The 127,479-nt window shown below is 37.8% G+C and overlaps 3 protein-coding genes across 3 annotated transcripts; all 3 read right to left on the reverse strand.

The window, feature by feature from the left end:
• Nucleotides 1–4,998: 4,998 nt before the first annotated feature.
• On the reverse strand, nt 4,999–83,103 carry LOC149843646 (uncharacterized). Its single transcript, XM_089999990.1, has 19 exons — nt 82,695–83,103; nt 60,282–60,356; nt 59,990–60,140; nt 58,920–58,988; nt 58,211–58,383; nt 49,482–49,619; nt 49,217–49,342; nt 46,311–46,409; nt 28,927–29,050; nt 28,690–28,753; nt 26,797–26,851; nt 26,569–26,693; nt 26,059–26,132; nt 22,380–22,429; nt 6,153–6,239; nt 5,994–6,044; nt 5,819–5,902; nt 5,486–5,536; nt 4,999–5,398 (listed from the first exon to the last, which is right to left on the reverse strand). The coding sequence occupies exons 1-19, from the start codon at nt 83,022–83,024 to the stop codon at nt 5,315–5,317; spliced, it is 2,010 nt and encodes a 669-aa protein (XP_089856116.1). The 5' UTR covers nt 83,025–83,103; the 3' UTR covers nt 4,999–5,314.
• A 2,667-nt stretch (nt 83,104–85,770) lies between these two features.
• On the reverse strand, nt 85,771–93,212 carry LOC149843647 (rac-like GTP-binding protein RAC2). The gene is made up of 7 exons (XM_089999991.1): nt 93,114–93,212; nt 92,590–92,677; nt 88,816–88,925; nt 87,071–87,134; nt 86,926–86,990; nt 86,072–86,137; nt 85,771–85,869 (listed from the first exon to the last, which is right to left on the reverse strand). The coding sequence occupies exons 1-7, from the start codon at nt 93,210–93,212 to the stop codon at nt 85,771–85,773; spliced, it is 591 nt and encodes a 196-aa protein (XP_089856117.1).
• Nucleotides 93,213–95,374: 2,162 nt separating this feature from the next.
• Nucleotides 95,375–103,926, reverse strand: APO4 (APO RNA-binding protein (DUF794)). The gene is made up of 2 exons (XM_089999992.1): nt 103,671–103,926; nt 95,375–97,082 (listed from the first exon to the last, which is right to left on the reverse strand). The coding sequence occupies exons 1-2, from the start codon at nt 103,871–103,873 to the stop codon at nt 96,380–96,382; spliced, it is 906 nt and encodes a 301-aa protein (XP_089856118.1). The 5' UTR covers nt 103,874–103,926; the 3' UTR covers nt 95,375–96,379.
• Nucleotides 103,927–127,479: the final 23,553 nt, after the last annotated feature.

Consider the following 127,479-nt stretch of genomic DNA (forward strand, 5'->3'; position numbering starts at 1 on the left):
ACTCACCACGCTTTAATGGCACTTGTTGGAATGTTTGTGCGTCATTGCTTTTTTCTATACTGCCTAACAAAAACGAAGAAGAAGAGAAAACTGTAAAAAGAGATGGCCGACAAATCCTCCTTTGACACCCACCAATGATTGAATCAGTCGTTTGATTTATAGTTATCTCCACAAGGTAGGAACGAGAAGGCGGTCATGTATTGTAGCACAAGCTAAAAACAAAGGCGGAACATGCAAATCTATATACGGAGAGCGAGAGGATATTTTCGTCCAACGCATATCTATCTTACAAGAGGACATTTCCATCAAAAGCATATCTACCTTTTTTATATGTTACTTTATTATAAAGTCATCATGGGCAACATTGGCATATGAATTATTGTGGGTCCCAAGATATTCTTCCATACACACCGGAACACGAGAATTTGTGTTCCGGGAAGAACACACAACACCCTCTCCTCTACTACTATTATTACTTAATGATTTTTTTTTTCAAAAATGGTGTGTCCCATGCCTTTTGTCGTGTCCTTGTGACACAGTCTTATTGTTGGTACCATATGAGTCATGATAAAAGCCAAAAAGTTGCAACCCGTATTGGGTTTTGGCTTCTTCTATGAGAATGGTGACCCCTTTAAGGAGGTGAACCCAATAAAAAAAACAAGAGAGCAATCGAGGCAAAAAACTGCCTTTCTTCATAAATAGAACAGCACTTGGAACTTGGACATATGAACAATAAGGGTAAGGCAGCCTTTCTATTTAATTCATTTATCTTCCCGTAGAATCATATCCAGTCCTCGTTCATTTTTTTTGAAAGGCAAGCTGGGGTTAGGCAGACCCACCAGTTATTATTCAACGTACCATTGAGGTTTTGAACCTGCAACGTCCCACCACAAGGAGACGTGCACATACAGCTCCTACCAACCACGCTGAGCCCCGTTGGTTTTAGGATTCAATATTTGAACACCATCATGCACGTAGTACAGGAATAGGCTCACTGAGCAACTAATTAGTTAACGAATCAAGTGAATACACAAACAATGGTATGCATGCTACAGTTGCTACAAACAATGGTATGCTTGCTATAGTTGCTACATGAAGGTGTGGACATTGGGCCGGGTACCATTGATCTTTGCGGTATACCGGACCCGGTGCTGGCTGCGCTTAGCTGCCTTGCCTGACATGTTTCAGGCAATAGTGCTGGTAAACGAGCCGAACAGGGCATGTTCAGGCTTGGTTTGTTTATCAGTGAATTAAACGCGTGACTCAGTTTGTACTCACATTTAGCCGATCTGAGCTAGAGTTCGGCTCATCCTCAAACGAGATGAGCCAAAACACGAATTGGCTCATGTAAAAACATTTCATGTTATTTAGATATGGAATATATATATTTTATGTTTTATACTTAAAATATGTTATATATTACATTCAATGGTTCCTATTTTATGTATATATTATCATGCATCCTTCGCTCTTTGTATATATATTTTATGCATTCTTCTCTTTATAAATTACACTTAAATTATATATTATACATAATATATATAATTTTTTTCTATACGATCCCACTCTAGCCAAACACCTCATGTTCAGGCTCGACTTGTTAAGCTAAACAAGCTGCGTGGCTCAGATTGCCATCTATATGAACCAATCATGAACGAGTTAGAGTTAGTGATGAACTGAAGTAGCCGAGCCTCAAGTTGCTCAGTTTGTTTACCACCCCTACCAGACATCGCCCGACCTGACTAGTAAATGTGCCGATTCCAGGCAGGGTTAGAATGCCAATTCAATGGAGACCAGCTTGGCCTGGCCAGCTTGCTGGTTGGGTTTAAAGGTCCTGGCCTGACCCACTCAGAACCTGCATGACAAGGACCAGGTCCTACTGAACCCGAAACAGACAGATTGGAGTTTCGGCTTACCAGGATCTAGGTTATAGTTACAACGAGTCAGGCAGGCCCCGATTGATGTCCAACCCAAGCTACATGGAAACAATCATGTGTTGGGTGACTTGGTAAGCACTACACAGGACCTAGTGTGGTGTCCAATTGTTGATTTTACACATGCACATTTGCTAAGTGGAACAACCAGGGCTGGCAAACGGATCGAGCAGCTCATGACTCCGCTCCATTCAGCTCGTCTCGGACTCATTCATGATCGGTTCACACTGATGGTGAGCCAAGCCACAAGCAACTCATTTACCATAAACAAGTCAAGCACGAATAAAGGGCATTTCTTGGCTGGGCTTATATCTTATAAAGAGAATTCTGTATGTGGTTAGTTTTTATGGCTCGCTTACGAGGAGTTTGGTGTTCAAATCCCAGCGTTCGCAGTTCATTAAACAAGTGAGAATTTTTGTAAACGTGCCAGCCCGGGCTTGGCTCACCTAAACCTGAGCCCAAGTCTGAGCTGGATCCACTGGTAAATGAGCCGAGCGCGAACAAGCTGTTTTTTATTTGTTCGGTAGATATGTTATTATTCAAGTATGTGTGTGAGAGAGAGAGTTTATCAGGGTAAAAAGAATAAAAAAAAAAATTTGTTTGAGCTTTTTTTTCTTTCCAAGATTTGCATTGATTACCATGTTTTTTTAAAGGCAAGCTGGGGTTAAGCAGACCCTTACCAGTTATACAACAATACCATTGGGATTTGAACTTGCAACGTTCCAAATACAAGGTGACCTGCACTAGCTGCTCCTACCAGACCAGCGGAACCCCGGTTGGTATTTGCATGATTACCATGCAATGTTCAACTGTTTATAGTTTTACAGTGTCACGTGAGCCTTATTAAATGCGACATGCTCCCGAAGATCTAGGAGAGGTTTCAACTTATTTTTATCTTCGGCCTTTAATTACATTGGCAGGGTAAAAGCTAAAAAAAATCAACTTTGGAAATAGGTAGGGTATACTGAGGGCATTCATGAGGAACAAGGATCTCATCATTTGAAATAAGATGGTTTCCATCATACATTCAATCCTAACCATCCAATCAATAGCTAACTGCTGGATGGCTAGGATTGAATGTATGATGAAACTCATCCTATTTCAAATGATGGGATCCCTTTCCTTTGATGAGAAAGTGTACGGATCCATGTACCTACTATTTATGCTTTCAATTTAAATTTTTACTTTTTACTTTTTTCCATGAGATTAAGGCTATGTTTGGGAATGTTGGATGGGAGGTTGTGTTGCTGTTTCCGCCATGCTCTTGTACTCTCTTCTTGTTTGGGAGCAGTGGCATTGCTGAAACAATGAGTTGAGACCGGTGTTGGCATGCCCAACACCACATTTCAACAACTTTCATGTGAAGATTTTGGCAACTCCATCTCTCAACATCACACAGTGCCAAAACGATAATTTGGCAACACACTAAAACCGTGTTTTCACCCCCATTTCAAGTCTCCCAAACATAGCCTAAAATTTTTATTTTGCACACCATAGATGAGGTAGCTTATGGTTTCCCTTCGTGAAGAATGATAGAGCATTACAGACTGCCCTTGGAATTGGTTTCAATGACAGGAATGGCCCAACATGAGATTTTGCCTGGTTAAGTGCCAAGCTTTCCTACGTGATAATTTATTGGTAGTAATATAAATGGTTTGGATTGCAGTCGGATGTGGTTAATAACAGATCCAACTAATCGGAGGATTTCAATTCAGACTCGGATCATGAAAAGCTCATACCAAATCTACTTTTTTATTTCTTTACATTCAGATACCCATCAAATCCAGATATCAGTCAAATGTAGCGGCACCAAAATCAAACAGGCATCCAATTATAATGAGAGAGTGAGAACAAAGTTGCCAGAATTGATTTTCAGAAAAAGAAAAAAGCCTGTTATTTAAAACAATGATTTTTTCATTTCAAAAAAGTAGAATATATATACCGATTCAGGCCGTATCGAGCCGATTCGGTTCAATACAGCCGAATGGGGCTGAATTGGCCAACCCCCAGATCCAATCAAAATAATGCTGATTCAATTCGATGTCAACAAAATTGTGTTGAATTATAAGTTTAGAGAAATTTATATTTTGATTTAGGTCCACATAAGTTGAAAAGAGAGCTGAACCCAATCCGACCTGAAACTGATTAAACCGGAGCCTGTTGACACCTCAAACATCATATACCCCCAATGGTCAAAAACCCAAATAAATACTAATGTAACCTTTTACACCCCACCCAACAAAGAACAGGATCCAATGAACTGTACGGTCCAATAGTACATTTACACCTAGAACCAGACCCAAACCATTCACAAAATGAGGCTGGACCCAACCAGACCCGTTTACGCTTCCCGCTAGCCAGGTTCCCTCGGCCAAAAATTTCCTCCCTCTAGGTAGATAAAACAAGAATAAGATTGGTTCTTAGAAATTAAAAAAAGGGGAAAAAACAAGATTTTGAACCTCCATCACCCCAAAAGTGCCAGATCCCAAATGAAATCCAGCATGCACCATAAACCTGAATTAAGGATTATTTTAAACTTGTTTTTCAGAATATAACCCAATGCTATTTATACTTCTTTACCTCTAACATCAAAACTCACAGGTGGCTCCCCTTGTGGCAAGGTCGAAGCTGGGTGTACTCATCAGTGAGCAGGACTGCATCAAGGGTTTTACCAACCAAGTCAAAACCCACCTTGTTGAACATATCCAAACAAAAGAAGCCCACAAGGGCTCTGCCTTCCTGGCAAGAGGCAACCTCAGTTTGTCACCTGACACAGGATGACCACAGTATGAAACCCATGAAGGGTACCCCTTGCTGCAAGGTTGAAACTGGGTGTACTCCCCATAGACAGAAGGATCTCAAGGGTTTTACCAACTAGAGAGACCTGACAAAGACCAGTGGGTGATGAGGGGGGTTTCCTAGGCCTAGTCCAAAAAAAAGTCCAAACAAAAGGAATGCAACTAAAATAACAAAAAAAAATGTTTTTGTTCACTTTTAATATAAAGCAAACCTGGAAGTTGGTAATTATATCAGAAACATAAATGATTTGGCAAAAGAAATTCTCAGGCTCAAACAGTTAATGCATCATTTGTACTGATATTATTATTATTATTTTATTACAGCTTAGATCACTCAAAACAGCAAATGCATGCTGTTGACAAAATAAGAAAAATAAAACAGTGCCGTTTAAACTTACAACTGTCCCTCACCACAGGGTAATCTATTTTACAATTACAAAAAAAATTGATGCCTTTTGTTTAAATTATGTGGTTCCCGAAATACTCTTCCCAAAATTCCTTCTTACAAGCAAACTAAAATGTCACACTAGGCTCAAGTGATTGATTACCTCAAAATAGAGAGTTTCAAAATTGTAGAAGCTCCTAATCCTTGGGCTTATTTCGCATGGCTTTTCGCTTGTTCGCGTCAAGATATCTTTTCCTCAAGCGGATAGCTTTTGGTGTAACCTGCTCCGTAAACAACTTTGGTCACAAATTGGCATGAAAATTGAAAGATGAAAATAAAGAGAGCAAGAGTAACTGTTGATAACTTGCCTCAATGAGCTCATCAGCCGCAACATACCCGATAGCTTCTTCAAGAGTCATCTGCATAATTATTTGCAAAGAACAGTAATAAGAAAGCAGACATAGTCAAAACACATACCTCTATGGATCTGTATCATGGAATACAAGAAACCACTTTGGGAAAAAAACTATTGATATAGACTCCATTGCAGATTGAGGTTGAAGGCACTGGCAAGAATCATTTTGAACTACAAATGCCAGTATTCCGCTCATGTTGGATCCTCACAATGAATTTTTATCACGATGGGTATGATAGAATATCAATAAGATTAAGACAGATGTCAACAAGAATGAGCAACATACCAGGCGAGGAGGGGCCAACCGCACATTTTCATCCTTGCCAGCAGCACGCACATTAGTTAACTCCTTTGCTCTTACAGGGTTAATCTGCATTGACAGCCATGTAAAGAATTATGGCAGATCATGTGGATGTTCACAGGTTAATTTATCTAATAAGGTACATGTTCTCGTTCCTTACATCAAGATCACTGTCCCGTGAGTGCTCACCAACAATCATCCCTTCATAAGTCTGGGTAAACAGACAATAGTCAGTAACAAGGGATTTAGTTTGTCAGACATGGACTTGTTAGAAGAATGCAATTTCCTTTAAGATGACAGGGTCATGAGGAAAGAAAACCTCTGTGCCAGGAGTAACAAACAGAGTTCCACGAGCCTCTAAACTCATGAGTGCATGTGCAGTAATAGCTCCATTGCCCACTGATACCTGTTGAATTGGAAACAAATCTGTAGTACGTTCCATACCTCAGAAAAAATGAGGTAATTTATGCGGTATAAAAACATTGAAAGACTGATACATTCTTTACACAGGAAGGTTATCGTGTCAAAGAAATATGTAATGCTGCCACGAAGACTGGGTACATGCATGTAAGAATCTGCTATTCCCTAAACTGGACTCTTCACGAGCCACAGGCTTCTAGGCAAGCCAAATACACAAGTCTAAATACTGAATAACGTATCTTGAAATTAGTTGATGCTTTTTTGTAACTAATGTGTTAATTATGATTTTCGTGAATTTCAATGGATTTTTAAAGACAAATCTCAAGAACATGCTAGACCCTTTGAACTGATGTCTTATCATATCAGAGCAAGAATAAAAGCAATTCATAACCTATTTGTGGTGGACAGGTTCAACCTCTTATTTCGTCTCATTGAAATTTTCATGCCTTTTGGCTTCTCTATTCAACTATAATATTAGAGAACCACTTATCAATGCCTGTCCTTTTTGCAAATCCTACTGCAGCAGCAAATGAGAAAAAGAAAAACGAGTTTGAGTTTAATCCACGGCAGCATTCAAACCTTTGATTCTCCAAGTACAAGACAAAGGAAGATGGCCAAAGAAAGGAGCGTTCTTTTAGATGTGCAAGTGATGGAGACTTTGGATTGCTGGGACACACAAAAGAGAGGCAGAATGACTGCCTGGGTCTTAGACCTCTTCATGTAACACGTTAGGGTAGTTTCAGAACTAACCGCAGATGACATGGTAGAATCCAATCAGATTTCCTTCATAAACAATAGAAAAGTGTACACTCTAGTCCTTACTTTCATGTCAAATGGCATATTAGGTTTTCAGTCCTAAGCATTCAGTCATGGGCTTTTAAACCCTGTGGGTCTTCTCTCTTTAAGTTAGTAGTGGAGATAGTTTATCCCCCTTACTATAGCCCAAAGTTTTTTATTTTACTAAAGGTTCATCTTGGATTTAGTTTCAGCTATCAATCTAGATGGAGGACAGTTGTAGGGGGGTTAATAGCCCATATTTCATCTTCACAAAGATAGGGCATTTCTGGGCCATTGACCTCTATGTAGTCAAAAGGGCTACGGGGTGCCTCGGTAGACCCTAAAAAATACTAGTAGAAGACTAGGTGGGATAGTCGGACTAGTCGATACCCCAATTAAAATATAAAAAATTACACAAAATATACATAAAAATATGTTTAATTCTTTTACTAATAAGAAGTTTTCATTACACAGGTACAAAATTACACATGCTTTCACAAAATATATTAATATACATAACCAAAATTGTTCCCTTGTGACTTACATTGTAAAGTTGTGTTTAGAATCTGTTTTGCTTTCGTTGAGTCTGATGTAAGCTGCCCACTTCAAGTTAATCAATACCCCGAAGGGGCAGCCTGTTAAGATATACATATACGTGTATATATATGTATATATACATATACATATACGTATATATATGTGTTTATTGTTAACCGAAATACCCATTAGAGGTATTTTGGTCTTTTCTCTATAATAGGCATTTCTGCATTTTATTTCATGTATTTATTTTTGTCTTTTTCCTTTTTCACCTTTTTGGCTTTTTTAGATTTGATGGGACAACTCCATATAGCTGTTGGAGCTGCCCCAACAGTTATATTTATGACCGTTGGGTGCAGCCCCATATGGAGCTACACCCTATTGACTCCATTGTATTATAAATTAGCCTTTTGTGGCCTTGTATTCTCAACTCATTCTTGAGTGCTTCTATGCAATAACAAGTTTGTAGACCCTTGTGTGGGTGGTTTTGTGATTCAATCAAGTATTTTTTACTTGATTGAAAGTGTGTTCTTGCATGTGTATCGGATTCAATCCACTTCATTACACAGCCCGTATACTTGAACTGTAAGAGGCCTACGGGCTAAATTGTGAATGAATTAAATGTGTTGAGCTTTCTTTAGTTCACCCTCATTATGATTGCTTCTTGTGATCGCAATTCTTCTCCCTCGTTTATCTCTTGCTCTCTTGCACTCTGATTACAAGCTTCCGTGGCTGACATGCGAGCGATAAGTAGGCTTGCGGCAGTAAGGAAGGACCGTCGTGCCGAGCTGACCTATTGAAGAGAATAGGCCCGTGACAAGTGGTACCAAAGTCTGTTCCCGTGCTGGGGAAGAGACTCCAGAGTCGGTGTCAACAGACGCGCCGACAGGCTACGATTTGTGAGCAAGACATCGTGACGCCCTATCAAAACTTGCATAACACCAAAGGCAAGACAGTTGCCGAAACTGAGAAGATGGGTTCACCTCGAGGCCAAGAGCAGATGGCTGCAACTGTCAACAAGCTGGTGGAAGATGTGACTTCGCACGAAGAAGTCATTTCACACGCAATTGAATCATTCGGTGGACTCAATGATGTGGCAGTGAGTCTGCAAGAGCAAGTGATCTTACTGATGGAACAGGTCACTTCGTTAACGACAACAGTGGCCGACTTGCAGACTTAAGTAGGGGAGCTTCAGTTGAAGAGCCGAACATTGCAGCGAACATTGACCCTAAATGGGGAAAATGGTGAGAAGCCATCAGGGATTGATGTGCCAAGACCAGCAAAGTTCAATGGTTCTCGCGACAGCAAGGCCATTGAGAACTTTTTGTTCCAAGTAGAATACTACTTGGATATTCAGAATGTGACAGTTGAAGATCTCAGGATTAATGTTGCAGCAGTCTTATTGGATGAAGATGCTATCACTTGGTGGAGACGAAAGCGTAGTGACATAGAGAGGGGTCAATGCGTGATAAACACCTTTAATGACTTCAAAATGGAATTGCGCAACTACTTCATGCCAAAAATATGCGTAAAGACAGGCTTACAGGATGGTGGCGGATCTTAAACATACTGGTTTGTTGCAAGACTATGTCAGAACGTTCCAGAAGCTTATGCTTGAGGTGCCTAACATGCCAGATGAGGACAAGCTCAACTGGTTCATTGTGGGACTTGAGTCATGGGCACAATCCAAAGTAGAAAGGAGCAACCCCAGTATTTTGGAAGATGCATACGTGACAGCCGAGCGCTTAGCTTACACTCAGCGTAAGCCCTTCACTCCATCAACCAAGGTCGGGAAGAAGCCTGACCACGAAGGCAAGAAGGATGAGCGATGCAACAACAAAGGTGAAGCGTCGATATCCCACCAATTTGATAAGAAACAGAACTTCAAGAAGTATAACAGCAGCAAGGGAGCAGTTGTTACTTATTGGTTCTGTGGCGATAGGCATATCGCCAGGCAGTGTCCAAAACGTCTTGTAAAGGATGATGGGCAAGCCAATGCAGCGCAGGCATAATGCAGTGATACTCAGACCATGCAACCAAGGATGGGGGACATGCGATCGATTAACACAGCAAGAAGTTACACAGCTGAAAACATGCAGGTCAGCAAGGAACTCATGTATCAAGAAATCATTACTAATGGAAAGTCTACTTCAGCAGTGGTAGACTCCGGGCCACACACAATTTCGTCTCGCGGGAAGAGGAGGAGCGGTTGGGCTTGAAGCCCGGGCCAAAGCAGAAGACCATCAAAACAGTGAACTCTGAGGCCAAGCCTATCGTTGGTGAAGCAAGGGTTGTAGCTATCCAAATTGAGAGTTGGGACGACAAAGCCAACTTCTCTGCAGTGCCCTTAGACTATTCTAAGATGATTTTGGGTATGGAGTTTATGTGCAGCCAGAATGTGATGATGTTACCAAAGTTTAACTCGTTGACGATTATGGAGCCAAACCTGTCGCACACAGTTCAGTGCCTTACTCAGAAAGGCAAGACTTCAATGTTATCGACAATGCAACTAAAGAAGGGTGTTAAGCGTGGGGAGCAAACATTCTTAGTTGTCGTGCGCACAGAAGAAGGGAAGGTGCAAGCAGCAGTGCCGCCGACCATAGCCCCACTGTTGCCAGTTTTGGAGGGTGATGCCTCAGGAATTGCAGAGGCGTCTTCCACCAAGATGTAAGGTCGACCATAAGATTGAGTTGACTCCGGGAGCGAAGCTTCCCGCAATGGTTTCATACCGCATGGGGCCAGCTGAGCTGAAAGAGTTGCGCAGGCAACTGGACGAGATGTCGGATGCAAGCATCGTTCGTCCATCAAAAGCCCCATTTGGCGCACCAGTCCTATTTCAGATGAAACGTGACGGCTCCAAATGATTGTGTGTGGATTACGGTGCACTAAACAAGGTCACGGTAAAGAACAAGTACCCATTGCCACTAATAGCGGACTTGTTCGATCAATTGGGCAGTGCCCGAGTCTTTTCAAAGCTAGACTTGAGATCGGGTTACTGACAGGTGAAGATTGCAGATGGCGATGAGCCAAAAACAACTTGCGTCACCCGCTATGGTGCTTACGAATTCTTAGTAATGTCATTCGGTTTGACGAATACTCCAACCACGTTCACGATCCTAATGAATCAGATTTTCTACCTTTACTTAGACAAGTTCGTGGTAGTCTACTTGAATGACATCGTGATCTATAGCAACAACATAAAGAAACATGTTGGGCACTTGCGAACAGTGTTTTAGGTGCTAAAGGTGAATGACCTCTGTATTAAATAAGAGAAGTGTCCCTTCGGTTAGGAGATCAGCTTCTTCGGCCACGTTATGGGGCGTGGTGTGATGCGCATGGATGGGCAAAAGATAAGAGTCATCCAGGAATGGGTTCCGCCAAGCAAAGTTCTGGAGTTGCGGTCATTCCTTAGTTGGGCGAATTACTATCGGCGATTCATTGAAGGTTACTCCATCATTGCTACGCCCCTCACTAACCTGTTAAAGAAGAATTGAGTATGGCTCTGGACAGGAGCATGCCAAGATGCCTTCGACGACTTGAAGAAAGCCTTAGTGAGAGAGTCAGTGTTGCGACTGCCTGAACACTCGAGACCCTTTAAGGTCCACACAGATGCCTCAGACTTTGTCATCGACGAAGTTATTATGCAAGATGGTCATCCGATCGCATATGAGAGTCGTAATCCAAAAGATGCAAGAGGCGTTACATGATGCATGAACGTGAGATGACAGTCATCGTGTATAAACTCAGGACTTGACGGCACTACCTTCTGGGTGCTCAGTTCATCGTCAAGATGGATAATGTTGCCACAAGCTATTTTCAGACACAGAAAAAGCTTGCGCCTAAGCGAGCTTGGTGGCAGATGTTTTTGGCTGAGTTTGACTTTGCCTTAGAGTACAAGGTTGGAAAGACCAATGCAGTTGCGGACGCCTTGAGCCGCAGAGTTGAACTGGCTGTTGCGCGTGCAGAACCTTTCGAAGTACATTTGGAGGGCGCTTTGCTGAGCCGCTTCCGCAAAGGTACGCAACAGAATCCGAAGACGCAACACCTTGTTTCTCTGGCGCAGGCAGAAGGACTCGACGATTTTGGCTACAGGACGACCTCCTTGTGACAAAAGGAGGACATATCTTCGTGCCACAGTGGGGAAGCCTTCGTCGAGAATTGCTTAAGGAGTGTCATGATACATTATGGGCCGGCTATTCTGGTCAAGAGCGGACCTTAGCACTCCTTGAGCACGGCTACTATTGGTCACAGATAAGAGACTACGTGGAGAGGTATGTGCGAACGTGCTTCGTCTGCCAGCAAGACAAGGGAACCAACCAGAAGACAGCCGGTCTCCTTGAGCCTCTACCGATTCCAGAACATCCTTGGAAAAGCATCCCCATGGACTTCATTGTTAGTCTGCTGAAGGTAGATAGCACCAGCTCCATCCTTGTGGTGGTTGATCGTTTCTCAAAATATGTCACCTTCATCCCAGCTTCTAAGGAGTGCCTGACAGAGAAGACTGCAGAGTTGTTTGTAAAGCATGTGATGAAGCACTGGGGCATACCAAAGAACATTGTGAGTGATCGTGATGCTCACTTCACGGGCAAGTTCTGGCATAAAGTATTTCGGCTACTTGACTCTGATTTGTTGTTTTCAACAAGCTTCCATCCGTAGACCAATGGGCAAACAGAACGCATCAACGGGATACTTGAGCAGTACCTTAGGCACTTTGTTAGTGCCAATCGGAAAAATTGGGTAAAGCTCCTTGACGTGGCACAATTCTGTTATAATCTATAGAAGAGCGAGTCTTCAGGCCACAGCCCGTTTGAAATAACCACGGAGCAGCAGTCACTGACCCCGCACACTCTTGCCGCGCAAGAAAAGAAAAGGTCATCCTTCGCCTATTAGTTTGTTCGAGACTGACACGAGCAGAATGAGTTGGCGAAGGCATTCTTACACAAGGTGGCAAAGAGAATGAAGAAGTGGGTGGACAAGCATCGTCGACCCACTGGGTTCCAAGTTAGGGACCAAGTGTTTGTGAAGCTTTATCCTGGTCGCACAGGCATCTTCCGTGGGCGGCACCGCAGACTGCTCAGAAAGTATAAAGGACCATTCACCATCACAAAGAAGGTGGGCAAACTGGCGTACTAGCTGGAGTTTCCCTCAGATTTCAAAGTGCACCCGATGTTCCACGTGTACAATCTCAAACAGTTTCATACAGATGACAGAGATCTGGAACGTATGGTGTCATAACGCGCTCCCATCATGCAGAGGGCCCCGACAACACAACGGGCCGAGAAATACCTCAGTCGAATCCTTCACCACAAGGTCAATTACTTGGGCGAAGCGAAGAAATACCTAGTGCAGTGGGAGGAAACAGCGAAACCTACGTGGGAGTCAGCTTTCCGGATGAACAGTTGTTACCCGACTGAAGTCAGGGCTTACCATGAAACAGATGGCGCCGAGGACTGCGCATGTTTTGAAGGGAGGAGCATGTTCCCTTGTGACTTACATTGTAAAGTTGTGTTTAGAGTCTGTTTTGCTTTCGTTGAGTCTGATGTAAGCTGCCCAATTCAGGTTAATCAATACCCCGAAGAGGCAGTCCGTATACTTGAACTGTAAGAGGCCTACGGGCTAAATTGTGAATGAATTAAATGTGTTGAGCTTCCTTTTGTTCACCCTCGTTGTGATTGCTTCTTGTTATTGAATTTCTTCTCCCTCCTTGCTCTCTTGCACTCTGATTACAAGCTTCCACAACTGGCAAGCGAGCGATAAGTAGGCTTGCAGTGGTAAGGAAGGATTGTCGCGTCGTGATGGCCTATTGAAGAAAATAGGCTCGTGAAAAGGTTACGTGGTGCCTAGTCGATAGACCCCTAAAAAATACTAGTCGAAGACTTGGTGGGATAGTCGGACTAGTCGATATCCCAATTAAAATATAAAAAAGTACACAAATATACATAAATATGTTTAATTCTTTTACTAATAAGATGTTTTCATTACACGGGTTGCTACCCGGATTGCTACGCCTATAGACGGCTATAACCGGTATAGCCAACCTAGTGTTATAGTTTGGTGTATGTGAAAGAGAGTTAAGGGAGAAGATTAAAACATGCAAACCTTGTGTGGTGTGTCGAAAACTAAACTCAGACTAAGGGCTTAGAGCCCACTACAGTTGTAAGTTAAAGTCATTATTTGCTTATAATTATTCTTTATTGAGTTATAAACTCACCCCATATATAATTGCAACTATAGGTTTCAGGCACACTAACACAGGCAAGACGTGATCGGCTACTCCGACTTTGCAGCAGAATACTTGTTAGTTTTTATTTTCTTGTTATTGAACACTCATGTAGTTGTTATTTTCTTATGTCATGAATAATAAACTTTATGAAAGAAATTGAGTTATTAGAAAAAGAAAAAGAAAAAATTAGTCATGTTTTCTCTGTGTGAACTCTGTATGCTTTTTCTCTTAAAAGTAATACCAATCGGACTTGGACTCTCGAGATCCCATATCGAGGTGTTTATATATATATATATATATATATATATATATATATATATATATATCAATTATTCATAACATATTCGGTATAATCAACAAAATATGCTTTCAAACTTTCACATAAGCTCAATAACGCATACATATATAAATAACATATTACATAATTCATAATACTAAACATGCTTTCAGGATTTTATAGAAAAAATCATTAGAAACAAACACACACATATATAAAAAACATAATCAATTAAAATTAACTGTGCATGCTTTCAATGTTTCACAGGAAAAATCCCAAAAGCAGGGTAGTGCGCATGCACACACATATATATAGAATAGTGGGAAGCCACCCAACTGCATCCCTACTAGATGGTACCCGACTGCTTGGGACCGTCAATTTTTGGTGCTTTTTCAAAATTCTAACCTTACAAATGTGTTCATCATGATTGATTTACTAGAAATTGATACTTGGACCATTTGATTCTAATGCATGGATAGGTTTTTATAAGGTTCAAAAATCAACGGTCTACAATTTTCATAAATTTTTTAGGCTTCAAATACCATTTTTTTCATCCAAAATGCATTATCCAAGTGTCAATTTCTAGTAAATTAACCATGTTGAACACATCCGTAAGGTCAGAATTTCAAAAAAAACACAAACTTTTAGTGGGTAGGGTTGGTACGTTTTCTATTTGTTAGGTTTTCATCTCTCTCTCTCTCTCTCTCTATGTATATATATATATATATATATATATATATATATATAGCTAAGCATGTTTTCATGATTTCACATAACAAATCACACAAACACACACACGTATATATAATTATATATATACAAAAAAAATAACATATATAAGAATAATAAATGACTAAATTGTCATCATGCCTAGGTCGGTGCCTAGACGACAAAATTGGTATCTTTTAAGGTATCCACCTAGGAATTGCAAAGCCTAGGCGTTTAACTTACGTTTGACCGACTAGGCGGACCAGTCGGTGCCTAGTGAGGGATTTCCACTACATAGATTGACCTTTTCCAGAAATCAATGACCTTTGCAGTCTTCAATATGTCTTAAACTGCTTAAATAAAGCAGGGGTGATATTTTCTGGTGATCTTTTCTGATGATCGTGAATGAGAACAACGGTTTCTATGAGTAACACTTTCCCACATTTCAACCATCAAGTGTTTGATGGTGTCTGAAGGCTTAATATTGTTAAAATATGTAATCCTTTTGTCTTTTAGTCTAGTTATGTATTCTAGTTAGATTAGGATAAATATAGTTATTAGATTTATTTTTTTGACATTTTTGAACCTCGCTACTTTTTGACTAAAGTCAAAAATTAGGTGTACTAAGAGAGTCGTTGGACTTCCAACGGCTCTATTTAGAGCCGTTAGGAGCCCAACGACTTCCTTCTTGGCCTCCCATTTGAAATCTATAAATATGGGGATCGTTCCCCTTTGTAATACATCTTTTGTGTGGGTGTTCACCCACTTGAATGAAATATATTTTTCTCTTTGTTTTGCATACCTTTTTTTTTGGGTATTTTGTATAAACCCTAGTGGTTATTGTGAGTGTGTACTATGTATGAACCTTCGTGGTTCGTGTGAGAGATCCTTTGTGAGTATCATTTGAATCCGATTGTGAACTTCATCTTCTTACATGGTATCAGAGCCATTATTATCAAGCTATTCTTTTTCGGTGCATTGGAAAGTGTGCAGGCTCAAAAGTAGAATCATCAAGAGTGATGATGACTCGGTTCTAACCGTATCTAGACCGGAAAATCATGTTCGCACATACAAACCTCCAAACCATGGGAGGATGAATGATGAGAAACATAGAAATGATTTTGAGAAAAGGAAAGTAACTTGTTACTATTGCCGTGAACTGTGACACGTGAAAACTTATTGTCCAAAATTGAAGAAACCATATGAAAAGAAGTTTGCCTCTGTCGAACCTACTCAAGAATCGAGTGAATCATCCATCAGAAGTATGTTCTTATCACAATTGGTGAAAGCACTTCAACTATTGCTCAAAGGAGCATCTTCATCCGCTGGAGCCGCCGTCTCTTCCATGGGCATCTCCGATCCTAGTAAAACTATTTAGCTTCTTGATTCCGGTGCTTCTTTTCATATGACTCCTAACATTGATGTGTTATCTGAATATCATAGCTCAGAAGGGTCAAATGTATTTAATGTTGATGGAACATCCCTTGAAATTAAGTTAGAATTATGGAGACAGACATTGGAAGAAAGAGGTTTTAAGTTGAGTAAGAGTAAGAAAATAAGAATATATAGAATGTCGGTTTAGTAAGCAACGAAGTAGTGATGGGAGTGTAGTGAAGCTTGGTGAGCAAGAAATACCAGTGGATGATTGTTTCAAATATTTGGGATCTATCATTCAAAAGTATGGAGAAATTGATGGAGATGTAAATCATAGGATAAAGGTTAGGTGGATGAAATGGAAAAGTGCAACTGGAGTGTTGTGCGATCGTAGAATGTCATTGCGGTTGAAGGGAAAGTTTTATAAGACGACTATTAGGCTCGCTTTATTATATGGTACGGAATGTTGGGATGCCAAGAGACATCATATTCAAAAAATGAGTGTAGCTGAGATGTGTATGCTTAGATGGATGTGTGGAAATACAATAAAAGATAAGATTCGAAACGAGGAGATACGTAAGAAGGTAGGCGTTGCACCCATTGAAAATAAGATGAGAGAGAATCGTTTACGGTGGTTTGGACATATTCGGCGAAGGCCTAATGATGCTCCAGTTAGAAGGATGGAGAAATGGGAAAATATATTAGTTAAAAGAGGTCGGGGTAGGCCTAGGAAGACTTGGATGGAGATGATAAGAAAGGATAGGAATGCTTTGAACCTCACCGAGGACCTATGTCACACGGACTCGGCTCCAAGGTCGCCGCACCCGCGTCGACACGCACCGACACGGGTGCGGCTCGGACTCGGTCAACCCGACCCTGGGTGTGGTCAACGCACCCAGGGTCATTTTGGTCCATTTTTTGGAATTTTTTTTTTTTAATTTTCTGGGCCACAGCTGTAAGGAAAAAAACCCATCACAACTAAAAAACCTGTACACTTTCAAGTTTTAAGTATAGAATGGGCACAACTCAAGTTTGTGGTTTTTTCCTGTATGAAGAAAGTGAATTATTACAGTGTATGAAGAAAGTGCCCAAAAGTGAATTATTCTTGTATGAAGAAAGTGTACAGAATGCCTTCACAACTCATCACCTGTCCCCTAATGGGCATAACTTTGACCAAGTCTTATTTATATATATATATATATATATATATATATATATATATATATATATATATATTTTAATATATATATAGCCGAGTCCCCGTGTCCAAAATTTTTGAAATTGCGCCGCACCCGTGTCGCACCCGCACCCGCACCCGCACCCATGTGACATAGCCGAGGACATGGCATTGGATAGAAATGATTGGAGGAGAAGGATTCATGTGGAAGACCCAGAATGATTTTCTTTGTTGGTTCATATCGCCGACCCCAATTGTTTTGGGATGAAGGCGTAGTTGTTGTTGTTTGTTGTTGTAGAAAATTTTGAAAAAAAAAACTTCAAAACTCAAAAAGGTTTTACATTCCACAAGTTAGACTTATTCCTAAACTTAATCTAAACCTTTTATCTCTTTTCACAATTATCTGATCATGGATGTAATGTTTTCTTCTCCTCTCGTGGATGTCGAGTGCAAGATCACCAGTTAGGGAAGTTGATTGGGGACTATACTACATGGATTTTTTGGACATACCTAAGAAGACATTGTGTTGTAATGTTCAAAAGGTTGACTTAGACTTAGACATCCTAGTGTATCCAAGCTCCAGTTTTTTTCAAAGATGAAATTTTTTTGTAATTTTGAAACCTTTAAATGTGAAAAATGTATTCTTGAAAATATGAAAAGACTACCTTTTCAAGAAAGAACCTTTGTGTCTTCGTGACCAAAGCTAATACATTCGGATGTTTGGGGACCCGCACTTGTTGTCTCATAAGGTGGTTTTATTTATTATGTAATTTTTGTAGATGATTTCACAAGATATACTTGAATCTATTTTCTTAAATATAAATCTGAAGTTTTTTCACATTTTCAAATATTTCATCATCTAGTTAAAAATCAATTCAAAAATGACATTTCAATTTTTCGCACTGATTCAAGGGGAGAATTTTTGTCAAAAGAATTTAAAGATTACTTAAACTTACATGGTATCATACATCAAAAATTATGTCCTTATACCCCTCAACAAAATAGTTTAGCAGAAAGAAAGCACAGACATATTATATAAACTACAAGAACCTTACTTATTACACATAAAGTACCAGAGGTTTTTTGGGCTGAATCCACTCTAACTGCATTTTACCTTATCAGCAGGATGTCATCTTTATTAAATAATGTATCTCCTGTTTAAAAACTTTTTAAACAAATCCCAGATTACTCTAGGTTAAGAGTTTTTTAGTGCAAATGTTTTGTGCTTTCAAACAAAAATGACAAATTCTCTCCTCGTGCTATTCCGTGTGCCTTTTTAGGATATGCAAGTCATCAAAAAGGCTATAGATGTTTTGATCCCAAAACAAGAAAACTATACTTTTCAAGGGATGTATCCTTCTTGGAAAAAGAAAGTTTTTTTGAAAGTGTAAATTCTAAGGTAATAGATGAATATTCTTTTTTGTTGGACCTAGTTCCAAAAATTGATGAAGATGATTCAAATCAGAGTCCAGAAGAACAACTTGATATGATGAATGTAGAATCATTTAGTGATCATCCAGATTGTATTCAGTACTCTAGATGAGGTAACGTAGAGAAACCATCTACTCTCGAAAAATATACTAAAGGACATGAACAAGTATCCATTAGGAAGTCGTCTATAGTGTCCAAAGTTCCCCGAAAATTTGTCATACGAGTCTTTTTCACCACAATATCAAGTCTATATTGCTTTAATACACTCCTACGTAGAACCCTCTAACTATGATGAAGCAAAAGAACAATCTGAATAGGTCGAAGTAATGTCACTAGAATTAAGAGCTTTAGAAAAGGCAAATACTTGGACTATTCAGGATCTTTCATTAGGTAAAAAGCATATAGGTTTTAGGTGGGTGTACAAAGTGAAAACTAAGAGTGATGGCACTCTTGAAAGGTTTAAAGCCCGATTAGTGGACAAAGGCTATTCCCAAGAATACGGAATAGACTATGAATAAACTTTTGCTCCAGTTGCTAGAATGACCACAGTTAGGACTCTGATAGCTTTAGCGTCTTCAAAGAAATGACATATATATCAAATTGATGTTAAAAATGCATTTTTAATGAAAACCTAGCTGAAGAAGTATATATGGAACCACCACCTGGCATCAATATTTCAAAAGGAAAGGCTCTTCGATTAAATAAGGCTTTGTATGGGCTTAAGAAAGCCCCAAAAGCTTGGTATGATAAGTTTAGTCAAGTTATAATTGATTTTTGTTTTCAATCTTCTCTTACTAACACAACTTTGTTTGTTAAGAATTCCAATGCAGGTATTATCATTCTTCTTCTCTATGTAGACGACATGATGATCACTAGAAGTGATAAGCAGAGAGTTGACAACATTAAAAAAATTCTCAAAACACATTTCGAAATGAGTGATTTGGGTTTCTTAAAAAAAAATCTTAGTATAGAAGTTGCTTATTCTTCTAGAAGCTATTTGCTAACTCAGTCTAAATTTGCTCGGGACATTGTTGACACGTCTGGTATTTCAGATGAAAAACAGGTTGACACTCCTGAAGTGGTGAACATCAAAATGAAGATTGATGATGGAGAGCCACTTGAAAATCCTACACCTTACAGACAACTTGTCGGGGCATTGTCTTATCTCTCTATTACAAGACCCGACATTGTGCATGTCGTCCACACAGCAAGTCAATTTCAGCATGCTCCTACCACTGTTCATATGGGAGTTGTTTTACGCATTATTAGATATATTAAAACTTTTATTTTTAGAGAATTTTTTTGTCTGCTTCTTCCTTAGAATTAACTGCTTATATTGATGCAGACTGAAGAGGTGACCCCAATGATCGACACTCAACGACTGGTTTTTATGTGTTCTTAGGTGATTCGTTGATTTCATAGAGGTGCAAGAAGCAACAAAAAGTTTCTCTCTCGTCAAATGAAGCCGAATACAGGACAATGCCTACAAACACTATGGAAATAGTCTGGCTGCGGCGCTTGCATCATGACATGAGTATTGAAAGCACAGGAGCATCAAAACTATGCTGCGACAACAAAAGTTCGATTTATATTGCCGGCAACCGGACATTCCACGAACGCACCAAGCATATTGAGATGGATTGTCACTACGTGCGAGAGGAATTTCTACATGGCACCATTGATCTTCCCTATGTTTTCTCAGAATATCAATTAACAGATTTCTTTACCAAACCTCTCGTTGCTCCTCGATTTCACTTTCTCTTAAACAAACTTTTGGTTATTCAACCGTAAGTTTGAGGGGGAGTGTTAAAATATGTAATCTCATATGTAATCTTTTGTTTTTTAGTCTAGTTATGTATTCTAGTTAGATTAGGATAAATGTAGTTAGGTTAGATTTATTTTTTTGACATTTTTGGACCTCACTACTTTTTGACTAAAGTCAAAAAGTAGGTATACTAAGAGAGTCGTTGGGCTTCCAACGGCTCTATTTAGAGTCGTTGGAAGCTCAATGACTCCTTTCTTGGCCTCCCATTTGTAATCTATACATATGGGGAATGTTCCCCTTTGTAATACATCTTTTGTGTGGGTGTTCTCCCACTTGAATGAAATATATTTTTCTCTTTGCTTTGCATACCCTTTTTTTTTGGTATTTTGTATGAACCCTAGTGGTTCTTGTGAGTGTGTACTATTTATGAACCTTCGTGGTTCGTGTGAGAGATCCTTTGTGAGTATCATTTGAAGATCCAATTGGAAACTTCATCTTCTTACAAATACTACTTTGTCCACTTAATAGAAGACACATTGATGGAAACTTCCAATTGTATAATATGACCAACAGTGCTCCAAGATTTGATACTCCTTTTATCAGCTCAATAAGAGCAGAGATGTAATGCTGGCCATCAATCTAATTTTGCATTGATGACCAAAATTTACCCCACCTTATACAAGGGGACCTTGATCCCTTTTGACAAAATATTCCAGTTTAGAATCCGTGAAGAGGTTTTGCCCCTCTTTATCACAATAGCAACTTATCTGTAAATTTTTCTTCTAATTTTGGCGGTGAGAGTTTACCCTGCATAAAGGCCATGATATTGCTTCAAACCAGAGTTACCGGAAGCTTCTTATGTAGGTGGGAAGCGCGCTCCCCAAAAACTCGCTTTGGAAGCACGATACTCCTAGCTTTCGAAACTTCATGGGAATCTCGATTCCCCCACGCTTCTTCTATGCTTTCCACACACATGGTATATGTTTCCTATATGCTTTTCTCATGTTTCTTTTCAAGTTTTTCATGTATTTTCTCTCATGCTTTCACTCACTTTTCATATATTTTCTCTAAATTGATAACCATCATTGTTAGATGTTAACAAAAAATTCAACTTTTACTGAAAAGTCATGAAATATAAGAATAATCAATTTTATTTTAGGTTTTATTTGCTTCTTGTTCGATTCTTATTCAGTTACCATATTGCTTTATGTTTTATTTATATTTCGCTTTCAAATTGATAGTTCGCTTCCGGCTTCCTATAAATTTCAAAATGCCTCACTTCTCGCTTCCGCTTCCCATATCGTTTACCGCTTCCGCTTCCTAGTTTGGCAACCTTGTTTTAAACCATTAGTTCTCGTTTGAACAAAAATGGATTATTCAAGTTGGAACCAGCTTTGCTTATTTTCTCAAACTGCCATGGACAAGCTACGAACATTTAGGTCTAGCATCATTTCAGATAAAGCAAGCATCACTAAAATACTTTATGCAATGATTAACCAAATGGGTAGGAGTTGGGAGATGTGGATGGTTGGACTTAATCACCAAAGTGAGATGGAACCACCATTTTCATGGTGATAGTGTATTCATAGTTATGTCTATAATATTATGCAACAATGGATCATAGAAACATAGACTGAAATCTAGAAAGAAGTGAAATTATTGCTTACTCTAACATAAACAAAGAAACACTCCTAACAATGGAAACAGTCAATTTTCACCATTATAAAAAAAGGTCAGAGTTGGATATAATGCATCTGTACTAGCAAAAGTGGAAAGTAGAAAATCTTGGTGTTATTATCTGCAAGACTGAAGGTAGGCTAGACTAGTATGTTGGAATCACAACACAAGTAGACATACCAGCACTCCTTTCCTGACATTTCCAAGAGGTCCTCTGTATTTTGAATACACTGCAACATCACAGAGCCAACAAGTTGTAAGAACCAATTAATACCATATCCATTACTAGTTTGGTTAATCAGTAAAATGCATGTCTTCTCTCACTAAAGGAACAAAACAAAAGCTGAAACTTTATGTAACATAAAAATAGTAATCATGCTGCTAAAAAAATGCACATAGCCACCTTATACTAGCATCTAGTTGATGTTAATGGAAGCAGATTATAAATCCAGTAAATTATATTTCCTAAATAATGCTTGGTGAGCTTTCTTGAGTGTGTGTGCAAGTACACATGCAACAAACCAAGAAAAATTTCAAGTCTTCATGAACCAGGAAAAAGGCAACGCCAACATCTAATTGAATGATATTTTCACATGTTATAGCATGCCTATAGCCAAATAAAATGTGTCCCAAACCGATATATTACAAGTACACCTCATTCTGGACCATCACAGGGGAAACTATGCCCGAAATCTTTTTTATCTGGCATTAATCCATCGCAAATTCTTAAAGAGTCTAACATTGCGAGCAACTGGCTCTGTAATAAAGAAGAGATCTGTCAAGCTACAAAATAAGGCATACTGAAGATACAACAGAACAGTCTTAAATATCATTTAGAAGAATGAAAAAAAAAATAAATAAAAGATACACGTGGACTGATCTTCCTTTATCCACTAAGACAAAAATGATTTATTTCACTTATACAAATGATATTGTCGCCATAACAAGTTCTTAACCAGAAAACCTTCACCAGGAAGTATACTGAAAGTTATTGTATGCTCGTACATCATGTTCTATGTGTATAAATATGCACTCACTAATTTCATATATTCTTTATCAAAAGAGGTTCGATCCTCAAACACATGGGTGATGGCTCATAAATTTAGATATGGTCATCAGAGAACAGGACCAAAAGAAGGATAATGAGGATAAAACATAGGCTTAAAGAATTAAGGAGCAGTGTCTCAGTATGTTATTATAAGAAATATCAAAGAAGGTGACATTAATTGCATCCCAGAGTCAAGTACCAAAGGGTTCAGATCTTCTGTTGGCAGCAACTTATGACTAATGAACTTTGAGTTATTGAAAGGATGGGAGATGTGTGCTTTTGGTACTTCTAATTCAACCAATGAAGTCAAAATAGGCATGGTTTACTACCAAGCATTATCTTACAACAGGAATTTTGCGTGAGTATATAAGGTCAAGACCAAGGATGATTAGGTGTGAGACACTAATGGCCAAAGAATGTCATCAGCAACACAATGTTGATTGCACAAAAACCTCCATTCATGTGGTAATGCGACAATATTATGTCCCTTTGGCAGTTGTAATAGTAAAGCAAATGGCACATATTAAGTTGGATGTATAGAATCCACTCTCAAATAGAGATTTAAATGAAACAGCATATGTGGAACTTCCTCTTGGCATATTAGATGACCAAATTGGTGTGTGCACTTTGTGGACTCATGTAAGCTTCAACAACTTGGTTTGGAAGGGGGAAAAAAAGCAGGTCAACCATCTCTAATGAATTCAACAGTCATTGTAATTCAGCATTCTTTGTTTCAGTATCATCTAATGACTGAAAAACATTGTCTCTATACAAGCAATATAATGGTTACATGTGATGATATTGACTAGATTAGGTGCATCAAAGATATCTTCTTTCAACTATTTGAGGTGATAAATATTCATAAAGATTCCATGGAGTAAGGTGGCTTATTCAGAAAGAGATTGCCATATGTCCCGCTAGACATATGCAACAGTACTTGCAAGAAAGTAGAAACTCCACTAAAGGTAAATACAAAACAAAGAAGAGATAATGATATCCTGACATACAAAGTCTGACTCATCTAACTTCAATACTTGGTTATCAAGGTCATAGAACAAGTTATCCAGGTCTCCTCCAATGCAACAATTTATTTTCCCATAAAGGGAACATTTTTCCTTTATTGGTATAAAGAAAAATATCAGAACACATTCTATTTTTGTGACTAGGCTGAAGAAGAAATTTAGTGTACAACAAAATAGTAGGAAATAAAAAGATAGAAGAGCCATAAAAGATAACCTCATGTTTTAACAATCAAGTTGTCCATGTTAATAAAAGCATAGTTGGAAAACTTGGTAAGTCAACTCGTGACTCGTCCGAGTTGACTCGTATCGGCAACAAACCGAGTTAAGAATTTAGGTGAACTCAGTTTAAACCAAATTCAGCCGAGTCCCTTTATTGACTCGGCCAAGTTGGCCAAAACTCGAACAAGTCAACGAGTTTTAGCATTGAATCAGCTGAGTCCGCTGAGTCATAGCCATAAATTTAAAAAAAATCAAAAGTACAAAGTAAATCACCATTTACTTTTAAATGGGAAAAATGGTAAATTGAGGGCATAGCCTTCAATGCTACATTTAAGGCCCTTACCAAAAGTAGGATGTGTAGACTTGGGTGGATGAAGGCCTATTTATAATACATGTTGGATGGGCCTTCTACCCCTTCCCATCGATATGGGACTATTTTTTTGCACATACACATGACAAGAGTACTAATGTACTATCACCAAGGCATGGTGCACTAGGCACCAACGCTAGCTTCTTCTAACTAGGAAAAAATATTGAAAAACTTATATAAAATATAATGTATCCATAAAAAGTTCTATTCACCCATCAATCAAAAGATATTATGATATTGAGATGATCAAATGTTTTGTTTATATTTAAGAAAAAAGAAAAATATTTAAAAATCGTATAAGGTACTAAAATATTTTTCTGTAATATATATGTGAGAAATTCATATTTCAAATCAATATACTCTTTAAAAAACATTTCTGTATTTATGAAACATATGTTTGTTATTAATTTTTGATAAAATTAAATAAAAACCGTGACTCGCCCGAGTCACCAAGCCAGGTTTAAAAGATATTGTGGCAGTTGGTAGAATGGATTAGTTTAAAAGATATCCAAATGACTAAGATGTCTCATGTTCAGAGAACTACCAGATATAGAACATATTTTACAATTCAGATGTAGATGATTAATATTTTGTAGGCTTGTAGCATATCCCTCTTCTCACCACATTGTCCTATTCATTTATTCTGGTAGCCCCTATTTTAAGCACAGATGCTCGCTACTTTCGCAGCGGAATCAAGTGTAGAAGTTTCAGTTAATAAGTGGCTGGTAATCAGAAACAAATACACCAAAAACCAGCTCCATGGCCAGCAACAAAGAAAATACTGCCAATCACGCTAGTGCAACAAAGAACTATGTTATGATAATCTTAAACTGCAATCACATCAAGCTATTTTAATATACAGTTTACCCTTTGGCTGCAACAAAACAACAGATTTATTCCTAAAAAAAGGATCTAAAGATGCATGAATCCGTCCTTCAGAAAGCAAACTATGAAAAAAGAAAAGGAATCATAAGAATCATGAATTAAAAAAGAACCATAAGAGATCACTAAACAATAAGAAAAAAACTACAAAAAAATCACATCTATAAATAATGGAAATATCTCATTCGCTTGATATGAGCATAATAAAAGGAACAGAAGAACTATAAACCAAAATACTAGCCCGTTTTTAAATGTGTAATCTGGAAAATATGATGCCATCCACAAAAGATAAATTGGTGATAAGACAAGTACACATACTCAGGAAAGCACGATGCATGAATCCAGTGCCATGTGTATCACTACTAAAGACACTTCTGTACCCAACCAGACCCCTGAAAAGTTCAACATGAAACAGTGTCATCTTCCAGGATGAGGTATAAAGGAATCAGTACTAACCTGAGGAAATTACATTGTTCAAGAACTACAAAACAAGGAAAGATCTTCAAGGCCTAAAATATCTGAAATCATTGAAATAGTAAAATTTTCTAAATTGCTTGTATACCCAACCAGAATCCTGAAGAATTCAACCAGAAACAATGTCATCTTCCTTGAAATGAAATATCAAATATATTGGGAACAAAAACATCAAGACTGAAGTGCCTCAAGAACTGCAAAATAAGGGATGGGAGGGAAGAAAGAAAAAATCATCCAAGCCTACAATATTGGAGATAATAAAAAATGCTTCTAAATCAAAATGATGAAATTCTTGAAGTAAATAATTTAAATGCCAAAAAAGGGAATAGATGTAGAATAAAAGTTGATGGGAACCTTGAGGGGCATGACAAAGACATTCTTGTCCGACCAATATGGCCTGGAACAGGACCCATGTCCATAACTTCAGCCCTTCTATGTGATAAACCTTCCATGACAAGGCCTACATGCTCCTCATTAACCTGAAAAGATGTTTCAATTGAATAAAAATGTTAGGCATACAACATTCAAACAATGAACAAGTATCTAGAAACATAGATGCTTCATCAATGAAATTCTAAGTACCTCAACTGTCACTTCTTCCAATGGCTCAAGCTTTTGACCGTTCTCAGTTTTATACCTGAACCAATGACAACAAAATGGGCTTATTTTAGCAAACGTGAAGAAATGCAAATAAGAACTTCCACACACACACGTGTGCAATCTTGAAGGGATTTTAATAAAGTGTAGAAAATGCCACGAATGACTTATCTACTCCCCATTCAATACATAAATCAATTCTCATATAAACTATTTTATTCTTTTAGATATCATAATCAGAATTCTCAGAAATAACAAAGAATGCATATCACATGGGGTTCCAGAGTTCTAGGATCAGTTACGATACATCTATTATTAAGCTTAACAAAATATGTTAGCTCCATAGAATTTCACACAAGTATTTTAGCCATGATAAAATGAGCATCTCTTGGATGTGCCAAACCTTCTCCCATATGCACAACCAACACAATCCACAGGTAGAGCCACATTATGCACATTTTCAGTGATAAGGTTCTGTTCCAACATATCTAACACTCCCCAGAAAAGCTGCTAACATCAAGGTTCTTCCATTGTCAGCTCAATATGAATCTCAGTAAATATGGAGACACATTTTAAGCTATGTCACATGGGTGCGGGTGCGGGTGCGGGTGCGGGTGCGGGTGCGGGTGCGGGTGCGGGTGCGGGTGCGGGTGTGGGTGTGGGTGCGGATGCGGGTGCGGATGCTTCCAAAAAACCCGGGTGCGGCAGGGGGAAAATGTAATATATATATATATATATATATATATATATATATATATATATATATATATATATATATATATATATATATATATATATATATATATATAAAAGGGGGGTCCGGGGGTTCCCCCCAGCACGGGTCCCGGGGGGGCTGGCGGGGGGTTATAGGGGGCAGCCCCCCCCCCCCCAAGAATTTTTTTTAATTCCGCAGCCCATTTCATAGGGAAAAACTTTTTTTTTTTAAAATCCAAAAAAAATGGACCGAAATGACCTTGGGTGCGGTCAATGCACCCAGAGTCGGGTTGACCGAGTCGACGCGGGTGCGGCACCCTGCTAGCCGAATCCCTGTTACATAGATTTTAGGGAATATAGCCAAGGAATGCAATACCATTTTCAGTATCTTAAAAAAGACTTGAAAATAAACATAAAATACAGCAGGTATATGAGTAATACCATAGCTGCACGCATCGGCAATCAATTCAATTTATTGTGATTTTACAGCAACATCTTTATTCAAAGTTAAATAACTGCGGAAAGGTGACATCTAAATTTATCTGCACTGATGTATCTTGATGTGAATTTATCAGGCTTATTTTATTTCTTTTTATTTTCTTCTAATTGATGACAAATTTTTTAATTTCTTCTTCAAATTCTAAAATGAACTAAAATATCAAAACATAATTCCCTTTGCTTAAAATGTTATAACCAACGGCTAAAATTTCTAAAGCATTATGGCATGTTGCCTCATCAGATGTAGACGGTGGACCTTTAAATGATGAAGGAACAACAATAACCTATAGACTAGACTCTGATATCCCCTTAAAGATGAAAACATAGGCACTTTCTGTTGCAGGAAAACTATCAAAGATTCTCATGAAATTCATTCACAGAAACCTCCTGCAATACAAATGAGACTCAAAATATAAGAATGGCATCTGTTAGTGTCACCTCTGAATAACCATATGAAGTGATAATAAGTCAAAAGCACACAAAAAAATTTACCTAGTGAGATTTATATTACACCTAAATAACCAACCAGATCCAAAACCATGCATATATCATTATTTATCTGAAAAGTCTCAGAATGCCCTACAAACAAGAGACATTAACTATATGAATCAAAATCAACATAAAATTCTTAATAAAAAGAGAAAGGGGAGAGAGAGAGAGACTCACATGACCTTAGGTGGTGAGACAGATAGTTCAAACCCCTCTCGTCTCATGTTCTCAATCAAGATACCTGTGTTGAATTTGATAACAGTTACATGTATGCTAGCTAACTTACAAAATACAAGAGCTAAAATCACAAAACTAGCAATTGTTATCCAAGATGCAAAAGGATGTACCAAAGGAACTTGTAAATTCAATGGAATTTACTCAAAAAATATAAAAAGAGAATTTTAAAGCACACACCAAGTTGGAGCTCGCCCCTCCCTTGAACTTCATAAGTTTCAGAGGAAATGCATGACAGCACATTTATGGCAAGATTAGTTTCTGCCTCAGCCATCAACCGTTCACCAATTTTTGCTCCAGTCAACTGTACAACATATACAATTAAATGCCAAAAAAGGAAAAAGAAATAAAATCATATAGTAAAAGGAAAAGAACAAAAATAGCCATAAAGTTTCAAACGGACTATGATTTAATGCAAAGAAAATATAGCCGTCAATGGACAAATAACTGGTAAAATTTCATTACTGATGCAACATTTCTTCCATAATTATTGAACTCCTCAGGGGCATCTCAAAAAACAAAACACTCAATATGAAAGTTCCTAGGTCCACTCAACATCTCAACAGTTACATGAACCAAACTTTCATTCTAAGATAGGATGTTATCCTTTAGAACGGAACAAACATATATAATAGTTATGTTAAGAGTCGGTAGAAGGCTAGAAGCAGAAAGCAGATATATGGTTATAAATATAGATAGTCAAAGCATAAATTCAAGATTCAAGTTACCTGTTGTTCCAAAATAATGAATTCTACCTTTCCATGTTCAATCTTTCAAACAAGCTAACTAACTCATCAGCAGTTCATGCTGGAACAAGCCATTCAAAAACTACAATAAACCTAATTCGTGAATGAACAGCACAAAGAATAAAATAAGCTGCTCACTATACTGTCAAGCAAGTGAAAAATTGACAAGATTTTTCCAACCATTTATCAACTATAAGACTTTTAACATGTTTGCATTCCGGGAAAAAAGGAAAAGAACATACAGAATCCAGTAGGTATAAGTGTTATACCATAACATGGGGACTGCCACACAAACACTGACAGCTCAAATGAAGAAACCAATAAAATATAAAGAAAAGACGTAGCATTCATACAAACATATTGTGCATACTAAATGTTACATAATATGTCTATCCACAGCAACACAGAAGCACCCAGGAGTACTAGTGTCAACAAAGGTATGCTGGACATTATGTAGTACACATGTACAGTACTCTCTCTCTCTCTCTCTCTCTCTCTCTCTCTCTCTATATATATATATATATATATATATATATATATATATATATATATATATATATATATATATATAAACGCACACACATGCACACCATACAAGAATGAGTAAAAACAACTCTTTATGCACCTTAAAATGGATCAGAACAGCTAACAGGTTGGGTCTGGAATCTGGATCAGGTCAGATTCAAAACTGGTCTGACCATAACCAATGAAGTACCAATATCAGTACCCGCTTTGACATGGGTACAGCATCCTTATTGAAGTAATCCATGATACACAGCTTGAAGGCAATAAAAGGCAAAATAGCTCAACAATTTCTTATTATCAGACAACAAAAGAAATACTATCTTTAGAGTTAAGAGATCAGTACAGCCAACAAACTTAGAAAGTGGTAATTTTGATAATGGTCGATGAAAGATCACTTAATAAAATAGAAACAATATGGCATATATATATATATATATATGTATATATATATATATATATATATATATTGTTGGATGACCTTGAGAATCAGTATGCTCCTAAGCCTTAGCATAGCTTAAAAATTTTTTGATATAACTTCTAATATAGACAGAATGATAATCGAGAACTCCGTTTGAATTAATTTAAAATGAACAAAGGTATGTAGGAACTAAATGTTAAAATATATGTATATATATATTTATATATATTATGTAATAAACTGTTTTGTAATAGGTAATTTCTTTTGGGGGCATTTTTTGTCTTTTTCTTTCGTTGTGATTAGTACTGTCCATTAAGGACAGTTTGTGTATTTTTCTTTATTTCTTATTTTTTGTCTTTTTAAAATCATGAAGGGGCTCTTTGGTCCTTTTGTCCCAAAGAGCTGTTAAGAGTCCCAACGGTCATAAATATGACAGTTGGGAGCTCCCAACAGCTCTATTTTGGGAGCTCCCTTCTCTTGTATGCTATAAATAGGGGACTCTTTGACCCTATTTCTTAATGCTTCTCTTAAGCATTTAATGTGCAATCAAAGATATATTTTTTATGTTGGTTGTGTTGATCTTCTTGACTCTTTGAAGCCTTGTATGCACTTTGCGCTTGTGTATTATCCCATATTGGGCTTGTAATAGTGCATGGGAACTTGGTTTTGTATTTTCACATACTTCATTACATGTTATCAGAGCCAAAGCGCTCTTTAACTTGTGAAAAGTGGCCATCAAGTGTTCGTGTGCTCGTGGTGATTAAGGTGATTCAAGGAGAGATAATCTTCCATAGTTACTTCTTTATCTCCCTCTTCTTTCTCACATTCAATAATAGAGCATGATTCCAAGATAGAGCTCCCCTTCAAACTAAATGGTACAAACCAGAGTTACCAGAAATGCCTAGCCTATTGGGGAAGCGCGCTTCCCCGAAGCGCGTTTAGGAAGCGTGAAACGTCGCGCTTCCGAAACATGCTGGGAGGTGCCAAGTTTTTTTGGGAAGTGTGTTTCCCTTTTATGGGAAATGCGCTTCCCTTTTATAGGAAAGACGCTTCCCATTTATGGGAAGCTGGGAAGCACGCTTCCCCCATGCTTTCCCCCGCACTTCCTCCCTTTTTATTTTTATTTTTATTTTTATTTTTATTTTTTCTCTTTTTTTGCTTCTCCCTCGCTTCCTAGATCGCTTCCGGTTCACTTCCTAGGTCACTTCCGAGATGATTCTTGATTCGCATTAAAGTCATCCCACGTTTTCCGCTTCCTAAAATTTTGAAAGTCCCTCGCTTCCAGTATCGCTTCCTGCTCCCACTTTCTCGACTAGCAACCATGGTACAAACTATATGATGTGGGCTTTCGCCATGAAGAATAATCTTAAAAGAAATAAGCTTTGGGAATACCTATGTCACATGGGTGCGGGTGCGGGGATTCGGCACTTCCAAAAAACCCGGGTGCGGGGGTGCGGCAGGGGCAAAAATGTAAATATATATATATATATGTATAGAAGGGGGTCCGGGGGTTCCCCCGGCGCGGGTCGGGGGTCTAGTTTTTTTTTGTTGGTGTGTTTGTTTCAAGACTTGTTACCCACGTTCTGCTTGTTGTGTACTTTGGCGCAACGGGACAAAATTGATGAACCGAAAGGATTGGCAATCTGATCGACCCAGCCTGCTGCGTTCTGCTGATTGTCATGATTCAATCATGTCTGAAACTCCCTGGTCTTCACGAAAAAAAAATATAAGCGAAAGGTTTGATGTGGTTTGTTGGAGAGAGAGTCTTCACGAGGCCTACGGCTCCACCGCCACTGTCACGCCATTGCCTAGGGTTCAAATTTCATTTTATATACAGTTGTACACAGATGACCGCTAAAAGAAATTTATTGGATTTGACATGTGGAAAAGAGAGGTCTACACAAGGCTACGGCTAGAGCACCCATCTAGTCAGGAGAAAAGTGAATACTAATAGCCACCAAGGTTACCACCACCATTATCATTTATTATGGAGAGAGAAAATCCTTGACGAAGAAGGATCTGGATGGTTGAAGGATAAAGACTTCAAAAGGCTCTTGAAATTTGGTTTTAATTTTTGAGGAAGATGGATCATCATTTTCAAGTTAACAGTATGTTTTCCAACGCTGCGAATTAATTATTTAGAGGCATGAAAAAGCTCGTCAGATGTTGTGGACACAAGTGCCCTTTTATAAAACAAGAGCAGCAGCAGCAAGCAAGCAAGCATCCACGCTTCGGTTGTTCCGTCCTTTCATTCTCTCATCACTACCTGGAGGGATCCAGCAAGGGGTGGGAAGAGGTGAAGAATCTAGAAGTCCTCGTCAGGGAATAGGCAACTCTAAAGAGACAAAAGTTGGCAAGGCCAAAATCAAAATCCAGCAAGGGGTGGGTCCCGCTGCGCGGTCAGCTGTCAGCAGAATTTTTTTTTTTAAATTCCGCAGCCCATTTCATAGGGCAAAATTTTAAAAAAAAAATCCAAAAAAATGGACTGAAATGACCCTAGGTGCGGTCAACGCACCCAGGGTCGGGTTGACCACACCCGGTGCCGCACCCGCGTCGAGTCGCGTCGACGTGGGTGTGGTACCCTGCTAGCTGAATCCCTGTGATATAGGGGAATATGTGATGGGCACTATTCCCGAACCTCAACTTCTGCTCACCAATAAAGGAGAACAAGTTAAAATTCTCAAAGATGATTGTGCCAAAGTCATTAGTGATTATCAATCCAAAGTAAAGGATTGGGAAAGCCACCATGCAAAAATCATTGCATGGTTTATAAACAATGTTACATTTTTATGTCAACATTGCTAAGTTTAAAAGGGCAAATGAAGCATGGTCATTTATGAAGGGTATGTATATTAAAAAAGATACTGCAAGGTAATATTTTTTGCAAGAAAAAATTATAACTACCAAGCAAGAGGACATGAGTGTCTGTAACTTTTTTAGTGACCTATCCCCTCTATGGGAGGAGTTGGCACTTTTGGAGCCTAAATAGGTTGTCATTAAAAATGTGGAACTTAGGCGTCAACAAATGAAAAGAGAGCAATTCTTCCAATTCTTGTATAGTCTTCACCCCAAATATGAGCAAGTGAAATCTTTCCTTCCCTACAGATCGACTCCTCTTCCCCTAGAGGATGCAGTTGCCGAAATATGCCAAGAAGAAACTCGTCTTAGCATGTCTAAAAGAGGATAAAATAAAGTATTGGTGGTATCTAAGTCCAGCAACCATGTGAAGTCTTATAAGCCTCCACACTTAACTATAATAATAACTTTAGTGGTAGAAAAGTTATTTGCCACTATTATAATGAGTCGAGACATATAAGGCCTAATTGTCTTAAGCTCAATGGTAATTTCAAGAACAAGGTGGCTTCGATTGAAGAATCCATACACAAGAGGGAAGAGATAAGCAAAATATGAGGAGACTTTAAAGACATATTTTTTCTTTCACAACTATCGAAGGCACTTCAACAAATACTCAAATCATCATCTACATTCAGGACCGTTATTTCCTGTTTTTCTCCTCCAGGTATGTGTACTTGGATTCTTGATTCAGAAGTCTCTTTTCATATGACTCCCCATCTCCTCATAAGAACTCTAAAAATTGAAATCATTGGGACTTTAAATTCAAATTCCTCTAAAAAATCTCTTGTTTCAAAAATAAGAGTTGTTCCTAAACTTAATTTAAATATTTTTTTTGTTTCTCAAATATCTGATTATAGATGTAAAATATCTTTCTGATCAAAAGACTGCATCGTGCAGGATCTCCAGTCCGGGAAATGGATTGGGCAAGGAACTAGAAGAGGAGATCTTTATTACAGATATTTTTTGTCTATTCCCTCTAAATAATTTTGTAATTATGTCCAAGAAAACAATATTGAAATATGGCATAAAAGACTTGGACATCCTAGCTTTTTCAAGACGTATCTATTCCCATTTGTGGAGACTTGTTTGACTAAAAAAGATATTACTTGTAAAGATTGTATCTTTGAAAAAATGAAACATATTCCCTTTTCTCAAAGAACTTTTATTTCAAAAAGACCTTTTGAGTTGGTGCATTCGGATGTATGAGGACTTTCTTCGGTCATATCAAAAGGTGGTTACTGTTATTATGTTGTTTTCATTGATGACTTCACAAGATATGCATGAGTCTACTTCCTTAATTTAAAATCAAATATTTTTTCCTTCTTTGAAGAATTTTATATGATGGTCAAAAATCAATTTCAAAGTAATATTTATATCCTTAGATCCGACTCAGGTGGGAAATACATGTCAAATGAGTTTCAAAATTATTTAAAGAAAAATGGTATTTGTCATCAAAGGTCGTATCCTAGACTCCTCAACAAAATGGGCTAGCGAAAAGAAAGCATAGGCATATCATGGAAACTGCTAGAACCTTACTTGTTTATAAAAATGATCCTAAAAGGTTTTGGGCCGAAGCCGTTTTAGTATCAACATATTTAATAAATAGAATGCCTTCGATTTTGCAAAATACTTCTCTATTTGAAAAATTATTCAAAATGCCACCCGATTTCAAAAGATTACATATTTTTTTGTAGTAAATGCTTTGTTCTTTCTCACAAGAATGATAAATTATCTCCAAAGGCAATTGAATGTCTTTATGGGATATGGAAAAACGAAAAAAAGATATAGATGTTTTGATTCTAAGAATAACAAAATTTATTTGTCTAAGGATGTGAATTTCTGAGAAAAAGAAAATGTTTTGATAAAGAAAGTAACAAAGAAGAAGTAGACTATGATTTCTTGTTTGATTTATTGCCAAGGCATGAAATTGATTCTCATGAATCAAATGCTTGTGAATTAAGTCATGATATCTCGTTGAATGATAATGATATTTCCTTATATGATCAAAATCCTGATGATGGTAATTTGGAATTATTCCACGATAATGATAATTTAGTTGAGAACCCTTCTTAAAATATTCAAGTTTATAGCCTGCATAATCAAGAAAACCAAGCAAATGCTTATGAGAGATATTCTCAAGACCTTTCATTAAATGAAACTCCTAGTCAAGATTTGTCAAATAGGGACATCACACTTAGGAAATCCGATAGAACTTCCATTCCACCTAAAAGGTTTGTATCCTACTGTAAAACCTGTTAAAAAATTTAAGTTTGGATCCAGGTTGGATCCGACCGGATCCAGACCTAGGCACCACCGCATGCTTACGCAGAAAAATAGGAACCTCTCTCTCTCTCTCTCTCTCTCTCTCTCTCTCTCTCTCTCTCTCTCTCTCTCTCTATCTATCTATCTATCTCTATCTATCTATCTATCTATCTATCTATCTATCTATCTATCTATCTATCTATCTATCTATCTATCTCCTCATTGTTCTCTCCCCTCCCGCTCTCCATATCTATCCCCGACCTCGAGCTCCCCCTCTCCCCGGCGCCTTCGCCGGCGACACCCAGCAGGCCTCCTCTCAAGTGAGCTCTCAGCTCTCTCTCTTCTCTCTCTGTTCTCCGATGGGGGCGCTGGCACTCCTGCCTCACCCCCTCTCTCGGTCTGCAGCGCCCCCTCCCTGCACTCTTTCCACCCCCCTCTCTCTTTGACCTTTTAGCAGAGGAGGGGCGCCGCCACTCCCTGCTCTCCCTTTTTCCACCAGGCAAGGGGGGGAACGCCCCTTGCCTTCTTCATTTTCGGCCAGCAGGCAAGGGGTGACGCCCCCTGCCTCCTCCCTTTCATGCCTAAGGGCAGGGGCCCAGACCCTGCCCCCTTCCTCTTTTCTGTCAAACCGACGAGCAGAGGGGCAGCCCCTGCCCCTCTCTTCTTTTTTTGCCTTGCCCTCCGTTTTTCGGGTTCGGCCCCTCGCAAGTATCAACACTTTGTATTTATGAGGAACGCCCTTGTGCCATTTACGCAGTACAACGAACCTTTTAATGCACCTCATCGACGCAACAGACTCTACACGCGCACCGAGGCACGAGCCACTAATCACCTATGCTCAAAAACATCAGCATAGCCGACATTCTCCGAGGTAGGAAAAAGTTGCACGAAGAACAAAGAAAGGACAATGCTAAAACTTGTAAATATATATATATATATATATATATGTACACTTTTAACTCAAGGATATAGTTTTGCGATCCTTGTCTTTTTTTCTTTATGTCATTTACTTTGTCATCGCGCTTTTATGTGCACAGGCTTCTGCTTATGCATTTATTTAGCTCGATATGTGGTTTCACATATTGAGCATTGTTTTATGTCATTTACTTTGTCATCGGGCTTTTTCGTGCACAGGCTTCTGCTTACGCATTTATTTAGCTCGATATGTGGTTTCACGTATCGAGCATTGCTTTATGTCATTTACTTTGTCGTTGCGCTTTTACGTACGTAGGCTTCTGCTTACGCATTTATTTAGCTCGATATGTGGTTTCACATATCGAGCACTGTTTTATGCCATTTACTTTGCCACCATGCTTTTACGTGCACAGGCTTCTGCTTACGCATTTATTTAGCTCGATATATGGTTTCACGTATGGAGCATTGCTTTATGTCATTTACTTTGCCGCCGCGCTTTTACGTGCACAAGCTTCTGCTTACGCATTTATTTAGCTCAATATGTGGTTTAACATATCGAACACAGCTTTATGTCATTTACTTTGCCACCGCGTTTTTTCGTGCATAGGCTTCTGCTTATGCATTTATTTAGCTCGATATGTGGTTTCACGTATCGAGCATTGCTTTATGTCATTTATTTTACCGCCGTACTTTTATGTGCACAAGCTTCTGCTTATACATTTATTTAGCTCGATATGTGGTTTCACGTATCGAGCATTGTTTTATGTCATTTACTTTGCCGCCGCACTTTTACGCATACAGGCTACTACTTACGCATTTATTTAGCCAAAGTACGGTTTTGTACCTCGTGCAATGCTTATGCATTTATTTAGCTAGGGTACGGTTTTGTACTTCGTGCACTGCTTACACATTTATTTAGCTCGATGTGCGGTTTCGCACATCGAGCATTGCTTTATACTTTGTCGTTACGCTGAAATGTGCACAAGCCTGCATTATGTAATATATATATATATATATATATATTATTCATACATAGATGCAACCGTGCAAGACACGCAAACACGTATTCTATCCAACCCTGTATTATGCTTGTGCTTTTACAAAAGACATGGATTTACGCATGGGCGCAAAAACGTTAAAGAAAAAGGGTTTTCTTGCAAGAATCCAGTATTCCAAAAATGCATAATTTTGAAAAGCAAGCTTCGAATACTTGGGGGTTGCCTAATTGCAACTAAGTTTTTCCCAAAGCGGCATGATAGAAGAAAATGTTTTAACTTCGGTTTAATATCTGATATGACCCGGATATCCCCAGATGGGAGTATGGGAATGTGTTTGTTTAGGGTTTCTCCTGAGAAACCCATACCCCTTTTATCGTAAACAGTATCGCTAAACATGGGCAGCATGTTAATACTACGATAAATTGATGAGAGATCCATGGTGATCTCGTATCATGCAAATTGCACAATGCTATACGAGTGGTTTAAAGGACCAAATCATGTCAAACTAAACTAAATAGTTGCATCGTTTCTTTTACGAAACAATGGAGTTGGGGTTTCTTCTGAGAAACCAATACCCCTCTCATCGTAGGGGTACTTTTAGACATGCACGGCATGTTAGTACTACGATGATTGGATGAGAGATTTTTGGTAACCTCGAAGCGTGCAAATGGCACATTGTTGAAATCACATAAATGGTGATGATCGCCTTCACAGGCAAGATACTCGAGTTGGTTTGAAAGACCAGAGCATATAGAAAGAATCTTCAGTTAAATAAAACATGACGTACTCATTTGCCTCTTTGTTTCCGTTAAAAGAGAGGATGGGATGATACAAAACTCCGATAGACAGGTTGTTAAGAACCACCCCTCAGGCAAATGACTCGGTGTCCCCAGTCATCGAAGTTAGGGGACGGGACTACCAAAAATTATCCTAGGTAGTAGATCCCACGGACTTCTGTAGAAATTGGATGCATCCTTGCCACGAATGCCTTTAGGAAATCCTCTCTCGATCACTGACCGTCTCCTTAGGAGCGGACTCAACTAGTTCCTCAGGTTCTCAAAAATACAAAGAATAATAGACCCCTGGAAAAAACTCAATTGTTTCTACGTTTCTCCTGTGTGTACCCTCAAGACAGTTAATATCGAAACAAAGTCATTTTATTCATTTATTTCAACTGCTTGTCATGTATAGAATTTTGTATGCAAATCATGTATTTAGTCATATATGAAATCAAGCATGTGTTAGTACTGTCCTTTTTCTACTATACTTGTGCACCTACCAGTTTTTCATAAAACTAACACATCTTATGGGTACAGGCGATGATTAAGTATGAGCAACAGGCGATGGCGCGATTGCAAGATGGCATCAAGATCCCACTGTTTCTTCTGACATTCCGCATCCTGGATACATCTTTTGGTTTAAAATTTTGTATAAGGATTTCTTCAGGAAATCTCATTTTGTATAAACTTGAAGTTGTCTTTTAATGCATATGGTTTTAAATATTGTTTTGAAGATGCAAATCTATTGTGAAATGGAAGCTTTACGGTAATACGCCCAAGGTTTCTCGACTTGTCATTTCAAAAATCGTTTTCGTTGTTTTGCTAAAACAAAAACTCTGAAAAATAAAGGATTTTCTAGTTCCTTCAAATTCTTCTAAAAGTTTACAAGTTTGAAATTTTGGAGTGTTACACCTACGAATCCTTCTTACCAAACTACAAGACATGTATTCTAACTATTCATTTGTATCATGAACCCTCTCATTATAGTGAAGCCAAAGATTGTCCTCATTAGATTGAAACTATGAATCTAGAGTTTGAAGCACTTCGTAGGGTCCATACTTGAGAGATAGTAAGTTTACCTTTACGAAAGAAATCTATAGAATGCAGATGGATCTTTAAAGTTAAAACTAAAAGTGATGGAACCTTAGAATGATAAAAAACTAAGTTAGTTGTCAAATGATAGTTACAACAATATGGAATTGACTATGAAAAAACTTTTGCCTATGTAGCGAAGATGACTACAGTTAGAACTCTCATAGTTGTTGCTTCCACCCAAAAGTGGATGTAAAAAATGCATTTCTCAATGGTGATCTTAGTGAGGAAGTCTACATGGATCCTTTGTCAGGTTTTAAGATTGAACAAGGAAAATTTTAAAATTAAAAAAGGCTTTATATGGTATTAAACAACCTCTTAAGGCTCGGTATGACTGATTTAGTACTGTTATATTAAAATTGGGTTTTCGATCATGTTAAATTGACACTACTCTCTTTGTTAAGAATGCAGGTACAAATATTGTGATATTGTTGTTATATGTTAACGATATGATAATTACAGGAAGTCATAAAAAGGGAGTTAGTGAAATTAAATATGTTTTAAAAGAAAATTTTGATAGCCTAACATGGGTTTCTTGAGATATTTTTTAGGTATTAAGGTTGACTATTCTCCTAGAGGATATATCTTATCATAAATGAAGTTGGCATCTGACATATGTGTTAAGCCAGGTATTTCTCATGACAAGGTGGAGACTCCTAAGGTTGTCAATGCAAAATTAAGATTTGAAGATAGGACTCTATTTGAAGATCCTACATCGTATAGACAGTTCATTGGATTTCTCACCTACTTGTTTATTACTAGATCCGACATAGCCCATGCAGATAAAGTAGTCAACCAATTCCAGAATGCATCAACAACTGTGCACATTGTTAGAAAGTGACTTGAAATACCTTGGGTTCAATAATGAACCCATACTTATGCACGTAAAGTGCAAATATACCCATTAAAGGGAAACAACACACGCACATAATGTGCCAATACATAAAACCCATAAAAAGGGAAAAATATGACTTAAAGTCATAAGTTACATATCATTGAAGAATAATGGAGAAGGGGTGAAAACCCCATTACAATGGAGCATAAGCTCCCTCAAGAATTACAAAATACAAAGGGGAGAACCCCTATTTATAAGCATAAGAAGGAGCCACAAAGGGGGCTCCCAAGAGAGTCGTTGGGAGCCCCCAACGGTCACATATGTGACCGTTGGAGGCTCCCCAACGACTCTTTGGGGAGCCTCCCTATGTGGCGCAAAAGCCAAAAAATAAAAAAGGGAAAAAGAAGAAAAATAAAGAAGAAAAATAAAAATAAAAAATAAAAATTACAAGCATTATTCCAAAATGGAATATGCGTAAAACAGGAATTTACAGAAATACCCTTTTGGGTGAAATAAAGTATATATATTTATATTCATATATATATAGATATATATATACATATATATATATATATATGAATATAAATATATACGAGATTACAAATGTCGATAATACACATATTTTAACATCCCCCCTCAAACTTTGCGGGGACAAACCCGAAAGTTTGGAAAAACATTTCTTCAAAACAGAGGGAAGTCTTGAAACAAAGTCCAATTCTTCAAAAAATCTTTAAGGAAAAAGCTCCATCTTCATGACAGTTGAGCTAGGTCTTCAAATCCAATTCACCATCGATCGAATCCATGATGTACCTAATGTTCCACATCTTAGCGATCCTGTAGAAAAACAACAAAGAAACAAGTAAAACATATCTTTGCACTTTTACTCAAATGGAACATTTCTAACTAGCATAATTATGGATGACACATGTTAGAAGTTATGCAAATTATGCAGAAATGACACCAAAGTTTCAAAATCATGTTAAAACAAAATGAGCGGAAGCAAATTATGCAGAAATAAATTGCAAGAATGCATAATGCATTCATAAGGTCCAACGTTGGACAAATATAACCCCATAATGGGGAATAACAAAATGTTCCACTAAGGGACACCACAATAAGCCTACGAAGAGGCATGATATACATAAACATTATTAAATGAGGGCCCAAAAAGGCCATAAAGAGCATATGCATATACTTATCATGAAATAAATTAATACTCAAAGAACTCATTAATGAACATGCTTCAAACATGTAATGAAGTGCCAAACAAGAGAAACAAAGTCTCCAAGCATACTTTAGGCAAAATAAACCCAAGAGTTCACAAGGTTTTAAAATCATTTATGAAAGACATACTTAATACACATTTTGCATATAAGGGTGGCAAAAACCATAAGCACTTAATATATAGATTAAATGCTAAGAAATCAACTTGATATGCATATCAAAAATATGATTTGCTTGAAAAACACAAGTCATGAATGAAATTTTGCCAATTTCAACAATAGTTTATCCATTACAAACATCTTCCTCATTAGTCCTCCAAAACCCATAAATCAAGTGTATAAGCTACTAGATCAAGAATATAAAGCCATTAAAGGCCAAGGACACACACAAAGGTGTGTAAAAGAACCTCTTGTCTACATATAATAATACTTGAAATAAGTGCATCTACGATAAGAACAAGAGAATACATGCCAACATGGACTAAAAAGTATCTCTTGTCTACGTAAAAAATACACTTAAAACCAAGTATGTTCAGCTACTAGAACAAGAGTAATAAGCCAATCATGGGCTAAAACACAATGCATATCTTGTCTACATAAGATGGCACTTGAAATGAGTGAAATAAGCCAACCATGGGCATACATCTAAGCGACTAGAACAAGGACACAAACGCCAACATGGACTAAGACCACACACGATGGTGTGCATCAACGTGTCTTGTCTACATATGATAACACTCAAGACAAGTGTGTTCAGCTACTAGACCAAGAGAGCAAAAGCCAACAAAGGGCTAAAAACACACGAAGGTGTAATAAAATTCTTGTCTACATATGATGACACTTAGATAATGGGCATAAAAGGAAAGGACTTTTGAGGCAATAAAGATTGTAATGACAACATATAAATAAAACCTCGAATGAAACAATATTCCTTTTAAAAAAAAAGAATACTCATAACAATAACATTTTGGAATAAATGCATGTAAAAAGTATCTTCAACAAGATACTACAATCGATAAAATAATATTCTTGAGAGCAAATGTGTGAACATACACACACCAAGAACACTTGTGAAAAAACACAAGAACACATGTGCACAACAAGCACAACATACGGAATCACAAATGTGCAAGTGCACTCATAAGATTCTTAAACAAATAAAAGGTTGGGCTATAATCCCAAAACACCTTGATTTTAAATATACCTTAAAAACATTTAAGGTTTCAAACACCATATGTCCATCACATTTACATAGATGCATCCATAATATCAATGGCCACAAGAGAAAAAATGAGTGACACACTCAGAATTAGAGATCAAATAACAAATCATTTTAGAGTCCCAAGGTGCCCATAACTCACCTCAACAACCATCTATAATATGGAAGGTGGACAATCTAAAATGATACAACACGAGGTGCCCATAACTCACCTCGACAAACATCTCTAATATGACAATAATAAGGCCAAATAAACGATGCATTAAATAACATGTGATGGACAAATATAAATGCCACAAAGGGGCAATAAACACATAAGGAATCATTTTCCAAAAAGTTTTTACAAAGAGGACCGATTAACAAATTGAATCAAAGGTCCAATATAATCCATCAAAAACAATTTTGCATAAACACGAATTATGCCTAATCTTTAAAAGAAGTCTTGTATCAAAAAGACCACAACATAAAGAATTCATCAAGACAATCAAGCTTTTAATCAAAGAAATCATAAGAACCGTAATGGTTCACAAAGAAGGCTTTAACACAATACTCAAGGAAAAAGTACTTGAAAATTTATAGATTTGGGATTAAATCCCATACAACAAGTTTTAAATATTCTTTGATTGAGATGAGATATGCGGAAACGTACAAAGTGCTATAAGCACTTACAATGATTTAAAAAGGACTCAATATCTAAATTCATTATGTTTTTCACAATAAGAAATGTGCATAAAGGCTCCAGAATGCAAAAATGTCTACGAAGAGACAATACACATGTAAGCACACAAGGCTTTATAAAAGATGTGCACGAAAGCACTCATACAATACTTGAACAAATACACACCAAGGTGTCAACAAACATGCACTAAGGCATGTATATCATAAAAAAGAGGGAATGCATACAAGCGCAAATATTTTGAGAAGCAAATGTGCACAAAATACAAAAATACACAAAAGTGAGCAAGTATGCACTTTATAAAAAGAGCAATACTTGAAATTCTCAAGTTTTAATTATGTAATTACATGCTTGACAAGTGCAATTGAGGACAACTAAAACTATATTATGGCCAATGTAGGCATTTTTAAAGATATTATTAAGAGATTTCGAAACCTTATGAAAAATACAAACCAACAAGTTTATAAGGATGAAAAATGAAATCATTTATACCAAAAAAGGATGCAATAGATGAACTATGCATTCTATGTGGGAAATTCCCTTTTAAAAACAATCTTTCCTAATGGTTTATCATAAATAATTTTTCAAAAAAGAAACATTGAAAAACTTTTTAGGATTTCTTATAAGTTATCATTAACAAGAACTACTTTAGGATTCAACAAAGATTTTAGATGTGAGAGATTCTCATATAATGATTATATCAAATTTTTCAAAAATGCACTAAAATCCATAATCAAGAGAGGAACTCAAATCAAATTAGGGTTCATATGAGAGTTAAGAAATTTTAAGCAAAGATCATTTTTTTTTTTGGCAAGAGATCATATATAATTTTAAAAGTTAACTTATAGGTCAATCATGAAATACTTATTTAAGAACTATAAATCTCACATAATTGAAGGTAATTTTTAAAAACATAAATTACTATTATATGCTATGAGTAGTTCGATAAATAGACACGAATTTTATATTTGGACAACAAACGATTTCACCAAATTTAGAAGGAGATATTTTCAAAATATATGAGCACACGAAATGTGAAAAGAAATAATTCAACTATCATGACCATCAAACGAACAAACTATATGCAAGAAACATACTTTCAAATGCATAATACTTTTTGAGAAAAGGGATACATACCGAATAACTTCAAAAGCATAATACTTTAGGAAGAGCAATGAATACTTCACCATTTCTTGAGCGACACGCTTTCCGTTGCACCAAGAGACAACCCCATCGTAACCTTGCTTTGATACCATGTTAGAAAGTGACTTGAAATACCTTGGGTTCAATAATGAACCCATACTTATGCACGTAAAGTGCAAATATACCCATTAAAGGGAAACAACACACGCACATAATGTGCCAATACATAAAACCCATAAAAAGGGAAAAATATGACTTAAAGTCATAAGTTACATATCATTGAAGAATAATGGAGAAGGGGTGAAAACCCCATTACAATGGAGCATAAGCTCCCTCAAGAATTACAAAATACAAAGGGGAGAACCCCTATTTATAAGCATAAGAAGGAGCCACAAAGGGGGCTCCCAAGAGAGTCGTTGGGAGCCCCCAACGGTCACATATGTGACCGTTGGAGGCTCCCCAACGACTCTTTGGGGAGCCTCCCTATGTGGCGCAAAAGCCAAAAAATAAAAAAGGGAAAAAGAAGAAAAATAAAAATAAAAAATAAAAATTACAAGCATTATTCCAAAATGGAATATGCGTAAAACAGGAATTTACAGAAATACCCTTTTGGGTGAAATAAAGTATATATATTTATATTCATATATATATAGATATATATATACATATATATATATGAATATAAATATATACGAGATTACAAATGTCGATAATACACATATTTTAACAACAATATTAAGGATTATTTTATACATTAAGAACTCAATAAGGGTTTTTGTTATCCTTATCATCCTCTTTAAATTTGCTTGCTTATACTGATGTTGATTGAGGAGGAAATCCTCATGATAGAATCTCAACAACTGTGTTTTGTGTTTTCTTAGAAGATTTTATAATTTCGTGGAGGTGCAAGAAGCTGCAAAAAATAGCTTTGTCCTCAACTGAAGTTGAATATTGTGTGATGGCTACGACAACAATAGAGCTTGTGTGGCTAAGAAGTCTTCCCAAAGACATAGGAGTGATCATCTCAAATGCTGTTATAATAAGAGTACAATCTACATTGCGAGCAACCACACCTTCCATGAACGAACCAAATGCATTAAGATGGATTGTCACTATATACGCGATGAATATCTGAGAGGAACTATTGAGTTGTCGTATGTTACATCGAAGTACCAGCTTGCAAATTTCTTCACTAAAGCTCGTGTTGCACCTTGGTTTATTTTCCTCCTTAACAAACTTTCGGTAATTTCATCATAAGTTTGAGGGGGGTGTTTATATATATATATATATATATATATATATATATATATATATATATATATATATATATATATATATATATATATATATATATATATATAATAAACTGTTTTGTAATAGGTAATACCTTTTAGGGGCATTTTCATCTTTTCTCTCCTTTTAATTAATACTGTCCACTAGGGATAGCTTTGTGTTTTTCTTTATTTCTTATGTTTTCTCTTTAAAAATCATGAAGAGGCGCTTTGGTCCTTTTGTCCCAAAGAGCTGTTGGGAGTCCCAACGGTCATAACTCTGCTTTGGGAGTTCCCTTATATATTTTTTATGTTGATTGTGTTGATCTTCTTGACTCTTTGAAGTCTTGTATGCACTTTGTGCTTGTGTAGTGCCTTAGTGCTTTGTGTATTATCCAATATTAGGCTTGTGCACTTTGTTTTGTATTTTCTCATACTTCTTTACACTAAATAGACATTTTGAATGCTCGATAAAGTTTCATTTTCATAAGAACTTTAATTTCCATTGAAAAAAGGGCTCCCATAACAGGATTGAATTCAAATGATTTTTAAGAAAATAATTTTGATATTAGTCAACAGAGATAGCTCTCTAAGAAAACCACTTACATGAGTTCCATCACGGCCTGCTAGCGGAGAATCATTGACACCAAATGTCATGGAAATTGTTGGAGGGTCCAACTCAACAGTAGGCAATGCAGTCATTACCTGGTAGACATTCAGAATCACAGATTAAAGTTAAACTACTAAGCAATAGACTTTTTTAATATTGCAGAGCTTGATCAGTTCACCAATTAAATAGCTGAATGTTGGCCCATCAATCTGCTATTCTTAAACAACCAAAGAACTTTCCATCAAGGGAATATAAACAAAAAAATTTAATTAACAGAAGGTGCCAACAAAACCAGCCAAGGGAGAGTGAGGGTGAAGTGAAACAGTAACTTGGAAGGTCAATGAACAACTTCCAAAAGCAATAAAGGTCTCCTTGTACCTATACATTTTTTTGCTTTGCAATGTTGAGTATTAAGATATTGCTCACTTCAACTCATTGATACCATATGCACATCTGCACCAGAGAGAGAGAGATCTAGGCACAAACCAACATAGGTGTGGACAGGTCACGGGCATGCCCACACACAAAAAATAAAAAATAAAAAAAATCCATTGTCATTCCAAACTTTCTCATCAAAGTTGTAACAGGTCTTCATCCAAGATGTGAAACCCATACTAGATTACAATCCTTAATTTTTTCTTTTTTATTGATACAACACCTAATTACTCTAGACATGTCAATTTTGAACATTATATTTCCTTTTTTTCAAGATTTAATAAATGTTTTGTTCTTGTGAAATCTTGAAAAATCTAAGTAAAAATAAAAAATTTATATATTTAAAAGAGAAGATTGAAAGTACCAAGAAAACATTGCCTAAATAATATTGTAATACTATGTCACATAGGTACATCCGTACAGATTCAGGTTCAGGTGCAGGTAAGGAGGGTAGGACACAGAAAATTCAAAAAATGCAGGTACGGGGACACACACACACACACAATATATATATATATATCCAGATTTACAAATAATGTTTTTAGCGACTCTCTCTCTCTCTCTCTCTCTCTCTCTCTCTCTCTCTCTCTCTCTCTCTCTCTCTCTCTCTCTCTCTCTCTCTCTCTCTCTCTTGGAAGGAGGAGGAGGAGAAGAAAAAGAAAAAGGAGGAAGAATAAGAAGAAAAGGAGGAGGTAGCTCCCAATCCTCTGTCTCTCCCCACTGCCTCCTCGTCCTTTTTTTCTTTTTTTCTTTCTTTCTTTCCCACTTCCTTCTTGCTCTTGCTCTTGCTCTCTTCTCTCCTTCCTCCTTCCTCCTTCCTCTTTTCTTTTCTCTCCTCTTTTTCTCCTCCTCCTCCTCCTTCCCTCAACCACTGGCAGCTAGTGGTGGAGAGTCTCGAGGTCATAAAAGGGGTTTGGCCCTGGTCAGGTCTGAATAGAAAAACAAAAAACACAGCAACAGGGTCAGTTACTGAGTTGGGTTTGACCCGACCCCAACTGACCCGTACCTGGTACGCCTGCAGTACCAGTACCCATGTCAACACGGGTATGGCCACTGGGTAGATGTATCCATGTGACATAGCTGCAATGTGATTGAAATAACTTAATTTTCTTTGTCAATTTTAACTTTTTTCTTACAACAATATTTTGATTTTTTTTTTAACTTTAAAATCAAAAGAAAGAAATAATCACAGTTAATTAAGTGTGATTGTCTCAAGTGGATTCCCCTAGAAACTCCCTATTCCTTTACCTATGTCACATAAGTGCGGATGCGGGTGCAAAGGGAGCGACACAACAGTTTCAAAAACTTGGGTGTGGGGCGTGTGTATATATATATAAGGGAAGGGTGTATTGTCGAACACCCTTCCCGTCCGACAATAGCGGATGCATTTGCGCAACCTTTTTGCGCAAAAACAGTGTGTGCCCTTGATCGCACGCGTGCGTCCGACGTCACGTCCGACGGGAAGGGCATCCACTGTTACACCCTCCCCTATATATATTGGTCTTGATATCAATCCTCATTGGACTATCTCTGGTAGTCCCCCACATCACCCCAAGAGAACACTAGCAAAAGGTGGAAATGAACCTTTCACAATCCAACAGCTACTTGTGTGAAAAACAAAAAATCACCATAACCCATAACAACATATAATTCTTGGGAACAAAAGAGAACACTAACATGGCGAGATATTTGCTGAAGTGCCCTATGGAACTGCTAAAAGCTAAACTAGTCAACAGCATAAAATAAACAACCAAAAAGATGCCAAATAGTGCACATCCTTAACTTGAAAATAAAATAGAAACTGTAAAATTACCCCAGTAAATTAAACCTGAAAGAGCCACTTCAGTAAATTAAATGAAGAAAGGTACCTATCTTAACTGTGTGAAAAGTGATTTTAGTCCATAAGCACGTACAACAATAAGATAATAGCAAAAAAGGCATAAACACCTCTCTATTGGAAAAAAAAAAGTCCTAACAGAAACGCATGAATGTACAACAATATCCTTCACAAGACAAATCTATATCACGATAAGCTATGATGCACTGGCTTGATGATAATCTGAATCCACATTCAAATTATAAACTATAGTATCAGGCAGTGGTTAATTGTGTTCATGAATGGTAGCACCAACAGTCCTAGTTGACTTTGAAAAAAACTGATCGCTGTTTTTATCCAATGTCATTGATCCAAATCTTGTATCACATTGAGTGTTGGAATTTTTCTTCCAATCCTACTCCAAGAAGTCAAGCATGATCGCAATGGTTGAAAATTGATACAAAACAATTATCATTAAAATGATCCCAATATTAAAATGTGGTGGTAAATGTAGCATGCTGTATTCAGAAAATAAGGAATGACATATATCAGCATGCAAGACAAAAAATCCAAATGCTTGAAATTTTCTTTAAGATTCAAAAGAACTAATAACAAGTTGCAAGAATTATGTACTAAAAAAAGTAAAAATACCTCCACCCTGGATACAGTGTGACCTATTGATGGACTTGTTAACCCAGCCAACGAAACAATGTCACCAGCTCCTGCACTGTTGACCAGCGCTAAGCTGGTACCCTTCTTTTTCATAAGTTTCAAAACCTATGAAAACATTTTATATTGATTAAGTGATGATGAAAAACACTTGTGCAGAAAAAATGACTCGTAAACAAGATAGAAAATATTCCTACAATACAATGAAAAGAAATTTAGCATTTTGGTAGCACAGATTATGACAAACCTTGCCTTCCTCGATTTTCTCAACCCCAACATCTGTTTTACGAATACCATGCACTCTATCACCTACACGAATAACTCCAGAAGAGATTCGGCCAGTCAATATTCGGCCAAGGTAAAAATCGCGCTCCATCATGGAAACCTGCAGGCAATAAACAAACACTAGCATTAAATGAAAAAGTAATATCATCCTTTCACAGAAGAAGATGTCTCAACTCTCTGAATACAAGGTTCGTAAGTTATAACAAATAAATAAATGCAAAATATGAATAATACATGTTAGATTCTCTATCTAATTGATGCATTTTTTTTGTCTAAAAAGAGAAACATGCAGCAAAGTTTGAATGAATGGTAGTGCAATATGGAGTTCATTTTCAGCACTTATGTAAAGGAAAGCAACTAACTCTACTGGGAGGAAAAAAAGAAAGGAAAACAAAAGAAAACTTAGTTGTCCAATTTTATAGAACTTAAAATAATTGAGTCATTTGCCAAGGATTGACTTATACATGCAGGGAAAAAATTGCACACAATGTGACTTGATAATGTAGCCAAAATCTTTGCCAAAAGCACAAAACTGAAACAGAATCTCGCTCAAGTTTACCATAAAACCTATTAGAAGCAAAGAATATTAGACTATTTTCATGTCGTACCAGCCGTTAGGAATTGCAAGCCCAGTGTAGGTTCATTTACAGATTTATGTATCTGTAACAGTGTGATGCCTTAAAAGTGGGTTTAGTTCAAGTAAAATCACCAATCTCAACACTAAATAAAATTGATGCAGGGGCAGTCTAGTGTGCTGGTTGCTTTATAAGAAAATTAAAATGAGATCAAGTTATTCATGTATATATATATTTTTTCTTTGATTTAGGGTGTACAATGTACATAAGCCATTTGTGAATATAAATCTTATATTATGAGCTTAACTTTGGCGACCTCAAATTTACTGTACTTTTTAGTAGCCTCCATTGATTTTCTAGGCTTATATTGAAATTTTTGATACAAATGTGATTGCCAGTCCTTTTAATGAAGACTGTGCATTAGATTACAAAGCTTCAACGTGTAGATAGGTTTTCAAAAGAACCTAAAAATCATTGGCCCAAAAAGCACAAAAATTTCACAATGAAAAAAAAAAAACAAATTTTGTATTAAAACAATCAGATGTAAAGCACGTTTATTACTAAACAAATCAATGCAAACACATGTATGGGGTTTGACTGACAAAATAGTACCTACAATCACGACATTCCAGTACCCTCGAGGGCACCAAAGATAAGACATGGGGTTTGACTGACTAAATGATACCTTTTTAAATTTAGCATAGAGAAACCACCACTAAGGTTAAGGTTTGGATGTCCTGCTACGAGCCAAGTGGTGTCATGTTGACTGTGGACCTGAGTCGGTTCTGCAGTGTAAAACTCCATGAATACTTCCCCCCTGCCCACTGGGGATAGTTTCCCATTTGGCTTAGGCCTTGCAGCAAAGAACATGCACCCTGCAACCATGACTTTCTACTAGAGACTACAGTACCTTCAAAGGGACCAAGGATAAGACATACACACATACATACATGTTCAAATATATTATATATACATTTAAATATGTATAATATATATATATATATATTCTTGATGTTTGGTTCTATGTAAATCAAAATACCCTTCGAGGGTATTTTGGTCATTTCATTATGCTGCATAGGTCGTGCCCAGTAAGGGCATACTTATCATTGTTATTTTGGTCATTTTATTTTTTTTATTATTGTTGTAATATGTAAACATGTCATGGGCATTATTGGGAAGACAATATAGTTGTTGGGGCTTTATTGGGAAGACAAACATAACTGTTGGGACCTCCCCAACAACCATATTTCTAGCCGTTGGGGAGAACTAACAGCTATATTGTCCTTCCCACTTCATTATAAATAGGGCATTCTAGCCCAAGTGTATATCATCATTTTGAAAGGATTATTTGTTAATAAGATTTTGATTGTTTCAACTTCAAGTGTACCTACCCTTTATGGCTTTTGTGTTAGCACTTTGAGTGCATTTTATGTGTTGTCCTCTTGTTCCTTTGTGGACTTCAAGTGTATTATTGTTATATTGTTGTTATACTTCAACATTTATCACTTTTATTACCTTCCCCACCAGTTTGTGATAATATATATATATAGACAGAGAGAGAAAGAGACACACAAAAAGGATATATCACACAGTCTTGAGTGTATCAGATACCAGATACACTCATATTTTCTTCACCAGCTGACACTAGTGTCCAACCCATTGGATTGTTAAAATATGTTGATCCTTAAATGTACATATATATATTTATATATATATATAAAGATACGTATACATATATATATATATATGTATACATATCTCTATTTATATATATATAAAAATATATATATTTTATCTACCTAAAATACCCTCAAGGGTATTCTTGTAAATTAGCATTTTATGCATATTCCAATTGGAATATGCATTGTAATTTTTGTTTTGTTTTTTTTTTGTTTTTTTTTTGTTTTTTTTTTTTGGATTTCGTACCACATTGGGGGCCTCCCAAAAGTGACGTTGGGAGCCCCCAACGGTCACAAATGTGACCGTTGGGGGCTCTCCAACGTCCCCTTTGGGAGCCCCCAAGGTGGTCCCTTTTCATGCTTATAAATAGGGGATTTCCCCTTTGTATTTGGTATTCTTGAGGGAGCTTATGCTCCATTGTAATGGGGTTTTTACCCCTTCTCCATTATTCTTCAATGATATGCAACTTATGACTTTATGTCATATTTTTCCCTTTTTATGGGTTTTATGTGTTAGCACATTATGTGCTTATGTTGTTTCCCTTTAATGGGTATATTTGCACTCCACGTGCATAAGTATGGGTTCATTATTGAACCCAATGTATTCCAAGTCACTTTCTAACATGGTATCAGAGCGAGGTCACGATGGGGTTGTCCTTTGGTGCAACGAAAAGCGTGTCGCTCAAGAAATGGTGAAGTATTCATTGCTCTTCCTTTTTGCTTTGAAGTTATTCGGTATGTATCCCTTTTCTTAAAATATTATGCATTTGAAAATATGTTTCTTGCATATAGTTTGTTCGTTTAATGGTTATGATAGTTGAATTATGTCTTTTCACATTTCGTGTGCTCGTATATTTTAAAATTATCTCCCTCAAATTTGGTGAACTCGTTTGTTGTTCAAATATATAATTTGTGTTTATCGAACTACTCATCGCATATAATAGCAATTTATTTTTTTTTTAAATTACCTTCAATTATGTGAGATTTATAATTCTTACATAATTATCTCATGATTGACCTATAAGTTAATTTTTAAAATTATATATATGATTTCTTGCTAAAGTAATGATCTTTGCTTAAAATTTCTTAACTCTCATATGAACCCTAATTTGATTTGAGTTCCTCTTTTGATTATGAATTTTAGTGCATTTTTTGAAAAATTTGATATAATCCTTATATGAAAATCTCTCACATCTAAAAATCTTTGTTGAATCCTAAAGTAGTTCTTGTTAATGATAACTTATAAGAACTCCTAAAAGTTTTTCAATGTTTCTTTTTTGAAAAATTGTTTATGATAAACCATTAGGAAAGAATTTTTAAAAGGAATTTCTCACACTACATAGAGTGCATAGTTCATCTTTTGCATCCTTTTGGTATAAATGATTTCATTTTTCATCTTTATAAACTTGATTGGTTTGTATTTTTCATAAGGTTTCGAAACCTCTTAATAATATCTTTTAAAAATGCCTACATTGACCATAATATGGTTTTCTTTGTCCTCAATTGCAATTGTTAAAGTTTGAGAATTTCAAGCATTGCTCTTTTTATAAAGTGCATACTTGCTCACTTTTGTGTATTTTTGTGTTTTGTGCACATTTGTTTCTCAAATATTTGCGCTTGTATGCATTCCCTCATTTTTTTATGAAATACATGCCTTAGTGCATGTTTGTTTACACCTTGGTGTGTATTTGTTCAAGTATTGTATGAGTGCCTTCGTGCACATCTTTTATAAAGCCTTTTGTGCTCACATGTGTATTGTCTCTTCGTAGACATTTTTGCATTATGGAGCCTTTATGCACATTTATTTTTGTGAAAAATATAATGAATTTAGATATTGAGTCCTTTTTAAATCATTGTAAGTGCTTTTAGCACTTTGAATGTTTCCGCATATCTCATCACAATCAAAGGTTTTTTAAAAAATTGTTGTATGGGATTTAATCCCAAATTTATAAATTTTCAAGTGTTTTAAATATTCATTCCTTGAGTATTGTGTTAAAGCCTTCTTTGTGAACCATTACGGTTCTTATGATTTCTTTGATTAAAAGCTTGATTGTCTTGATGAATTCTTTATGTTGTTGTGTTTATTGCTTAATAAGTCCTTTTTGGTATAAATGACTTGTTTGAAGATTAAGCATAATTTGTGTTTATGCAAAATTGTTGTTATAAAGCACATTATTGATTATTGGACCTTTTGATTCAGTTTTTTAATCGGTCCTCTTTTCTTTGAAAAATGATTCCTTAAGTGTTTACTGCCTTTTTGTGGCATTTATATTTGTCCATCACATGTTATTTAATGCATCTTTTATTTGGCCTTATTATTGTTATATTAGAGATGTTTGTTGAGGTGAGTTATGGGCACCTCGTGTTATATCATTTTAGTTTGTCCACCTTCCATATTATAGATGGTTGTTGAGGTGAGTTATGGGCACCTTGGGACTCAAATGATTTGTTGTATGATCTCTAATTATGAGTGTGTAACTCATTTTTTCTCTTGTGGCCATTGTTATTATGGATGCTTCTATGTAAATGTGATGGACATATGGTGTTTTAAAACCTTAAATGTTTTAAGGTATATTAAAAATCAAGGGTTTGGGGATTATTGCCCAACCTTTTCTTGTTTATGAATCTTATGAGTGCATTTGCACATTTATGATTTTGTGTTCTTGTGATTTTGCACAAGTATTCTAAGTGCTCTTGGTGTGTGTATGTTCACACATTTGTTCTCAAGAATTTTATTTTATCGATTATAGTATCTTGTTGAAGATATTTTTTACATGCATGTTATTGTTATGAGAATTCATTTTAAAAGGAGTATTGTTTTATTCGAGGTTTATTTTCATTACAAGTTTATTGCCTCAAAAGTCTTTTCCTTTTATGCTCATTATCTAAGTGTCATCATATGTAGACAAGAATTTTATTACACCTTCGTGTGTTTTTAGCCCTTTGTTGGCTTTTGCTCTCTTGGTCTAGTAGCTGAACACACTTGTCTTGAGTGTTTTTATATGTAGACAAGGCACGTTGATTCACACCATGGTGTGTGATTTTGAGCCTATGTTGGCGTTTGTGTCCTTGTTCTAGTCGCTTAAGATGTATGCCCATGGTTGGCTTATTTCACTCATTTCAAGTGCTATCATTTGTAGACAAGAGATGTATTATGTTTTAGCCCATGGTTGGCTTATTACTCTTATTCTAGTAGCTGAACATACTTGGTTTTAAGTGTATTTTTTATGTAGACAAGAGATACTTTTTAGTCCATGTTGGCATGTATTCTCTTGTTCTTGTCGTAGATGCACTTATTTCAAGTATTATTATATGTAGACAAGAGGTTCTTTTACACACCTTTGTGTGTGTCTTTGGCCTTTAATGGCTTTATGTTCTTAATTTAGTAGCTTATACACTTGATTTATGGGTTTTGGAGGACTAATGAGGAAGATGTTTGTAATGGATAAACTATTGTTGAAATTTGCAAAATTTCATTCATGACTTGTGTTTTTCAAGCAAATCATATTTTTGATATGCATATCAAGTTGATTTCTTAGCATTTAATTTATATATTAAGTGCTTATGGTTTTTGCCACCCTTATATGCAAAATGTGTATTAAGTATGTCTTTCATAAATGATTTTAAAACCTTGTGAACTCTTGGGTTTATTTTGCCTAAAGTATGCTTGGAGACTTTGTTTCTCTTGTTTAGGCACTTAATTACATGTTTGAAACATGTTTATTAATGAGTTCTTTGAGTATTAATTTATTTCATGATAAGTATATGCATATGCTCTTTATGGCCTTTTTTGGCCCTCATTCAATAAATGTTTATGTATATCATGCCTCTTCGTAGGTTTATTGTGGTGTCCCTTAGTGAACCATTTTGTTATTCCCCATTATGGGGTTATATTTGTCCAACGTTGGACCTTATGAATGCATTATGCATTCTTGCAATTTATTTCTGCATAATTTGCTTCCGCTCATTTTGTTTTAAACATGATATATGATTTTGAAACTCTGGTGTCATTTTTGCATAATTTGCATCTCTTCTAACCTGTGCTAGTTAGAAATGTTTCATTTGAATAAAAGTACAAAGATTTGTTTTACTTGTTTCTTTGTTGTTATTTCAACAGGATCTTGGAGATAGGACAAAGAGAAGTACCCTGGATAGTTCGGGAAATTTGAAGACAATAGGAGGAAGGCCTTTTCAAGTTCCATTGCATCCTTGCCGGAGCCTCTTGGAGTCTTGCCCTTTGTTCAATCTTTTCGTTTCCCCGCAAAGATTGAGGGGGGGTGTTAAAATATGTTGATCCTTAAATGTACATATATATATTTATATATATATATATATAAAGATACGTATACATATATATATATGTATACATATCTCTATTTATATATATATATAAATATATATATTTTATCTTCCTAAAATACCCTCAAGGGTATTCTTGTAAATTAGCATTTTACGCATATTCCAATTGGAATATGCATTGTAATTTTTGTTTTATTTTTATTTTTTGTTTTTTATTTTTGGATTTCGTATCACATTGGGGGCCTCCCAAAAGTGACGTTGGGAGCCCCCAACGGTCACAAATGTGACCGTTGGGGGCTCTCCAACGTCCCCTTTGGGAGCCCCCAAGGTGGTCCCTTTTCATGCTTATAAATAGGGGATTTCCCCTTTGTATTTGGTATTCTTGAGGGAGCTTATGCTCCATTGTAATGGGGTTTTTACCCCTTCTCCATTATTCTTCAATGATATGCAACTTATGACTTTATGTCATATTTTTCCCTTTTTATGGGTTTTATGTGTTAGCACATTATGTGCTTATGTTGTTTCCCTTTAATGGGTATATTTGCACTCCACGTGCATAAGTATGGGTTCATTATTGAACCCAATGTATTCCAAGTCACTTTCTAACATGGATTATGGCAAACTGGTGCTTGATGACAGTCTGCATTAAATGGTGAAAGCTAAGCCAATGCATGACCTGCCCATTATCTTTGAGGATACCTATTCACAAGGTCTTTATTCTGCAAGTTCTATGTCACTAAAAGGCCACATGGACATCCTGCTTAAACAATGTCAAAATTACCAATTTCTGGCGTCAATATGACCAAAAATCAGTAGCACATTTACCATCCTATACATCCACACATGAGTACATCATAGTTGGCAAATCTGTTGAGTTGACTCAGAAATCGCCCGAGTCGACCCAGATTAGACCCCAATTGGGTCACTGATCCAGGACCACCGATCTACATGCCTCTTATGTGTTATTTCTCATGCATTTTGTGGTTTTAATGCATAATGAGCATAAAAGGATACTTATAAAAAATCATATGTTTTTAAATCATAAATATTAACAATTATATATAGTTGAAAAATTATATAGCTTAGTCATTGATGTCATGTCCTAAATTTAGTCATTATACGGTATGGAGTTTGACTTTTTCCATGTCTTAACACTAGAAAATTCATAGTCCTAACTCATCTGAGTTACTGAGTCGACCCGCTGACTCGTGAGTCAAGGGTTAAGCGAACCGACTTCAAGTCATGAGTTTGCCAACTATGGAGTACATAGAAGAGTTAGGCACTCTGACCATGGAAATGCCAGAAACTGGTGGTTTGGCATCATCAAAGGAGGTGGTATTTTCCCTCTAGCAAGATCCAGCTTCACAGTGGCCAGAAATCCATCAAGGCATGCATCTCTGGATGAATACTTCGATTAATAAATAGCAGACGTTAGATTTCCCGAGAAATTTAACACCCCAAACCCTCATCTTTGACTGGTATCATGCCAAACACCCACTTGGCCAGAAACTAGCAGGTTGCAAGCCAAACAGTGCCATATACATGTACACGTGTATGTGTGTATGTATGTTGTGCATGTGCCGCAGAGAGAGAGAGGAGAAACAATCGCACGTGCGGCAGAGAGAGAGTAGAAACAATCACATCACATAATTAAGCATGTCTCTTGTGAACTAATCAAATACAAGCTGGACCTCACTAAATAATGGAACTCTAAAGCACATTAAATTAGTACCACTGTTGAGTTAAAATTCATTGCAAGGATATTAATCCAAGACGCAAACATATTGGAGTTTCATCTCTTCTCCTAGAAGCTACAATAAGGCCACAGAACCTTTATTGTCGGATAATGGCTCTTAAAATAAAGAGCTTACATGATTTCAGCTTTCAGGATTCATCCTATAGGAAACATGCTAAATAACAAAGTTTTAATACACTTGCAATTTAATATTTCTCATTCATCTACAACCACCTATACAGTGACAAAGAACAGTCTTGCTTCACTCAGTGCAATGATATCACAATTTTCCAAACCATTTAAGTATGTTTTCATCCATGTTCAAAAACTGTTCTTCAAAGTACGTATTGCAATCAAAGGAATTACAGGATTCAACTTATGTGATGGCAAAATAATCACTTACCAGCATCCGAAAAGGTTCCTCAAGGTTTGCAGCAGGTGAAGGGACAAATTTTATGATAGCATCAAGAAGTGGTGACATACTCCTTGCCTCGTCAGGTGGATTTTTGACAAAGCTGGAGGAAGCCCATCCCTCTTTTGCTGATGCATAAAGAACTGGAAAATCTAGCTGCTCCTCTGTGTAGCATTCATACAAGGAAAGAACGCAATTATTAAAATTTTGATCAGGTGCAATTACCTCAATGGATGAGCAATACTTTAAAAAGGGTTTGCTTCATGGCAAAAGCAGTGTGCCTTCCTATGTTACCGTGACAAGGCACTTAGGGTACCGTACCCATGTCGACACGGAGAGGACAACACTGTAAGCATTCCACAATCCAACACCTAGCTTTGTGCTCTCCATAGGGTTAAAGATGAATTACATTGAAAACAAAAAACACCTAATTGGAGGCCATGTGGCTCACCTCAATGTACTGAACGTAAAATCTATACTTGAATGAAATGAACACTCAGACGGGGCCATATCCCCAGCTTGCTTATAAATTATAACTATTTGAAAAAAAAAAGGCTCCTTGACTATAAGATCCTATCTTTCTTATTGACTGGCCAGAAGAAAAATCAGAGAAGACTGAATTATACCATCATAAGCCACAAAGTTTGAGAACTAGAAGTTCCAAAATCCTTTCTGTGGCAGTTGCAATCCTAAATCATACCTGAGGCGCCAAGATTTGCGAAAAGATCAAACACCAGACTCTCCACCTCATCACATCTCTCTTCTGATACTGTACAAAAGAACAAAATGACACAAAATCAGTTAAAGTAACAAGAATAAGCAGCACAACTTTGCCCTCAGGAAAGAAGATACACTTTATCACCACAGCTGCCACAACAGTCATACAAAAAGAAGTTAAATCATCCTCAAGCAACAAAGAAAACTGCAGTTTCTTCCATTAAACACATCCCAACAGCAATGATAATTAAGTAAATTTGGAAACACAGCGCACCTTAGGTGATTAAAGAACAAAAGATTCAAGTGTATTTATATTTGGATGGAGCACCTACATTTTTTTTTAATAGCCAACCAAGTGAATTTTATTGGAAAGCATAGCAAAATACAATAAAAGTAATAACAAACAGCATAGAAAAGAACACTTAGAAAAAATACAAGATATACACTTACAAATTATAAAGTATAGAACAGAATACAAGCAATGTCCTCCCGACCAAGAAAGGCCCTTAATTAGCCATATTAGCATCTTACATTCCTCATCATCCCTCTGACTACGAGCATGGATGACATGAAGCACGCATGCATTCATCCTTCCAGTTCGAGTTATTTCATTAATTCCAACCATAATGACTATCTAGTAGCTTTAACCCACCACCCCTGAATAGAGAGTAATGATTCTTTAACCAAATCAAAGGGAATCAGAATAATGCTTTTCCTTGTCTAAGTCTGCCATTAGGTTTAAAGAACTTAACCCAAACTCCATTAAGAATAAATAACAGTTAGTCAAATGAAGAATGGTAGCATGCTGCAACCAAGAAAAAATGCAAGCATAAACTGAAAAACATGAATGGAACACAGGTAAAATGCAATTTCTATGAAACTTCCATGCAAAGCTAATTGTAAGGTTTGTTTTCAAGGCACGAAGAAGCAGTACTATGAGAATTAAAATCCCTAAGATCTTGTTCATGTAAGAAGATATTGTGTTTATACATGAGTACCAGAATAGTTTCAAATAGTTGATAAAAGTATGACAACGCATGATGAACTTCATACCTGCAGGCCTATCCACTTTGTTCAAGAGAAGAATAGGTCGGAGTCCATATTTTAAAGCTTTTGCCAAAACAAACTTTGTTTGTGCAAGTGGACCTTCACCAGCATCTACAACTAATATTGCTCCTTCAACCATGCCAACTACACGTTCAACCTGACATTTATAATAAATAAGATAGTTTCATAGAAATGAGTTTTCCTACATGTATAGAGAGACATACAGTTAAAGACAAGTAGTCCATAGATGTTGCAACACTAATAACAATTAGCTATGTTATTTCTTTGGAATACATACTTCGCCACCAAAGTCTGCATGGCCTGGCGTATCAACCATGTTCAGTTCATTTCCGCTCCATGATATTGAAGTAACCTGTAAATCACAACAACCACTAATCAATATTAACAAGGAAACCTCAGGCAAATAATTTGGTCAGGTGATGCAATCTTGAAACCGAGATGGCAAGGAGAAATCCATCTACCAACTATGAATCAACAAGGGAAAAGCACAAATTCAAGGAAATTACAGGAAATAACTAGAAATTGCAAGAAATTAACTAAAAACTTATGTAGTCAAAAGCGCTGACTAGGCACCAACTAGTCCGCCTAGTCAGCCTCCGCACAAGTAAAATGCCTAGGCTATGCAATTCCTAGGTGGTTACCTTAAAAAGTACCAATTTTGCATACTAGGAGCCGACTAGTTGGCAACTAAGCTGCCCTCACCTAGGCGCAAGAGCAGTTTAATCATTTTTTATTATTACATGTATTCTATTATTTTTTATATAAATAAGTATATATATATATGTATATGCATGTGTGTGTTTTTGTGATTTGTTCTGTGAAATGATGAGAACATGCTTAGTTAATTTTATATATTGATTATATTTTATATATATGTGTGTTTGTGTTATTTTGCTTTTGGAACTTTTTCTGTGAAACGTTGAAACCATGAATAGTTAATTTAAATTCATTATATTTTATGTATATGTGTGTGTTACTCTGTTTCTAATGATTTTTTCTGTTAAAGGCTGAAAGTGAGAAATAAATGTGTGATTTTTATTTGTATATATGTGTGAGTTTCTGTGAATTTTTCTATAAAAGCATGATTAGCATTGTTGATTATGTAATATGTTATCTATATATGTATGTGTTACTGTGCTTTTGTGATTTTTTCTATAAAAGGCTGAAAGTATGATTTTTTTTATATAAATAAATATATATGTATATACATATAAATATATGCATGTGTATTAAAATCAATTTTTCTGTGAAAGACTGAAAGCATATTTTGTTGATTATACTGAATAGGTTCTGAATAATTGAATATATGTGTGTGTGTATATAATTATATATATGTATATTCTGGTTATGCATATTTTGTGAAAGCATGTGTAATTTTGTACTTGCTAGTTGACAATATCTTATTGCTAAAAGAATCAAACATATTTTTGTGTTTTTTATATACTTTTTTATTTTTTAATTGGGGTACCGACTAGTCTCGCCGAGTCCTCGACTAGTCGTTTTAAGGGCCTACCAACTAGGCACCACCGAGCACTTTTGACTACATAGCTAAAAACTAAAAATAAATGAACTAAATGGAAATTAACAATTCTCGAATCTCAACTGAACTTTTGTTGAACCCTAGATCTCTTTGTTAATTATAGGAGAGAAATCCCAATTGTAGTATATCTAACTTGCCTATTTTGATAAACATTAAATAAGAAACATCTTATTCTTAATGAATTGCTTGATTGGGATATGGATCAACTATTTGGAACCCATATCCGCTACAAAATATCTAAATATAAAGAAAGAGATCCAAACTATTAAAATGGATTCAATTGGATCCTGCTGACCTAGATATGTGTCGCTCCCGCTCTTGCATCATTCTTCTTGGGTTGGAGAAGACTTGCCCTCAAGTATGGTCCTGTTTTCGCTTCTTCCAATTCCACTCAATCTTTAAGGTCCATAGAGTTGATGCATGTTCCAGTAGGTCTAGATCTGCTACATCTTCATGAATGTCTAGCGATGCAAAATTTGATTTAGAAAAGGCCCAATCATGTGGAGTACCAGGATCCAATCCATGAGTGGTCAATGTATGAGGGAGACAATCATATGAAGTACCAAGATCCAATCCATGGGTGGTCAATATACGAGAGAGACAAATAGGTCTGGATGTAGGATATGATCCGACTGAAGACATTCATGAATCCAATTATGGCAAAATGGACCCAAATAAATCTTAATTGGATCCAGGTAAATCTGGGTCAGTCATGGGTCAAATGGATAAGAAAAGTTTGGAATATAGATTGGTTCAAGGGTACTAAAGGTTAAATGAGCCACTTTAGGTAGGTTTTGGGTAAAAGTTAGAATCAAAATAAAGATAATAGGTTCTAATAAAAGCCTTGGATAAAGGTTTCAGCCAATGGGTTGGGTTTGGAGGGATTTTGGAGCTGAACTAGGTTCAAAACTAGGTTAGAGATGTCAAGTGATAGAACCGAACTGCCAAAGGATTTGTTCTATCGGTCTGGGCCTAGCAGAACGCAGATCCAAGCTCATGAAGGAACAGGGCATGTGCGTAGGGAAGGCAATGGACTGGGGCGGGTGCGGGGGACAAGGTCTCCACCCTTGCCCCGTCTCAAAATTTTGCTGTCGATCTCCACCTCCATTCCCGTGTGGGTTTTGATTTTAACCTCCATTCCCCGTTTCATGTCCTCCATACCTGGTCCAAACAGGGCAGGACCCCATTTCTCCGGTCCCTTCGTCGCTGTCGCTTTCCACCTTCTGCCACTGTCGCCTTTCGCCGTTAGAGGAAGGAGAGGAGAGAAATGGGAGCTTGGGCAGCTCGTTAGAGGAAAGAAAGATTTGAGAAAGGGTTTTATGTTAGGGTTAGGAATATATATTTATATAGGAATTTATAATATGTATAAGGGTATAATAGTAATTTCCTTAACAGGGATCGGGGACGGAGCGGGGCGAGGTAGGGCGGCAGCAAAAGTCCATCCCCACCTCCATCCCCGCACTAGTTTTGATTTTAACCTCCATCCCCGGTCCATTCCCCATTTCATGTCCTTCATCCCCGGTGCAAACGGGGCGGGGCCCCATTTCCCCCCATCTATGCAGCTAGGGTTGGGCGTGCCTTCGGGATGGGACACGACCAGGGGAGAAAACGCAGAGGGAGGACGAAGTCTCACCTTGCGGGTTCGAAAAATGAGGTGAATGGCAATGGTGTGGCTGGAAGGAAGAAATATGTTCCCGATTGGCCAACGATGAGCGAGGATGGATGAACGGGTGAAAGAGCAGAATCTTTTCCTCAGAGAACAATCAAACACACAAACCGTGAATGAAATTTAGAGGTATAACTCAATAAATTCATTAAGAAATTAATAAATTATACATGCTTATTTATAGAACAAAAAAGAAGATTAAGATAAAGTGTACATCCACAATCCCGCACTGAATGGGATTCCAAGGGAGGCGTCCTACTCTCTTAGAAAGACATGAGGTAAGTGGGAGTCTTGGAGGAAGTAGGATTCCCAAGGGGCCATCCCAATCTGAGTAGGACTCTAGGCTAGGGTGGACTCTGATAATTAATGCAGAGTCCCAAACAGGCTAGGAGGCTACCATTGGGGCGGATCTTCCAAGTCAGACTTTGCCAAATTTGATGCTACAACTTATGTGGTCGGCTAAGAAATTTAATTGTGAATCCAATGCAACAAACCATGCCACAAAATTCCTCACAGAATGACGAGAATTGCAATTCTATTGTGATAGGTTGGGTACCTCGCTACAATACCGCAAGAAGGCTGATTCTGATGCGTGTCGACCCACATCATGAGTGAGGGAGTTCATGATCAAAGTTGGGTACCCCGTATCTCCACCATGGTGATGCATATTCAGCTGCAAAGGATGCTCCAAGGACTCGCAAGACGCAACTGAGCTCGAGTGGCATGCAGTCCCACCCTGCTGGCTTGATTCGAGCATTATATTGAACACGTCAGCTGACGGTGTTCCGCCCTTCAAACCCATCTTTGCCACACGGCTTCAATCGCCTCGAACCTCCTGGAGTGGCATAGGAAGCAACCTCGCCTAGTTCAAACATTTCACCGAACAGGTTGGGGGCAGTTCCTTCCGGCTCAGGCTTGTCTGCCTTCAGTTGGGATTTTGCATCAACGAGCCCACATACAATGTTGGGAGTGTGTTTCTTAATCTAGTTAGTCATCTGCATCATCTTAGCAAGCTTCTTCTTAAACCTTTCGTCCTCCTCCTTGAATCATTCGTGATACTCCTTTATGTAATTAATGGGTTGGAATATTTCGATGTCCTAGCTCTAAAGTCCCGGCACCATTCCTGGTGCTCCTTGGTATCTACGGTTGTGAACCTCTCATTGAAATTGGGTCACATTGTGTTTCACGTATGTCGAAGAGCCAAATCGTACTCTGTTCGAACCAGTGGTACCAGCGCGCTACATCTTCCTCTAGATGGATGGAGGCGATATAGACTTTTTTTATTTCAGAGGTCTGCATCACCCGAAAATAATGCTCGGCCTAGAATATCCAGTCGATTCGATCCTTATCGGCAAAGGTGAAAAATTTGATACAGGGTGGCTTCATGACAACATGTGTTGTTGGCCTGCAGGACAGACTTCTGTCGGCCCAAAGTTCGGGTGGTAAGGAAAAAAAGACGACCGAGAGCGTAGAGCAAGAACTTCTTGCGGGCAGGAGTTTTCAATCCATGAACTTCGTACAGAGCATCTCAAAGGAAGATAAGCGATTGGAGCGAAAAAACAAAGATTTTGTCCATTTCTCACCGATCCACAATAATATCTTTGTTACTGTGACGAATGCTAGGGGGAATAAAAAAATCGGAGTCTCTGTAGGTTGTTTGGAGGAAATAAAACGGGGGTCTCATCTTTCTCGGTATGTTGATGAAGCAACTGCAGAATATGTTAGGCGATCCGCCAAAAAGATGGGGATGAAGTCAGTGGTAATAAAAGTGAAAAGATCAACTTATTTTAGGAAAAAGAAAGCAATGATCTTGAGCCGAAGAGAAAGTTATACATTTGCAGAGTGTAAGCGAAGTGGAGGAGGAAAAAGGATAGATAGTAACTTGGTCTCGGGCATCCACAATTATACCTGCAATGGTCGGTCATACAACTGTTATTCATAACAGAAAGAAGCATTTACCTACTTATATAACGGATCATATGGTGGGTCGCAAATTGGGAGTATTCGCAACTACTCTGACTTTCCGGGGACACGCAAAAAAAGATAATAGATCTTGGCGGTAATGGTAATATAGTTAATATAGTAATGTAAATAAGAGTTTGTACTACTATACGAGTTGTTCAATAAATTTGCTGGTTCGGAATCACGGGATCAGTAGATGTTACAGATGATGAATTCATAGTAAGGTAAACTTACTATTTTCCTTCATCACAGCACGTTTGTTAGTCCTATTTATAATGAATGAAATGACTGATAAATAAAAAAACAAATTAAATTAGGACTAAGCTTTCTTTCTCTTTTCCTTCGAAGGGATTTTCTCTTCACCCCTATCACTTGACAAACCAACCTTCATTACATGTTGCAAACAAGTCATTCAGTGGATGCCCCCCCCCATTAAAACTAAAATCACCTTCATTCATATGAACTAGATATATATATTTACATATCATTATCATTAACATATATTCCAGATATCCAATCAACCCGCTGAAATGAAAGTCAAGCTATAGATGCATAAACGTGGATTTATCCATGTCAAAAAATGATTGGTAGGTTGGCTAGCTGTATAACATTGGCGCTATCGCTCAACTTTCACATAATATGCAGGTTCAGTGGGAGCTGGATGCCGGCCAAGATGGAGCTGGAAGCACCTTGAAAAGCATGGACGAGCTACATGCAGGGAAACTTGCACGTGTGGTTCTGGCCAGGGACCCCGATATATTGTAATACTATGTGTAGGTCCCCGTAATTCGAGTGAGATTGTTAGGCCTTATTACATTATATGAACCCAGTTTGCATGAGAAAACCCAAATGCACCTAGGCCTAACCCAAGACGGGTTGTTACAATCCACACCCCTTAAGAACCACCTTGTCCCCAAGGTGAGAATGCAGGGAAACGCTTGAGTAGATCTCTTTCTTTCTCCCATGTTGCCAAGTCCGGACCGCCATGATCCCATTCTATAAGTAACTCTTTCACAATGTAGCCCCGATGCTTCTTCCTGCTAAAGTCATACACTTGTGTCGGCTTAGGCCCAATGTCATCATCATTAGGCATGGGAGGTTCCTCTTGAGGAGGCTCTCTTAGGTAAGGCTTAAGCCTAGAAACGTGGAAAACCGGGTTAACAAGAGTCATCAATGGCAAGGCAAGGCAATAGGCAGACGGTCCAATGTGTGCAAGCACTTTGAAAGGGCCATAGAACTTTGGTAAAAGCATGGAGTACTTCTGCCCAAACAATGACTTTTGGCCTTTGGAAAGTAAGTTTCGGTTAGCGGGACAGCTGGAAGTCGAGGGAGACTTTCAAGTAGTAAGCGCAGTTGGAAAGCGAAGCGTTCAAGCTTAGGCACCGAAGAAGATATCCATGCCAATCACGACACTCACTTTCAGCTATCAATTAGAAGAGAAGGCACTTGCTTAGCAGGCGTACGAGAAAAGAATGAAGGGTTAACAGTAAGTCGGCTTTAGCTATGGATCAAGCAAGGGAAGCAAGTCAAGTTGATCATGAATCAAATCAATCTTTCTTTCTAGGGCAAGTAGTAGTGAAATTCTCATATTGTTCTTTCCAGTGAACCCCCCAACCATTATCTAGCTCTTTTTGTTCAAGTGTTTGGTGTGAGCAGTTCAGCTGAGATTTTTTAGGGGTTTTAGAAGGTCAAAAATATTTATTTTTTGAGATGATTCAGTTCGGTTTTCTGGTTTCAAACATGGTGCAAAGATCCAATCAGATCTCAGCAATCCGGACGAATTTTTAAGATCAGTAAAAGGAGTTTGAAAGCTAATAGGTGTATGCTCGTAGGGTAAAATTTCAGGATTTTATGTCTTAGGATCAGGCCTAGAAAATTTTTTGAAGTTTAAAAAATGTTAGGTCATCAGGACCCAACGATAGATCTAACAGGTTTCGGTAAAACGGCGATATCTACAGATTGGGATATGACTTTTCCAATCTGTAAATTGGCTTCGATTTAGAACATATAGGGTTATCTACGATGAATTTTTAGGATTTTTTGGGACTGACAGAGGACTGGGATGAATTTTTGAAAATCGGACTTTGATGAAGGCCTGTGTCGATCCTTCCAAAAAACAGGCAGAATTTGGTCTGACTTCTGGAAGTCTGATTGTGCCCTAGGATCACTAGATGTCGGATTCTAACAATTCAAAAATTAATTTAGAAATTTGGGAATCGAAGAACTTGCACGGGTACCGAAAAGTGGCATAGAAACCGAGAATGTTGTATAATCACTAAAATTGTTGTGTTGGTCAGTGCAATCCGGCTGGTAGGCGTGGCTTCCTAGAAACATCTGCTCTGATACCAAATGATAGAACTCGACTCTCAAAGGATCGATTCTATTGGTATGGGCCGAGCGGAGCGCGGATCCAAGCTCATGAAGGAACAAGGCCTATGCAGCTAGGGTTGGGCGTGTCTCAGGGCTAAGACACGGCCAAGGGAGAAAAACACAGGGAGAGAGGAAGAAGTCTCACCTTGCAGGTTCGAAAAATGAGGCAGATGGCAATGACGCGGCTAAAAGGTGAAATGAAATGGGGATCTTCGAAACACGAGCTTTGATTAACAAGAGCAAGTGTCAAGAATGACACTAAAGCATAACCCTTAAAAAGGGTATAACTGGAAACAAAATAAAAATAAAAATGTATTCTTTATTGATATGAAAAACCAATTGCTTAAGAAGCATTGAAGTAAAATACAAGAGGGGCTGCACCCCTTTATATACACAGCTGAAAGAGGACTCAATAGAGCTGTTGGGCACAGTCCAACAACTCTATTTAGAGTTGTTGGAATGTGTCAGTCCAACAGCTCTATTAAGAGTTGTTGGACTGTGTCAGTCCAACAGCTTTATTGCTAGTCAAGTCTGGACAGGACTTGACTAGCAACAGTCATTCTAGTTCAAACTGAACTAGATGACATAAAGACAAAAAATAAAAATAAAGGAAAAAAATACAGAAAAGAAAGAAATTAAAAATGTATTTATATATATATAATAATATAATATTATTATATATACATATATGTACAGTTTTACATTTTAACACTCCCCCTCAAACTTACGGTACAATGAGCGAAAGTTTGTCTAAGAGAAAGTGAAATCGGGGAGCAGCGAGAGGCTTTGTAAAGAAGTCTGCTAACTGATATTCTGAAGTGACATATGGCAGATCAATTATCCCGTGTAGATATTCCTCTCTGACGTAGTGACAATCCATTTCGATGTGTTTGGTGCGTTCGTGGAATGTTCTGTTACTGGCAATGTAGATCGCACTTTTGTTGTCACAACACATTTGTGAAGCCTTTGTTGCTTCAACTCCCATGTCAGCAAGCAGTCGTCGGAGCCAAACTACTTCCATGGTCGTGGTTGTCATGGCTCTGTATTCAGCTTCGGTGGATGAGAGAGATACCTTCTGCTGCTTTTTACACCTCCACGAGATTAATGATTCCCCTAAAAAGACACAAAAGCCAGTGGTTGAGTGTCTGTTATTGGGATCACCTCCCCAATCAGCATCAGTATATGCAATTAAATCAAGAGAAGAGGAGGAAGATAAGAAAAGTCCTCGTGAAAGAGAGGACTTGATGTATCTGATAATACGCATGACTGCTCCCATATGAACAGAAGTAGGAGCATGTTGAAATTGACTTGCTGTATGAACAGCATGTGCTATATCTGGTCTGGTAATGGATAGATAGGAAAGTGCCCCGACAAGCTGTCTGTAAGGAGTAGGGTCTGAAAGAAGTTCTCCATCATCAATCTTCATTTTAACATTAACAACTTCTGGAGTGTCAACTTTCTTATCATCAGTAATACCAGACCTGAAAACAATATCAAAAGCAAATTTAGTCTGAGATAATAAATATCCTCTAGGAGAATAAGCAACTTCAATGCCTAAAAAATATCTCAACAAGCCCAAATCAGTCATTTCAAAATGAGATTTAAGAAGTGTTTTGATTGTTTCAACTCCCTGTTAATCGCTTCCGGTGATGATCATATCATCCACATAGAGAAGAAGCACAATGATCCCTGCATCAGAATTCTTAATAAACAAAGCAGTGTCAGTTAAACAGAATTGAAAACCAATATCAATCATAACACGACTAAACCTATCATACCAAGCTTTTGGTGCTTGTTTAAGTCCATAAAGAGCTTTTTCTAAGCGAAGGACTTTACCCTTAGGAATACTTAGACCAGGAGGGGGTTCCATATATACTTCTTCAACTAGCTTTCCATTTAAAAAAGCATTTTTGACATCCATTTGAAAAATAGACCATTTTTTGATAGAAGCTAAGGCAATTAAGGTTCGGACAGTAGTCATACGAGCCACCGGAGCAAAGGTTTCTTCATAATCAATCTCATATTCTTGGGCATAACCTTTGGCTACTAAACGGGCTTTATATCTTTCAAGAGTACCATCACTCTTGGTTTTAATTTTATAAACCCATCGACATCCTATAGTTTTCTTCCCTGGAGGAAGATCTTGAATATTCCATGTAGAAGCCTTTTCAAGTGCATCTAATTCAGCTTTCATGGCTTCTATCCATTTGATATCATTTTTTGCTTGAAAATATGTGGATGGTTCTTCATATGAGTGAATTAATGCAATAACTGCCCTATATGTGGGTGAGAAAGACTCGTATGATACAAACTTTTCTGGAGGCCTCGAGATTCGGGATGATTGTCTAGTTGGAATGTTAGAATATTTCTCAAGTGCACATGGAGTATTAGACTCTTGTCGCCCGGAATATTGAATACTAGTATTTCTATGAACTTCTTCATTTTCAACATTAAGATCAATAATTCTTTGATCATCATCAAAGTTACAATCAAGGTCATATTCATCAGATGTTGATGTTAGATCTAGCAAAAAGGAGTACTCAGTGACGTCTTTTAATTTTCTAAAATCAAAGAAGCTCTCCTTTTCAAGAAAGGAAACATTTCTAGACACATATAGTTTATTATTTTTGAAGTCAAAACATCTATAACCTTTCTGGTTTTCAGCATATCCTAAAAAGGCACAGGGAATCGCACGAGGGGAAAGTTTATCATTTTTGTCAGTAAATATGAAACATTTGCACCCAAATATTCTTAATCTAGAGTAGTCTGGAGAAATGTTCATAAGTTTTTCAATGGGAGTGATATTTTGTAACGAAGAAGATGGCATCCTATTAATGAGATAGGTGGCAGTTAAGGCAGCTTCTGCCCAAAAGTCTTTAGGGACTTGATTTGCTATTAATAAAGTTCTAGTGGTTTCTATAATATGACGATGTTTTCGTTCTGCCAGTCCATTTTGTTGAGGTGTATAAGGACAAGATCTTTGATGTGTGATGACATGCAATTTAAGATAATTTTGAAAATCTGTGGATAAAAACTCTCCCCCTGAATCTGTGCGAAAAATAGTAATATCATTTTGAAATTTGTTTTTAACCATATTATGAAAAGTTTGAAAGTATGAAAATACTTCAGACTTATGTTTGAGAAAGTACATCCACGTATGTCGGGAGAAATCATCGACAAAAATAACATAGTAAACAAATCCTCCTTTAGAAATTACTGGTGCAGGACCCCAAACATCCGAGTGTATTAATTCAAGTGGTCTTGAAGAGAAAAAGGTTCTATTCTGAAATGGTAATCTTTTCATTTTGCCGAGAATACAATCTTTACAATCAAATGATTCAGAGTTACAAAATTTCCCTAGATTTGGAAAATGTTGGATTTTGGCTATATGCGGGTGACCAAGTCTCTTATGCCACAGTTCCAACTCTATTTTTTGAATATTATAACAAAAAGCTTTCTTCGGCATTTCCAAAAAATCCATGTAATAGAGTCCTCCTTCTCTATGGCCTTCCCCAATCAGCTTGCCTGACTGGCGATCCTGTACCCAACAACCATGAGAAGAAAAAGAAATATTACACCCATAATCAGAAATTTGAGATACAGATAAAAGATTTAAATTTAATTTGGGAACATGTCTAATTTCTGGAATAAAAATTTTTTTTGTTTTATAAATTTTTTCAAAATTTCCTATTCCTTCTATTTCAAGAGAAGTCCCATCAGCAGTAAAGACCTTTGACACACTTGTTTTATTTTTAACACATTTGGATAGACTTTGATTATTTGGGGTCATATGAAAAGATGCACCAGAGTCAAGAAGCCAAGAAATTTTACCTAAATCAGAAAAAGATGAGGCTGCTGCGCCGGTTGAAGCTTCAGATGAGGAAGAGGCACCTTTGATGAGAGGCTGAAGGATCTCCATTAGTTGGGCCAGGGAAACTGGTGCATCCTGATCTTTAGGCTCCGATCCAGCAATTGCAGCTCTTTTTTCTCTCAGCTCCTTAAGTTTGGGACATTGTGGCCTGTAGTGTCCCGGTTCATGACAGTGATGACAAATAACTTTTTTCTTATCATAGTCACCATTTTGTCGGTTAAAGTGAGGAGGCCTATATGATCGAACATGATTCCCTAGTCTAGACACGGCTAAAACGGAATCATCTTCAATTTTTAAAGAACCTTTCCGGAGACGATTTTCTTCCATTGTTAACTCTTCAATAGTTTCAACAATAGAAGGAATTTTTCCCCGGTGAAGTAGGGCCGATTTAGTGGTTTCAAATTCTGGCCTTAATCCAGTGATAAACTGGTAAAAATGTTCAGCATCGAGTTGTTTCTGACGAAGCTCGATGTCTTCGGCACAATGCCACTTTGGTTCTAAAAGGGAAAGTTCTTCCCAAAGTTCGGACAACCCATTGTAATATTCACGAATAGTTTTGTCTCCTTGTGTCATCATTCGAACTTTTTCTTGGAGGTTGCACACGTGTGCAATATCTTTAAGGGAATACATATTCTTAAGGTATTCCCATGCCTTATCGGCATGATCAAATTTAGCAAGACTTTAGCATTTTTTAATGTCAACGCTATTGATAAGCCATGACATTATCTTCGCATGAGATATTCTCCATTCTTTCCATTTCTTCTCGTATGAGGCAATAGCCTTGATTTTCTCTTCTTCCGATAGAGGGACCTCTTTATCTCCCTCCTTTTTAGTAAGAGATAGCTTAGGTTCCGAATCGAAACCATCCACAATCCCCCATAAGCCTTTTCCCCATATATGGTGCTTCATGATTGAAGCCCATGTTACATAGTTCGTATCGCTTAGTTTCATAGGCATGATGGTGACTTTATCATTGTCATCCATCGATTACAAGGAGAGAAAGAATAGGGATAGAAGAGAAACAAGAAGGAAAATGAGAAAAAAAAGAAAGAAAAAAAAACAATACAACAAGATGTGAAATCTTCTCCAATGAAGTGATAAAACACTTCTCTTCAAGTGGCGAACACTTTTGCAAACGGGCACGGAAACCGAGGCAGCTTTTCCTCAAGATTTAGTACTTCCGCGGCTCTGATACCATGAAATGAAATGGGGATCTTCGAAACACGAGCTTTGATTAACAAGAGCAAGTGTCAAGAATGACACTAAAGCATAACCCTTAAAAAGGGTATAACTGGAAACAAAATAAAAATAAAAATGTATTCTTTATTGATATGAAAAACCAATTGCTTAAGAAGCATTGAAGTAAAATACAAGAGGGGCTGCACCCCTTTATATACACAGCTGAAAGAGGACTCAATAGAGCTGTTGGGCACAGTCCAACAGCTCTATTTAGAGTTGTTGGAATGTGTCCGTCCAACAGCTCTATTAAGAGTTGTTGGACTATGTCAGTCCAACAGCTCTATTGCTAGTCAAGTCTGGACAGGACTTGACTAGCAACAGTCATTCTAGTTCAAACTGAACTAGATGACATAAAGACAAAAAATAAAAATAAAGGAAAAAAATACAGAAAAGAAAGAAATTAAAAATGTATTTATATATATATAATAATATAATATTATTATATATACATATATGTACAGTTTTACATTTTAACAAAAGGGAGAAATATGTTCTCGAATGGCCGACGATGAGCAAGGATTAATGAACGGGTGAGGGACCAGAATCTTTCCTTCAGGGAGCAATCACACACACGAACAATGAACGAAATTTAAAGGTATAACTCAATAAATTTCATTGAAAAATAAAGGAACTATGCATGCCTATTTATAGAACAAAAAAGGAGATTACGATAAAGTGTACATTCATAGTCCCTCCCTAGATGGGATTCCGGGAGGGGGGAGGGGGAGGGGGAGGGGGGGGGGGGGAGGGGGAGGGGGGGGGCCGGGGGGCGTCCCACTCTCTTAGAGAGTCCTGGGGTAAGTGGGAGTCCCAAAGTAAGTGTTAAAATGTAACATATGTTTGTAACATATATACATATATAATAATAATATAATATATTATTATATATAATATTTTCTTATTTTCTTTTTCTTTATTTCTTTGTTTTTCGTATCTAGTTCTTATTGAATTAGATTAATAAACTAGTCAAGTTCCTAGTTGGGACTTGACCTAGTTATAGTCATTGGACCCTAGTCCAACAGCTATAATTAGAGTCGTTGGACTAGGGTCCAAGGACTCTATGGGAGAGCTCAAAATGAGCTCTCCCTTCTCTCTTTCATTCTTTATAAATAGAGGTGATCCCCTGCAACAAATGTACTCAATGCTTCTTAAGCATTTTTGTTATGAATAAATTATTATTTATTTCAAGTGTTCTTCTATTTATATCCTTTCATTTCAAGGGTCATGCTTGTAGTGTCTCCAATAGACACATATTTGTGAGTTGTTTGCGCATTTGTGGAAGACCACCATTTCATTACATGGTATCAGAGCCGCGGAGACCTTAGATCTTGAAGTGCTTCTGCCTAGATTTTCGTGCCTCATTTGCAAAAGGTGTTTAATCACCTTGTTTTTGGCTCGAGAAGATTTGTTTGAAGAAAGGAGGACTTGTGCTACAAAAATGGGTTTTGTACCCTCTCACTTCTTATCTCTCTCTCATCGTCGCCTGTAAATGGCGTGTGATGCTCAGAACACCCCAACAAGGAAGCCTCCCTGCGTGCGACAGAGCCTCCATGTCGGTTCTCTCTAGTACACTCTTCGACCTCTCCTCCTCGGCGTGCGATGGTGCTGACAACGCCGGACGTCCATCGACACCGGTTCCCTCACAGTAGAGCAATCGATGCCGGCGACCTCCCAACTGCGGCAACCACCTCCTCCAGTCGCCGGAAAAGGTAAAATTTCTGCACTTTTCTTGTTTGGTGTTGATTGTATCATGTGTGTGTGTTATGGGTCGGTCAAGAAAGCAAGACATTGGGTGCTCGGTCGTTCTTGATAGGGTTCTTAGCTACCGGAAAACGTAGGCCCGTGAGTTGGGGTTTCCGATAGTCGTGATTTCCGATTTGAGGGTTTTCCTATTTAAACCCTAACCTGAAAAACCCTCAAATCAAAATCGATGGGGGGTTTGGCTGAGGTATTGGATGGCCAGCCGTGAGGAAGAGGGGGGATTTTTCGATTCTTGGTGTCGGATTTGGGGATTTTCCTATTTTTGGATTCGATAAACTGAATGAGGAAGGGGGGGTTTCTGGAGATATGATTTACTGGGAGATCTTGGTTCATAGATGGTATGGTTGGAAATTTAGTTGTTATAGAAATCTTTATGTTTCAGATCTTCACGTTAAAGTGAGTTAAAATCTTGATTTGGTTTCTTGTTTTAATTTCTGTGATATTCAGTTTATCTGATTAAATTCTGTTAGGTGTTTATGTAAACCCCGTGTTGTTGTGATACACATATGAAAAAAAAATCAAGGGGCTATATTGTAGCTGTATATGTCAAGTGATGTCCATTCTATCTGGTGTAATTCTATTAGTTGTATGTTGATCATATTTGTTTCTTGATCAGATTAGTTTTTCTTGATAAAACCATGTTTCTTGATAAACTGCATAGGCAAATTCCACATCTTATTTTAATCTTTAAGCAAATCTGTATATGTTTTATTGCTTATCTAATCTCGTTTGAGAATCAAAAAGATACATTATTAAGCCTACCTTCTTGATTGATGAGTTGTGCGGATGCAGAATGTTTGATATTGTAACTAACACCTTTAAAACTATACATGATGGTTTTAAATCTTTTATTATTTTTGGATTAGCCAAAGATGGCAATTTCATGTTAACACGAAAGAGTATCCTTAAGATCAGTGTTATTTTCTTATATACCCTATTAGCAGTTAATTCTAATAGTGGACATTAGCTGTATGTAAGAAATTATTTCAGTTCATGAATGACCTGAATATTGGCACATTTGGAGCTGTTATCAGATCTTATCTTATTTTGGTTGTGACTGATTATTGAATCTGGCTGAAGAAGTAACATGTTATTTGTTTTCTTTAAAATTAGTTCGATTAGATACTGCACTCTTATGCATAAAATGTTATATTTCTTTTAAATTCCACCGAGTGTGTTTCTGAATTGATTATGTGTTTAACTGCATTCTATATTGGACAGTTGTCAGCAAAAAGATAGTTTACCACAAATTTCAGGATAGCTTAATTGCTATTTAGCTGAAAATAAATCGATTAGAACAAAATCTTAAGTTATATGATACTTTTGTTAACAAGAACAACTGGGTCATATTTATCAGATAGATAACTATGATGGGTACTCATGTTTAGTATATGGGGAGCAATGGATATAACATATGACAAGAAAATTTTGGGACTTAGTTGGATGTTTAGCTAGGAGGATAGCGGGTTCGGGATTGGTAAAGCCGACCATCGTCCCTAGCATATGCAGAAACTCATCCTTCTGTCGGATGTATATGAAAAATGTTATCTTAGCCTTCCAATATACTGATTGTGCAATCATGAAGGTGATCATGGTTCAGTTATTAACATTTTTCTTTGAGCATGTATGTTTGATGTAGATATGAAATTTTACATGTACACTCCCACACTCAAAAGAGATACGCATTGGTTAATACCCGTATGTGATGTAGGTGACACACGTAGTGAAGATGCATATGATTGAGATATGACATGCTTATGATTGTGTTAGGGTTGCATGAGTGCACATACATTTGGCACATGTTAGCATGCTTTTTAGTTTGTAACATGTGAGGTATTTGATGTCTAATAATATGTCATGGCAAAGTTGTTTTGATATAGGCGCATACATGATATGAATGTGTGCAACCCTGAAGTTTCAATTGCTGAATCTGGGTTATGTTTATCTGTGTGGATATTAACACATGAAAAGGTTTCATGTGTTTATATTGATAGGACATGTTTATTTATCATGCATTTATGGATTTGTTTTGAGTACATGTGCATACACGAAATCGATGTGTGTTTAGCATCTAAAAATCAGGTATAAATGTCCTTATGTGCTTATGGATGATGGATGAATGCATGTGTGTTAAGTGATTACATGAAAGCACTTACACATGGATGGTGAACACATACATATGACTGTGGAAGCTCATGCACATTGTTAAAATGGTATGAATGAATGTGCATTTGGAATCATGTTGGTATTATTACATACATTGCAAGTTATGATTTTTGCATACGATGCATCGATGGTCTAGATAAATCATCACAGGCCTGGAGAGCCTTGAGCTTGGGTTTGCTTTTTATTTAATTGTTTAAATGCATCGCAAAAATCATACTTTATATTATTGTTCTATATTGCATTGTTCGATGTGTTTCCACGGGCTGGAGTCTCGTGATGGTTCTCGCAGGGGTTGATGTGAGTTTTTGCCTTGTTTTTGCATGTAGAACTGCAAAACTCAATAATTGGTTCTCAATAAAAAGATAATGAATAAGAACAGTGTAATATACGTTCTGGGATATCTCATCTAGAGTATGAGAATTTTAGAGATCCGGTCTTGAGGAGACTGTGAGGATACAAAAACTCCGTGTGCTGTAATTTTGTCCCCTGAACCCAATATTGAGGTTCTTTCTCCTAGCCACAATTTTAGGGAGAGTCTACCACTTTACCCGGAAATGGTGTGCTGTGAGTTTGTTTGGTACCAAGGAAGTGGCACTTATGGGCGTGGGGTGTCCCTTGTGTCCCCGACATTAGATGTGGAGGTCTAATGTTCCGAAGGTGATTCGGTCGAGGGCTAAGTTGGAACCCAGTAATAAAATACAAATTGTGTGTTAAGCTACCCTGGGAACCTACTTGACCTCGGGGATTATACTCGTTTGGTGTATCCGCGGGCAACGGTAATTAAAAAGAGGAACTTAAATTGTATGCATTTAATAGGGCATGCATATGGAAAAAAAGAAACTTAAGGAAAGATAAAAAGAGGATTCATGCATTACACATAAGTCATGCATTTTTCTGCTCTGCATTAGAACATGCATATGTTGTTTGTTTCCTTAATTGTTATATGTTTGATGGATGCGTGATGTTTAACTTTCAATGTATGTTAAATGTTTTGTTGTACTAAAATTGTGCATCATGGCATGGTTTAATGTTTCTTTATGCATAATGGATGTACCTTGTGGTATGAATGCGTACTTGAATTATGAATTGTCATAATTGCATTTCTCTGAATAATTGTGTGGATTCATATTGTAGTTGTGGGATATATAAATGTTGTTATTGATGTTACATGTCAGTTAGCTTCTGATAAATTGTTAACTGTCATAGTATAGACCTTTGTTTATTTTTGGTATATATACTAAACATCATACTTGACACTCATATCACATACTGGATTCATTATGCACCACATTAAAAGTTATGGATTTCCTACTTAGACAGTTGTAGTTTAATTCCTCTAAATTTCAGGTGAAGAATTGGAGTTAGGAGCGGCTGCGGGATGAGGCTTCGATCGGGATTTTGGATTTACTGTTCCAAGAATAGTGTGAGGACCCTGATCTTAATTTCTATTGATATTGAAATGAAAAGAATGTTTTGGTCTTGCTTCACCTGTAATGTTCTGGAATGCTTAGCCCTATGGTATGACTGGTTTCCGTTGTATAAAAAAAATCCTCAAAAATCTGGGTTAAGATTTCGGGGCGTTACAAGGAAAGCCGATTTTGTTCCCTCAAATTCGGGCTTAAGCTCATTCACAAATTGGTAGAAATGCTCCATTTTAATTTGATTTTCACGAAGTTCTGCATCTTGAGGGCAATGTCATTTTGGCTCAAGAAGAGCCAATTCATCCCATAGGAGGGAGAGAGAGCATTGTAATATTCTCTAATATTCATCTCTCCTTGAGTCATGGTTCTTACTTTATTTTGGATATTGCATATGTGGGCAATATCTTTAAGACTATACATGTCCTTAAGATATTTCCAAGCATCGCTAGCAAAATCAAATTTTGTTAAGCTAGAGCATTTATGAATATCTACACTATTGATGAGTCATCCAATAATTTTGGAATGGCCCATCCTCCACTCTTTCTATTTTTTCTCATAATCGAAAACGGCTTTACCCATTTCCTCACCTTGAAGAGCAACCTCCTTCTCATTCTCAATTTTCGTAAGAATGAGCTTTGGCACTTTTTCGGTACCATCCACCAAACCCCCACAACCCCTTTTCCTATATCTTGTGTTTTACTATGGATGCCCACATCACATAGTTGGTATCGTTTAGGCGTACGGGAATGGAGATTATAACTTCTCTCTCATTTTCCATTACTTTACAATGCGAAGAGAAAGGGTAGAGAAAGAGATGGTGAGAAGAAGAGAGAAAGATTAGAGATACAAGACTTGTTTGAGAAATGACACATTTTCTGATGCAACAATCCTTGATTTGTTGTATCCGCTAATCCCACGAGCCGCCTCTTGATATCGTCACGATCTTTCTTTTAAAAAAAATCCTTTGGATCACCAAGGCTCTAATACCATGAAATAAAGTGGATTGAATTTGATACACATGCAAGAACACACTTCAATCAAGTAGAATACTTGATTGAATCAACGAAACCACCCATACAAGGGTCATAACAAATTGTTATTGCATAAAAGGCACTCAAAAGAGTAGTAGAGAATATATGGCCCATTGAAGCTATTTATAATACAATGGGTGAATAAAGAGCTGAACATGTGACTGTTGGGGCTGCACCCAACGGTGGGGCAGCTCCAACAGTCATATGAGCAGCTCCTTTTGCATAAAAGACAAAAGAAGAAAAACTAAAAAAGGTGCTCCTTTTGCATAAAAGACAAAAGGAAAAAAACAAAAAAAGTAAAAGTACAAAAGACAAAATAAAATGTCAGCCCATTAGGGACTGACGCCTATTTGGTGAAAAGACCGAAATACCCCTAATGGGTATATATATATATAAACTACATCTTAACAATTTACACCCTATGTCACATGGGTGCGGGTGCGGGTGCGACGCAATTTCAAAAATTTTAGACACAAGGACTCGGCTATATATATATAAGACTCGATCAAAATTGTGCCCATTAGGGGTCAGGTGATGAGTTGTGAAGTCTGATTCAGGGTTTTTTCCTTAAATTTTGTAGCCCAGAAAATTTAAAAAAAAAAAATCAAAAAATAGACCAAAATGACCCTGGGTGCATTGACCGCACCCAGGGTCGGGTTGACCGAGTCTGAGTCGCACCCGTGTCGGTGCGTGTCGACGCGGGTGCGGCGACCTTGGAGCCGAGTCCGTGTGACATAGTTTACACCCCTTATCCACCACCTTCATTGGATGCCAACCATCAGCAAAAGGCATGGCCAAGGATGACTCTTTTGTAGGATTCTTGTTAATGGTGGACAAGATTCCTTAAGAAAAATAAAAGAAGAGAAAGAGAAATTGAAGGAGATGGAAAAGAAAGAGGGGATTCCAGAAGTGGTGGAGAACACTAGACTCTAGTCAGTGGATTCCTAGTCAGTGAACACCCTCAACCGAATTTATCCATGAGTCGTGCAGTGGCCAAGTGATTAGAGTAATGGTAGGTGGGTCAAGCGATTGAGAAGGCTAGGAAGGAGCTTTGTTGGATGATGGTGGAGGGAGCCAACAGCCTGGACTTGTTGGCGATGGATCGTTAGCCTGGACCTAGCCCTCAATGAACCCTCCCTTGGATGGTGCAGGTGGCCGGTGCGTGCAATTCCTACCGAATGGTGGGTGGGTTTGGAAGGATGTTTGATGGTCGATGGGGTTCGATGAATCCTCGCAGCATTTGAGTGTTTGCATGTTGAAAACTGTGAGGAAATATTTTCCAGGGAAATTATAAGAATAGCATATTTATTAATATAAGAGTCATGAATGACTCCAATATTCAAAATATATTGTGGCACCACCCCTAGATGTTTGCACAAATGATACTAAAGGTATCATGTCATAGTATATGGAAAATAGTAATAATCTTCACTATAATATGAATCATTTGCAAAAAACATTTCAAACAATTTATCTTTTTTACAATCTTTGATTTTTTTTTACCTTTTTACATTAATTTTCTTTTTTCACTCTTTATTTTCCAAATCTTTGAGATCTTTCCTAGACTTTGCCTATAAAAACAACCAATAAAATGCTAACACCAATATTCATGACCCTGATCTATAAATTTTTATACTAAGCCCATCCAAATAAGGTATTAAGTATTAATGTCATGAAGTCTTAATCAAAACACTAAATTAACAAAGAGAAAGAGAGAGAGAGAGAGAGAGAGATTTTAGAAAGCATTATTGTGTAGGCCCCTACATTCTTTCTCTCACTTTCTTTTCATCATCTTACTGAATAAAATCCAGTATCAAAGTTGTTGATAATCCAAATATGAACCCATCACCGGTCTGATTATTTTTCATTTGCTGGTTTTTTCCTTTCATCTTTCTTACTGCTTTGACTCTAACATTTAGCTCTATGTGCTTAATATATCATCTAAGATCTAAGAGTAGGGTTCATGTCACATTAAAATCAGCATCATAGCATCTATAGGTTATCACGATATCATAGAAAAGAAAATCAATAAAGAGAAATTCTGTTATTTTATTATGTGATTTTCTCACGTACGTTTATATCAGTGCCATCTTGATCTCAAATCAGTCTATTTTTTATCTTTGCTAGCTCCAATCCCACACACAAAAAGGTAAAGGAAAAAAAGACAAAAAGAGTGTGGATGTGTGTTTTTGTTATTCAAACTATATACATTCAAGGGTTTGTTCTGCTTTTGTTTTTCCTTGCATGATATGTTTCTTTCTAAATTTGATTTCCTCTCCATGGTTCCTTTAGAAGGACTTAATCCTTGTTTTTCCACCATGGCCTTAACATCTTCCATCAACTTCCCCTTCAATAATCTCATGGCTAACAAAACTTGATTCTGAAAGGTTGTATATTAAGAAACAAGATACCCCCGTTATCAAGTTAACAATATTCAATGGATCATCTAGGAATCCATCAGAATGGTTGGGTTTGTTGTCATGTTCTCTGTTCTCTTTTTCCCTTTTTTAGTTTCTTTATTATGTGATTTTTTATAATTTTGTGCTTTAATTTTTTGTGTTGCTTTATTAGATTTTTCTATATGGGCTAAGATTTTCATAGTTTTAGCTCTAGCATTTTGTGTATTATAATCTGTTTGAAGTTTTTGGTATTTTTTTTTTAAATATACTAACATGAAGATGCTCGAAAATAAACAATGGTATCACAAAGGACACCCTTGTGAAAAGCAATCAATTGACTGGGACAACTTGAAGATCATTTCGAGAGCCAAACCAATGCACCTGTATATCGATGTGAGATGCACCACATTCTTGGATGCTTGTAGCACATTGAACCCTATGTCCAAGAATCCAAACAGAGCATACCAACATCGTCAAACACCTAGAAGAACACCATAAAGCAGATACACTGGAGACAACAGTAGGGATCAAACAGAAACCAAAAGCAAAGGGCGTCAAGCTGTGAATCCTCCACAATGTGGACAGTAACATGCAAAAACCTTTCAGGTCTAATAAGATAGGTTGTCTGGCTAGAGTTGCGCTATCTTAACCAAAGTATTTCAGGTTCAAATCCCATTGGGGCAAACCATGCCTTCGTTTTCAGAACGAAAATCACAACTATCTTATTCGGTTTGGAGATAGCTTGGACATCCAAAACGAAAGAAGCGGTAAAGGCTTTCAGAATAAATCATAAACTCACAAAAACTAATTTCGAGCTAACCCATCATTCCATCACTTGCGTCAATTACCCCAATAAGGAAACCAATAGTATTCACAAAGCAATCATTCTTACTAACCCTATCAAAGCAAAAGAAGAGTACTCCAACGCCATCACAACAAACGGGTATTATACAAAATCAAAAAAGCACTCCACGCCCAAACAGCTAAACCTGTAAAAGTTCATCGAATAACAACGCGCTTAACGATCACCGACCCAACATAGAAGCCTACAGATTTCGATTCTCATGCTAATACCATCTCAAGAACCGTGTGAATTATTGAACCGAGTTCACTCCCAATCGATTTAAGCCAAAACCAACTACACTTTCGAAAAGCAACCAGAATCACCACGGATGCAATCTTCTTGCTCCGCGATCATTACCATCAAATTTTCAATAAGGAGATCATGGTATTGAAAAAAGAGGAGGTGGGTTGGTTGGCTGACCTTGGATGCGATGGTGATGCCGCGCTCGCGCTCGAGGCTGATGGAGTCGAGGGCGCGCTCGTGTGGGAGGTCGGCGCCGCACTGCCTGAGGAGCCGGTCCATGAGCGTCGTCTTCCCGTGGTCTACGTGGGCGATCACGGCGACGTTCCTTATGAGGCTGGGCTCCAACGCCGAGCTTTCCGACCCCACCGCCGGAGAGGCGGCGGTGCCCGCCGAGAATCGCCGCCCGGGGCACCAGGATAGACTCCTTCCTGGTGGGGAGAGCACGCTCGTCGCCCTGCTGCGGCTGGTCCGCCATAGCGACCGCAGCAGCGACCTTTCCGCCACCATCGAGCTACAGAGAAGCACCGCCTCTCTCTCGCTCTCGCTCTCTCTCTCTCTCTCTCTCTCTCTCTCTCTCTCTGAGACTCCGGAGTATGTGGACTATGCTATTGCACCAATACCTTCTATTTTTGTGTAAATAAGTTGATTGGTGATCCGTTTGGGTGCATGACCTTCCTAATTCCAACTAGGAAGTAGACTCTTCATCGAAAAAGAAAACTAGGTAGTGGACAAGTAGGTACTCGGGTATTGACAAGAACTACCATAGTGACAAAAGTTTAAAACGGTAAAATATCGGCAATATCCAGAAAACTCGCAAGAAATATAAAAATTTTCGGAAAAACTCATATTTTTTGTCAAAATGTTGGAAATAATTAATAAATTAAAAAATAAAAAATAAAATTTGTATGAACATACAAATAAAATTTACTTATTTTTTTATGATGAATAGACGTTAAAAACGCAAATAACATATTTAAAACGTAATATTTATATGTTTACAATAAAAAAGTGAGATTTTGAAAACATGGCAAGAAATTACCGTTTGAAATGTTTAGGTAATTTTGCGCTTTTTTTCACAGTTTTTTTGGGGAGAAAAGGGCGATGATATTGTCACACTGAGTACTACATAGTTGGAATTTGGAAAGTCATAAAGTGTCGTAGGGTCGGGCCTTCCCCGGACTTGGGCCGGTCCAGACCCAGATCCAATTCTCTGGTACTGTTACCAGGTCTGGATCCCGGACCTACCATGGGAAAAGGCATGCTCAGGTGCTGTAGGGTAGAAATATCTGGTAACAGTATCATCGCCGGTCCAACCAGACCCAGTCCATATCTGGTAAAAATAACATTTTTATTGTTTTAAATAAAAATGTGCAAAATAAGATCTTCGTGTCAAAACTGGGTTTGATATGAATATTTTACAAACCATACCCAATTTCATATACTAATCAGGCCATGTGGGTCCAACACGATTTGTTAATGTTAGAACTTCTCCGTTATTACCAAACTAATACTGGATCTGGTACGGATTGAGATCTAGTTATGTCCTACCCATTGACATTTGCAAGCCTCTATGGACCCGCTCAATAAATGGATTTAGCATGAACTGATTGATGGCATTTCTAACCTGAAACAATGACTTTTTGAATGATGAAATTTTGGTAAATTGTGGATCGTTTATTGATGAAGCCTTGGAAGACTATACACACACATAAATCAGTTTAACTCATCCCCTAATTCATCTCTATCTTCACACCCTCATTGGGATTTCATTGGTGTAGGTTGTTCTGATCAAATCAGTTTCCACAGATGTGATTTATATCATTTATTTAGTGAAGATTGATATTTGAATCACCAAAATCCAAATCGACGGTTGACAAAACATAAAAAATTGTGATTTAAAATATTATATTTCTTCATTGAAAAAATACAATCCAAGGAAGGATTCTTTTTAAAGTTGACCATGTTGAATCATCTATAAGGTCAGATTTGATCAAAACAACTTGCATCATAAAGAGTGGTATATATGAATCTTGTTAATAAAAAAATTTTAAAAATATTTTTATAAGAAAATATTAATAAAAATGCATGGTTTTTTCACGATAAATAGTCTTTTAAAACCTAAATATCGCATTTAAATTGTGATATTTATTTTTTTTCATAAATCGCGCAAAAAATTACCGTTTTAAAGATCAAAACAACACACATCTATATGGGAAAATCGCTTGCATTGCAAAACATAACAGCAATTGCTTCTAGAAAATCTCTTTACTGACAGCTTGATAGATAGTTTAGCAACACAATAGATGACACCAGCAACGTGTGGTCTGCATGGGGGACATGTGTCGCATTTTGGGAGCTCGAATATCTTGCTGAATACTCAGGCCAATCACTCTGGATCTGATCTCTAATCCTTATGCACCCTTAATCTCTTAACATAATTGTTCAGCTTATTCTCTGACCATTAGATAATTAATCTCACTACTGCACCATCGGTTTATACTGTTGGGAAAGCGATCGTAAGTCATAGTTGGCAAACCCAGCGAATCAATTCGGGAATCGCCCGAGTCAACCCAGATTGGGTCTTAATTGGATTGTTGATTTAGAACCACCGGCCTACATGATTGTTATGTCATACATTTTGTGGTTTTAATGTGTAATGTTTAAAAAAGAATCTCTTACAAAGAATCATGTTTTTAAATCATAAATATTAGCAATTATGCATAATTGAATACTTATATAACTTTATTAGTGATATCATGTGCTAAATTTAGTGATTATACAATATGGATTTTGATTTTTTTTCATACCTTAACATTAGAAAATGCATATTCCTAACTTGTCCAAGTTACAGAGTTGACCCGTTGACTCACGATTCAATGGGTGGAAATCCAACTCCGTGTTTACCAACTATGCGATAATTTATGACTGGCATAGCCAGCTAGGTCTCTGATACAAGGGTGGTTTCCCGTTCCCCATAAAAATAAAAAATAAAACATACATTTAGGCATCAATTTAAATGCAACCAAGTTATCGTATTCCAACCTTGTACCATTACCAAAGTAATATACTTGCATGGTTCAGTGAGCAACATAGCGGTTACTAACTGAATGAGAGAGCAGCTTAGGCTGATTAATTTACCTAAAGCAATCTCAAAACTGCATTCTGGTTCACATCATCCAAGTAAAGAAACCAAACAAAGAGAAAATAACAAAAGAAGCATGGCAAATTTGATCTCGAAGACAGAGGTGGCCGATCAAAGAACTACGCAAGTCTTTGGCTTTCTTCTCCTTTTCTTTTGTTTTGGAGGTCGCAACACCACCTTAATAGCAGTATCAAAAACTGCCTTCACATTCTGCAAAAAAAAAAAATGTTCTAACTATACCAACTTCTGAAAAAAAAGTATATTGATTTTGATGTTACCATATTTATTATTTCCCTGACTTTTCCAAAGTTTCCTGTTAGTAGTGATAATGAAAAATACCTAATGGTTTGGAATACTCAAATTTCAAAACCAGGAAAGATATGATCTTGTGCTGTTGAATAGCCCTACATACCTGTTGAGTTTTAGAGCTGCATTCTACGTAGGCTGCTGCACCTATCTGTTGTTTTAATTCTTCACCCTGACAATATTAGTTACAAAGGTGTCTTCAGAATGACAGATGAAATTGATATCAGGTGCAACGTGCACACTTCAAGGTTACTCCCTTGATGAAAGTGAATTTTATTTGAATAGTACCTCAAAATCCAGCAAACTTAAAATATTTTTAGCATATAACTCAAAAAACAAACATCATAAAAGTGATTTAGCACAAACCTCAAAAGTGTCTCGAGATTCGCTTTCTCAGGAAGTCTCTTTTGAACAATATTAATTTTCACTTTTCCAAACGCAAAATATGCTGTTGCACCTATCACCCACGATCTATTATTGGGTCTCATAGCTCACAAGTTGCATCCCACTGTAAGACCCAATAACAGATCGTGGGTGATCAAGTGCAGCAGCACAAGTATCATGTTGACCATGGCCTTCTATTGGCGTCCACAGTGTAAAACTCCTTATGGGGTGTTTGACTCCCGGAATGCACTCAGGCAGGGACCAACTGCTCCCCGCTTGGGTGCTGACAGGACTTCTGAGTACAGGTCCTGATCCAGGCGGCATTTGTTTGTTCATTGATTCAAACACATCCTGAGATTACCCCTTTTTACGCATTAGGAAAGTCTTCCACCACGTTGGCCTTATGGTAAGAGAGACACACCCTGGGTATCAAACTCACAACATCCTCCAGCTTGAATGCCTTAAGCCGACCCACCTAACCCGGTGTAGGGCAGCCCACCCTCGTGGGCTATTTACAATAACCATAAATAATTATCAAGCTAATTAAGCAAACATAATTAGGGGGCGAGGACTGACCTGGGTGGTGGTGATTGGCATTGCACCAGGGTGATCGATGAAGAACTGTTTGTCTTCGCGTAAGTCTGCATTAATTTGTGATTTGGGTCAACTAGATGCACGTCAATCTGGGCAATTAAGAGTCAGGGCTTTGATTGTCTCTTACCCATCTTCGTTCCCAGAAGGACGATCGGCACCAAAGGCGCATAGTGCCTTAATTCTGGGACCCACTGAATGGACAACCAACAGAGTTCGCTTGTCAGTTTGGGGATTGATATCAGGTGCAATGTGATTGTACACTTTAAGTGTGCTGCTGTATCTCATCACCCATCATCGGCAGGCTATATCTCGAAGTCCGTGTGGGTGATCAGGTGCAGCAACACTCTAAGGGTCTATTTGCAGTTCATGGCACCCTCTTCTGCCATTTCCTTTTCTCAGAAATGGAATCGGGCCACCCCCCACTGAAACCCTTTCCGCTGAAAGTGGAGGGGTCCTGTGTATTTTGGTTTCCTTTTCCTTGAAGAAAAGGAGTCCAGTTTGTTTGGTCATGGTGAGGCCCGCGAAAATTCACACCCGTCGATGCAATTTCGCAGAAAAGCCCCACTTTCCGTGACAAACAAAGGGGCCCTAAACCCTCTCAGGTGGCCTTACTCTTTGTTACCAGACCTGATCTGTCCTCAGCCCCCACTTTAGCAAGCATATATAAAATAAAAAATGGATAAAGATTTGCTACAATCATTTATATGTGAAAACTGAACAATTTTTTTTTGTTTTGTTTTCTTAATAAATCTAACCTTGTAAATATGATGCTCATGGTTGGTTTTGTGAGGTTTAACATTTGGATCGCCCAATTCAGACATGTGAGTAGGATTCTGTGGTGATCTAAAAATGGACGGGTATGAACACATCAAAATTGAAAATATATGGCAAAATACATAAAATATACAAATTAAAATTTTGTACATTTTCAAAATAAGTATGAGCACATCAAAATTGAAAATAAATGGAAATACATAAAATATACAAATTAAAAAATTGTACAATTTGAAAATAAGTTTTAATTTTGTGTCTATGCCACAATATTTTAAGTTATATATCTTGGAAACAATGTGTTTTTTTTTGTATTTTATCAGCTCTTCAAGAATATTGCTATAAGATCATAACATTTCCAGATGTCACAAGTATTTGTAATTTGTGGCTGTGGAAAAGAAGTGTTACAAATCGCTTTTTTAGGTTTTCTCAACAAGGGAAAATCCCAAGAAATTTCCGAAATGTGGTTCTTGAAAAAAAAAAAAACTTGAAAGTTTTGGTACAAAGTCTAAAAAAATAAAATGCACACATTAAAATTAGGAAATAATACAAACTCTCTCTCTCTACCAATAAAGCATTTCCTAAAACTTGGGCTGGATCCAGATCCGATCTTTAAGTATCTCCACTGAACCTTGGTCTTGGACCTAACAGTTTCAATTTTAATTTTATGTTCTTTTGGGGCTCAAGATGACATGCATGACGGTTCAATCCAACTAAAAATCAGAGATTCGATTCAACCCAATAAAGTTGCCAGATCCACCACGGAGTTGGTCTCAGTTCCTATGATGGGTCTGACTCTGTTCCTATGATGTTGGTCTCAGTTCATGTCCATCCTATCAGTTGAGTTGATCACCAGGGAGTTGAACCAAAGCATTATGGGATGAAGTATGAGAAGGTAAAGTTGTGGTGATCAAACCAACAGGGGCTCCGCTTGTCTGGTAGGAGCAGCTAGTGCACATCACCATGTGTGTGGACGTTGCAAGTTCAAATCCCAATGATATGGTTGTATAACTGGTAGGGATCTGCCTAACCCCAGCTTGACTTTCAAAAAAAAAAAAAGTTGTGGTGATCAAGGAGCAAGTTGCTATGAAAGGCTTTTACCTTCTTGTGTATATTCTCATAACTGGCTCTACTAATGAGGGAGAAGGCAAGCAGGAAAACATCAGCACCTCTATAGCTTAGAGGCCTTAGCCTGTTGTAATCTTCTTGGCCTGCAAATTAAGGTCAAATCTCAAAATTAGCTTCTAAGATTTTAGTTCTCTGTCATGACATTGGAAATATGTTGCCCATTCAAATCAAAACTACCTCGCTCGCACCCGAGCTCATTGATGTAAAACCCCAGGTGCCCCTCACGGATTACACCCAGCTTCAGCCTTGCAGTAAGGGATGTGCACCCATAGGTTTTGAATTGGTGACATCCTTTCAGCTTGGTAACATTCATGACTCACCCCTACCAGGTTAGCGGAGCCCTTGCGGGCTTGCCTACTGTATTTTTTTTTCGATAGAGAAAGTTGGGGTTAGGCAGACCCCTACCAGTTATACAAACCATACCTAGAGCCGGACCTGTAAAGAGGCCAATGAGGCTTGGGCCCCTGGGCCCAAAAAAATTTTAGGGGCCCATTTTTAAGGCCCGAGCTCCCCCCATTTGTTTAGAAAAGGAACAATCAATTCTTTTTAGGAATCAATTCTTTTTCCAATTTACTAGTCCCTACAATGGATCCGAGCTAAAATGTCCAAATATTAAAAGAACCTACTTTTTTTGGCAATAGTGTATGACACACTGTATTGTATGATATGTATAGATGCAATGCAATGATCTATATGTTACGGTATCATAAGATATGATCATAAATCTTGTCATTTTTATGACAATTTTTACCACATTGCTTCAAAGTAATTTGTTCTTCATTTTCTTTTTCACCTACAATCTCTAGCATCACGTCTCCTTGATATTTTATTGGACCAAATTTTCATCTTTCTTCTCTTGATGGTTTCTGGCTCCTGTATGTTGGGCATATTGTTTCTCAAATTAGACCTTCCTTACATGCTGTGTTTCTTTTCTAATGTTCTCTTGTTTTAGAACTTCCTTTGTCCTTTGAGGAGTTTGCACCACTGACCACTCTCATTTCTTTATTTATTTTTTCCCTACCCTCACCATCTTTCTTGATTTCTCGTGTTCTTTTAGTCAATTTTTCACCATTAGGTTCTATTGGTCTGTGCCCATTTGCGTGCTTACATGGCTTTTTACTTGCTACTGATCTTTTTTTCTTGAAAAAGGCAATTCTTCTGGTTAATTTTGCCACCACCATGCACTTTTTTCTTCATGTCTTACAGTTCTTATAAATTTAAGGGAAATTGTCAATAAAAATTTACCATTTTACTCTTTGGAATGTGTTGTGTATGATCATGGTGCTATCGTGTTGCCATAAGGGTGGTTCCCATCTGTGGTGGAATTGAAAAGAGTCTCCATTTGATCTTCTGAGAAACCAAATGGGTTGGTGCTGAAACCAAATATTAGTTTGTTTTTTCCATATTCAGAGGATTTGTGCATGAAATCTCCCTCTTTGACCATTGTGGGGAGTTTCGCATTCGCTCCCGGAGTTTCCCATTTTCCAGTGTCATGGATGAAGCTAAGAAACTAGCAAGTGACATGAGGTTTGAACCTAAATTTCGAGAAAAATGCATAACCCGAAGAAAGAAACAGTTTGATGAAAGTGGCAGTGACGATGTAATACTATCAAGTGAATAATCTTTTAGAGTAGAATATTTTCTGTTTATAATTGAGCAAGCTCGATCTTTCCTTCAACTCCGGTTTGAACAATTTAAACAATATGAAGAGACTTGGATTTTTGTTAAACTTAGAGAAGTTGAAGACTGAAGCCGATCCCTTAAATAGCTTAAAGAAGTATTGTGAGAAGCTTGATAAATTTTTAAGTCATGATGGACGTTCAAATATTGATGGTTATGATTTATCTACAGAGTTGATGACCCTGAGGTGTTATTTAACCACTGAAAGAACGGCAATTGATGTACTACGTTATTTGGCGAAACTGAATGGTTTATTCTCAAATGCTTATATTGCTTATAAGATTTTGCTAACAATACTAGTTACCGTTGCATCATCGGAAAGAAGTTTCTCAAAATTGAAGTTAATCAAGAATTATATTGGATCAATTATGTCTCAGGACAGATTGAATGGATTGGCTATGTTGTCAATTGAGAAAGAAATGGTTGAACAACTTGATTATACTGATTTGATAAATATTTTTGCATCTAAAACAGCTAGACGAGTAGTGTTTAAGTAGTTTATATAAATATTTTACACATTGTTATTTGATATAATATAAATATTTAGAATATCATATTTGTTTAGTAAAAATATAAATTTTATCATTATTTGAACTCAGGTTGTGTCTTATTCTCTTGACTTTCTTGTTTCACTGTAATTTCTAATTTATAATTTATAATTTTTGTTAGTAGTTCATTTTTGTTAATTAATTACTATTAATTATTGTTAGTTAATTTCTGTTAATTGATGTTATTGCTAGTTAAATATAAAAATAATATAAATATTTGTATTAGTTAATCTCTGTTAATTAATGTTGAACAACTTGATTAAACTGATTTGATAACTATTTTTGCCTCTAAAACAATCAGACGAGTATTGTTTAGGTAGTTTATATAAATATTTTATACATTTTTATTTAATATAATATAAATATTTAGAATATTATATTTGTTTAATGTGAATGCAAATTTTATTGTTATTTTGATTCTTTAAAAAAAAATTGGAGGCGCTGCCCTCCGAACTCCTACTATTAATAGGGGGCCCATTTTTTCCCTCCGCCTCAGGCCCCATAAAACACAGGTACGGCTCTGAGGTCCATACCAATTGTGGTTCGAACTTGCAACATCCCAAGACAAGGTGACATGCACTAACTGCTCCTGCCAGAGGAGCCCTCGTTGGTGGCTTGCCTACTGTATTCTTGAAAATGAAAATGCACTAATTTCTCACTTTCAATGTCACACGCTCACACATAACAGATGCACATTCCTGTGCATGTGCTCACAAGCAACACATGCATGCATGCATGCATGCACGTGCAAGTACAACCTAGTTCCGTGTGCGTATGCACACACGCATGCAAAAAACACACCACCCTTTAGCCTATGTTTGGGAGCGTTCAATCAGAGGTTGTGTTGTGGTTTCCGCCATGCTCTCAGTCTTGTTGTTTGGGAGTGGTGGCGTTGCTGAAACAGTGCGTCACCATATTTCAACACCTTTGGCGAGAGGATTTTTTTGGTAACTCCCCTTCTCAATATCACACATTGGCAACACGATTAAACAGTGTTCCAACCCCCATTACAACGCTCCCAAACATAGTCTTAGTGTCTTTTACAAAACATGAGTTTAGGGCTAATTCATTGTTATTTGTAGATTTCCCCTTGAACTAGTTTTTCTTTAGTACTGCAGTTTAACAGAATGCAAACTTGGGGCAATTTTCAGCCATTCTATCGCGCTCATGTCAACGGTGAGTGTGCCCACGAGGGCTTCAGTGTAACTAAGTCGAAGAGACGTCAGGAGTTCGAAACCTATAGTCGTGCATCTTGTGCTGTAAGGCAGAAGCTGGTTTTCCGTGGCCATTATCTTATCCTCTTCCCTCTCAGTACACACACACCAAAAAAAAAACTTTTTTTTTTAATATTTACACGGAGAAACCGTTCCCAGGAATTAACAGAGACCTAGTCACGCTGTCTCTGCCTGCCATACTTATGGTCACTGTCCTGAGAGCCTAAAACTCCGTGAGCTTGCCAATATAGCCAAGCTTTTTTACAATGTAACAAGTCAATTTGGGGTGGGCTCAAGAAACTCACCTGCTGTATCCCACAGCCCAAGGTTCACTGTGCTCCCATCCACTATAACATTTGCACTGAAGTTATCGAAAACAGTTGGGACATAATCCTTTTTTCACATGCAAGAAAACAAATAAATAAATCAAATTGCCATACAATAAACTTCATATATAAATCTTAATGAGAAAAAAGAAAACCTCGTTTCCCAAATAAAATAGTTTTTTTCCAAAAAAAAAATTAATATACGACTATTTTCGTTCTTGCACCTAACTTTTGCCATCCATTCACCAGGTTAGATGCTAAACGAATATCATGGACATAAGTTGGAATTAAGGTAAGACTAGTATGAGCTTAGTTAGTCTGTCGTTTATCAGTAAATGTTTCTAAGAAAATATTAATCAATTGTGTTTGGTGTAAATCATTTTGTCATGTACAAGAATAAAAAAAAAGGAATTGCTATAATTTCAACAAAAAAGGAACTACATAATGGGTACCTATAAAATAGATGTAAAGGCATTAGAAACTTGAATTGAGAGGGAATTTACCGTAGGAAAAGTATTGCTTGTGTAAGATATGAGCATACATGTCTTCCCCACCGCACCATCTCCTACTGTAACACATTTGATGAACCTTGCTGTGCTCATTGTTCTCTCTTCTTCTTCTTCTTCTGCAAAATGATTCTCTCAAGGAACCCTATAAGCCAAAACCTGAATAGTTTGAATTTTGAAATTGGTGGCGGGGACAAGCTGGCTAGGCCTTAAATAAGGGATACCCTAGAACCAAATTTCGCTAGAGCTATTGGTAGTGCAGTTTGTTAGTGGGGCATTGATGATTGTGCTGCCGTTTCCTTCAAGTGTAAGGGTAATGCCAAAAAGAGAATGTTAGGTGGGTTAAGTGTGTGAGAAGGGATACCAAAAAATTAATGATTGGTTTTTATATACTTTGCTTAACCACTAATTTATGCCTACTATGATGATGTTTTTAGAAAACAATATGGGATTATATTTTGCAATTTATAGGTCAAGGATGGATAAAATCCCATTCTTTGATAATGATTTTTGGGATTTGATTTTGTTCAGTGATGGGGAAAAAAGCAGGGTTTTGTTGTCATTTAATATCAGAGCAAGTCTTTTGTGGGCATCAATTACCATAGACCTGGAAATGTGTTTGTTTAGAGTACGGTGCAATGAAAACAGCAAGAGCACTGAATACTGATGCCACTTCAAAATGGGACGTGCGTGAGTTTCATAAATCGCCCTAAATAAAAGCTTAAATGATGTGGGGGAATGAGTCCTTGAACAAGCAATGCCCTCTCCCATGAGGGTAGATCAGGTGCAATGTGATTGCACACATTTAGTGTGCTGCTGCACCTGGTCAGTGATCAACCACCATCTTTAGGTTACAGCCTGCAAGCTGTGGAACCCAACAGCAGATGTTGGGTGATCAGGTGCAGCAGCACACCAAAAGTGTGCAATTACATTCCACCTGATCCTCACACACACATGCATATATACACGTGACATTGTGTAATGCGCGCACACACAAAATTTTTTGGTGGATATAGGACTGACAATGGGTCGGATTTGTACCGGGTACCCGATCCAACCAAAATCCAAATTCCCAGGTATGGGCATGAAAAGTGCTGACTAGAGTATTATTCGGGACAACCTGAACCTGACCGGCACAATTTGGGTTATGATTTTTGCCGGGTACCTGACCCGAGTATTTTATGTGTTTTCAGTAAAAATAAATTTCCGAAATTATCTGGGTCTGGGTTTGGGGTTCCATTTTCGTGAACTGGCAAAACTCGAACCTGGTCATTAATTACGTGGGCAGATCCAGGTTGACCCTGACCTGTTGACAGCCTTTGGTGGATAGATGGATTTGGATCTCATTTGGTGCAGTTGTGTACGCTCCAAATGCAAGGCCTTGTGATATCTCTATGGCATAGGAGCACATTACATAGAGCGCATGTCTAGTGACACGACACATGTTAAACACAACGTATATACTCTTTAGGCTTTCTTTTATTTTAATAATTTTGAGTTTGTATCTTTACTGTATATTTTAAAAAAAATACTAAATTTACCATCAATTCACAAAGGACCATCCATTTTTTTTTGGTTTCCACATTCATCTGTCTTCTTTTTCTTGTTTTTTTTCAAATACATGACTAAGGTAGAAATTTTTCTTTTTTGTCAATAAGATAAATATAAATAGTCATTTTTGTTTGACTAAGCCATGGTAAATATGCGATAAGTTGGTTTTTTATCTAAGGTAATAAATTAATTTAATGTGTAACAGAAAATCTGTCTCAAACTCCGGTATAATGGACAGGATAGTGTAAAATAATATATAGATAATATAAAGTATTTGAGAGTATCTTACAAGTTTCAAACGAGCCTTCGCTTGCAGGTACAAGGAAAGAGGATAAAAATTATATAAAAGAAATGATTTCATTTGATTTTGGTGTTATCTACAAACATTTTTCTGGGAATTTTTGGAGTGTGAAAACATATGTACATATAGTTACCCAAGGGGTTTGGCAGAGTAAGATGGGGCCTAGGCCACAGGCAGTCTAGGTTCAAATCTCATGGGCGTCACCTCCTGCATAAGCCGAAGCTTGGTGACTCCCTAGATCGAGCGGTAAGCCCTCGAGTTTTACACTAACAGTACAGCGACCGTAAGTTCAGCCAGCTGAGCCAGTGCCACTAGGTCTCTGCACCTGGGCCGGTTTCTCAGAGTAAAATATAAAAAAAAAAATAGTTACCCAAAGAGTAGGCCTTTGATAGGCTTGAACTAGGAATTGACTAGAAATCCATTTAGTTGGATCCTGTAAAGAGTTTTAGACTTGATTAGTTAATCCAGTCAAAAATTTACATGGATGTGAGTATATTTAACTCCATTTACATTTCAATTTTCACCATAATACGGTAAATGGCTAATTGGATAAAGACATGAGAGCTTTTTTTCATCCAAACTAAATTACAACTATGTCACACAAATAGGACCAGTCTCACCCCATTATGGATCATGGCTAACCGTGCACCCTTGCATCCTTATGTTGGGTAAGTTTTCTGTTAGGATCTAACCATAAGAAAAGTGCTTGGTATAAATAACTCACTTCGACTCCTTCACAGATACCAATAAAATGTTACATTCAAAAGTGGTAACGTGATTAGACTGCCTTATCGAAGGTCTCTCAATTCAATTCGAGAGCAGATCAGGTCCAAGGTTCCTTGAAGAGAAAATCATACAAGGAACTCTAGGTGTAGATGTTGTTCATCATTAGGATGAACGCAAAACCAAACTACAACTTTCATATTTTTGAGTGCATCATGCTGTTTATTTGCAGCCATGGATGCTGTTCATCTAGAAAGAGCACTGCAAAGGCTTGTGGGGCCCATCCACATAAACTACGTTCAGGTGTCGTTCATCTTGGCATTCCAAAGTCCCTTGGATGGTCTTCTGTCGAATGAACCTTGGTCCTGATCAACTCTCCTCCGATTCTGCTTCCAACTAGAACCATCCCCAACCTAACTACCAAAACAATAGCCAGGAACTACCTCATAGATCAGAAAGGAGTTGAGGTTCAAGTCCCAGTCGCAGTGGCTCCAGCCTCCAGCTATGCAATGGTCCTTCTTTCCATTAGGCCCATTTTCAATCAAAATGATATAACAGGGGTGTTTCTCTTGCTGAGTAAATGGATGAGTTGAGTTGGTTGCTTCGAGTTCTTTATTCTTGTTTGTGGAGGAAAGACGAGAGGCCTCAGACTGTTAGGCAACCTGAAAGAAGCACTGACTCGATCAAGCTATGTTCGAGTTAAACCATTTGCTTTCATCATACACAAGTACTTATTTGGCACTATAGCCCCTGCTTGTGCACACAATTCAACCACTGCTGGTGCATGCCCATAAAACCCTCTTCCAGCATCTGTAAGCAGAGCTGGATCCTGTGCCCTCCTGTGCCACACCAACTTCGGTGGTACCAAATCATCTACACTTGCTGCCTCCCAAAAATGAGCACCTCTCCAGCCTTCATATTTGAATGGACCACACATCCTTGCTTTGTGCCCGCTTGGCCCAACATGAACTTCTTTACAGTGCTTACAGGCCTTTACAGGATACACCATCATCAATTTCTTCACTCCCATCCTCATGTTCTCCCATGCATCTAGTGTCCTCTGAGCTATAGACTGCAGTTCCTCAGGGAAGGCGCCACTCACAAGTCTGTCATGATCGTCATGAGAAAGCCCATCATCGTTACTGGAAATGTCTACCCCAGCTTGACTGCAGAGCTCAACAATTGCAGGGATCCTTTCAAAATCAAACCTTTGGTCATGTCTTATGACATCCTGAAACATGGTGTGGAGGTGAAAGGTTTCAACACGAACAAAAATGTCATTCAAGTCACCGTCCGTCCATTGATGGAGTTGGTTCTTTCCGCTGCGCCGGTATCCCTGGCAGCTCTTAATTAGATGGCCCGAGGGACCCACAAATACTTCAGGACAGAATCTGGGTTTGGCAAGGCATAAGATGCATAAAATTACTCAGTAATACTATTTGCTAAACAGCAGAAATAAGTATAATCCACATTCATTTCTTGTAGGTGAAGCTAACTGAACATTCGACAAGATAAAATAGCTGTCTTTAACGTATGAAAGGAGCATTTTACATGGCTAATTGTCATTAACATCAGGATGTAGCCATTCCAAATGGGAATAAGTAAATAACTAATAAACAGCTAACACAAACAGCTTCCAATTTTTTAAGGGATCAAGCATTTTTTCAGAAGAATATCTGCGCTACTAAGAACAACCAGTGGATACAAAGATTTAGGTTACAATCCAGCCCATAGTTATAAAAAACGTGCCTCAATGTGCAAATAGCATGCCTCGCCTTGAGGCGCAGGTAAATAGTGCAACAAATAAAAAAAAGAAAGAAAAGAAAAGAAAGAAAGAAAGAAAGAAAAAGAAAAGAAAAGAAAAAAAGAAAAGGTAGGAAGGAAGGAAGAATGAAAGAAAGAAAAAAGAAAGAAAGAGAGAGAGATAGTGATGCAGAGCATCCAGAGACAGAAGCGGATTTGGATCCCAATCCAAATATCCACACCTGTTCCAAACATCGCTACCCAAGGCGATCCACATGCTTGCAGGACTTGCAGGATGTCCCTGGTCTTAGTGGATCTCTCGGTTAGCTGATGGTCGTCGTGCTCCTTTTATTGTCTCGATTCCATTGTGGAATCGTATTTTGGACTTTGTTTCAACAATTGTCGTGTCATACAATCTTTTTTATTTTTATTTTTATTTTTTTAGGAGCCAGATTCTACGGATCCGGATAGTTCTAGTACCCAGTAGGATTTTTTTTGTGGTACTAGAGGGTGTATGGGGTCCAAGGGTAGTTTTTATTTTTTTCGCAAATTCGCTTCTCTTTTGTGTTGGTGCAGGATCTAGTTCTCAACCTGTTTGGATCTGGATCATGATCCGTCTTCAGAGGGGGGTCCTAGGTGGCACCACTTTGGTGTGGTCCATCTTGGACCTCATTCAAATTTCTTTTGACCAGTCCAAAGTAAAAAATGGATTGTTGGTGAGTTAATAGCTCTTGGCAAAAACGAGGCCTTGCACGCTCGTTTTTTGCGCAAGGATTGGGAAGGCCCATGGCCTCTTTATTGTGGCCCTTCCAAAGTAAACCATGCTTTTAATTAGAGAGGTCGACCAAGGGGAGGGGGACTCCTCTTTGAAAATTTGTGAGTTTTGGTGGTGGCTGGTTAGTGCTTGTGAGAAATTTTTGAGTGTGGTTGCTTGAAGAAAGACTCCTTTGTGTGAAAGGAGAATCGTGTATCAACTTGTGAGAGGTTTCATTCGTGGTGGTTGTGCCGAACTTGTTCGTGGTGGCTGTGTCGAACTTGTTCGTGGTGGTTGTTAGTCCATCCATACTGTTCGTGGTTCACTTGTGGCATCGATTGCTTCCCAACGACGGTCGTTATCATTCTCAATCCGGATATCACCATTGGTTCTTCGTTCTAGTCATTTACTACACTTATTCGCATTTGTGTTGCGATTGTTCTTGATTTATCGTTGCTAAGCTCTATTAGATCATTAGAGAATTGTGAATACATGCTTAGAAGTGTTTTATGTTATGATTAGTTTCATTTGGTCTCAAGTTCTTTCGAATTAATGTTATGTATGAATGAACTCGGATAATTTCAAAAAGACCAAAACGCTGTTACAAGATAACAGAGACGTTCCTAATAAAACATCCGTGTCAGACTCATTTCTGAACGGATTTTCACGTTCTTTAGCTTTCTGAAAAGCTAAGACAATTTCCTATAACTTTGTAGTTAAACGTTTTTCGAGATTCGTTCATTTAAGCCTCTGAAATTTGCTGTCAAGACGTCAGACTGACAGAAGTCCACTGTCTCTTTTCTGCTACAAAACCATCGTAGTTGTGTTCGGTATTTTCTCGTTATCGGAAGATTCTCTACATAAAATTTAATTTTTTTTTATTCTGTGAAAAGCTAAGATCTATATCTACATCTTTCATGTTTGGAGATTTTGTTGAATCGTTGGCTTTGTGCTCTGAAAATATCGATTTCTGCATCTGTTATTTTTTTTGGAGTTTTTGGTTTCATGCTCGTTAACTATTCTCATTTTATAACTTCAAAAATTCATAGCGGGTTATAGGAATTTTAGAAAATTCTAATCTTTGATGTTTTGAAAAGGTCTGAATCCGACCTTCGTTTCGTCAGTTGTGAGTTTTTGCAAACTCCAATGTTTGAAAGGTCGAAAATCCCTTCGAACAGTCTGTCCGTAAAAATCGTCAGTCTGTGTTGGACTTGTTTAGCAATCCTGGTTTCGAGTCCGTGGAACGAACATTCCTGCTTCGAATCTGGTGTTTCCGGATTCGTTGGAAAGTTGTACGAGTCACACACAACTTTCATTTGGACCGCCTCTGTCGAAACAGAGTGCACAGGTCCCGAAAATCTGTTTCTCAAGTTCTGTTCAGACTCTGCAACGTATAAGCTTCCGCGTGCGTTTGGATCCTGGATCGTTAATCGGTGTATACCGAGTTCACACCGTACCATTGCATCAGATAGAGAGACAAAAAGAAAGAAAACTATTTATATTTGCAATTTTCTGTAGAAGAAGAAAAAATGTTAATTTCGCTATTTATTTGCAGTTTTTTGTTTCTTATTGTTTGTTACTTTATCAATAAAGCATTTCTATTATTTATTTATATTTGTAGATATTTTTAAAGGTTTTTCAAAGTTAAAGAAAAAAAAATCTAAGGCTTACGCCTTACACCTCGCTTCAGTTTTTGGTGAAACGCTACGCTACACCACAACACTTTTCACAACATTAATCCAGCCCTTTACACTTAACCTGCAATATATGCGCATGGACCCCACTCTGTGGTTGCTTCACTCTGGTACAGAACATCACTTCATTAGTAGTTTGCCTTACCAAAATGCTAGTCACAGGAAACCCTCTGCTAGAGAGAACCAATGGGATCTCTCAACCTCTTCAGTTTCTTTCTAGATCCCAGTCTCCTTATCTGCCGTCTAAGTTTCTAACTTGGTGGATCTTGTTGTGATGACAGATTGTTTGTTAAGAAAGCTTTGATGTGATAAAACAGAAGAAAATTTTAACCCTCTCAAGCGTCTATTTTCAGTAAGAAGTGAGTGGGAGAAGCAATGTGTGAAGTGCAAATTGAAGCAAATGTTTAAGAATGCTAAACTGTGAAAAGAATTCATAAAGCATCAGACAAAGCAACAAGTAGCAGAGAATGCAAGCACGAAGTGACTGGAGAAAAGAAGTCTGACCTCATGCTTTTTCACTCGCATGTTTTCAACCTTTTTACCGAAAATGTACATCATACAATATATTTGTATGTTCTATATGGACCATGTCATTCTCTATTTATTTATTTATTTATACATCTGGTGAATTTATGGGAAAGAATGACATGGTGGGACCATTGTTACTGAAAACTTCTTAAAATCTCAAATGGTGGCCTCAAAAGCATGCAACTATACACTTCTTTGATGCTTCTGAAGCCATATGAGAAGCTCACTTGAGAGACCCAAAATGAAACTGAACATGCTTGACATTTGAAACGTGCCTTGGTTTCCATTCCAAGAAATATAAATAAGAAGAAATCTGCTTCTAATGGCCATGTAACAAAAATATATTTCCACTATGAATTGGCATTTCAATGAAAGGAAAGGTGACTTGCTTTCCCCTCCCCTCCAAAGCAGCAAGACCATTAAAAGAGGTAAGCTCTATGTCACACAGACACTCCATTTTGCCCTCCATACCCGTGTCAACATGCGTGTCCCCGTGTCTACACCTGGACACGCCATTTTACCCTCCGTACATACAAGTTTGTATTCAATTTATAATTATAATTATATTTTCAGTTTATAACTTTATATTTAGATTATATTAAATTTAGTTTGTATTTCTTTCTTCACTTTATTAATCATGTTTATTAGCTTACCCTATGTCACCTGGGTGCGGGTATATATAGCAAACTGTATTTCTTTTGGAATTGCCAAACTGTATTTCTTTCTTCAATTTGCACATATATATATATATATATATATATATATATATATATATATATATATATATATATATATATATATAGCCATGTCCCAGTACCCACATCTTTTGGAATTGCCGTGTCGTACCCTCCGTACTTGTACCCATACCCGCACCCCGTACCCAGGTAACATAGGGTAAGCTAATAAACATGATTAATAAAGTGAAGAAAGAAAAAGAAAGCCATCAAACCCAAATTACAATACACTTTATAAACCCAAGAAGTATATCACTTTTGCTATAACATTTTTTGATTTCATCAAGGTGAAAAACTCCTACTTGTAGCCTCACGGTATAAGCTTTTCAAATTTCTCTGCAGACAGGTAATGGACAGAACCATGGCCTTCTTAACTTCCATATATTGAACATTCTTGATATTTTTTCCCCTTTTCTCCTTTCTCTTTTTATTATTTGGGAAGACCAACTCTCCAAGGGTTTGCACATGGTAAAAAAAGTTCATCCTGCAGTTTCCAAGGAAGGGTGTGGTATGGAGGGGGGGGGGGGGGGGGAGTTGAGATTTTATATACAATATACATCAACCTTATTCTTCCTAGTCGAGTAGAATCCAGGTATGTACTGAAGAACACACTGGTGCACTAAGTTTTCCATAACCTATTTTCCATGAATTTAAATTTTTACATGCACCAGTCCCTCTTTGTGCGCTCAAGGTTGCTTCTCATACAACTGGACAGGTAGTCAACTGAACTCTTAGTTGAACATGATTTAGATAGCTACAAAACTCAGGCACCTAAATTGTTGCCACCTATCACTGCAAGCTGCACTTCATCTCAAACATATATTATGTACAAAAAGAAGAAATGACAGGACCCTCAAATATACAGCACACATCCCATAAGTTCGCCACTCAATTCATTATAAAAGTTTAGAACATTCAACCAAGTACCCCTTCCTGAAATCTTCTACAATAAACTGTATTAAGTCAGTCATGGCCATAACAAGCCATATTATATTGTTCCATTTCAGTAAACAGGTAAGCATTCTTTTGATAAAACAAACAAGCAATGCATTTGGAGGATCTCATTTCCACAACCTCTTGTAAAACTTGTTCTCCAATTGTATAAAACCTTTCCCAAGAACATTCCAATAATATCAGCATTTATAAGGTTTGCTATTGCATCAATGGCAAAACACTAAACAAACCATCGTTCTAGGACCCCACAAGCAAATCATTCACTATGTGTTTGCTTAAAATAGTGAACAGATACGACTAGGAAAAAAAGGAAAACCACTACTCAATATGCAACATTGATCAAATATCAGAAAAGATAGAAATTACAAGCTGATTATCTGACAATCACAGAACATATCTAGAGAAGGGAGCTGAATATGAAGCGGCACACCAGGTTCCAAAATATGGTTGGTTAGTGTTGTGTGGGTCTCTTGAATTCTGGACCCGCTCCAATCCATGTCTCGATCTGAAAATATTTGGTGACCGTACAATGAGAATTTTCAATGGGGTTTGTGGTGGTAGTGGAGGGATTGGGCAGTTAGGCCCGAGACCGGAGCCCACCAGGAACCCCTTTGAGGGTGTGAGGGCAGAGCCCGCGGTATGGACTTATCTAGTTTTGTAATTTTTTTTTTATACCAGCTAGGGTTTTATGCCCTTTGTTATATATATAGCCGCCTCCTTTTGAGAGTTGGGGTATGAGTTTTGGGTGTAGGGATAGGGTTTTGGGAGCACTGTATCTCGCCTATGTATTTTCTCGCATCTTTCTAGTGGATTTTTGTTTCTCCTTCACCCGTGGACATAGGCCTAAGTGCCGAACCACTTAAATCTCTTGTCTTCTCTTGTTCTTTTCTTCTCTCTATCTTGTGGTTTGCTTCATTTCAATTGTGGTTTGCATAACAGTTAGCAAAAGGTTAAAGTGGGTTGTGTTTAGATGAACGCACTCATCCATAGAAAGCACCATAAGCTGGGAAATCGAGTTATGAGGCATAATTGACACTTCCCAACCTATCCTATCTTTCTAGATAAGTAAGAGGCCTCAAAAACCCCACAAACGTTTTACGTCAAGCAGAAATTGAATCGCAAACACGATGATCTCAGAAAAAAAAATGGATAATGGTTCAGTGGGTAAATGTGAGCTATGAATTTGTATCATGATCACCTTCACAAAAGCTATAAAAAAACTGAGCATTATATAGTTTTAACTCAAGCACCCATTCGTTAGAAGCAATAGCTCTAAAAGCAATCAGGAACGACAAACCAATTTTAAGGAGAACACTTTCCGGACAAAAGCATGCCAATAGAAAAATGACAATTCAGCGGTGTTTGGATTCACCCATTTATCTAGAAAAAAGTAGGATAAATCAGAAAAAACGTATTGTGAAGCGCAACTCGATTTCCCAACTTATCGTGATTCGCTTTTCTTTTCTTTTCATTTTCGATTGTTGGGATAGCAAAGTTCACATCGTTCCCCAATTATCAAATCTTTCTAATTAATGAATAGGAGAAGAATAAAGAGTGTGGGAAGGGGAATACTTGCAGGATTTGACGGGAACGACATTGAGAAGAGCAGAGAGGCCTTCGATCACGAGATGCCTCGATCTGAAGACGTCGGTCGCGACGGGAAGCACGCTCCTCACTGGGTAATCCCCGCTTCTTCCCCTTATCCTCTTCAGGATCATAGGTCGAAGCTTCTTCCAATCCACCCTCCATCCACGCCTACTGCGAAAGGAATCCATCGGTTCTGTTCTGCCCTTATGAATCGCTTCTTCACCTACCGGGACCCCCCCCCCCCCCTTCTATATGAGATTTACCAGAGGAAAACTGCTTTCAGTTCTTCCGGAAACTGTCGGAAACGACGGTTGCCCATCACAGGTACCCGCCGGAAAATCCGAATTCCGGCCGTCTCCCGAACGCCAGTTTCACTGCAGCTTGTACCTCCAACACATCACCGAAGAGAGACTTTGGGTTTTGATTCGGGTCCCCGGTGGGACGTAGGGCTGCAAACGGATTGGATACGGGTCGGTCCTGCCTGATCCAAATCCGGATTCGAATGAGATCCGATTATGTAAAGTTGAATCTAGATCCGAAAATAAGTTGCATGGTATTGGATCTGGCTAAAGAAGACCGAGAACAAGGATTTTACACGTAGAACATGACAATGGTTCCAAACCTGCAGTGGTCACCAGTTTCCATTAATTAAGAAGTGGTTTATGAAAATAATTAGTAAGTGAGTCATGTTGTAAAAATATTATAAAAAATATTGAAAAAATTATATAATAGAAAAAGTAAGATTATAACATTGGTTAGAGTGTAGGGAGCATTCTTTAGATAGAGAAACTGGCATGATGGATGTTACCCAGGTCGTTTTATTTAAGGTAACATCAATCTCTTGTTTAGGTGCAAGGGGTTATTATGTTTACCTTAGGGATACAAGGAGTCAGCCCCTTTTGCTGCATTTTTATTCAACTTGCAACCTCTTTGTTTAAGGTAATATCCGTCTCTAGTTTAGGGGGGGGGGGGGGGGGGTATGATGTCTACCTTAGAGATACAATGAGCCAGCCCTTTTGCGGCATTTTTATTCAACTTGCAACCTTTCGAAGCGCAAATAACTATGCCAAAAGAGTATTTGATTTGCCTTAAATTCTAAAATACATAAAATTGATCATCCTACTATAGTTATTTGACAACAAAGGAACACTCAAAATACTAAGAATAAGAAATTATATTAAGTTGAGAATGATCACCCCCAATAACTCATTTGCAACCCTTAAATAAAAAAGAGAGGGTCTATGAAAATTCATACTCATTTAGCAAGGTGACCCTCCATACATCCTATTATGAAAGGTTATGCCTCATGACTCCCCATAAAAAACTTTAGTCAAAATTCATAATATCAAGGGTCACAACTGTTTAAAATAAAATATACAAACAATTAACTAATAATAATTATTATTATTTTTGAAAATTTATACAATACGACAGTCAATAGTTACCATGGTACTAAACCCAAACTCTTATCTAAAGCCCACCTTGACCCATTCCAACTCTTATTTGGATCCTTACCCACTTCAAAACTCACGTGAACCTGCTCAGTGTAATCTAAACACTTACCCAAACCCATATCCAGCCCCAAACCCTATAAACCCAAACTCATTCTATGATCCTAACCAAACCCAATCACAAAGCTCAAACAATTGTAGGACCCAAGATCCAACATAATAGAAAGTGGATCTCGTAGGACCCAACCCACATCATGCCTGTAGAGATGCTGAAGTAGATTGAGTATATGAACAATACCGCTTACTTTTTCATGGTTTTGAATTTATTAGGGTATACACTGAAGAATTTTACCAGCTTAGATCACAAACTTAGAAAGAGATCGAGGATAAACAAAACACTAGGTATATTTTTGGGTCAATTTCACTTAGATATTCAATTGAATCATTCAAAATTACATCCTTCGAGCACGTAGTTCAAGTGGCCTTAGATGTTGAAGAGAGAATAGAATGCAAAGTGGATCTGCATCCACTTGTCTCCATCCTTAAAATTACTCAGACTCAAGTAGATGAAACCCAATCCAAACTTTACCTTAAGGCCGGTCAAAGATCTTTCTAAGAATCCAAATCCAATTAAAAAAAATTGGATCCAAAACTATGTGAAGAATTTAAATCCATAAAAAATTTATTGAATCCGCCTAAACCCATCTTAGACTCTCATATCCCAATGCCAAAAAACCCTAACTTGGACTTAATCATGAGTTCTTTGGATCTAATCCAAAAAAGCATCTTCTAATGCCCTCCCTCTTATCTAGATATAAATTTCACCCATACTCAACTCATCCCAGAACCTCAACTTGTTTGGAGTGAGTCATCAGCAGTAGGTGGAGTATAAAATAATGGAGTAGGAGATCCAGGTCATCTTCTTATAGGCTTCTATACACTGGATTAAGTTGTCATTAGATCCATTTGATCGAGATCAGCATATAGATACATCTGATGACTATGGCCAGTTCGAGAAGTGTACTCCAGGTTTTAATGATGCTGGGGCAAAAGAACCGAGTCTATAAGGGTTCATTTGGATTCAGTTTTATGCTTTGGATTTTATTTAGTTTCTACTTGAATATTGGTCCAAATAATAGATTCATATTTAGTTAGAAAGTTCATTTATATTAATTAAAGTTTATCAAAATAGGTAGTTTGTCTTTATTGTAATTAGGGAGATCTCATCTATAAAAAGTTGAAAAAACTGGAAGTCAAATGAGAGTTGATACCAAGCAAATTCTAATTATTTGAAATTCCGTGTATTTCTTATTTTTTTCTGCTTGTATAAATAATAAACGATATTTTTTTTAGATAAAGACAGTTTTCTGCCAAAGTTTGATAGATTTTCTTGTAAATCTGATCTCGGGTTTACATCAGCCTTATAGAAAGGGATGCAAAACCTGAGTATCAAATTCTCGATGTCCTTCAGCAGTTCAGCTTGAACAGCGTAAGAGTATGTGGAAACCTTGTGAGCTATGCTGCATTCAGTGCACGCATGAAAAGTGAGAAAAATAGTAGGAAAAGTGACAGTAAATAAAATAAATACATTTTTTCTAACCTTTTCAAATGAGAGAAAAAAATTTAAAAGAAAAGTTTTTCTAAAAAGTATAATTTTTTATAAGAAAAATTCCTCCACGCTTCCTATCAAAAGCTCTCTCTCTCTCTCCTCTTGGAGACAATGGTGTGGCTCAATCCTTGTCGAGGGCATCACCACGATTTCCTTCCTCATGAGTCTCGCTCGTCCTCTCCAGCTCGCCGCTGTCATTTTCCAGCACCAATGATGATGACGACGTCAGCGACAACAACCACCAGCACCAGCACCACCACCACCACCACCACCATGAAACTGACTACCACCTTGCGCATACCCACCAAAAACCTTCGAGAAACCATTCTCCTCCCAAGCAAAACAAACCTGTTTGGAGAAATATGAGCCTCCAATGAAATATGCCTAGGGCCTCTGCGGATGAGTCGTAGGGGCGGTCCAACTCAGCAACCTTCAGCACCGCAGCTTGTTCCTTTCAACCTCTCCAATCAGCGTCTTTTTTCCTTCCATCACACACAAGTGGTCTAGAGAGAGGGAGAGAAAAGAGGGTATTAATGATAGAATCCCACCATTTCTGCATGCTCTGAGCAACTATCTTATCTTTGGGCAATTGGGTTTTTGATTATGGGTCAGAGAATAAAAAACCCAACTAAGGACAAGGAGAATATCCGAGCATTGGAAGTTTTTATTCTTTTTCTTAAAAAATTTCTTTCCCTCTTTCATTTTTCTCACATTTTTCATTTTATTTTTCTCATGCTACACAGTAAAAAAAAATTATTTAGAAAAGTTATTGTATCAAAACTTCTCATAAACAAAATTTCCTTTTCCTGTGAGATTTTTTTTTTGCTTTCAAACATGCCATTAACATTAAGCGGTCCATCCCACCAAGCAAAAAAAATAGCTGCAAAAGATGAGCGTAGGGCCAGGACCTTTCATGGCCCACCAACCCTGAGAATCAGCAAAGCATTTCTTGGTACCACTCACAGTTAAACATCTAAAGTTGTCATTTTTTCCAGGAGTGTGAAGAATAGGATTGGGAAGTGAGCAAAATGATCTGAGTTTGCATTGTTCAAGCCCGGGTTGCTTTGCTCAATATGAGCTTCAATCTGAGCCTGACGTTACTTCATCACAAGTATCATGATTTTCTAGGTGAGAAAAATCTCAAAATAAATTGACTTTTTTCTTGATACAATCTCAAGAAAATATCAGCAAATCTTTTGTCACATGAAGTTTTCCAAATCGATGATATTTTGCAAATATTATAATAATTTAAGATTATATGGGCTTTCATTAATGGCATGATAAATTGATGATATTTCAAAATATCGTCACTTTTTATTGCCTTGATTTAAACCCTAAGGGCATGTTTAGAATAGGGATGGCAGTGGACCGGGGGAAAACGGGCCCCACCCCGCCTCGCCCGGTTTGGCCGGGGATGAAGGGCATGAAACGGGGATGGCGGCGGGGATGAAGGTTAAAATCTATCTCAGTGCGGGGATGGACGTACGCTTTCCCCTGCCCCGTCTCAATCCCCGCCTTTCCCCACCCCGCCCCATCCCGTCCCCAATCTTTTAAAGAATGACTATAGACCGACGGGAAACGGGGGCCCCGCCCCCCCTCACCCCCATTTGGACCGGGGATGGAGGACATGAAACTGAGATGGAGGCGGGGGTGGAGGTTAAAATTCATCCCCGTGCGGGGATGGAGGCGGGGATGAAGGTTCAAATTTTGAAACGGGGCGAGGGTGGAGACCTTGTCCCCCGCCCCGGTCCACTGCCATCCCTAGTTTAGAAGTGAGAAAGATACGTAGGAAAAATGATACAAAGTGAAAAATCTGTATAGTTTTTTCGAACCTTCCAAACGATAAAAAAAATTCCTCTCTGAGTTTTTCCAAAAACTTCAGTTTTTGATAGAAAACATTCCTCCGTGATCAGGGAAAATGAAGGAATGTTGCTTACCAGGGGAAATGGTGAGGTTCACTCCCCACTACCCACTATCCCACCATCACTACCACCACCATCCATCTCACCATCACCACCACTAGTCATTTGGTATGCCATTGCCAACCTCTGAGGGTTCATATTTGTTGCACCATCACTAGGGGTGTCAACAAGTCAAGTTTAATTCGGACCCAAGTGGAACAGACCTCGCCCTGGTTTTGGGTTATGGTATCGGGTCCAGACCCGAGTCAAATTGAACTCGGGTTTAATCAGACCCACCACAAGAGAAATCATACCCATAAGAATTACATGAACCAGGCCCGAGCCATACTCAGTAATACAATATTTTTATGATTTTATATTGAAATTTTTTGGGTCTTAATCGAAACTTGGGTCGAGCTCGGGTATGGTATAAAATTTTATAAACTCTACTCGGGTCCATATATTAATCGGACCTTCGGGTCCAAACCCAGATCTTAATCGGGTCTTCTTATTTATCACCATACTCACACCCTATACGGTTTGGTATGGGTTGGGTTTGGGTAAACCTGACCCATTGACACCCCTAACCGTCACAGATCATCCAACTCCCACGAAATTTTTGTTGTAGATTTTTTGTTTTGTTGCAGTGGCTAGAATGCGTCGATTTTCAGCTTGAGCTCGATTCAACTCTCATTGCGCCTTTACAATCCCCTTTCCTTTTGTCCGCTGTTGAGTTCGCTTATTGCATTTGTTCCATCCCTCTTGTAGACTTACTCACACGAGGTAACTCTCTCTCTAAATTTTTTCTTGTGTTCATATTGGTTGTAGATTTTTTATGTGTGCAATTCTGCAGCAACCACTCAACCAGCCCCAACTGCTAGAAAACTAACAGGTTTGGCTCGAGAGTCACCATTTTGGACGGTGGGTGAGGGACGCAGAGGCATTTTGGGATGGTGAAAGTTGGCTTTGAAGCCCTTTTGGAGAAGATATAAAAGTTTGGCAATGTTGCAACGTTGGTGGTGTGGTTCACCTCCTCTATGTCAGAAGAGAAAAGCACTCTATAGAGTTTCAGGGGTCACATGTTGGGTCAAATCGACCACAAAAACTAAAAGCAATTGGTACATGCATTATGTAATAAAAGTGGAAATACAGAGAACAAAAGATGCATGTACCTGAAGTCCCTACCATTGCTCGATGATGGAACTCGAGCATCTGAATGAAGCGGGAGAGCCTTCTCCTCTAAGTTTTCTCTGCCTTAGGTGAGTCACAACACAGAATGAGAAAATAGAGCAGGGACCCAACCATATATTTGAAACATTTAGGAAAACTAATTATCCCCTCCTGCCCTCAACCATGCAGGTATACTAAAAGGAGTTTTTCGTAACTGATTAATAGTTACAGATAAGCCCACGACTAAATGAGACTTATCGCTACTTCAAATCATCGCATATTTGACACCCATAACTGTTAGTTATGGAAAATGAATCTGGATCCAATCCAAATCCAAATGAATCCAATCCAGATTCAAAATACTAACAATCTCTCACTTGGACAAAAATATGCAATTCTCAAATGATTTGATTTACAACATGAATAGATTGGCCTTAATTCTATTTGGGTCCAATTTATATTGCTCAACAAAATTCTATACACATAGAGAACTTTTATGCAATATAAATACGAGAATCAACCTTTATTACAATATGTGATCACATGTACAAAATATATATCTGACTACAACGAAACAGACAAACTCATCATCTTTACATGTTCAGCATATAATCCTGGGGCCAAACCCTTAGTAAAAGGATCTGCAACCATTTCTTTGGTACCAATGTTCTCAATACACACATGTTGATTCTTAGCCCTTTCCTTGAAAATAAAGTACTTTAATTCCATATGCTTGCATGATGCAGTACTCTTGTTGTTGTTAGAAAAGGACACAACGACATCATTGTCCCAATATACCCTAAGTGGTCTCCCAATGGATTCAACGACTTTGAGTCCAGATATGAAGTTTTGCAACCAGATAGCCTGTGATGTCGTCTAAAAAAGTGCAAAAAATTCAAACTCCATGGTGTGTGCAACAGTAGTGGACTGCTTCTCACTCCTCTAAGAAATGGCACCACCAGCAAGAAGGAAGATATATCCTGTTGTAGACTTTCTACTATCAGGACATCATCCTAGACCAGCATCCGAATAGCCAATCACTTCAAGGTGCGTTGATCTCCTGTAGGTCAACATATACTCTTTTGTCTATTGCAAATACCGCATGACCTTCTTTGTAGCTGTCCAGTGGGCATGGCCAGGATTCAACTGAAATCTGCTAAGAACCCCAACTACATAGGATATGTCAGGTCAGGTGTAGGTCTGCGCATATTGTAAGCTACCAACAACTGAAACATATGGTATTTGGTTCATTAGTGCCTTGTCTTTTTCAGTTTGAGGACAATCTTTGAGGCTCATTTTATACCTTTGAAGTATGGGTGTCGTAGTAGGAAAACAATTCTTCATCCTATACCTTTTGAGAATTTTATTTATATAGGTTCTTTGAGAGAGGCTTAAAACACCTTTTGTTCTGTCTCGACGGATCTCTATACCGAGAACAAAAGCAGTCTCTTCCATGTCCATCTCAAAATGAAGAAAAAGAAACTCCTTGGTTTTTGTGAGCATGACCTTATCGTTTGTTGCAAGTAATATGTCATCTACATATAAAACCATGATTATGAACTTACTCTCACTTGTCTTGAAGAACACACATCGGTCAACGATGTTTTCTGTAAATCCAAAAGTCAGAAAGGCTTCAGTAAATTTAATGTACCATTAGTGCGAGGTCTGTTTAAGTCCATATAATGACTTATTTAACTTGCAAACCAAACGTTCAGACTCACCTTTAGAGAAACCTTGAGGTTGATCCATATAAACTCCTTCATCAAGTTTACCATTTAGGAAAATTGTTTTTACATCCATTTGGTGTAGCTCTAAATCCAAATGAGCTACTAGGGAAAGTACAATCCGTACTGACTTTTTAATTCAGACAGGCGAAAAAGTCTCACTATAGTCAATACATTTACCTTTTGCAACAAGCCTTACTTTATACTTATCAACATTACCTTTGGAGTTCCTTTTGTTCTTAAAGACCCATTTACACCCAACGGGTTTGACTCCTCTAGGTAATGCAACAAGGTTCCACACTCTGTTTTTGGCCATAGAGTAGCTCTTCTTTCATGGCCTCAATCCAAAGTGAGAATTGTTTATTTTCAACAACTTTCATAAATATCGTGGGATCATCATCTATGAGATTTATGGGCTCCTGTAAATACACCACGTAATTCCGATGAATAGTCGATCTTCTAACTCTAGTGGATCTCCATACAGGCGAAGGTTCCCGATCCTCCTGTATGTGTTCTCCAGCATTATCCACTAATGGTTCTTCTATAGTGGGTGCATCACATGTGGGTTCAACACTTGGTTGAAAAATGATAGGCAATCTATCATTCATTTCAGGAGTATTATTCTTATCTTGAGATTCCTCAAAATTAAAGTTTTGTAATGCATCTTTTCCAACAGAACCATTTTCTAGAAATCTTGCCTTATTCGTTTCTACTATATGTGGTGTATCTATAACTAGGAAACTCTTAATACTAATCAAGTAATTGGCAATAAGCATAACCTGATAGATGATCAATCCTATCTTCTTTGGCATCGTCGTTTAGGACACATATCGAAAGAGAGAGTCTAACGGCTTATGAAAGAAGGGATCTTGGGATCCTTAGATTTCACAGATAATGAATCATGTTTTAACTGCATCAAGGCTAAGCAGATAAACACATAAGAAAAATGCCAAAAGAAGTGATAAATTATTGGAAATCATTCATACCGATGTATATGGACTGTTTACCCCATGTTTTATTCTTGTTTTATGTATTTGTACCTCCTATTTAAAAAATCTGAGGTCTATCAAGTTTTCAAAGACTTCAAGAAAAAGGTAGAAAAACAAACAATACAATTCATCACACAATAATGCAGAACCAATCAAGATATTATCTTTATTGATATATAATTTGGACTGTTCAAACTTCATACAATATCCAAATTTATCAAGTCTTGATACAAAAATAAGGTTCCTGCTATAGGATAAAACATAAAAAGTATATTCCCAATCCAAAATGAAACCACTATCTAATATTATTCTGCAGGTCACGACAACCTTCACATGAGACCGCATCTTATTTTCGGAGAAGATGTTACTTTCATGACTTGTTGGTTCTCTCTTATTCAGAAATGCCTGCAGAGAATTAGCAATGTACACAATGGCACCTGAGTCAATCCACCAACTATTGATTGGAACATCAATCAAATTACATTCATGAGAAACAAATAACAAGTTACCTTTCTTGCTTAACCAGAACAAGTACTTTATGCACTATGTCTTCTTATGTCTCTTTTTTTTGCAGAAGAAACACTTTACTGCAGGAACATCAAACTTAGCAGGTGCTTGGTTGGGCTGGGAGGCTGACTTCTTTTTAAAAGATTTTTTTTTGGTCCACTCTTCTGTTGAACCTTATGAGAAGTCATATGTGTACTATGCACCTTCAACCTCTCCTCTTCCTCAACACACTTGGACAAAAGATGATTAAAAGTTCATTCGTCATTATGTGTGTTGTAGGAGATTTTAAAGAGACCGTACTCAGTTAACAATGATGCCATAATGAGGTGGACAAGGAAGGAGTCTGAGATAGTCAGCTTTATATCATTAAGCTGTGTGGCTAGGTTCCTCATCTCTAGTATGTGTTTTTGGATGTTTCCCCCATTCATACATCTCATAGATGTTAACTTAGACATAAGAGTACTGACCCTAGCCTTGTTGAAACTCACAAACTGTGTCTCTATAGCAACCAGAAAATCCTTTACAGTGTTACATGTGGGAATGACATTTTTTATGTTCTTAGCCACCCTAGACTGCAACAAAAGCAGATTGAGACAGTTAGAACGCTCCCACTTTTCAAAATCGGATTTCTATTCTAGAGTGCTAGTAGGTGTTAGTTCAGCAGGTTCTTCCTTCCTGAGGGCTAGGTCTAAATCCATGTACCCTAAAGTAAATAAAATTGTTTATTTCCATTCTGAGAAATTAAAATCATAGAGAAAAGGGATACTAAATGAGCCAAAAACTATATTAGGCGCTACATAGATAAAAGACAATATTATTGCACGTAATAAGACATGTAAATGGAAAGATAAATACATGAATAAGGCCCTTAATTATTTACTCTTTCCTAGGCAAGTGTCAGGGGTCATTATGGTCCCACTTTGGTGGGTACCTATAATATGCAAATGTACTTCGCCTCCCACTATTCGATAAAACTGAGGAAACATGTACCCAGAGACAATCAATATAGTACCTTTGGGTGCTACACATCTCATGTGCTGGGAGACACTTCCTTCATTTTATCCTACTTGCTTCTGAACATAACAATACCATCTTTGGATGGCACATTATTTTATGAGACCAATACAATTTCAATGTTCAAAAAAAAAAATCTAACTAGACATTTGCAAAAAATATACATAAGTTCACTTTGGTGAAAGTAAATACATATAAATGCAAATTCCATGTTAATCCCTATATTAACACTGATGTGAATACTTAAATAATCATGTATATTAAATGATAATACTACACATATCTTCATGCATTCATAAATGTGTATACATATGCATGAACATGCATAACATCAATGGAGGCATGTACACAAATATTAAAACTGACTCAAAACCATAATGAATAAGTAAAATAACTAAATATGCCTCATAAAAACATGTTATGTATGCTCTAAAACATATATGTTGGCCTCAAAATTCATGAACCAGTCCAAAACAAGATAAACAATCCCAAAAAAGTAAATGAATCAGTTTGAAACATGATGAACCGTAAAGGAAACACCCTCAGAACAGTCTCAAGACGAAAAAAACAGTCATGCCAAGTGAAAGAATCGACTCAAAACCCAAGGAACCAGTTTAAATTCACTCAGAACCGGTCCCAAAATGCTCTGTATCAGTCTCAGATGCCACATGAAATGATATGGTTCATTCCAGGTTGTTCTATCTGTTCCAGAACAGATCATTCTGTTCAGACAATATAAATCTGTTCCAGGACAACTATTTTGCAGCGTTCTGGCCGTTCCACAACACCATGTTTTGGGACAATTGAACTGGGCATCCAGAACATTCCAGAATACCATATTCTTGAACAGACGTACCTAGTGTTTATGGACTTCAGGTCAATGGATCCTGAAATAACCGACCTGAGTCCAGACCCGGACCCAATTATCGCTTTCGGATCTAGGGAAATCGGGTATTCTGAATCGAGTATTCTGAATCGGGTCTACACTCAATCTAGTTTCCCTAGTATATAAACATCGTTATGATGTTTACATACTAGTTGCCTCAAATCCCCTTCTCTTTCATCGATCCAAAGCATCCAGCGAGGTGGCCGGTGGCTCCAACGAAATAGACGACGACGCCCCAGTGGGACAGATGGTGGCACATCTGGTGAAACCTGATGCAGAGCCTGTCGACATCTTCCATGCTAGAGGCTTCTAGAGAAAAGGAAAGTGGAAGAAAGAAAGAAAAGAACTACTGACCAAAGGTTTTGTCAGGCTCCGACGAGCTTATCCGACCAGCCCTGACCTCCTTTTGTCATCCGACGGTGACCCAACTCTGATCCCTTTCTGCCATCCGACGTAGTGCAGTCTGTAGATCTGGCCAGTACCGACCTCTTTCCTAGCTTCGATCACCACACAGTGACAGAGGCGGAAGTCGGTGAAAAAATGATGAAAAAACACCCTCTGTAAGCATATAAAATTTTTTTATAGAGGGTTTTTTCAGCGAAACAGTCGGTGGTCAGAAATGTCTTCAATTTCCGGGATGGTTTGGGTTTAATACAAAAACTGTCCCCCATCCTTTCCGACAACCCCCCCCCCCTTGAACAAAACGAGGTTTTTACCGGCGTTTGACGAGAAAAGATCTGATCCTCGCAAAAATGTCGAAAAGAAATAATAACCCGACACGAGTCATGTCGGTCACAAGGGACTCGCCCAAACTCGATACGGGTCTGGATCCAATCCGTGAATCGGACCAGTTCAAAACTATGACACAATTCGGTTTACTATCGAATCCAAAATGGGTCAGGTCCGATACAATTCTCAGAATCGGTTTAGAAAATATATCGGACCGGTTCAGTTTCCAAAACCCTTATTCAGCTTGATTGAACCAAAAACCGATTATGTTTCAAGAACAAAATCGATCTTTCTGGGCTAGCAAGACTGCATGTTTCCCCATCTCTATTCTTCCTTATACAGAGATGGAAGAACAGGCCTTAGAGGTCCAGACATCCTAGCTCTGATACCAATTGTTGGGTCAAATCGACCCTGAAAACTAATAGCAATTGGTACAGGCATTATGTACTAAAATTGGAAATACAGAGAAAAAAAGATGCATGTACCTGATATCTCTACCATTGCTCGATAATGAAACTAGGGCGTCTGAATAAAGCGGGAGAGCCTTCTCCTCTAGGTTTTCTCTGCCTTAGGTGAGTCACAACACAAAATGAGAAAATAAAGCAGGGACTCAACCGTGTATTTGAAACCTTTAGGAAAACTAATTATCCCCTCCTGCCCACAACCATGCAGGTATACTAAAAGGATTTCTTCGTAACTGATTAACAGTTACAGATAAGCCCACGACTAAATGGGACTTATCTCTACTTCAAATCATCGCATATTTGACGTCCATAACTGTTAGTTGTGGAAAATGGATCTGGATCCAATCCAGATCCAAAATACTAGCATCACAGACTTGGCTTTCTTTGTGAATTTTTCTCATGCACACAAACAAGTGAAATTTTTTTATTTTAGAAAACTTATCATAGTCTATATTTTCTCTTTCTAAGGGATTTTTTCTCACTTCCAAATGTGCTCTAACTGATGAGGGGGAAAAGAAAAATCATCTGGTATATATCCTCTAGCCATTTGACTCCCCACATCCTCTAGCTCAGAAGAGGGTGGGAAGGGAGATTTTCTTTCCATTAAAGAAAAAAAATGTAGAATAGCAGTTGCAAACGATAGGGCAATCAACATGGCCCGAGCAGCTTAGTAGTTAGTGGTGGCGAGATCCATTCCGTTGAGGCTTGATGATCTTTGCATCAATATCATTCTTTTGTTCGGTAGATAGCATCAATCAATACCACCAGATTAGGAAGAATTTTTTTATTCACAATCAAATTGGGATGGCAGTGGACTAGAGCAGGTGTGGCGAACGAGCTCTCTACCCCTATCTCGTCTCAAAATTTTGCCCATCATCCTCATGTTAGGGTATACTTTAGACCTCTACCCCTGCCCCACATGCAAAATGATCGTCTCTATCCCCCACCCCATGATTAAAATCCTGGCCAACTTCTGCCTTCCACCGACCTCAGCCATTGTCGCCACTAGGTTAGACTTGTTAGAGAAAACAAAGCAAAAGGAGATGAAAGAAATGGGTCGTGGAAGGGGGAGATGACCATGATGACTTGGTTAAGAACTTAGGGTTAGGAAATAAATATATATAAGGGATCTAAATGTTAATTTTATAAAATATTAAAGGGATATTAGTAATTTTAATAACAAGAATCGGGAGATAGATGAGGGAAAGAGTAAGTCCAATCCTACCTCCATCCCTCCATGAGTTTTGATTTTTACCTCCATCCCGAGTACACTCTTCATTTCATATCCTCCATCCCTACCTTAAAAGGGGTGGGTTTAGACGGATCCTTGTTTTCCCTCGATCCACTGTCATTCCTACAATCAAATCCTCAACTAATTGACAAAAAGACTTCTTTAACAAAGCCATCTTATAATGTAACCAATCAGCGAGAGGCCAAGGCTTGCTCTTATCAAAGCCAAAGTTCATCGAAAAGACAAAGGCTAGCACAACAAGCATCCCTAATTCCATCCCCCCAGCAAATTTATGATAAGAAGTGTTTTTTTTCTCACCCCAACCAATTACTTTCAGTGCCATCAAGAGCACTAGCACATACCTTTGGGTGATATCACCACTTCTATCTCACATCTTGTGTACCATGGTAATCCATTTGGGTCCCTCTAATGTTGTTCATCCACGTAATAAATGTCATCTCAAACACCATATATTGAGTGCTTACTCCTTGGTTAACACACACATATATATAGGGTAAATCTAACATTAAACTAATTGTATTTAATATTAGATAGATTCAATTTGAAAATAATTAAAATACCTTAAAAATAATAGTATTTTTTAAAATATAATCATTTTAAGGTAAAAAAAGTAACTTTGATCGCTTCATAAAGTTAATTTTTTAAGAAGGTGTTTGACTTTTAAATTCCTTCCAAGAAGGCTTATAATGCTTAAAAAATAATAATGTATTTTAAAAAATATCACTTTTTAGAATATTTTAGTCATTTTAACAAGGTTGAATACATCAAATTTATATACCACTAGTTTAATATATCTAGAACATGCAAATTTGACAGTAAAAACAAAGGAAATGGGGATGGGGCCTACTAGACCATAAATCTGCCATGGGGCTTGTGCAACACTGACCTCTTCCCAATAGAAGATCTCATGTCTAGGGATACAAGATCTTTAGATTTTTGGTCCGATATAAAAAGTGGGGATGGGGCCTGCTAGACCATAAATCCAAAATCTAAGATCCAGAGCTCTCAAATGATCTCTATGTGAATATGAGATCCAAGGATCAGAAATACATGTATCTCTAACCCGACGACCCTCTGAGCCAAAGAACCATGTGTTGGCGTTTCTTGCAATATCATACACAAAAAGTGTACTTGAAAACGCCATAGAGTATGTGTGCGGGTGCTTGGCGTTCTCCTTGTCTAGTTGATGCCCACGATAAGCCCAAGCCTTAGGTTGACTGTGAGTAGGACCCTGAACTCACTGAACCGAATGTAGGCTAGGCTAAGTCTATTATTGTATGTCAATGGTCTCTCATCATCCATTACAGCCAGCCACCCCTTTATATAGTGGAGGAGGGAGAGGAGGTACAATGAATGTGGACAATCCATATTCACGTAACCTCCTCCCTTATGGCATTAACTGCCCTCCACTATCATGCCCACTAACCCACTAAGCATTTAATGTCAAATCGGCTCACCCAATGGGTTGGACTCGATCTATATATCCAACATTCTCCCATTTGACCCATTGACATTAAAAGTGTACTAAATCGAGGTTTAAACTCTTATCTTGATTTAATTCTTTATGTGGGTTCACATGCTACCCTTTATCACAAGAATGAATTATATGAGTCATGAAGATGAACAGTCCTTTATGAAATGCCAGATTTTCAGGTACTATACTACAATTCACCTTCAGTGTTTTAGCATATTAAAATTACTTTTATGAATAGGTTGGTCTCTTACATATTCTATTGGTCCTTTAATATTATTATTCTATTATTCTCTCTAACCCATGTGAGAGATCCTTTATGCAAAATCAATAATTTATAAAGCCATAGAGAATCAAATTCATATACACAAATGTGATCACATAATGTATTGTCATATATCAGAAGAAATAAAAAATATCCATCCCCTTTACATGTTGGGAATACAATCCCACTGCTAACCCTTTCGTAAGGGGATCCACAATCATTTCCTTCATCCCAATTGTATCAATACATACCAGACGATTCTCAGTCCTTTCACTAAAAACAAAATATTTTAACTCTATGTGTCGACACGATGTTGAGCTCTTGTTGTTATTTGAAAAGGACACGACTGTTTCATTATCACAAAAGATCCTTAGTGGTCTTTCAATAGAGTCCACAATACCAAGACTTATAATGAAGTTTCTTATCCAAATGGCCTGAGATAAAATCTCGTATAAAATAAAAAAAAATTGTCTCAATGGATTTCAGAAATCCCTTCATTGTTTTGCAGTGAAAGATGACACCTCAAATATTCTTAGTCACTCGCAATTGCAAAAGCAACATGCCAATATATTTGAATACTTCTACTTCTCATGGACATCATTTTAAGCGCTCCCACTTCTCATAAACAACCTTCAGAATGACTGTTCTATTCTCCGTATGAGTGGAAGACAAAACGCTCTATACAAGATTTATATTGAAAAGATAAATATGAGACCCCTTATTATTCACCTTTTCTGAGACAAGCATAGTTGAGCCATTATCATTCTACTTTGGTGGAAATGACAATACTCATAGTTGCATCGTCTCTTCAATTCTCAAGGAATTGACTTCAGTTGGTGAAACTGACAGATCATGTAACCAGAGGCAATTCAGCATTGTACATTTAAGTACGAACATGCTTCATGGACTGAAATACACATCTACTATAACACCCTTGTAAATTTGGAACACAACAACCTACCTTTGGGTAGAATCGTTATTTCATAAACTTACACAATTATAATAACAAATCTTAATACGGTGCAAAGAATCCATAATCAACACAACTCAGATCACTTTGGTGATTACATGAATCAGTCAATCAAGATCTAAAACCAAAAATATATTCGCATTATGGAGCATGCCTATGTACACATGTAAATGCATATATATTCATGACAAAATACAAGTTCATGCTTCAACTAATATGATAAACTAATTGTCATAAATTTAGTCATAATTCATGCTTAAAACATCATGCATAATGTAACCAATGTATAACACATAAATTAATATGCATAAGTCATGTTTTTCATACAATAAACACTTTATAAAGCATGAAAAATAATAAAGGCAAGCTTATAAGGGTAAAACTTGGGGTTCTCAAGCAGGAACCAGTCTGAAAACACTCTGAAATGGTCCTGAACCGGTCATCTAAGGGTCTGAACTGATTTTGAACCTTATGAATCGGTGCCAAGTATGAACAAAAGTTCATAAAACCCTATAATCATATGCCAAAATCCAGATATCTTCATATATTTATGAAAACAAGGTCTTACCATCTCGAAACTGATAAAAAACTGGAATGAACTGATTAAAAATGGCTTCAAACCGGTCCTAAAAAGGGTTGTATCAGTCATTGATCTGGTTCAGGTGTAAACAGTATTTGGACCCTATTATGGATCCAATCTAGTCAATACTGTATCTGGATCTGACCCGATCCAAATAGGATTCGGGTATGACCCGATCTAAAACTGGATATGGGTCATCCATATTAGATCCAAACCCAAATTGGATCTTGGTTTGGCTTGATCCAAATAAGATTCAGGTCTGACCCGATACAAACTGGATCTGGGTTTAACCCAGTACAAACTGGATCCGGGTCTAGCCCAGTATAAACCAGATCTGCATCTAACCCGAGACAAACTAGATCTGGGTCTGACCTGGTATAAACTGAATCCGGGTCTAACATGGTACAAACTAGATATGGGTTTGACCCGATACTAAATGGATTCGGGTCTGACCCGATCCAATCATAAATCGGGTTGGACCCAATCTTTTCATATCAAACCCAGACCCGAAACCATTATGGGTGCAGGTACAATCCAAACGGGAACCGACAGACCTTATCCACCCAAAATGGGTTTGGATCGAAACTGTCACTGGGTCAGTAAACCAGATCCAATTTGGGTTACCCAGTTAAGAAAAACTGAAATGGCGTGCGTTCGGTTTCTCAGAAACTGAATGACACGGCTTTCACATGGCGGTGACTCACGTCGCCTAAGGAAGGTGCACGTCACCCCACAGGGACATGCTGATGTAGGCATCGATGCTCTGATCGGTTGGTGATGGCGACCTCACATCCCCCTCTCAAACTCCAGCGACAGCATACCAGTGACATCGGCCCATCTGACGATGACAACCGGTGCTCAGAGGAGCCCTAATGCCCCTGGCGATGTAAAACACCCTAGTGGTGCCGACAAAGCCGTCGGTGATGGGCACCCAAACGATGGCAACCGGATGGACGGCCAGATCAGGGACAAATGACAAAACTGGGACAACTCGTTTAAAGTAGCCTTTCTATGAGCATGCAGTGGTTGTGGTCGATGAAACGACGATGCCACCAATGAATCAGTGACATAATAGAGCAGCTAACAACATCGTCAAGGCCGTCGTCAATCCACAGCTCTATAACCTCCCCAACGAAGGTCACCGTCTAAAACCCCGGCCCGATGGCTGAAGAAAAAAGAGGGGTTGAAGAATAGGGGTTTTCAACATTGGTTGTCGCACGTTGCCGATAATCTGTCGATAGTCACAACAAATGCCAGCATGCCTACACATACCCACGCACGACAAAATGCATAGTTGTAGGCCCATAACCCAATGTTGGCATTTTCTACAATATCATACATGAAAAGTGTACCTAAAGATGCCATAGAGTGTGTGTGCGGGTGCTCGGCGTTCTCCTCATCTGGTCGACACCCACGATAAGCTCAGGCCTTAGGTTGACGATGAGCAGGACCCTAAACCCACTGAACCAAATGTAGGCTAGGCTAAGGCTATTATTGTATGTCAATGGTTTCTCATCATCCATTGCAGCCAGCCAGCCCTTTATATAGTATTAATCCTTATTAGGTAATAGTTACGTAATTGTTTCCTTTCAAAATCGTGAGGCTTATCCGATAGGGACAGTTTTATGAGAGTTCTTAATGTGGGTAACACTTACATTACATGAGTGACTCCAACATTCTCCCACTAAGCTTTTAATGTCAAATTGGGTCACCCAATGGGTTGTACCCGATCCATATGTCCAACACCATGTATTTTACTGTAGGTCGAATCTAAAATCCCCTGATTTCATATTCAATGTTTGAATACCTCAATTCTTAGCATAAGCTCTAAACTAAAGCCAATGTGTGTTTCTAAGAATCCAGATATTCAAATGCTCCTTAAATAAATTTTGCAGATACCAAAACAGTGAGAGGTCTGTTAGGAGACATCCCATAAAATTGGAACGATATATATATATATATATATATATATATATATATATATATAGAGAGAGAGAGAGAGAGAGAGAGAAAAGAGCGAGTTTAACTCCGCCTGTGTATAACAATTTAGTTATACATTGCCGGTCCCAAGCCCGGATAAAGGAGGAAGGTTGCGGTAGGCCTGTGACAGCCATCATAAAAACTTAGTCATACCCTATGAATATGAACCAATATGAGAATTTCGTTGGGGCGTTCCCTACTGAGCAACGCGTTGTACTCTATAGGCCCGGAGGCAGTGATAAATGGGCAAGGGTTGCTAGGTCATCGCCCGGAAGCGACACGTCACACCGGCGCCCGGGTGTGGTGTCAAATAGGCAAGGGTTCCCTCACTTTGTTGGACGGGTGGGGGTAAAGAAGTTAGTCCAAGACCATAAAATTAGGTTAGCTACTTGGAACATAGGATCTTTAACTGGTAAGTTGGTAGAGTTAGTAGATGTTATGTGTAGGAGAAAGATTGATATTTTATGTCTACAAGAGACCAAATGGGTAGGTGAGAAAGCAAAAGTGATAGAACCTTGGGGATATAAGATTTGGTATACAAGAATAAATAGGAATAGAAATGGAGTAGGGATTGTTATGAGTCGTGAGTTTATAGATAATGTAGTTGAGGTCCGTAGGAAGGGTGATAGGATTTTACTTATTAAATTAGTATTAGGTACGAATATTATTAATATTATTAGTGTTTATGCACCTCAAGTAGGTTTAGATGATTCCATTAAGCGTCAATTTTGGGAAGATTTAGATGGAGTAGTACAAGGGATATCTTATGGAGAAAGGCTTTTCATCGGCGGTGACCTTAATGGGCATGTAGGCATTAGTAGGGATGGATTTGAGAGTATCCATGGAGGCTATGGTATAGGAGAAAGAAACGAAAGTGGAGAAAGGATTTTAGATTTTGGTTTGTCCTATGATATGATCTTAGCAAACACTTGGTTTAGGAAGAGAGAGTCTCACCTAGTAACATTTAAAAGTGGGGTTAATACGAGTCAGATAGATTTTTTCCTACTTAGAAAGAGAGATAGGGGTTGTTGCATCGATTGTAAGGTTATACCGGGAGAAAGTGTAGCTACACAACATAGAGTCTTAATTTTAGATCTTAGAATTAGACAATACCGCAAAAGGGATAGACATATGATAGATCCTAGAATTAAGTGGTGGGCACTGAAAGAAGCTAAACAAGGAATGTTTGTAGAGCGGGTAGTTAAGGAAGTTGATTAATGTCTCGAGGAGGATTCAGAATCTATGTGGAATAAGATAGCGGGTGACATGAGAAAGGTGGCTAAGGAGGTATTGGGTGAGTCTAAAGGCGGTGCACCGCTAGGTAAGGATACATCGTGGTGGAACGAGAATGTCAAATTAGCTATTAAGGTTAAATGAGAGTGTTATAGAAATCTAAGTAAAAATCATGATAATGAGAATTTGGAGAAGTATATGATAGCAAAGAAGGAGGCTAAAAAAGTGGTTCGGAACGCGAGGGATAAGGTATATAAGGAGGTTTATGACAAGTTGGATACCAAAGAGGGTGAGAAGGATATTTATAGGTTTGCAAAGATAAGATATAGGAAATCGAGGGATCTGGGTATGGTTAGATGTATCAAAGATGAAACGCAAAGGGTTTTAGTCAAAGATGAGGAGATTAAGGAGAGATGGAAAGATTATTTTGATAAGCTATTTAATGAAAGTCAAGCTCAGAATCTTGGAGACTTTTCAATTCCTTTTCATGAGATGAATCGTGACTTCATGCGCAAGATTCAAAAGAAAGAAATTGCAAAGGCTTTGAAGAAAATGAAATCAAGAAGGGCAGTTGGCCCAGATGGTATACCTATCGAGGCTTGGAAATGCTTGGGAGAGAAAAGTTTAGAATGGTTGACAAATCTTTTTAACAAGATTTGGCGGACAAATAAGATGCCTAATGAGTGGAGGAAGAGTACTTTGGTGCCTCTATATAAGAATAAGGGTGATATACAAGATTGCACAAACTATCGTGGTATAAAACTCATGAGTCATATTATGAAACTTTGGGAGAGGGTGATTGAGTCTAGGTTGAGGAAGATTGTCATGATATCGTAGAATCAATTTGGTTTTATGCCTGGAATATCAACTATGGAAGCTATACATCTTCTTAGACAACTTACTGAGAGAAATAGAAAGAGGAACAAAGATTTGCATATGGTTTTTGTTGATTTGGAGAAGGCTTACGTTGGAGTACCTAGGGACGTTCTCTGGTGGACAATGATGAAGAAAGGTGTTTCTCTCAAGTACATTAGTATAATTAAAGATATGTATGAAGGAGTAGTAACCAATGTCCGCACTTGTGGAGGGGTGATAACCAATTTTCCTATAACGGTTGGGTTACATCAAGGATCTCCTTTAAGCCCTTTCCTATTTGCTATAGTGATGGATGAGCTTACGAGATCAATTCAAGAAAATGTGTCGTGGTGTATGTTGTTTGTTGATGATATTGTTTTGATTGATGAGTCTAGAGCTGGGGTTAATGCTAAGTTAGAATTATGAAGACAAACATTGGAAGCAAGAGGTTTTAAGTTGAGTAAGAGTAAGACATAATACATGGAATGTTGATTTAGTAAGCAACGAAGTAGTGATGGGAGTGTAGTGAAGCTTGGTGAGCACGAAATACCGGTGGATGATTCTTTCAAATATTTGGGATCTATCATTCAAAAGTATGGAGAAATTGATGAAGATGTAAATCATAGGATAAAGGTTGGGTGGATGAAATGGAAGAGTGCAACTGGAGTGTTGTGCGATCGTAGAATGTCATTACGGTTGAAGGAAAAGTTTTATAGGACGACTATTAGGCCCGCTTTACTATATAGTACGGAATGTTGGGCTGCCAAGAGACATCATATTCAAAAAATGAGTGTAGCTGAGATGCGTATGCTGAGATGGATGTGTGGAAATACAACAAAATATAAGATTGAGAACGAGGAGATACGTAAAAAGGTAGGCGTTGCACCCATTGAAAATAAGATGAGAGAGAATCGTTTACAGTGGTTTGGACATATTCGACGAAGGCCTAATGATGCTTCAGTTAGAAGGATGGAGAAATGGGAAAATATATTAGTTAAAAGAGGTCGGGGTAAGCCTAGGAAGACATGGATGGAGGTGATAAGAAAGGATATGAATGCTTTGAACCTCACCGAGGACATGGCATTAGATAGAAATGAATGGAGGAGAAGGATTCATGTGGAAGACCCATAATGATTTTCTTTGTTGGTTCATATCGCCGACCCCAATTGTTTTGGGATGAAGGCGTAGTAGTTGTTGTTGTTGTTGTAGAAAAGAGCGAGTTTTTACCGATGAGTAGGGCTGATAAATGAACTAAACTGCTCATGACTCGGCTTGGTTTGGCTTATCACGAGCTCATTCACAATCAACTCAGCTGGTGGGCCCAGCTACTAGCAGCTAGTTTAGCTTAAACAAGTAGAACCCAAACACAAGGTGTTTGGTTAAGGTAAGCTATATATATTGTGTTATATATGTGTAGCATAGAAAAATGACGAAGCAAAAAATATACATATAAAAAAGCAATGCATAAACAAACATGAGCCGAGTCACGAGCTCGGTTCATTGGTAAACGAGCCAGGCTTAAACATGCCCTGTTTGATCGGTACCAGCTCTACTCGTGAGTATTTTTGGGGTACTAGGCATTCCCTCGAGGTCTGCCATTTAGGACGATGCGGTTGACCTGTTATGGAAACCAGTGGTGGGACGTTGGTAGGAGCTCTCAGTGCACGTCTCCCTGGACGGGACGTTGCAGGTTCAAAACCCTAGTCGTACGTTTAATAATAACTGGTGGATGTCAGCCAAAACCCCAGATTGCCTTAAAAAAAAAAATCTCGGCATAGAAAAAAAAACGTGGCACCAAGAAACATAGAGTGTTAAAAAGTTGTTCATGTCATCATTGCATTAGAGAAGTCAAATTAAGCGGTCCATCCCAACCAAACAAGAAAATCAGGTGCAAATAAGCCAGGGCCCAGACCCTATCCCACCAATCTTGAGAATCAGCTAAGAATTCCTTTTTTTTTTGAAAGGCAAGCTGGGGTTAGGCAGACCCCACAAGTTATTATTCAAAGTATTGAACCTGCAACGCCAACCACAAGGATACCTTCACTGACAGTTCCTACCAACCACGCTAGCAACACTGGGATCGATGGTTAAACACCCAAAGTTGCCATTTTTTCAAAGGGAAATGACCCGAGTTTGCGTTGTTCAAGCTTTGCTTATTTTGCTAAGTACGAACTTGACCATTTTGCCTAAGCTTACTTCATCACGAGCTCAAGCCAAGTCGCGGATCATGCTTTATGTTATTTTAGAAAATTGATGTTCTAAATTAGGAATTACTTTTAGCAATTTTTATTCGACGAATGTTGCATACCATTCTACTTTTTTTATTATCTTTTATGCGACTTGTAAGAAGCTTAACACTAACACTAGAGAGGATACAATGAGCACATAATCGCATAGTAGAGTTGCTTTGCCACATTTAAATCTAAGCAATCTGCCGTACATTACAAATTACAAAAGTTATACTTGAATATTCCTTTCAAAAATCATCCGTAAATCTATCGTTTAAACCACATCCTCCACCATTTATCAACCTTTAGGGCACGATTTTGAGAATTAAGACTACAAAAATAGGTGATTTAGACTAAAAAAGAAAAAAATCAATGTCAACAACGCATTTAAGGCTAAAAAAAGGGTTAAAGTAAAAAGTAAAGAAATATATTAAGACAACATCAAAAGAAATAAATTTACCCTTCGTTTGGGTATTTTAAGCCTTCCTCTAACTTCAATCTTACACCGATCAAACT

Source organism: Nuphar pumila, chromosome 3 (genome assembly GCF_984573655.1).
Source record: "Nuphar pumila chromosome 3, dmNupPumi1.hap1.1, whole genome shotgun sequence".
Taxonomy (NCBI): Eukaryota; Viridiplantae; Streptophyta; class Magnoliopsida; order Nymphaeales; family Nymphaeaceae; genus Nuphar; species Nuphar pumila.

Bases quoted from the DNA above. Each gene is read 5' to 3' on its own strand.
- LOC149843647 (XM_089999991.1), bottom strand. From the start codon at position 93,212: ATGAGCACAGCAAGGTTCATCAAATGTGTTACAGTAGGAGATGGTGCG. The intron at 92,678-93,113 runs GTAAATTCCCTC...ATGTGAAAAAAG, and splicing joins CAAGCAATACTTTTCCTACG to GATTATGTCCCAACTGTTTT. The intron at 88,926-92,589 runs GTGAGTTTCTTG...CTTAATTTGCAG, and splicing joins TGGGCTGTGGGATACAGCAG to GCCAAGAAGATTACAACAGG.
- LOC149843646 (XM_089999990.1), bottom strand. From the start codon at position 83,024: ATGGTGGCGGAAAGGTCGCTGCTGCGGTCGCTATGGCGGACCAGCCGC. The intron at 28,754-28,926 runs GTGTGTGCTTTA...AATTCAACACAG, and splicing joins GAGGGGCGAGCTCCAACTTG to GTATCTTGATTGAGAACATG. The intron at 5,537-5,818 runs GTATGTTGCTCA...ATAATTATGCAG, and splicing joins GGTTGGCCCCTCCTCGCCTG to ATGACTCTTGAAGAAGCTAT.
- APO4 (XM_089999992.1), bottom strand. From the start codon at position 103,873: ATGGATTCCTTTCGCAGTAGGCGTGGATGGAGGGTGGATTGGAAGAAG. The intron at 97,083-103,670 runs GTATTCCCCTTC...TGCCAAACCCAG, and splicing joins GTTCCCGTCAAATCCTGCAA to ATTCTGTCCTGAAGTATTTG.